The sequence below is a fragment of the Salmo trutta genome, chromosome 21, assembly GCF_901001165.1.
Source record: "Salmo trutta chromosome 21, fSalTru1.1, whole genome shotgun sequence".
Lineage (NCBI taxonomy): Eukaryota > Metazoa > Chordata > Actinopteri > Salmoniformes > Salmonidae > Salmo > Salmo trutta.
In genome coordinates, this window is record NC_042977.1 from 9,719,183 (window position 1) to 9,863,361 (window position 144,179).

General features: G+C 41.8%; 6 protein-coding genes and 1 long non-coding RNA gene across 13 annotated transcripts; 3 read left to right on the plus strand and 4 right to left on the minus strand.

Moving 5' to 3' along the window:
• Window positions 1-24,045: 24,045 nt before the first annotated feature.
• LOC115156628 (SH3-containing GRB2-like protein 3-interacting protein 1) lies at window positions 24,046-60,025 on the plus strand. Its single transcript, XM_029704135.1, has 23 exons — window positions 24,046-24,519; window positions 39,928-39,991; window positions 40,296-40,332; window positions 40,551-40,607; window positions 41,166-41,223; window positions 46,678-46,853; window positions 49,051-49,075; window positions 49,352-49,415; window positions 49,618-49,718; window positions 50,708-50,771; window positions 50,984-51,084; window positions 51,338-51,418; window positions 51,678-51,746; window positions 51,962-52,690; window positions 52,944-53,065; window positions 53,281-53,431; window positions 54,990-55,101; window positions 55,596-55,751; window positions 55,878-56,010; window positions 56,129-56,331; window positions 56,484-56,548; window positions 56,769-56,933; window positions 57,189-60,025. Exons 1-23 carry the CDS (start codon window positions 24,510-24,512, stop codon window positions 57,209-57,211), a joined length of 2,766 nt encoding a protein of 921 aa, XP_029559995.1. The 5' UTR covers window positions 24,046-24,509; the 3' UTR covers window positions 57,212-60,025.
• A 6,636-nt stretch (window positions 60,026-66,661) lies between these two features.
• Window positions 66,662-80,501, plus strand: mier1b (mesoderm induction early response 1b, transcriptional regulator). Of its 3 annotated transcripts, none has more exons than XM_029704137.1 (13): window positions 66,662-66,714; window positions 67,603-67,627; window positions 69,163-69,302; window positions 69,670-69,858; window positions 71,238-71,370; window positions 71,670-71,731; window positions 71,863-71,935; window positions 72,079-72,230; window positions 74,078-74,159; window positions 74,429-74,523; window positions 74,887-75,014; window positions 78,490-78,620; window positions 78,747-80,501. In XM_029704137.1, the coding sequence occupies exons 1-13, from the start codon at window positions 66,706-66,708 to the stop codon at window positions 79,100-79,102; spliced, it is 1,575 nt and encodes a 524-aa protein (XP_029559997.1). In that variant the 5' UTR covers window positions 66,662-66,705; the 3' UTR covers window positions 79,103-80,501. The 3 variants fall into 3 exon arrangements, with proteins under 3 accessions (XP_029559997.1, XP_029559999.1, XP_029559998.1); XM_029704139.1 differs by having other exon boundaries at window positions 74,968-75,014; XM_029704138.1 differs by having other exon boundaries at window positions 74,432-74,523.
• Window positions 80,502-80,620: 119 nt separating this feature from the next.
• Window positions 80,621-89,170, minus strand: LOC115156630 (UDP-N-acetylglucosamine/UDP-glucose/GDP-mannose transporter). Its single transcript, XM_029704140.1, has 13 exons — window positions 88,946-89,170; window positions 86,955-86,988; window positions 86,790-86,876; window positions 86,357-86,424; window positions 84,802-84,873; window positions 84,634-84,702; window positions 84,270-84,372; window positions 83,841-83,933; window positions 83,646-83,713; window positions 81,961-82,039; window positions 81,767-81,849; window positions 81,532-81,584; window positions 80,621-81,204 (listed from the first exon to the last, which is right to left on the minus strand). Exons 1-13 carry the CDS (start codon window positions 89,140-89,142, stop codon window positions 81,194-81,196), a joined length of 1,017 nt encoding a protein of 338 aa, XP_029560000.1. The 5' UTR covers window positions 89,143-89,170; the 3' UTR covers window positions 80,621-81,193.
• A 2,182-nt stretch (window positions 89,171-91,352) lies between these two features.
• LOC115156631 (plasminogen activator inhibitor 1 RNA-binding protein) lies at window positions 91,353-98,391 on the minus strand. Of its 2 annotated transcripts, none has more exons than XM_029704142.1 (9): window positions 98,007-98,391; window positions 96,450-96,636; window positions 95,982-96,122; window positions 95,798-95,866; window positions 95,574-95,651; window positions 94,990-95,191; window positions 94,418-94,471; window positions 94,010-94,210; window positions 91,353-93,061 (listed from the first exon to the last, which is right to left on the minus strand). In XM_029704142.1, exons 1-9 carry the CDS (start codon window positions 98,260-98,262, stop codon window positions 93,002-93,004), a joined length of 1,248 nt encoding a protein of 415 aa, XP_029560002.1. In that variant the 5' UTR covers window positions 98,263-98,391; the 3' UTR covers window positions 91,353-93,001. The 2 variants fall into 2 exon arrangements, with proteins under 2 accessions (XP_029560002.1, XP_029560001.1); XM_029704141.1 differs by having other exon boundaries at window positions 96,450-96,639.
• A 5,784-nt stretch (window positions 98,392-104,175) lies between these two features.
• Window positions 104,176-120,787, minus strand: hsd17b7 (hydroxysteroid (17-beta) dehydrogenase 7). Its single transcript, XM_029704143.1, has 9 exons — window positions 120,622-120,787; window positions 119,845-120,048; window positions 117,694-117,786; window positions 112,755-112,869; window positions 106,487-106,681; window positions 105,709-105,813; window positions 105,522-105,578; window positions 104,922-105,020; window positions 104,176-104,470 (listed from the first exon to the last, which is right to left on the minus strand). The coding sequence occupies exons 1-9, from the start codon at window positions 120,654-120,656 to the stop codon at window positions 104,336-104,338; spliced, it is 1,038 nt and encodes a 345-aa protein (XP_029560003.1). The 5' UTR covers window positions 120,657-120,787; the 3' UTR covers window positions 104,176-104,335.
• Window positions 120,788-125,225: 4,438 nt separating this feature from the next.
• LOC115156635 (uncharacterized) lies at window positions 125,226-126,459 on the plus strand. Its single transcript, XR_003868299.1, has 2 exons — window positions 125,226-125,524; window positions 125,816-126,459. It is a non-coding gene; the product is annotated as an uncharacterized LOC115156635 (long non-coding RNA).
• Window positions 126,215-140,441, minus strand: LOC115156633 (discoidin domain-containing receptor 2). 4 transcript variants are annotated; one of them, XM_029704147.1, is made up of 18 exons: window positions 140,043-140,441; window positions 138,030-138,094; window positions 137,863-137,957; window positions 135,771-135,873; window positions 135,275-135,518; window positions 134,756-134,903; window positions 134,231-134,333; window positions 133,561-133,744; window positions 132,928-133,171; window positions 132,661-132,729; window positions 132,070-132,206; window positions 131,431-131,638; window positions 130,856-131,085; window positions 130,509-130,663; window positions 129,326-129,526; window positions 128,782-129,016; window positions 128,527-128,676; window positions 126,215-127,226 (listed from the first exon to the last, which is right to left on the minus strand). In XM_029704147.1, exons 3-18 carry the CDS (start codon window positions 137,933-137,935, stop codon window positions 127,092-127,094), a joined length of 2,619 nt encoding a protein of 872 aa, XP_029560007.1. In that variant the 5' UTR covers window positions 137,936-137,957; window positions 138,030-138,094; window positions 140,043-140,441; the 3' UTR covers window positions 126,215-127,091. The 4 variants fall into 4 exon arrangements, with proteins under 4 accessions (XP_029560007.1, XP_029560004.1, XP_029560005.1 ...); XM_029704144.1 differs by having other exon boundaries at window positions 134,222-134,333; XM_029704145.1 differs by lacking the exon at window positions 138,030-138,094 and having other exon boundaries at window positions 134,222-134,333.
• Between the last annotated feature and the right edge of the window lie 3,738 nt (window positions 140,442-144,179).

Consider the following 144,179-nt stretch of genomic DNA (forward strand, 5'->3'; position numbering starts at 1 on the left):
GGTGTGTTATCGGTTGCAACTCCCTTCCTATTTCCGTATTAACCCCTCGTTTCATGTGTCTCTCCTCAGACCGGTGGTAGCTGGTCCCCTGCAAGAAGGTGAGGTGCCGGAGGTCCCTCCGCCCCCTCTGGACATCGGGGGGTCCCCGGCGTACAGCATACGGGCCATTCTGGACTCGAGACGCCGGGCGAAGGGCCTGCAGTACCTCGTGGACTGGGAGGGGTACGGCCCGGAAGAGAGGTGCTGGGTGCCGGCGGAGGACGTCTTGGACCCATCTATATTGAGGGATTTTCATCGCCTCCGTCCGGATCGCCCTGCGCCTTGCCCTCCGGGTCGACCTCGAGGCCGGTGTCAGCGCGCTACGGGAGCCGCGCGTCAGGAGGGGGGTACTGTCACGATTCCCACCGACGGTGACGCCCCCTCCTGCTCGGGTGGCGCTCGGCGGTCGTCGTCACCGGCCTATTAGCTGCTACCGATCCCTTTTTTGGTTTTCCCTTTTTTGGGTTTTTGGGCACCTGTGGCCAATTAGCTATTAGAGGGGGTATTTAGTTTAGCTGGCCCATCCGTTGTTTGTGCGGGATTAATTTTGTTAATTGACGACGTGTTGTTCGTCGGCTTTGCATTGTCGCATATTTGTATTTATTCCCTATGTTTGGGAACTTTTGTTTATCTCCAGTGTTATTAAAAACACTGCTACCCTGTGTTCGCTGCTTCCTGCGCCTCATTCCTCCTACACGACTACCGAAGCCATTACACACATTTGATAAACCTTGCAGTGCTACTTTTTTCACTGGGAGTGTAATTGTTTGTGTCTCTGAAATCCAGTGATAGGTTTCAAACAAATACGTCTGTCATTGAACAACCCCATGCCATGGTTAGATGGACACACACATACACACACACACACACACACACACACACACACACACACACACATCTCTTTCGTAAGTTCCTTTAAGAAAAATAGCTAATTTACCAACAGTTCTGAAAATGTACTGTAAAGTGTTTTGGAATTAAACTTAATATCTAATATATGGTGAAATACTGCCCAAAACCTTGTTTGCTTTGCAGCTATCCAGACTGGTAAATTTGAATGACACTATGGAGTTTGGGGTCTTAACTAGCAGATGAATGGTTGTCCTTGTTTCGTATGCGTCACTGAGCCATATGCCGACAGAGAGAGAGCTGCACTGTGAATTGACAGTGGAGTGTGTGGAAGGACATGTCACATCCTGTGTGTGTGTGTGTGTGTGTGTGTGTGTGTGTGTGTGTGTGTGTGTGTGTGTGTGTGTGTGTGTGTGTGTGTGCGTGCGTGCGTGCGTGCGTGCGTGCGTGCGTGTGTGTGTGTGTGTATGCCCGTGTGTATACAAGGGCTTGAAAACATGTACATTTTAGCATGGCTAGCCTGTGTTTGTGTAGAGGCGCCTTCACTAGGTTAACAGTAAACTTTCCCACGGTCCAACCAGAGTTGCAACTTTATACTAAACTTCTGATGCTATCTACATGATTTGGATCTACAAAATACCTCAGGTAAGCAAATGAACTAAACCTGCAACTTACCTGTCTTCATGAGATTCAAAAAAAACTGTATGATCCGATATTGTCTTATACATGTACACTGGTTTGTTTTCACACTAAATTATGGAGTTACTACATTGTTTTTCGATCATACACATTCACATAAGAACATGGTTATAAATTGCTGTAAGCACTGTAGCTAACACTTACTTCAAACATGCATGTATAATGCTTTGTAACTTGTTATAAGCATGTATGCGCCTTTATGTCTTATAATAAGACATATCATGTTATGCCTCTCTATGGTTCCGAATGTCAACTGACTCTAGTCAGGATCATTATGAGATGTATCAGATTAGTTGGAGTTTGATCATTATTGTGTCGTGGATTCCAGTCAGTAAAGATGTCAAGATGTGAGGCCACACTTGTGTTAGGTTCTAAATTAACCTTATAAAATGTAACCAAATTATTCCCCCATTGGGTCATACATCTGCATAAGACAAAAGACATTCACACAAGCACTGATATTTAACCCCTCCTAGGCTAAGTCTCCTCCTGCACATCTGAACAGCCAATGCATCTCTGTTGCTAGACAGAACCTTTAGTGATATCGGTTCTTCCTCACTTCATCAGACCTGACCTCTCACCCCAAAGTGCTCACTCCTCCCCAACTCAAGGCTGTCATGTTGACTCGTACCAGACTCTGTCTTTTTTTCCTCCCATAGGATCCCTGATGGCTAACAATAACATATCCGGACAGAATGTAAATGTTATACAGTCCTCTCTCTCGCTCAGTGACATGAATAAGTATATTTCATATTTTCAGAACCCAACAACTGTAATCTGGTTTCCTCTGAGTCCACTGAGCTGTCCTGTCTTACTGGAATGATAAGGCCCCGTACTTCTGGTGTGTGTGTATTTGCGAGTGCGTCCGTACATTCGTGTGTGTGTGTGTGTGTGTGTGTGTGTGTGTGTGTGTGTGTGTGTGTGTGTGTGTGTGTGTGTGTGTGTGTGTGTGTGTGTGTGTGTGTGTGTGTGTGTGTGTGTGTGTGTGTGTGTGTGTGTATACGTCAGGAATGATAAGGCCCTGCCGCCCTGGTACTTCCTCCTCCACCAGGTCCGCCCAGACCTGAGCGCTACTGTGGACCCTAATAGGGGCCCCTATGTAGGCAGCACAGGCTCTAATTGGGCCCTGGCTGCACATTTCTCCCTGGACCCGATGAGGGATGCAGATTAGATGGGTTGTTGTGACTGGTCCACTCGTAACACAAACAGATAACTGTGTGAGTAATAGTGTGTGTGTGTGCGTTTGTGTGTGTGTATTACATATATTGTATCTATAAATCATTTTTTGTGTGTCTGTGTGTGCGCATACGTGTGTGTGTTCATGCACATATTAATTTGTCTCAGTTGCTGGGTGTGAGCAGGCAGACTAGCAAGAATGGCAGGCCTACGTGCCGCTCTGAACGCCACTGGGGATGCCATGCCCTGTCTGTCCATTCTGCCACACCAGTCTCATTAGGTGGCTGGCAGCTGGCTCTTCCGTTCTCTCTTGCTCGCTCTCACTATCTCTCTCTCGCTTCTGCTATTTCTCTCAGTCAGTATTTTTGGAGGGTTTTCCGCTGTCCTTTTGTCGTCTATGATGCAGGGTGACCAAGTCCATGTCTGTCAGCTTCTTTGGAAGTCTGGATCACTTGCCCCTGTTCCCTACTGTGAAAGATTAGGGCTAATTCATCGAAATGTATTGAAATAGATTAGCTAAAAATATGTTAATTACAATTTTTGGGAAGTTCTAAATGTTATTTAAATATGGCCTTGTTAAAAAAATTGCTATTGCAACCTCTTTGCAATAAGGAATTGAGATCAAAAGCTCAAGAGAAGTTTCAAGTGTTTAATACCAAGGATACAGTCAGCTGAGTGCATACATTTAGAAAGTTCACAAAACATTGTATACTCTTCCCTCCTTTTGGTCACCTGCACAGCTATACATTTTATGACCCCAATGAGTTTCCCTCCTTTCCCCTGTGGAATGTCCATGGTCCTCTCTTCGTTTAGCTAGATGTCAGAATCACACCCCGTCCATCTTCTGTTCTGGGCCTGACCCTGCTCTCTGATCCTAGGCAATTTCCTCTCATCTGATTAGGTCAACAACCATTCTAAATTAGCATACACACAGTTTCATGGCCTAAACTCCATTCATACTCACAGTAATCATTCACTAAACAGGATACAAACAAACTACAGCTTAACTTGAAACGTTACATTTTAATAGAATCCATCAGTCTCAAGTCACCCAACACACATTTGCACTGAATGAGAATCCAATAAAGTAGACATGCATGGGGAAATATTGAGTTTATTTTGACCAAAGTGGAACATATTTTATAATGTGTAATGTATAATGTTACTGCCCACTAAGTTGTTTGATAATTCAACTTTGATACAACGTCTCAATGCATATGATGCACATTACCTCGATATTGAGGAAATACTCAGATATTTGGCGCCATCTTGTGGTTAATGGAGGAAAACGTACTTATTAGCGCCCATAAACTTAGACATTCCACATTACGAAGCAAGGCGAATGCGTCTTGAATCAGGTAAGGTCAAATAAACTGTGTTGAAAAGTTAAAGAATAGACGAGAATGGAATCCTCTTAAAAGTGATAGGACAAAATTAACTGGCCATGTTTGCCAAAGTGGACACGTGGCCGCTTCTCTACACAGCGTTGTGTAGTCACGTGGATCGCGCGTCAGCCAGGCAACACATGGCCGGCTACCCGAAACAACCTAGGAAGAACCCAGTTAACAAATTATGTTGCCTGCCAAGATCTCCCATTGAACTCATAAGTGATTCTCTCCAGCACAACATGTCAAGGCTGCTATTGCCAATGCCCACCACACACAGACACAGAATACATTAATAGTGTAGATAACAACAAAAACTCCCCAATACCTTTCATTTTGATGCTAATATGATGGTAAAACCAACCTGGTCTCATAGACTAGACATAACATAGTAAGCGTCCCCTTTAGCATTCGCATCAGATGCATATCAACCCAAAAGGTACAAAAGCAGTAGCACCAAGGTTTGATAAATAGTGCCTAAACAATTGTAAAGCATGAATTGAATGAAGAAATATTCATGGGATCCATGTAAAAAAATAACAACAATAGTTATTTGTTTAGGTAAAGTCAAGGATATGTTCTGCATAATTATACGAAGTCCTAGTGAAAAACGTAGGCCTAAAGCCAATTTATGATACTTTCAGCCAACGATGCATCAGCATTATTTATTTATTTCTTCTATTTTTAAAATGTTTCTCCCCAATTGGTAGTTACAGTCTTGTCTCATCACTGCAACTCCCGTACGGACTCAGGAGAGGCGAAGGTTGAGAGCTGTGTGTCCTCCGAAACAAACCCAACCAAGCCACACTGCTTCTTGACACAATGCCCGCTTAACCCAGAAGCCAGCCACACCTATGTGTCGGAGGAAACACCGTACACCTGGCGACCGTGTCAGTGTGCATGCGCCCTGCCCACCACAGGAGTTGCTAGAGTGCGATGGGACAAGGACATCCCTGCCGGCCAAAAACTCCCCTAACGACACTGGGCCAATTGTGCGCCTCCCCATGGGTCTCCCGGTCATGGCCGGCTGCGACAGACCCTGGACTCTAACCAGGATCTCTAGTGGCACAGCTAGCACTGCGATGCAGTGCCTTAGACCACTGCGCCACTCGGGAGGCCCTGATGCATCAACACTTTAATAAATATATTTCATATGTACTATCGGAAGAATAATTACATTTACATTTACATTTAAGTCATTTAGCAGACGCTCTTATCCAGAGCGACTTACAAATTGGTGCATTCACCTTATGATATCCAGTGGAACAACCACTTTACAATAGTGCATCTAAATCTTTTAAGGGGGGGGGGGGTTAGAAGGATTACTTTATCCTATCCCAGGTATTCCTTAAAGAGGTGGGGTTTCAGGTGTCTCCGGAAGGTGGTGATTGACTCCGCTGTCCTGGCGTCGTGAGGGAGCTTGTTCCACCATTGGGGTGCTAGAACAGCGAACAGTTTGGACTGGGCTGAGCGGGAACCGTGCTTCCTCAGAGGTAGGGGGGCCAGCAGGCCAGAGGTGGATGAACGCAGTGCCCTTGTTTGGGTGTAGGGCCTGATCAGAGCCTGAAGGTATGGAGGTGCCGTTCCCCTCACAGCTCCGTAGGCAAGCACCATGGTCTTGTAGCGGATGCGAGCTTCAACTGGAAGCCAGTGGAGAGAGCGGAGGAGCGGGGTGACGTGAGAGAACTTGGGAAGGTTGAACACCAGACGGGCTGCGGCGTTCTGGATGAGTTGTAGGGGTTTAATGGCACAGGCAGGGAGCCCAGCCAACAGCGAGTTGCAGTAATCCAGACGGGAGATGACAAGTGCCTGGATTTGGACCTGCGTCGCTTCCTGTGTGAGGCAGGGTCGTACTCTGCGAATGTTGTAGAGCATGAACCTACAGGATCGGGTCACCGCCTTGATGTTAGTGGAGAACGACAGGGTGTTGTCCAGGATCACGCCAAGGTTCTTAGCACTCTGGGAGGAGGACACAAGGGAGTTGTCAACCGTGATGGCGAGATCATGGAACGGGCAGTCCTTCCCCGGGAGGAAGAGCAGCTCCGTCTTGCCGAGGTTCAGCTTGAGGTGGTGATCCGTCATCCACACTGATATGTCTGCCAGACATGCAGAGATGCGATTCGCCGCCTGGTTATCAGAAGGGGGAAAGGAGAAGATTAATTGTGTGTCGTCTGCATAGCAATGATAGGAGAGACCATGTGAGGATATGACAGAGCCAAGTGACTTGGTGTATAGCGAGAATAGGAGAGGGCCTAGAACAGAGCCCTGGGGGACACCAGTGGTGAGAGCGCGTGGTGCGGAGACAGATTCTCGCCACGCCACCTGGTAGGAGCGACCTGTCAGGTATAATAATAATAATAATAATCATCTAGTTGTGTTTATAAAGGTCTTAGGTAACATTAGAAAACTAAAAAACTATCATTTCAAAGAACATAATAGCATTTTCATTAGTTTATGTTACTCTAGGCTACAAGTAAAAACAAAAAAACACTAGTTCAAGTCCATCACGAAGAAGTCTAAAGAAATGTTGTGGAAATAAGAAAATGTATTTTAAAAGAAAACAGAATAGCATATTTTACGTTTATTATGTTACTAGTCTTTGCTTAGTAGCCAGAAGAATGCTGCTGCGTGAGTGGTCATGTGCTGAAACCATGGAAAGTGCAGATATTCTTGTAAAAAGTTACATTTGGAAATAGAGCTGCACCTATTGAATTTTTTGAGTTATTTGATGAAGGTAAGTGTCATAGAAAATGCAGAATATGCTCTTTCTGATACTATAGGCTATAGAAACGTTTTACCTACATGTGACTCTGAAGGAGGATTTGATAAAGTGATGCTCCTTTCCCTGCATCTGTCAATTACAAGATGCGCCCATTTCTTCATGTACAATTTCACAACTCATAATATTGTCACTCATCAGACTATTGTCAATTTAATATTGTCTGTACGCTCTTATTATGTGTGAAATTAATTTCAGCATAGTTTATGTGTAGTTTCCAAGGGCCAGCTGCACAGGAGACTGGCATCGTTTGTTTCCCCTTGCTCATCAACCTGGATTGAGTCAAAGATATGTTTTGCATTATTCAAAAGGCCTACTGCAACACATAGCATGTTTTCGTTTCCCTAACAATAAATGTGATTAGTAATAGAGTTATAGTAAATAAAACAGTTCCATAACAGCTTCTTTTACAATGTAAAAATAGAATGGTATCAACCCGCAAGGCATGCGGTCAAATTATTAACATGAGCACCAATGCTGATAAATAGGCATTACACAAACTCATCATTACACTATTGTTGTTCTAAATTAAATCAACCTCTTCACCCTCCTTATCATTCAGTTAGGCCTCATTTAAATTATATTGTGAGGTAACATGCACAATTATCGCCCATTCATCCATTTGTTCAGTGAGGAGAGAGAGATGCATTAGCGCCTGGCTGGGTACCAACGTCTGGCTGGGTACCATTGTCTTGGTGGGTAAATTGGGAATAGGTGTGGAAAAAAAACAGGTAAAAATGTTTTAAGTACTTTTCTGATTTCAAAATTCTGACAAATTATCAATATAAAATACAAACATTTAGGAAAAGTCAGGGATGGAGCAGGAAGTTTCTTTTTTGGGGGGGCCTACAAAATCCACTCTCAGTGGCCGTTGGCCTATGGCATTTCTAGTATTAAAGAGGTATTTCACCCTGTGGGAATCTGGGCTGTCCAAACATTTTCTGTGCGCACCAAACAGTACCTGTCCTATAACTCCCAGTAATGGATACTAAAAATATTTGGTTAAATCACATTGTCTCTTGTAACAATCTGTAGCTGCTGTTCTCTGCACTTAACTACACACTCAGAAACACAGAACTGTACTACACTGTTCATACTGTATTTTTGTATGTTACTTTTACTATAACATTCTTGTTGAGTGCCCAGTTCTCTTTTTGAGTTAGCAAAAAATATTGTACCCTCCCCTGTATTTTAGATTTTGACAAATAAACATTATTTAGATATATCGGAATGTCTAACATCTGTTTGATGCTTCAAATCCCTGTAAATCTTATATAAATATATTCTGTGCATCCATAAAGGCAGACAAATTTCGAGGCTTGATCGAAAATAGCGATATTTATTTTATGGTCCTTTATACGGCTTCAGTAAACTGGCAATTGTGTTTGGCATGGTGGGCTGTGGAAGCAGAGTGTTTGTGGCGAATGGTCTTGTTTCGTCTGCAGTGTACGGCCAGCTGGATAAGACTGCCGGAAGTGGTGTAGGGCTTGTAGACCTTAACCACCAACTGTTTGGACATCTTGCATAAGTTTTGCTGGTACTGCTCGTCTCCTGGAAACACATGCTTGTGGCGTAGCCTCTCCTGTAGCCTGTCAACTATGTGTCTGTCTATCCCTGTTCTCTCCTCTCTGCACAGGCCACACAAACGCTTCACACCGCATGGCCGCTGCCACTCTAACCTGGTGGTCCCAGCGCGCACGACCCACGTGGAGTTCCAGGTCTCCGGCAGCCTCTGGAACTGCTGGTCTGCGGCCAAAAAGGCAGAGTTCATCTCAGCCTATGCTACCCTCCAGTCCCTCGACCTCTTGGTGCTGACGGAAACATGGATTACCACAGAAAACACTGCTACTCCTACTGCTCTCTCCTCGTCTGACCACGTGTTCTCGCATACCCCGAGAGCATCTGGTCAGAGGGGTAGTGGCACTAGAATCCTCATCTCTCCCAAGTGGACATTCTCTCTTTTTCCCCTGACCCATCTGTCTATCTCCTCCTTTGAATTCCATGCTGTCACAGTCACTAGCCCATTCAAGCTTAACATCAGTATCATTTATCGCCCTCCAGGTTCCCTTGGAGAGTTCATCAATGAGCTTGACACCTTGATAAGTTCCTTTCCTGAGGATGGCTCACCCCTCACAAATCTGTGTGACTTTAACCTCCCTACGTCTACCTTTGACTCATTTCTCTCTGCCTCCTTCTTTCCACTCCTCTCCTCTTTTGACCTCACCCTCTCACCGTCCCCCCCACTCACAAGGCAGGCCTCATCTTTACTAGATGCTGTTCTTCTACTAATCTCACTGCAACTCCCCTCCAAGTCTCCGACCACTACCTTGTATCCTTTTCCCTCTCGCTCTCCTCCAACACTACTTACTCTGCCCCTATTCAGATGGTATTGCGCCGTCGCAACCTTCGCTCTCTCTCTCCTGCTACTCTCTCCTCTTCCATCCTATCATCACTTCCCTCTGCTCAATCCTTCTCCAACCAATCTCCTGACTCTGCCTCCTCAACCCTCCTCTCCTCCCTTTCTGCATCCTTTGACTCTCTATGTCCCCTATCCTCCCGTCCGGCTCGGTCCTCCCCTCCTGTTCCGTGGCTTGACGACTCATTGCAAGCTCACAGAACAGGGCTCCGGGCAGCTGAGCGGAAATGGAGGAAAACTACCCTCCCTGCGGACCTGGCATCTTTTCATTCCCTCCTCTCCACATTTTTTTCCTCTGTTTCTGTTGCTAAAGCGACTTTCTACCACTCTAAATTCCAAGCATCTGCCTCTAACCCTAGGAAGCTCTTTGCCACCTTCTCCTCCATCCTGAATCCTCCTCCCCCTCCCCCCCTCCTCCCTCTCTGCGGATTACTTTGTCAAACATTTTGAAAAGAAGGTCGACGACATCCGATCCTCGTTTGTTAAGTCAAACGACACCGATGGTCCTGCTCACATTGCCCTACCCCAGTGCTTCTCAATTATTTTCTGTTACGCCCCCCCCTAGGAAGAAGTAAACATTTCGCGCCCCCCCAACTCTCCGCCGCGACTGTAAATAGTATCATTTGTCTATAAAATTGTTATAAGTACATCTCTGCATAACATTGTATCCTTATTAACATTAAAGAAAAATAAAAAAGAAAGAAATATAGATCAACTTACAACAAAGAATAACTATATTAACATTGTTTTTTTTTAGTTTGTAACAGAAAAGACTTCAAGTGCATCAATTTGCCTGAAATTAAAAAAAAAAAAAAAATCAACCCTTATTTAAACTGTAAACATTTTTGGACCATTTGATACTGAAAAATAAAATAAAATATAATCAATAAATAATAATACATTCAAATTGATCAGCAACATTAACTCAGGAGCACAATATATGAAACATTTTGACCTATAAAACAAAAATGAATAAAACAATTTGTGCTGATTTTTTTTTAATCAAAATGAGGAAGTCAGGATTAATGGCTACAATGAGCACGTTTTGCAGAGCACAGCTTTTCGAAGCGGGGTTTGAAGCATGAAACTGCAACTCTCAGCTCCTGCTCAATGTTTTGCTGGGACCTGTACTTGGTCTTCAGTGCAGCAACAGCAGAGAAGCCAGTCTCACAAAGATAAGATGTTGCAAAAGGAAGAAGAATGCCCATGGCCCTCTGCCCTAAGAGTGGATACTGCCTCTCTACACTCAGCCAGAATTCACTCAGTGTCTGTGATGTGAACCTCAGTCTCAATGTGGAGTCAGACGTCATATCAATGAACTGGTCCTCCTCTGCAGAGCTGAAACCAGTTGGAGCTGGTGCATTGAAAGGATCTCTCACCCAGTCATATTGGGAACTGTTTTCAGGGAAGTACTTTTTAAAGAATCCCATCAGTGATGAAATATGCTCCTTAATATATGGAATCACTGAGGTGGCATCATAGTCAGTAGTGTCAACAAATTCATGCAGGTTCTCGAATGAATCAGTATTTCCTTCATCAAGTCGCCTGCCCCACATTGCAAGCTTTCGAGTGAAAGAGCTGATCTTGTCTGTGACCTGAGGGAGGTGTTTATCTTTCCCTTGAAGCTGTAGATTTAGTTCATTTAGCTTTCCAAATATGTCACTCAGGTAGGCCAGTTTTGCCAGGAAGTTCTCATCACTAAATTTTTCTGTGATGTCATACTTGTGCTCCTGCTCCAAAAACATTCTTATCTGCTCTCTGAGCTCAACAACTCGGGACAAGACTTTTCCTGGTGACAGCCACCTTGCTTCACTGTGAAACAGCACAGCTTGATGTTCAGCTCCCATCTCCTCACAGATAGCAGAGAAGACTCTTGTTTTTAGTGGTCTGGTCTTTATACAATTGACTACACCTACAATGTCAGTCATAACCTCACTTAATTCAGAGGAAAGGTGCCTTGATGCCAGTGCTTCTCTGTGTATAACACAGTGTGTCCACTCAGCATTAGGTGAGGCCTTCTTGATGAGTGCCCAAAGTCCTTTTCTCATCCCTGCCATGGTCTGTGCACCATCACTGCAAACACCAATGCAGTTCTCCCACTTTAGCCAATTCTCAGTCAGGAAGCAGTCCAGCATTTTGAATAGCTCTTCAGCTGTGGCTCTGTCTCTGACATATTTACAAAAAAGTAGATCCTCACACAGGGAGTTTGTCATGTCAAAACGTACATAAGCGATAAACAAACAGTCTTTGTTGCTGTCAGTCGCTTCATCGAACTGTAAGGCAAAACGTTTGTCTTTGAGTTTATCTACCAGCTGTTCTTTAATATCGTTAGCAATGTCATTTATACGTCTGGCGACAGTGTCATTGGACAGAGGGATAGTTTTTATTTTTGCAGCACTTGCGTCATCCAGCATGACAGAGACCATGTCTAATACTGCAGGCAGTATCAGCTCCTCTGCTATGGAGTGGGGTTTTTTGCACTGAGCAGTTTGGTCGTACGCCACTTTATATGATGCTAACAGTGCTCGCTGGTTTACTGAAGTAGCATTCACAAAGCGGAACGATTGTTGACAATATTCGGCACGTTTTCGATGAAAAAACTCAAGCGGCTTATCAGCGTGATTGGGGTGTAATGTCTTTAAGTGACGCCTTAATTTATTTGGCTTCACGCTGTCCGCTGCCAACATTTTTAGACACAGTAAACATACCGGTCTTTCCTCGTCTCCCACCGTAGTCACAGTGAAGCCAAGCGCTACATTCGCTTCGTCATATTTCCTCGTCTTAGCTTTCGGGAGACTTACGTTTGTCTCATTATCTCCGTCTCTCTCCGCCTTTCTTTTCATCCCTGTTAAATATTTTTCCATGGTGTCTCTTAAGGGTTTGTTATCTGCACTTCATATCTCCTGCTGTGTGCTCTTGTTCGGTTAAAAAAAAACTACTACGCGGCAAAAAAAAGCGTGTTCCCCGGGGTCACGCGCCCCCCCTGGCATCGCTCCGAGCCCCCCCAGGGGGGCGCGCCCCACTATTTGAGAAGGACTGCCCTACCCTATGCTTTGACCTCTTTCTCCCCTCTCTCTCCAGATGAAATCTTGCGACTTGTGATGGCCGGCCGCCCAACAACCTGCCCGCTTGACCCTATCCCCTCCTCTCTTCTCCAGACCATTTCCGGAGACCTTCTCCCTTACCTCACCTCGCTCATCAACTCATCCTTGACCGCTGGCTACGTCCCTTCCGTCTTCAAGAGAGCGAGAGTTGCACCCCTTCTCAAAAACAAACACTCGATCCCTCCGATGTCAACAACTACAGACCAGTATCCCTTCTTTCTTTTCTCTCCAAAACTCTTGATCGTGCCGTCCTTGGCCAGCTCTCTTGCTATCTCTCTCAGAATGACCTTCTTGATCCAAATCAGTCAGGTTTCAAGACTGGTCATTCAACTGAGACTGCTCTTCTCTGTGTCACGGAGGCTCTCCACACTGCTAAAGCTAACTCTCTCTCCTCTGCTCTCATCCTTCTAGACCTATCTGCTGCCTTTGATACTGTGAACCATCAGATCCTCCTCTCCACCCTCTCCGAGTTGGGCATCTCCGGCGCGGCTCACTCTTGGATTGCGTCCTACCTGACAGGTCGCTCCTACCAGGTGGCGTGGCGAGAATCCGTCTCCACACCACGTGCTCTCACCACTGGTGTCCCCCAGGGCTCAGTTCTAGGCCCTCTCCTATTCTCGCTATACACCAAGTCACTTGGCTCTGTCATATCCTCACATGGTCTCTCCTATCATTGCTACGCAGATGACACACAATTAATCTTCTCCTTTCCCCCTTCTGATAACCAGGTGGCTAATCGCATCTCTGCATGTCTGGCAGACATATCAGTGTGGATGACGGATCACCACCTCAAGCTGAACCTCGGCAAGACGGAGCTGCTCTTCCTCCCGGGAAAGGACTGCCCGTTCCATGATCTCGCCATCACGGTTGGCAACTCCATTGTGTCCTCCTCCCAGAGTGCTAAGAGCCTTGGCGTGACCCTGGACAACACCCTGTCGTTCTCCGCTAACATCAAGGCGGTGACCCGATCCTGTAGGTTCATGCTATACAACATTCGCAGAGTAAGACCCTGCCTCACACAGGAAGCGGCACAGGTCCTAATCCAGGCACTTGTCATCTCCCGTCTGGATTACTGCAACTCGCTGTTGGCTGGGCTCCCTGCCTGGGCCATTAAACCCCTACAACTCATCCAGAACGCCGCAGCCCGTCTGGTGTTCAACCTTCCCAAGTTCTCTCACGTCACCCCGCTCCTCCGCACACTCCACTGGCTTCCAGTTGAAGCTCGCATCTGCTACAAGACCATGGTGCTTGCCTACGGCGCTGTGAGGGGAACGGCACCTCCGTACCTTCAGGCTCTGATCAGTCCCTACACCCAAAGAAGGGCACTGCGTTCATCCACCTCTGGCCTGCTCGCCTCCCTACCTCTGCGGAAGCACAGTTCCCGCTCAGCCCAGTCAAAACTGTTCGCTGCTCTGGCACCCCAATGGTGGAACAAGCTCCCTCACGACGCCAGGACAGCGGAGTCAATCACCACCTTCCGGAGACACCTGAAACCCCACCTCTTTAAGGAATACCTGGGATAGGATTAAGTAATCCTTCTAACCCTCCCCCCCTACCCTCCCCCCCAAAAAAGATATGGATGTACTATTGTAAAGTGGTTGTTCCACTGGATATCATAAGGTGATTGCACCAATTTGTAAGTCGCTCTGGATAAGAGTGTCTGCTAAATGACGTAAATGTAAAAAAATGTAAATGTGTTACCATTTTTCACTTTTTGTGGAAGGGACGTAGGGCAGCACACATTTTTACATTTACATTTTAGTCATTTAGCAGACGCTCTTATCCAGAGCGACTTACAGTAGTGTTGGTAAAGGTGTCAGCCGATTAGGACCTATGTGTTTAGAGACAGACTCGTGTATTGCTTAGGGACAATGAGAGACATTGGGAGCTGCTTTTGAGAGGAAAGATCAGGCTGTAGAAGGTGTGAACAGTCTTAGGAGGGCATTTCTTACACAACATGTATTGTTATGTATGGGAGATTGAGGAGAAATGGCACCTTTCAATTGTTCTCATACACAACAATACAGTAAATGTATCTAAGCACAACTAAAAAAAACTGTAATCTGTAAACCTCCCCCAGCCCATTGACTTTGACAGATCATTTTTGTCAATAGAAGCAGGTGATTGTGATTGTGTTTTGAGAATCTGCTGAGAGATTAATTAGATGGTTGTGTCATTACTGCTGTAGTCTTTCAGTGTCCCTTGCTTGTTTTTGTCCCATAATCTTGTTGTGCTCCGTAATCGCAAGATGTGTCCCCTCCCTCATGCTTGTGTACCCAAAATGCTTCCGCTTTGGGATATTTTTCAGCAGGGCCTGTGGAAGGAATCCAGACAACCAGAGTTTTACATAGAGAAAGGGGGTAGACTACATTGATTACATGGTCTAAAAGGTACTCTGTGGTCCTCGGGCTAAATCTAACCATCTGTACCCAATTCATGTTTATGCCATGCTTACTGGAAATCTTAGCCGTCAGCTTGTAAATATTTTTGCCAACTTACCTTCACCTTGTGCAGAGCTTGGGGTTGGAAACACATGCTGGTGGAATCAGATTATGTAACACTTACAGCAAAACACACAATTGAACCACCCCACTAATTGTATTTATCTCTATTAGACTGGCTATCTTAGTACAACTAACATGGATATTTAAATATTGTTAACTTGCTGTTAGCTAGTTAGAGTCACTAAAGTGGCAGCAAGATTGCTAGCCAGCTGAAAACCAACTAACCAACCATAGGCAATTTATACACATTCATCATTGCTACCAACACCCCGAGAGCGAGTTAGCTATAATGACAATTCTATTTTTAGTAACAGAGTTTTCCAGAAAAGGGTGGAATAGATGGCTACCAAATTGAGTTACTCTTATTTGCTTACATTAGCTAGCTTACATTAGCTAACGTTAGTCAAAGATACAGTAGAACGAACAGACAAACATGTTTACTCTGCTGAAAGTAGCTACAAGTCTAGCAGTGACTACCATGGCATAGGCTAAATTGATTGATAAGCCTTTCTTGTAGGCCTATTTTGTTTCAGTCAAAGCATACAGTATATCCTGCCTAGTGGCGTGCGCTGTTGAGTTTTGGCTGCATGAGGGAAAAAATGTGACTGTCCAGATTCAGATAAGAAATGACTGAAGACAGGTGTTTTTGGTGTAACATATTATAGGCCTACTATGCTACAGTGTATGCTGTTATATTCAGCTCTGTTTTGTATAATACTAATGAATTATTATGTGATCTTGCGAAACATTGATTCAGCTTTGATCTACCTTTACTAAATGAGCTCCATTGTGAGAAGTGATGGTCTATTTCTAAATTAGGTGTGCCAAACTTGGTGTTTGAGAGTATTAAAACTATAATTTTTTTATTGAGACAACATGTGTGGGAATAGGCAGACGTTGCAATTGGAGAATGCTTATTATGCATAGACCTACGTGCCATTGGAACACAGGAGTGATGGTTGCTGATAATGGGCCTCTGTACGTCTACGTAGATATTCCAAAAAAATCTGCCGTTTCCAGCTACAATAGTCATTTACAACATTAACAATGTCTACACTGTATTTCTGATCAATTTAATATTTTAAAGGACAAAAAATGACCCCAAACTTTTGAACAGTAGTGTACATCTGGTGTATTAGAAGCAATTTTTGGTACCATGATTGTCTTTTTTATATTTTATTTACACGAAGATTGACTATGAAGATTTTTCATTCACTAATGTGAGATCCTGTTTTTTGCTAACAATGCCTGTAGTACTGCGGTTGGCCTTGAACTTCCGTGGCTTCAATGAATGGGGGCAGTCGTTCTCCCCTGATCTGTCCCCTCAATACAGCATAATCAATTGTTAACAATAAGGGTCACTCTGCACCTGTCATATAGTAGTTGTTTGCTGGAGGACCCAGTCAGTTGAAGATAAGTAAGGCGGGTGTCTTGGTTAGTAGGGCGGGCCTTAGCTCTTGGATGGGAGACCCACTAGGAATCAGGAGCCGTAGGTACCAAGCATATTCGTCTCTATGATCAGTTGATCATTTTACTCACATTGAATCACATGGGAAATGATTACATGGATAGGGGGACCTGATCCTAGATTCTGTCTGTGACATTTTTGTATTGTATTTCAGTGTATCCACTGAAAATCCATTTTAGTGTACATTCTGTATGTAGCATCTTAATTTGCAGGAGAAATTAAAAACTTGTAGTGTATTTGAGGTTTTAAAAGGCTTATGAAGTTTGTAATTTCAATTATGACTAGATTTCCCTCACACGTTTTTTTAGCAACCCCATCAAAAATATCCAAAAGTTATAATCCACATAATTCACATTTTATGTTGTACAGGATTATGTAAGGGATCATCAATGAAGGGCTATGCCTTCTATGGAAAATAATGAACGACGTGGAAGCTCAGTCTTCCATGGATTGCTTAATTTGCATAATTTTCCAGAGAACGCGTAGAGCCACGAGTTGATTATCCCTTTCATAACATGGCTACAATTGAAAACACTTGTCACTAGAAATATGTTCATTTGCCGGTAGAAATGTGTTCAACATCCACTGAAGTAGCTAACAAGTTTACTAGATAGCTACAGTAGTTGCCGTGGTAACCAAACAAACAGACTTGTTAGGTTATCTAACCAAACCATCAGTTCTAGCTTGATATTATGAAAATCGAATTCAACAATAGCAATACTGTTTTCAATTCCACTTTTGCTTTCAAAAGCAGCTCTAACAAAACATGTAAAAATGAACTATAGTCATTTAATTCTACTGTGTGTTATAGGGAAATAATACAGCCTATAATGCCCTTGAAGCCAATCAGAAAGGAGTATTCAACAAAGCCATGGTATAATTAAGCAATAAGACCCAAGGGGGTGTGGTACAGTATATGGTCAATATACCACGGCTAAGGTCTGTTCTCAAGCACAACCCCCTTAGCTGTGGTATATTAGCCATATACCACAAACCCCCAAGGTGCCTTTATTGCTATTATAAACTGGTTACCAACGTAATTATAGCAGTAAAAATAAATGTTTTGTCATACCAGTGTCATACCTGTGGTATACCACAGCTTTCAGCCAATCAACGTTCAGGGCTTGAACCACCCAGTTAATAATTCTATTTATTCCACAGCATTGTTTCTGATTGGCTAGAAAGACATTCTAGAATGGACATTAAAACCAGATAACGGGACAGTTGTAAAAGATATCGGGACGCAACATGCGCCTACACATGCAGACCGTACTTTCTACAAAGTCACAGAAAGCTAAACCAACAACTACACAAACTGAAATTGGATACATTGTAAATGCAGGTCCATCGAGGAAAAAACTTAGCTAGCTACCCAATATATTCAATTTAATGCTGCATTCGTAACTGTGAGGGAGGTGGGGATTTACCAGTAGTGAAGTGGTAAATATCAGTTGGATACATTCATGTGCTTTGAACTTGTTGAGAAACGCTGATTGGCTAATGGCCAAGAAGCTGCGTAAACCATAAACTATAAGTACAGCTATCATGCTCGTAAACAAATTAGTGTAAAAAAAATCTATAGATTGCTTTTTATTAATAATGTTTTGTTGTTGCATTTAACTGCCGAAAATGCTGTTATAAAGGTAATTTCCTTAGTAGGTGGCATCGGAGGTCAGCATGTGGGAGAAGTGGGAGCTCAGGATGATAGACGAGTTTTCCACTAGTAATTACCAGTTGGAGGGCCGTTCAAGTGGATTTTTCCCAGTCGTGTGTGGTAAATTCCCCCTTCCCACTTAGTTATGAATGCAGCATTATGTTGCGTGCACGTGCTAGTCAGAACTAGGAAACTCAGAAATGTCCGACTTGCTAACTGGTTGTAGTTAATCACGTGCCATGTTCAACGAATTAGCAAATCGGAAATTTCTGAGATATACTGCTCTTAAAATGTTGTCTGGGGCTCATTAGCATATTCGGGGACATGGTCAAATATACTGAACAAAAATATAAATGTAACATACAACAATTTCAACGATTTTACTGAGTTTTTTTATTTATTTTTTATTTCACCTTTATTTAACCAGGTAGGCAAGTTGAGAACAAGTTCTCATTTACAATTGCGACCTGGCCAAGATTGTCACGTCCTGACCCTTGTAAGAGGTCATTTTCCATAGTAGAATGGTCAGGGCGTGACAGGTGGTTGTTTTGGGTGGTTTTGGGTTTTCTGTTTATATGTGGGGTTTTTCTAGATTTCTATTTCTATGTTTTGTTTTCTATGTTTTGGCCGGGTATGGTTTCCAATCAGAGGCAGGTGTCTATCGATGTCTCTGATTGGAAGCCATACTTAGGCAGCCTGTTTTTCCTTTGGGTTTTGTGGGTAGTTGTTTTCCGTTTTGTCAGAGTGTACCTTACAGAACTGTTGTCAGTCGTTTTATTGTTTTGGTTCGAGTGTCTTCATTAAAAGTTTAAATATGAGCACTATACACGCTGCGCCTTGGTCTACTCATTTCGACGCGTGTGACAAAGATAAAGCAAAGCAGTTCGACACATACAACACAGGGTTACACAAGGAGTAAAACAAACATACAGTCAATAATACAGTAGAAAAATAAGTCTATATACAATGTGAGCAAATGAGGTGAGATAAGGGAGGTAAAGGCAAAAAAAGGCCATGGTGGCGAAGTACATACAATATAGCAAGTAAAACACTGGAATGGTAGATTTGCAGTGGAAGAAAGTGCAAAGTAGAAATAGAAATAATGGGGTGCAAAGGAGCTAAATAAATAAAAACAGTAGGGGAAGAGGGAGTTGTTTGGGCTAAATTATAGATGGGCTATGTACAGGTGCAGTAATCTGTGAGCTGCTCTGACAGCTGGTGCTTAAAGCTAGTGAGGGAGATAAGTGTTTCCAGTTTCAGAGATTTTTGTAGTTCGTTCCAGTCATTGGCAGCAGAGAACTGGAAGGAGAGGCGGCCGAAGGAGGAATTGGCTTTGGGAGTGACCAGAGAGATATACCTGCTGGAGCGCATGCTACAGGTGGGTGCTGCTATGGTGACCAGCGAGCTGAGATAAGTGGGGACTTTACCTAACAGGGTCTTGTAGATGACCTGGAGTTATAGTTCATATAAGGAAATCAGTCAATTGAAATGAATTAATCACGCCCTAATCTATGTATTTCACATGACTGGGCTGGGGCTCAGCCATGGTTGGACCTGGGAGGGCATAGGCCCACCCACTGGGGAGCCAGGCCCAGCCAATCAGAATGAGCTTTTCCCCACAAAAGGGCTTTATTACAGACAGAAATACTCCTCAGCTTCATCAGCTGTCTGGGTGGCTGGTCTCAGATGATCCCGCAGGTGAAGAAGCCGGAAGTGGAGGTCCTGGGTTGGTGTGGTTACACCTGGTCTACGGTTTTGAGGCCGGTTGGATGTACTGCCAAATTCTTTAAAATGATGTTGGAGGCAGCTTATGGTAGAGAAATTATCATTCAATTCTCTGGCAACAGCTCTGGTAGACATTCCTGCAGTCAGCATGCCAATTGCACGCTCCCTCAAAACTTGAGACGTCTGTGTCATGTGACAAAACTGCACATTTTAGAGTGGCCTTTTATTGTCCCCCAGCACAAGGTGCACCTGTGTAATGATGATGCTGTTTAATCAACGTCTTAATATGCCACACCTGTCAGGTGGAGGGATTAACTTGGCAAAGGAGAAATGCTCACTAACAGGGACATAAACAAATTGTGCTTTTTGTGCATATGGCAAATTTCTGGGATCTTTTATTTCAGCTCATGAAACATTGGACCAACACCTTACATGTTGCATTTATATTTTTGTTCCATATAATAACTTCCAAGTAAGAAATGTTAAATACACAGCAACAAGTTGCCATTGACTTTCTGGAAAATGCACAATAATCTCTTTATAGTGCAACTCATTACTGACACATTTTTTTTACAATGTTTGCAGAACAGACAGTGTCAAAGGCGGTGCTTGACTCGCATCGGCATAAACATTAAACACTTTCACAGACGGCTGGCACAAATGCAAATATATCTCACCCAAATATGCTAATGATCCCCACCAGTACATTGCCCCCACCTACATTTGAAAGCGCAATGATGATCGTACCTTATATTCAAATAATCAGATATGAAGGTAAGACCCAAATGCAGACCACGTCGAATAACCAATAGTTTAATAATCTCACAGGGGCAGGCCAAAAGACAGGTCAAGGCAGGCATGGGTCAATAGTCCAGAGAAGTGGGGGAAGGTACAGGACGGCAGGCATGCTCAGGGTCAGGGGCAGGCAGAGTGGTCAGGCAGGCGGGCTCAGAGACAGGACAGGCAAGGGTCAAAACCAGGAGTGTGTGGAAAAAGAGAGACTGGGGAAAAGCAGGAGCTGAGACAAAACGCTGGTAGGCTTGAAGTAACAAGACGAACTGGCACAGACAGAAAACACAGGTATAAATACACAGGGGATAATGGGGAAGATGGGTGACACTTGGAGGGGGAATGGAGACAATCACAATGACAGGTGAAACAGATCAGGGTGTGACACAAATATCGGGTAGAAAAATGGCCCATTATACCGACAAGGTACAAAATTGTACCATGTGAGTTCATACTGTATGTGAAGTGTACCTTTTGACCTTTTTGTACCCCAGGGAACAACACTGTAGTGTACCCTAACCATACAATTACTTTTGAGAGTGTGTTAATATATGTTCTAAGCAATGAGTATGAACCTGGTGGCACTGCAGAAACATTGATGCACTCCAAACCAAGAGGTTGCAAGTTCAAAATCCTCAAAGAATGTATGCTCATAGAAGTCAAGTGTCCTTGAGCATTGCTTGTTTTATGTTAATGGTGGTAATTGGACAATCATTTACTTGATTCTGGGCAGCTTTTAGCAAAGTGTAGAAATGCATTCCTGCCAATAAGTCTGTAGCCTATATTCCTTTCACACTCACAAATCTGGTGGTGTAGCTGCACTGTAGCAATACACTTCAGGTTGCTAGTGACTGAGAGGTCATGAGTTCAAATACCATTTAAGGTGAAGTGGTAACAGTTGAACATTTTACAGTAATTTACATCGGAATACAGAAGCATACTGTTATTTTATAGAAATAACACCTTTGGTATAGTTTTGGTATATATTTACTCTATTTTTACTGCAACTTTAGGAAAGTGCAGAAGTGTATACTTGGCAATAAAACAGTAGCTTGTCACGCCCTGATCTGTTTCACCTGTTCTCGTTATTGTCTCCACCCCCTCCAGGTGTCGCTTGTTTGCCCCAGTGTATTTATCCCTGTGTTTCCTGTTTCTCTCTGCCAGTTCGTCTTGTATGTCCAAGCTTACCAGCGTGGTTTCCTGCATTGCCTTTTTGCCTTTTTCTAGTCCTCCTGGTTTTGACCCTTGCCTGTTCTGGACTCTGTACACACCTGCCTGACTATTCTGCCTGCTCTGACCTAGAGCCTGCCTGCCACTCTACCTCCTGGACTCTGATCTGGTTATGACCTTTTGCCTGTCCACGACCATTCTCTTGCCTATTCCCTTTGGATTTATTAAACATCTTAAACTCCAACCATCTGCCTCCTGTGTCTGCATTTGGGTCTCGCCTAGTGTCATGACATAGCTAGCCAATCTTCAATAGGTCAACAGACCTGGTAGTGCAGCAGGAACTTCAGGTAGCTAGTAACCAAGAGCTTTTGAGTTCAAATCCTAAGTGCATCCCCATGTTGTCACATTTATTTCACAAGAGATCGTGTTGTCACATAGTTTCATGTTATCACGTTTCTTCACATGTCATATTAACGTCACGTGTTCACATGTGAAATGTACAGTTGAAGTCGTAAGTTAACATACACCTTAGCCAAATACATTTAAACTCAGTTTTTCACAATTCCTGACATTTAATCTGAGTAAAAATTCCCTGTTTGGTCAGTTAGGATCACCACTTTATTTTAAGAATGTGAAATGTCAGAATAATAGTCGAGAGAATAATTTATTTCAGGTTTTATTTCTTTCATCACATTCCCAGTGGGTCAGAAGTTTACATACTAATTGAGTGTATTTGGTAGTATTGCCTTTAAATTGTTTAACTTGGGTCAAACATTTTTCCTCAACATAACGATGGTCATTATGGCCAAACAGTTCTATTTTTGTTTCATCAAACCAGAGGACATTTCTCAAATGTACAATTTTTGGCCCCATTTGCAGTTGCAAACCGTAGTCTGGCTTTTTTTATGGCAGTTTTGGAGCAGTGGCTTCTTCCTTGTTGAGCGGCCTTTCAGGTTATGTTGATATAGGACTCGTTTTACTGTGTATAATATAGAGTTTTGTACCCGTTTCCTCCAGCATCTTCACAAGGTCCTTTGCTGTTGTTTTTGGATTGATTTGCACCAAAGTACGTTCATCTCTAGGAGACAGAACGCAGCTATCATTCCTGAGCGGAATGATAGCTGCGTGGTCCCATGGTGTTTATACTTGTGTACTATTGTTTGTACAGATGAACGTGGTACCTTCAGGCGTTTGGAAATTGCTCCCAATGATGAACCAGACTTGTGGAGGTCTACAATTTTTTTTCTGATTTCTTTTGATTGTCCCATGATGTCAAGCAAAGAGGAACTGAGTTTGAAGCTAGGCCTTGAAATACATCCACAGGTACACCTCCAATTGACTCAAATTATGTCAATTAGCCTATCAGAAGCTTCTAAAGCCATGACATTTTCTGGAATTTTCCAAGCTGTTTAAAAGCAGTCAATTTAGTGTATGTAAACTTCTGACCAACTGGAATTGTGATATAGTGAATTAAGTGAAATAATCTGTCTGTAAACAATTGTTGTAAAAATGACTTGTGTCATGCACAAAGTAGATGTCCTAACCGACTTGCCAAAACTATAGTTTGTTAACAAGAAGTTTGTGGAGTGGTTGAAAAACGAGTTTTAATGACTCCAACCTAAGTGTATGTGTTATTTTCGATAAGGGAATGGTTATTTTATTTATAGAATGCCTCTGAGCTAAACTGTCCCATGACAATTACCCCAATTCCAAATAAATACCCTTATCCCTTCCCACATACACATTTGAATCCTCCTTCTAATGTACCTAATAGACAAATCTCCCTCTCTCTGTCAAGCTGAGGTATGTGTGATGTCCTCACTACCCTTCTCCGTTTGTGTGCTGATGATTGTTGACAATGCGACGTTGGCATAAAGGATTGCCATCCTGTGATGCGAAAACAGAGCAACAAACATACTGATGTGAATAAGCATACCGTTTAAGCATACATGCATACCAAACATTTATACAGACACACACTCATGAAGAAATCAAGACATGTGTCCTTGGTAGGATTTCACATCTGCACAAAAAACTGAATATACTAGGTGCATGTAGAATTGTCCACATACTGTTGATATGTATTTTAAGCATCCCTGTGTTATGTTGCTGTATTAGCAGATACAATAAAAAAAGAAAAATGCAATGAGTGTGGAATTGTATGTATAGGCTACAATATATCTGCTAACAGTCCAAGCTAAAGAGTTAAGGCATCAGGGGACAGAAGCCATGTGACAAAGCAGATGACTGCCGGAGTGCCGGGATTGGCTCAGCGCAGGTGTGACATCAGCAAGCAGCATACTCACGCCCTCCATTGCTCTCTGTCTCTCTCTCAGTCTGCCTCTCTCGCTTTGTGTTTTTCTCCTTTGCCTTTCCACCTCAGCATCCACCTCTCGTTGATGGCGTCTGTCAGTGCTGTTGGGGCGACTGAGGCCTAACGCGCTGGGCCCTTCCCCCAATTGTCTACACCTTCCCTGGGCCTCTGTCTCTGCCTCTTCCGTCGGCCCGACAGCCTGCCTGGCTACCTCCCCCACCCCCCGGTGTGCTGGTGTCTGGGCTCAAGGGGTGGAGGAGGAGGGAGCAACGACGTTCCGCTTCACTTGGGAGCCGTTCGGCAATTAGCAATGCCCTAGACCCGGCATCATTTAGCCACTTGGAATATCTCGGGTTTCTCCATCCGCCTGTCTGTCTCTCTATCCATCTGTTCGTCTCCCTCCATCCGTGGAGGGGGACAGAGGAATGAAAATCTGCAATCATGATGGAAGGTAATTATTTGTGCCCCCCCGCTCCTCCTTTTTATCCTCCATCTCCTCCCTCTCTTCTCCTACCTATTTATGCCCTTCTGCAAGGCAGTATTTTGGGTGCTATTGCTTGGTAATAAGCTCTAGTGGGTATCTAACTATCTTGAGCATCTCTGTGTTTTGGTGCTTAGGCTACCGTATGTTTTTTTCTATCTGTAGTGTGACGTGGCTCTGTCAGATGCCTATGTGTGTGTGTGGATTGATTTGTAAGGGAGGGATAGATGTTCACACCACAGCTGTGTAGCACAATGAGGCAGACGTCCGGCTCGGCAGGGTTGTGTGTGTGTGTGTGTGTGTGTGTGTGTGTGTGTGTGTGTGTGTGTGTGTGTGTGTGTGTGTGTGTGTGTGTGTGTGTGTGTGTGTGTGTGTGTGTGTGTGTGTGTGTGTGTTTCTCTCTCTCTCGTGATGGGTGTGTAATTAGTTATTAGTCTTGTCTCAAGGTTATACCTACTGAGGTTGTGGCTGATACTAACTGTGCTAGAATTCGGTGAGCTCTAGTGTATTCTATTCAAGTCTTTTGTGTTGGCTGAAATAATGCCAGCTCATTTCAGAATGGGTTTGAATCAGTGGCCCATTCACTGATCACCTATCATATTAAGAGGACATTATCAAAACATTCTGTATGGCGCAAATTAAATAGTGTTTTTATTGTGACATGAGTTGGTCTATTCTCTGGTTGTTATATTTCTTTAAACATTATGTCAACATGGTAGGTGTTGTTAACAAAACACATACACATACATGGTCTAAAATTAGTTGATTGCATATGTTTTGTGTTGTCAAACAAATACTGTATTATATTGTATGTTGCTTAGGTTTGCTGATTGAATGGCTCACATTAGAAGTGTATAATGGTTTATAGATACAGATTATTTGTGAAGCTATGGACTGAATCATTTGTAGACGTGCATGCCAAGCTGGCAGCTCTTAGGCTCTAATACAATTGAGATGTTAGGCTTTCTCTCCATTCATCATTGAGAGCCATGGTAGTGTGAGCCTCAGTGCCCATTTGAATAGCAAGGTGCTCTATGGGATTGAAAGATCTTAGGTAACAGATAGGCACACTGGCCAGAAATAGAGATGCTGTGGGATGCATTCTGAAGTAGAGAGAGAGAGAGGGTCTTGCCTAGGGTTTCTCTGAGGCCAGTTGACTGCTATTCAGTGCAGTGTTACTGTACAATGTTTTATTAAGTTGTCCATTAAAGAATCTTGAGTGGAGCGGGTAAGGGAAAACTGGGTGCGTCTCAACAGTCTAAAGCAGCTTCATCCCCTTGTGCCCTCTCCTTTTTTCACTGGCCTTAAAAAAAACATTGGACATTGGTGAACGCAATGGGGTAGATGCCCAATTTGTCCCACGTGTCCCGCTCTTTCATGTCAGTGCAAATTAAGGAAACAAAGAGAGTAAGCCATGGTAAACTATTGAGATGCATCCCAGAAGTGTCTAAGGCCTGTCCGAGGCTGTTTTTGTCTACTTATTGTGCTTGGCATAAACTAGGCCTACATCAAAACAGCTGAATAAAATTGACCTCATGATTCAGTAATACTATAGTTAAATGATTAATTCCGTTTCCATGCTTCTACAGCACTGTCTGCCTACAGGCCCTGTTAAGTCAAACTTGGTTACTGTGTTTTCAAACACAAACGCTTCTTCATAGGCTGCATTTGGATTCAATGCACTTAACAAAACTATATTTAGAAGGTAAAAAATAAATATATTAACATGTTACTGGGTGGGAAATGTTTTTAACTTCTCCATGAGACCCAGTTACAGGTCGTGATTCAAAATAATCCCTTAAAGTAACTGTCCAGTGTTTCCAGATTTCTATAAAATAAATGTATTAGGCATGTTAAAAAGCAGCTTTTCTGTGTTGGAATAGTTTGTGTGTACCCCAACAACAGAATGGTGTGGGTGTATACCGGTCATAAAAAGTATTCATGCAAGTAGACTGCTGATTAGCCAGCTCAGCCAATTAGCCAACAAGACGACGTGTTCTATGAGAAAATAGCAATAATTTTTGAAAAGGTCTGTTTGAGATACAAGTTTGAGTTGGGGTTTTTTAAGTGTTTTTTTCCTCTAATTTGTGCTTTGGCCACAAATACGAGTATAGTCAACAACATTACTTGGGTATGAGTTGAAGATGTGTTTGGGTTTTATATAATATCAGCCAGTCATTTTGAAAGTAGCCAAAATGGGTTCCTGAAAATGGTGCACGATTGTGTACAACAGTGGTTCTCAATCCTGGTCCTGGGGACCCAAAGGGGTGCACAATTTTGTTTTTGCCCTAGGACTACACAGCTGATTCAAATCATCAAAGCCTTTTGATGAGTTGATCATTTGAATCAGCTGTGTAGCGCTAGGGCAAAAACAAAAATGTGCACCCCTTTGGGTCCCCAGGACCAGGATTGAGAACCAGTGGTGTAGAACATAATCCATTTCCTATGATATGTTATGTCCTGCAAATATATATAAAAAATCCCCCTGCAATTCCAATTCGTACAATCTCTTTAACACAACTTTTACAGTATGGGCCCCAAATTAGAAATTCAGTATTTTCCTGGGACACAAGCGCATGAAAACATGCCTCCTTTGTTGGGGCGGGCCTCCATTTCGCAGGCCAAACGTTTTTGTGGCCCCCTTCTTGATATCAGAGAGAAACATTTTAGTTTTATAGTTAATTTCATGAAATCCTACACATTTGTCACCGACCGGCTCGATTCGGTCTTATGTAGCAAAATTTGAAATTGTGTTTTTTACATTGGATAAAAGTAGATAGTCAGAGATTGAAAACTGTATATCATACACTACAGTTGAGGAACAATGGAAAAATAATTGGAAGTTGATCTTCGTTCACAGCCTCTTAAGCCTTAGCCCCACCCATTTCTTTAAGGATTCACATGTGAGGCCATGTACTAAACAGTGAGTATGGTAGTGTACAACCAAAGATTTGCCCTATCAGGCATGCCGCTAGTTCAGCATGACGGGAGACACCGTTTCTGGGTTACGAACTTGAAACCAATTATTGAGCAGTTTTTCATGAACATGGAGGATTTTTTTTTTTTTAGACCCTATCGTAACCCACAAATGTTTGTTTCTGGTAAACACACACTATATCAAATAAAATCTAAGTTTATTTGTCACATGCACAGGATACAGAAGGTGTAAAACGGTACAGTGAAATGGTTACTTGCATAGTGGAGTCTTTTGTTAGACATGTAGCTTGCTAGCCAGCTTTAACTTGCAATGAAAATGACTTTCTGACAAAATTAGAAACGTATAATATCTGAAAATGTAGCTAGCAAGACTCTCTTACCCACATACATGAATGAACGCTTCTCCCTCTCTGTCACGGATGCCATGGTTGCCCGGTCTTCCTGTTTACGTTAAAATGCATCTCCTGTGAAGTAGTGACATGCGACATATGCCTAGTTTCCTGAAACGAGTCACATTTTGCCATGAGACGTAAAGAAAATGTTGATGTTTAAAGCATATTTCCTGCAAATCTACACATTATGCCATGAGGCAGAGAAATAGTTTTTGCGGTTTTACAGCTAATTTCCTGCCATTCTACCCAGAAATAGAACTAAAAGGTTCTATACTAACTCTACTAAGAGAATCAACACAGAGACCTACTATTCCAGGCCTACATTTATCATTTACATTTTCATATATTACATTTACAGTCAGTAGCATCAATCAGTACTGTACATACACACAATATGATGTCTGAGTGAGAAATCAATGGGGGCCCCCTGGAGGTCAGGGCCCCTGGGCACGTGCCCTTCATGCCCGGTCGGCATTCGGCCATGATAGCTGGCTAGACTAATTTACCTACCTAAAAATTGTTAGCTGACATGTCTAATTAAGTGACTGTCAGTGACTGACATACTGTAACAAGAGAGAAACTGCTGATGCGCAACCACATTTCGAAACTGCAGCTTGTATATGCTACAATTCCCAACAGTAAGTCCACTCTATACACTACCATTCAAACGTTTGGGGTCACTAAGAAATGTCCTTGTTTTCCATGAAAACATACATGAAATTAGTTGCAAAATGAAGAGGAAATATAGTCAAGACGTTGACAAGGTTATAAATAATGATTTTTTAATTGAAGTAATAACTGTGTCCTTCAAACTTTGCTTTCGTCAAAGAATCCTCCATTTGCAGCAATTACAGCCTTGCAGACCTTTGGCATTCTAGTTGCCAATTTGTTTGAGGTAATCTGAAAAGATTTCATCCCATGCTTCCTGAAGCACCTTCCACAAGTTTGATTGGCTTGATGGGCACTTCTTACGTACCATACAGTCAAGCTGCTCCCACAACAGCTCAATAGGGTTGAGATCCGGAGACTGTGCTGGCCAGAATATCAGCTGACTGCTTCTTCCCGAAATAGTTCTTGCATAGTTTGGAGCTGTGCTTTGGGTCATTGTCCTGTCGTAGGAGGAAATTGGCTCCGGTTAAGCGCCGTCCACAGGGTACGGCATGGCGTTGCAAAATGGAGTGATAGCCTTCCTTCTTCAAGATCCCTTTTACCCTGTACAAATCTCCCACTTTATCACCACCAACGCACCCCCAGACCATCCCATTGCCTCCACCATGCTTGACAGATGGCGTCAAGCACTCATCCAGCATCTGTTCATTTTTTCTGCGTCACGCGAATGTTCTTCTTTGTGATCCGAACACCTTAAACGTAGATTCGTCTGCCCATAACACTCGTTTTCGATCTTCCTCTGTCCAGTGTCTGTGTTCTTTTGCCCATCTTCATCTCTTCTTTTTATTGGCCAGTCTGAGATATGGCTTTTTCTTTGCAACTCTGCCTAGAAGGCCAGCATTCCGGAGTCCATTTTATTGCTTCTTTAATCAGGACAACAGTTTTCAGGTGTGCTAACATAATTGCAAAAGGGTTTTTAATGATCAATTAGCCTTTTAAAATGATGAACTTGGATTAGCTAACACAATGTGCCATTGGAACACAGGAATTATGGTTGCTGATAATGTGATATTCCATAAAAAATGCAGCTACAATAGTCATTTACAACATTAACAATGTCTACACTGTATTTCTGATCAATTTGATGTTATTTTAATGGACAAAAAATGTGCTTTCTTTCAAAAACAAGGGCATTTCTAAGTGACCCCAAACTTTTGAACGGTAGTGTATACAAAAGTATGTGGACACGCCTTAAAATGTGTGTATTCAGCTATTTCAGCCCTTTGTTGACAGGTGTATAAAATTGAGCACTCAGCCATGCAATCTCCATAGACAAACATTGGCAGTAGAATGGCCTTAATGAAGAGCTCAGTGACTTTCAACATGGCACCGTCATTGGATGCCACCTTTCCAACAAGTCACTTCGTCAAATGTCTGCCTTGCTAGACTGCCCCGGTCAACAGTAAGTGCTGTTATTGTGAAGTGGAAATGTCAAAGAGCAACAACGGCCACACAAGCTCACAGAATGGGACCGCCGAGTGCTGAAGCGTGTAGCTTCTGTCCTCGGTTGCAACAGTCACTACCGAGTTCCAAACTGCCTCTAGAAGCAACGTCAGCACAAGAACTGTTCGTCGGGAGCTTCATGAAATGAGTTTCCTTGGCCGAGCAGCCGCACATAAGCCTAAGATCACCATGCACAATGCCAAGCCTCGGCTGGAGTGGTGTAAAGCTCGTCGCCATTGAACTCTGGAGCGGTCTGACGAATCTGACGAATCTGGGTTTGGCAGATGCCAAGAGAACGCTACCTGTGCGAATGCATAGTGCCAACTGTAGAGTTTGGTGGATGAGTAATAATCTTAATGCTACAGCACACAATGACATTCTACACGATTCTGTGCTTCGTGGAAACAGTTTGGGGTAGGCCCTTTCCTGTTTCAGCATGACAATGCACCAGTGCATAAACCGAAGTTCATACGGAAATGGTTTGTCGAGATCGGTGTGGATTAACTTGACTGGCCTGCAGAGAGCCCTGACCTCAACCCCATCGAACACCTTTGGGATGAATCGGAACACCGACTCCAAACCAGGCCTAATTGCCCAACATCAGTGTCTGACCTCACTAATGCTCTTCTGGCTGAATTGAAGCAAGTCCCTGCAGAAATGTTCCAACATCTAGTGGAAAGCCTTCCTAGATGAGTGGAGGCTGTTATATCAGCAAAGGGGGGACCAACTCCATATTAATGTCCATGATATTGGAATGAGATGTTCGACGAGCACTTTTGGTCATGTACTGTATATGTTTTTACTCCCACCATTAACATGTCCGCGACTCATACTGTAAGAAAGGCTGCTTTAACAGAATATTAACTTTTAAAAATGCGATTTTCACTGGACAGTTAGTTTAAAGTGTCTGTACAGAACTTTTGCTTCTGGGGGTGCCCTTGAGTCACAAGCGGTACCCTAAATGGACAGAACTATTGTAAAAAAAAATAAAAATCCTGCACCCACACCCTATGTGTCCCCAGTACTACGTTTTTCCACCTGTGCTCCAAAGTCACCTTAAACTGTACCAACATGGGATCCCTCCAGGGGACATAGGCCCTGAGCTCTTCGCTGTGTCCACACATTAAACTGTGTCAGGGTGTTGGTTTTCCAGTTGCCCTGATTACAACACTGTATGATGCCAACTACCAACCCTGGAGGGGGCTTGGCCTCAGTTTTGGCACAGAATGGCTGCCGTAGCTAGATTTCTCACAGGCTCAATGGGGTGTATAAATTGATCACTACTGCCATTTCTTCCATTTCCGTATTGTCTTTGGTTGTACAAATGTGGTGATTGTGTTCCTGTCTTACAGTTCCTAGTGAAAGTCTGCACACCCTCTTCACATTTTGCTGCCTTCAAATTAAATAGGAATAAAGCATACTGTACATCTGGATTTTTCTCCTACCGATCTACACATCCCACTCCACATTTTCAAAGTGTTAGAAAAATTATAGAAAGTGTGACAAAAATAACTAAAAGTGAAGATGTCTTGATGGCGTATGTTTTCACACCCCAGAGTTAATACTTGGTGGGAGCACATTTGTCAGCCATTGCAGTTGCTGATCACTTTGAATAATATTCTACCAACTTTGCACAACTAGGAAACATTTATCCATTGTTTTGTCATAATCAAATGAAACTTCATTTGTCACATGCACTGTGAATGGCTTACTTACAAACCCTTAGCCAACAATGCAGTTCTAGAAAGAGTTAAGAAAATATTTACCAAATAAACTATAGCAAAATGTATAAAAAGTAACTCAATAAAATAACAATAACGAGGCTATATACAGGGGGTACCGGTACCAAGTCAATGTGCAGGGGTATAGGTTAGTCAAGGTAATTTGAACATGTAGGTAGGGGTAAAGTGACTTTGCATAGATAATAAACAGCGAGTAGCAGCAGTGTAAAAACAAATGGGGGGGTGTTAATGTAAATAGTCCGGTGGCCATTTGAGTAATTGTTCAGCAGTCTTATGGCTTGGGGGTAGACGCTGTCAAGGAGCCTTTTGGTCCTAGACTTGGCATTATGGTACCGCTTTTTGAGGATCTGGGGACCCATGCCAAATCTTTTCAGTCTCCTGAGGGGGCATAGGTGTTGTCAGTGCCCTCTTCACAACTGTCTTGGTGTGTTTGGACCATGATCGTTTGTTGGTGATGTGGACACCAAGGAACTTGAAACTCTCGATCCACTCCACTACAGCCCCATCAATGTCAATGTGGGCCTGTGCAGCCCACCTTTTCCTGTTGTCCACGATCAGCTCCTTTGTCTTGCTCACACATTTGGGAGATGTTGTCCTGGCACCACAGGTCTCTGACCAACTCCCTATAGACCATCTCATCATTTTCGGTAATCAAGCCTACCACTGTTGTGTCATGTTGGGCCACGCAGTCGTTAGGGTGAACAGGGAATACAGGAGGGGACTAAGCACGCATCCCTGAGGGGCCCCAGTGTTGAGGATCAGCATGGCAGACGTGTTGTTGCCTACCCTTACCACCCGGGGTGGTCCGTCACGAAGTCCAGGATCCAGTTGCAGAGGGAGGTGTTTAGTCCCAGGGTCCTTAGCTTAGTGATTTTTTTTTTTTCCTTAGGGGTGGATCTGCTTAATATTGTGGAAAGATTGTTGCTTCCATCAATGTAATTGTCTGCATCATTTCCAATTCCCCATATCTTTTTTGGTAAATATATATATCCATATACATACATGTACATACCCATACATATGCATAGGCATACATAAACATTCATACATATACACATATATACATACACATACCTATATAGATATACATACTTTTTTTGGAATATACCTTTATTATTCCCCGCAAACCCTACCAACCTTCCCCCAATTGGATTAAACTAATAAACAACAACTCTTAGGCTTCTTCCTTCAGTTTATACATATTATACACATTTACAGACACAATCTATTTTACAATAGTTATATTTTGTTTGTTTTTAGTCCTTCCTCTATTTCTGATGTCCATCCAGTTTGATTTCTATTTGTAACTGTGCTATTTCACAAAATGTCTTAACCTATATACATTTTACAGACCCCGTATGTTTTACATTGGCTATCTTATTATTAGTCCCATCCTTCAGCTCCATTCACCCCCTCCCATCTATCTCTTAACACCATCCATTTTGGATTTCTATTTGCCATATATTTTTCAACTGTGCTGTGATGCTTCACAAAAGTACTGAACCATTGACTCTGCCTCCTCACAGCAAAATCTGCAGAGCTGGGAAGATTATATCCCCCATATATATAACATTCTATTCGTTGCAAGAATTTTGTATAGTAATTTAAATTGAAATTGAAAAATGTGAAGTTTTGAATCCGCCGTTTGCGTGTCAATTCATAAACCATGTGCCATGGAATGGGTACATCGAAAATCTCTTCCCAACTATTTTGCAATTTAAATGGCACATCTGTCAATTTTTTGGTCTTTAAATTAAATTGGTATATGTTTTTATTTATCACACTTTTCTTTAACCATTTATGTTCTTTAATGCAGGGCCGACAGACAAGTTCCTTACTTTTTTCTCCTTCTACTTGCCTCTTCCATTTTTGTGGTAATGCTGCAATTAGTTGGTTGTAATTTTGGGTAGAGCAGACATTTCCATATGTCTGTGTTAGCTGCATGTGTGACATAACTCCACCAGTCCTATTTATGATATCATTCACTAAAATTATACCTTTTTTTAAAATGTCATCGAAAAATACGTAATTTTTTTAATCAATTAGTGTATTTGAATTTAACCACAATGTTTGTTGTATTATTTGTTCTGTCTTTTCAGGTGGATTAAACTGAAATTGCAACCAACTTTCTAATGCTTGTTTAAAAAACAACGATATTTTGGAGATTATTTCCTTTTCAAACCGAAAGTGAGCAGTTGTAATCTGAATAAAGGGAAAAAGGCCATTCTTGAACATGGGGGAGACATTCCTACCAATTTACTAGAGAATCAGTTTGGATTTAAGTATAACTTTTATATGAGTGATGCCTTTAGTGAGAGATCTAATGCTTTAATATTTAATCATTTCTGCCCTCCGAATTCATATTCGTTATATAAATAGGCCCTTTTAATTTTGTCTGACTTGCCATTCCAAATAAAATTTTATATTTTTTGTTCATATAATTTAAAAACCAACCATAAGCAAATAGGTCAACTGTGATATGACTAAAGCGTTAATCAGGGTGATTTCTTTCCACAAATAAACAGGTATTTTCCTTTCCATGGTAGCAAGATCTTATCTATTTTTGCTAACTTTCTATAAAAATGTATTGGAGTGAGAGGATTTGTATACCGAGTATGTCCACATCCCCTTCAGACCATTTTATTGGTAAACTACACGGTAATTTAAAATTTGAATTTTTTTGTGATCCAATATGTAATATGGATCACTTATCATAATTTGGTTTTAATCCAGAGAGGATAGCAAAAGTATCTAGATCCTCTATGAGGCCGTGGAGGGATTCTAATTGTGGTTTTCTAAGAAAATATGAATCATCAGTATACAATGACACCTTAGTTTTTAAGCCAGAGATTTCTAATCCTTTAATATTATTGTTGGATCTAATTTTAACAGCTAACATTTTGATGGCAACAACCTTGTTTTACTCCTCTAGACAGTTTAAAACTTTCTGAGATGTAGCCATTATTTACTATTTTACACCTAGGGTTACTATACATAACTTTAACCCATTTTCTAAGAGATTCCCCAAAATGTTTATTCTAGGCATTTATATATAAACTCCAGTCATACTTCAGCCAAAGCCTTTTCAAAATCAGCTATGAAAACCAGGCCGTTGTCCCCGATATTTCATAGTATTCTATTGTTTCCAGTACTTGTCATATATTATCTCCAATGTATCGTCCATGTAAAAAACCTGTCTAATTAGGATGAATAATATCTGACAATACTTTTTTAATTCTATGCGCCAAGCATTTAGCTAGGATTCTTGCATCACAACACTGAAGTGTCAGAGGCCTCCAATTTTTTAAATGGCCTGGATCTGTCATGCCCTGACCTGAGAGAGGGTTTGTTTCTCTATGTGGTTAGGTCAGGGTGTGGGGTGGGGTGGGCATTCTATGATGTCTATTTCTTTGTTTTGAGCCGCGTATGGTTCCTAATCAGAGGCAGCTGTCTATCGTTGTCTCTGATTAGGAATCATACTTAGGCAGCCTTTCCCCACCTGTAGTTGTGGGATCTTATTTTTGTACTGCTTGTTAAGCATGCAAGATGTTACGGTCATTGTTTATGCTTTTGTTTGTAGTGTTCTGATTTATAATTAAATACAAAGATTAACACTCACCACGCTGCACCTTGGTCTACTCCCTTTGACGATCGTGACAGGATCTTTATATATACACCACTCGGGTCCTGTTTCAGTAATGATGATATCAGACCTTCTTGTAGCGTGTCCGATAATATACCATTTATATAGGAGTGGCTAAAACAACCTATTAATGGTCCTCTGAGTATATCAAAAAAAGTTTGGTATACTTCCACTGGTATGCCATCCATTCGGGCTATTCGATGCTAATGCAATACGCCACAGGATATTTTTGTGCTGGTCGAGGGCAGTCAGGTCTGGAGTGAACCAATGGCTATATCTGTTCTTAGTTCTACATTTTTTGAATGGGACATGCTTATTTAAGATGGTGAGGAAAGCACATTTAAAGAATAACCAGGCATCCTCTACTGACGGAATGAGGTCAATATCCTTCCAGGATACCCGGGCCAGGTCGATTAGAAAGGCCTACTCGCTGAAGTGTTTTATGGAGCGTTTGACAGTGATGAGGGATGGTCGTTTGACTGCAGACCCATTACGGACGCAGGCAATGAGGCAGTGATCGCTGAGATCCTGGTTGAAGACAGAGGTGTATTTAGAGGGCAGGTTGGTCAGGATGATATCTATGAGGGTGCCCGTGTTTACGGATGTAGGTTTGTACCTGGTAGGTTCCATGATAATCAATGTGGATGTTTCCTCTAATCCATGGCTTCTGGTTGGGAAATGTACTGTGGGGTCACTGTGGGGATGACATCGTCGATGCACTTTTTGATGATGCCGATGACTGAGGTGGTATACTCCTCAATGCCATTGGATGAATCCCGGAACATATTTCAGTCTGTGCTAGCAAAACTGTCCTGTAGCGAAGCATTCGCATCATCTGACCACTTCCGTATTGAGTGAGTCACTGGTACTTCCTGCTTTAGTTTTTGCTTGTAAACAGGAATTAGGAGGATAGAATTATGTTCAGATTTTCCAAATGGAGGGCGAGGGAGAGCTTTGCATGAGTCTCTGTGTGTGGAGTAAAGGTGGTGTAGAGTTTTTTCCCCTCTAGTTGCACATATTTACATTTACATTTAAGTCATTTAGCAGACGCTCTTATCCAGAGCGACTTACAAATTGGTGCATTCACCTTAAGATATCCAGTGGAACAACCACTTTACAATAGTGCATCTAAATCTTTCGGGGGGGGGGGGTAGAAGGATTACTTTATCCTATCCCAGGTATTCCTTAAAGAGGTGGGGTTTCAGGTGTCTCCGGAAGGTGGTGATTGACTCCGCTGTCCTGGCGTCGTGAGGGAGCTTGTTCCACCATTGGGGTGCCAGAGCAGCGAACAGTTTTGACTGGGCTGAGCGGGAGCTGTGCTTCCTCAGAGGTAGGGAGGCGAGCAGGCCAGAGGTGGATGAACGCAGTGCCCTTGTTTGGGTGTAGGGCCTGATCAGAGCCTGAAGGTACGGAGGTGCCGTTCCCCTCACAGCTCCGTAGGCAAGCACCATGGACTTGTAGCGGATGCGAGCTTCAACTGGAAGCCAGTGGAGAGAGCGGAGGAGCGGGGTGACGTGAGAGAACTTGGGAAGGTTGAACACCAGACGGGCTGCGGCGTTCTGGATGAGTTGTAGGGGTTTAATGGCACAGGCAGGGAGCCCAGCCAACAGCGAGTTGCAGTAATCCAGACGGGAGATGACAAGTGCCTGGACTAGGACCTGCGCCGCTTCCTGTGTGAGGCAGGGTCGTACTGTGCGAATGTTGTAGAGCATGAACCTACAGGATCGGGTCACCACCTTGATGTTAGTGGAGAACGACAGGGTGTTGTCCAGGGTCACGCCAAGGTTCTTAGCACTCTGGGAGGAGGACACAAGGGAGTTGTCAACCGTGATGGCGAGATCATGGAACGGCCAGTCCTTCCCTGGGAGGAGGAGACATGCTAGTTGAAATTAGTTGAAATTAGGTAAAACTGATTTAAGTTTGCCTGCATTAAAGTCCCCAGCCACTAGGAGCATTGCTTCTGGATAAGCATTTTGTTGTTTGCTTATGGCCTTATACAGTTGGTTGAGTGATGTCTTAATGCCAGCATCGGTTTGTGGTGGTAAATAGACGGCTACAAATAATACAGATGAGAACTCTCTTGGTAGATAGCGTGGTCTACAGCTTATCAATAGGTGCTCTATCTCAGGCGAACAATACGTCAAAACTTCTTTAATATTAGACGTCGCGCACCAGCTGTTATTGACAAATAGACCGACACCCCCGCCCCTCGTCTTACCAGACATAGCTTCTCTGTCCTGCTGATGTATGGAAAATCCCGCCAGCTCCATATTATCCGTGTCGTCGTTCAGCCACGACTCAGTGAAACATAAGATATTGCAGTTTCTAATGTCCTGTTGGTAGGATAGTCTTGATTGTATATCATCCATTTTGTTTTCCAATGATTGCACATTGACCAATAGAACGAATTCTTCTAAGAATTCGCCTACGAATTCTTAGAAGGCAGCCAGACCTCCTCCCCCATTTTCTCCATCTTTTCTTCACGCAAATGACAAGGATTTGGGTCCGTTCCCGAGAAAGCACTATATCCTTTGCATCGGACTCATTAAAGAAAAAATCTTTGTCCAGTTCGAGGTGAGTAATCGTTGTTCTGATGTCCGGAAATTATTTTTGGTCATAAGAGACAGCAGCAGCAACACTATGTACAAAATAAGTAAAAAAATAAGTTGCAAAAAAAAATACAAAATAGCATAGTTGGTTAGGAGCCCGTAAAATGGTACCCATCCTTTCCGGCGCCATTCTAAATTGCCCAAGCTCAGTAAATTTGGTCAGAATAAAATAAAAATATGAAAGGAGCAAAGCCCTGGTAAAAAGTTAGAGGAAATCCCACCTCAGTCTTCTGAAAACCTATCCCTGGGATAAATTACACAAATGTTAATGCCAAAGACACACCAGAAAGGCTTTCCAATAGATGTTGAGTGTTTCTGAATGGTCCAGTCTCAGTCCTGACTTAAATATGCTTGAAAATCAGAGACAAGGTTTGAATATTGCTGTCCATCAATGTTTCAAAACCAAGTTTACTGAGCTTGAGCATTTTTTACCAAAAAATAAAATATATAAACGCACCAGGCAACAATTTCAAAGATTTTACTGAGTTACAGTTCATATAAGGACATCAATGAATTGAAATAAATTAAATAAGCCTTAATCTATGGATTTCACATGACTGGGAATTCAGATATGCATCTGTTGGACAGATACCTTAAAAAAAGGTAGGGACGCAGATCAGAAAACTAGTCAGTATCTGGTGTGACTGCCATTTGCAGCGCGGCACATCTCCTTCGCTTAGAGTTGATCAGGCTGTTGATTGTGGTCTGTGAAGTGTTGTCCCACTCCTCTTCAATGGCTGTGCGAAGTTTCTGGATATTGGCGCGAACTGGAATACGCTGTCGTACACGTCGATCCAGAGCTTCCCAAACAGGCTCAATGGGTGACATGTCTGGTGACTATGTCGCCATGTAAGAAATGGGACATTTTCAGCTTACAGGAATAGTGTACAGATCCTTGCAACATGGGGCCATGCATTATCATGCTGAAACATGAGGTGATGGCGGCGGATGAATGGCACAACAATGGGCCTCAGGATCTCGTCACGGTATCTCTGTACATTCAAATTGCCATCAATAAAATGCAATTGTTTTCGTTGTCCGTAGCTTATGCTTGCCCATACCATAACCCCACCGCCACCATGGGGCTCTGTGTTCACAACGTTGACATCAGCAAACCGTTCGCCCACACAACGCCATCTACTACTTTTCAATGTCCATTGAAGTCCGGTGTCGGTCGGTGCTAAGTGGGTGAGGATGCTTATTACAGTAAATGGAAAGAGAGGGGGCTCATGGGTAGGTGTTCCTAAGAGCACCTACCCATGATATTAACTGAAGAGAGAGAGGCAGAGGGAGAGAGAGAGGGAGGGGTTGTCCAGACTATTATGATTTCCCATTGTAGCCAATTCAATTGCAGTAATTCCGTTACTGATTCTTTAGTAATTACGCTATTTCGTAACGGAATTACGAGTTTTAATCACTTAATAATTCATGCAAAAATAGATCACTACAACTAATTGGTAGGTCTATCATTACTTGTTACTTCTGTGAACTTTCATTATCCACCCTCCTCATTAGGGAGACAAATTAGAAAAAGATATGTGGGATTTTAGTAACGGAATTACAAAGCATTAGGCAATATTTCTGAAACTTACAGAAGATAAACACTTTCTCCAAAAGTACATTTAATTGTTGATATTAGCTTGCAGGGATCTTTATGTCAACATTATTGTGACTTTCTGATACCTTTTAAGACCTTTTTCTGGAACATGTTTTCCAGAAATCAAAGCCGTTACTTATGCCTACTTTTTAAGATGGTTGTATCGATGCCTTCATTTCCCAAAAATATACTCTTAGCTTTCATTTGACACCCTATTTGATATGCTTCTATGAACTTTACATGTTGGTGCTCATGGGTCCTTTTACATGGAAATGCCCATCAGTATTTCATTACTCTCTCTAATTCACTTTCTCTCCTTCTTCTTCTTCTCTTTCTTCGCTGCTAGGACTGAAAAAACGTACCAGGAAGGCCTTCGGGTTACGAAAGAAAGAGAAGGATGCAGATTTCACGTCAGTGTGCACGAGTAGACAGTTTAACATGCAGAATTAAACACCTGGCACCAAGACATTAAAAACATGACATAATTCAGCAGCTAGATTTACTTTGGTAACACTTACTTGATTGCAAGTCCATAGACATGCAGTTTGCATATTACTGCATGTTGAACGTCTATGATCTATCCCAGTGTTGTTTTTTTATTTTGGTCTGATAGCTATTTGAGAGGTCATTTAGAACTTCTGAGCTTTTCACTACTATTGTCAAAGTAGTCTTACCTGATGATTCTGTCCTTTCCTCTCATGTCTCTCTATACAGGGGCTCACCTGACAAAGATGGAGTAAGCACGAGAAAGGTAGACTATGGGGTAAACAATCTATGTGATGTCCTTGATACCCTTATTTTTCACTCTTATTTTTATTTATTTTTTTACTTCTCTTTACTTTAGTTGAATGTTTCGCCATTGTGAATTGTGTTGTTGTTGTTTTTTTCAAGCTATGTGTATTTAAAATATGGGTATATAAAATGCTTGGTGTTACGAGAGTTTCTCACTCACACGTTCCATTATCACAGAAAAAGACCATCGGGGCTCCAAATGGCTATTATGGGGAGATTGATTGGGATCGATATGTAAGTACATTCATACAGCACAGTGCAGTAAGTAATCCCTCTATAGTGTCAGTAATTAGTAGTAATACAATGGGTTAGTGAATAAGCAATAGCAGGTATAGGGAGCACAAAGGGAAATGGTTGTCAGAACTCGAACTCATGACGTGACGATAAAAATGAAGACATATTAAAAGTTCTAAAGCGTTCATGCAATACTTTGCTTATAATCGTTTCAACCACAAAGGACAAACCACATTTGAAACTTTACTTCCCACAACCAGATGTCATTTCTGCTTCTGCTCCCTATAGCTTTCCTGATTATGGCAATCAATCATCCTCATATAACATTGAATTTGGAATCAAAACGTGATCTCTGTTTTCAGAATCGTACATAAAGTTTGTGTGAGTCTGAACAAACAAGCATCTTCAAACATCTTTAGTTATGAAAAACATAGGATTGCGGTTTTTGTGTGCATATATTTAACCACAAGCATGAGAGAAGTGACTGTGTTTGTTGTCACACAATGTCATAAACTATGAATTGACCACTTAGTTATACATATTTACTTCCTGTTACAGGCAACTCCAGATGTGGATGCTGAGGGCTTCAGTCTCAGACCCGGAGAGGAGGGGGAAAATACCCTTTTATCAGATGAAGCTGATGTAGAATGGCTAGCTCGTTATCGGTGCACTAGTAGTGGGAATCTTGCAAGTGCAGTCACCAGCTCTGAGACCTAGTGCTGTTGCCGGGCACCAATAAATATTTGACATTTCTGTCATTTATCGAGAGCGACTTACATTTGTGCATTCATCTTAAGATAGCTAGGTGACACAACAACATAGCACAATCGTCGCAAGTACAGTTTCCCTCAACAAAGTAGTTATCAAATCCAGTCAAACTGTATTTGTCACATGCGCCAAATACAACAAATGTAGACCTTACCGTGAAATGCTTACTTACAATCCCTTAGCCAACAGTGCAGTTCAAGAAGTGTTAAGAAAATATTTACCAAATAAACTAAAGTAAAAATTTGATAAAAAATAACACAATAACATAACAGTAACGAGGCTATATACAGGGGGTACCGGTACCAAGTCAGTGTACAGGGGTACAGGTTACTTGAGGTAATTTGTACATGTAGGTGGGGTGAAGTGACTATGCATAGATAATAAACAGCAGCACTGTACAAAACAAATGGGGGGGTGTCAATGTAAATAGTCCGGTGACCATTTGAATAATTGTTCAGCAGTCTTATGGCTTGGGGGTAGAAGCTGTTAAGGAGCCTTTTGGTCGTAGACTTGGCGCTCTGGTACCGCTTGCCGTGTGGTAGCAGAGAAAACAGTCTATGACTTGGGTGACTGGAGTCTCTGACAATTTTATGGGCTTTCCTCTGACTCTGTCTATTATCTAGGTCCTGGATGGCAGGAAACTAGGCCCCAGTGATGTACTGGGCCGTACGCACTACCCTCTGTAACGCCTTACGTTCAGATGCCGAGCAGTTGCCATACCAGGTGGTGATGCAACCGGTCAGGATGCTCTCGATGTTGCAGCCATATAACTTTTTGAGGATCTGGGGACCCATGCCAAATCTTTTCAGTCTCCTAAGGGGGAAAAGGTTTTGTCGTGCCCTCTTCCCGACTGTCTTTGTGTGCTTGGACTATGATAGTTTGTTGGTGATGTGGACACCAAGGAACTTGAAACTCCCGACCCGCTCCACTTCAGCCCCGTCGATGTTAATGGGGGGCCAGTTCGGCCCTCCTTTTCCTGTAGTCAACGATCAGCTCCTTTGTCTTGCTCACATTGAGGGAGAGGTTGTTGTCCTGGCACCTCAATGCCAGTTCTCTGACCTCCTCCCTATAGGCTGTCTCATTGTTGTCGGTGATCAGGCCTACCGCTGTTGTGTCGTCAGCAAACTTAATGATGATTTTGGAGTTGTGTTTGGCAACGCAGTCGTGGGTGAACAGGGAGTGTTGAGGATCAGCGTGGCAGACGTGTTGTTGCCTACCCTTACCACCTGGGGGTGGCCCGTCAGGAAGTCTAGGATCCAGTTGCAGAGGGAGGTATTTAGTCCCACGGTCCTTAGCTTAGTGATGAGCTTCGTCGGCGCTATGGTGTTGAACGCTGAGCTGTAGTCAATGAACAGCATTCTCACATAGGTGTTCCTTTTGTCTAGGTGGGAAAGGGCAATGTGGCGCGCGATTGAGATTGTGTCATCTGTGGATCTGTTGGGGCGGTATGCGAATTGGAGTTTGTCTAGGGTATGCGGGAGGATGCTGTTGATGTGAGCCATGACCAGCCTTTCAAAGCACTTCATGGCTACCGACGTGAGTGCTACGGGGTGGTAATCATTTAGGCAGGTTACCTTCGCTTCCTTGGGCACAGGGACTATGGTGGTCTGCTTGAAACATGTAGGTATTACAGACTCAGTCAGGGAGAGGTCAATGTCAATGAAGACACTTACAAGTTGGTCCGCGCATGCTTTGAGTACACGTCCTGGTAATCCGTCTGGCTCTGCGGCTTTGTGAATGTTGACCTGTTTAAAGGTCTTGCTCACATTGGCTACCGAGAGCGTTATCACACAGTCATCCAGAACAGCTGGTGCTCTCGTGCATGCTTCAGTGTTGCATGCCTCGAAACGAGCATAAAAGGCATTTAGCTTGTCTGGTAGGCTCGCGTCACCTCTGCAGCTTGCGTCTGGGTTTCCCTTTGTAGGGTTTCCGTAATAGTTTTCAAGCCGTGCAACCTCCGACGAGCGTCAGAGCCGTTGTAGTACGATTCGATCTTAGTCCTGTATTGACGCTTTGCTTGTTTGAGGGTTCGTCTGAGGGCATAGCGGGATTTCTTATAAGCGTCCAGATTAGTGTCCCGCTCCTTTAAAGCGGCAGCTCTTGCCTTTAGCTCGATGCGGATGTTGCCTCTAATCCATGGCTTCTGGTTGGTATATGTATGTACGGTCACTGTGGGGACGACATCGTCAATGCACTTATTGATGAAGCTGATGACTAAGGTGGTATACTCCTCAATGCCATTGTTTGAATCCCGGAACAGCAAAGTCAGTGCTAGGAGCAAAAGACAAGTGCATTTTTTAATATATTTTTAAAAATTGGTGTGGCTCTTCTAGGTCAGGTATTGAAGGTGCTTCTTTGGGTGGCGAGTGTTGATTGGTGCAGAGGATCCCTGATTCCTGCCCAACTCGGGGCAGACAGGGATGGAAGCTATGCTGTGTCTTGGGACACTGACTGTTAAGTTATTGACCTGTTTAGCTAGCTGAGTCATTGGGCCAGTGGAGCTCAGTGTTAAATAGTCCAAATCAATCAGACCACCTCTCTATCGCTCTCTATCTTTATGCTCTACATGTCAGTGACCCTTGCCTGCAGGACCAAAAGAGGGCCAGTAGGTGAAAGGCAGTGTTGGGGAAGCTAGTTTACCAAGCTTCCAATTACTTCACACTGAAAGAAGTTAAGCGACACTAAAGTTACCGTTAAGAAACATATAGTTTACTTAAAAAGTAGTTCACCTCATCTAAACTGTCCGTTCTAAATCTGAAATGTCATAGACTACAAATTGCAAGAATAGATCACTCTGGAGTCAGATGTTATTTAACAGAATGTGGATTTAGGCTATTAATAAACTCACAAACTATTATTCAAGCAAAAATTAGGCAGGTCCGACGCCGGAAATGTAAGAAAAGTATTGCCTACATCACCCGTATTTTCTTTCATTTTTGCAAAAAAGAGTTGTGTGTAGTTCCAGTAGTTAGCTACACCGCTACATGTAAATAGTAGTAATTAACTACTGAAAACACTACCAAGATTTGAATTTAGTTCAACTACCAACAAGCTACTGCAAATTGTAGTTATATTACCAGTTGAACTAAATGTAGTTCACTACTCCCCAACACTGGTGAAAGGGTAACACAACCTGAACTCAGGGGTAGACGTAATATAGTAAAATTACATTTGTCTCCCTCCATTTTACACCGCTGCTACTCTCTGTTGTTATCATCTGTGCATAGTCACTTTAATAACTCTACCTACATGTACATATTCACTCAACTTGGCGGTGCCCCCGCACATTGACTCTGTAATAGTACCCTCCTGTATATAGTCTCACTATTGTTATTTTACTGCTGCTCTTTAATTACTTGTTACTTTTATTTCTTATTCTTATCCGTATTTCTTTTTAAACTGCATTGTTGGTTAGGGGCTCGTAAGTATGCATTTCACTGTAAGGTGTTACACACACCCGTCCTCCCTGACCAACCTCCCTCTTTTTGTTCCTGTCTTAAATAACCTGTTGTATTCGACGCATGTGACTAATACAATTTGATTTGATTTAATATCATATGTTACGATTTATATGATATGTATGAATTTGTGGATGTCCATCATCCATTTCATATCATATGTTACTTCGCACAATTTGTTACACATTTTCAATACGTATGATAGGTTCCGAATTCCGACGGCTAACGAGAGCTAGCTAGGTGGCTATGGTTAGGAGTTAGGGTTAGCTAACATTGTAAGTAGTTGTGAAGTAGTTAAAATGTAGCTAATTAGCTACAATGCTAAAGTTGTGGTATTCAATGCTAAGGTGCAGTGGTATTCAAACTTTTGCAGCGGGGACCCCATTTTTTTCACAACAATTTCTCACGACCCCACCCCACACCAAATCTAATGATACAACCTTCAAATCTGTACATTTAGATTTTTACATTAACAAATAACCTTCAATTCATTACATTTTCATCTCTTGAAAGGAATCCAATAAATACATTTACTCAATACATACATATATTTGTAATTATCTTTCTCAAAAACATTTGTATATTACCCATAAAAGAATCTGCACTCATAATTTTTTGTTCCCAATCATTTTTTATTTTAATTTATTGACCCCACAGCAGTTTCCACGTCGCGTCCCCGACTTTGAACACCACTGTCGTGGTGTAATTCGAACTCGCAACCTTTGGGTTGCTAGATATTGGCGTTATACACACACCCATCCTCCCTGACCAACCTCCCTCTTTTTGTTCCTGTCTTAAATAACCTTCTGTCTTATGTAACCATACCAAACGTAACAAAACATACTAATTGGACCGATACAAATGTAGTACTATTTTACGTCTAGTCAGAACAGCCAGGCTGGGTAACAGGGCAGAGTCAAATAAGAGGATCTGGGGACCCATGCCATCGTTCCCATTGTCTATCTCTGTTGCATCCCACCTAAAAGGTTTTCAATAACATAGAAAATGTATGTTTGTAATCACTGGCCCAGGATCAGATTAGCAATTGAGCCTTTGGACAGGGCAATATTCAGTGAGATCTTCTACCATCAGCAGTGAGATATAACAATTAGGATTTGGGGTAGGATAATCAGATCCTAGATCAGGGACAACAGCAGGTGCAGTATAGTAAACTGGGCCACACCAGACAGAGTCAGACAGGCGTACTGTATATTGCTGCACCATTTGTGCTCCAGCGACTATTGGCTTTCTGTCTGACAAAGTATCTATTTGGCCCAATTCTGAAATTTTGCCATGAATGAATCTTTTGACCAATCAGATCAGATCTTTTTCCAATAATTGGGTAAAAGATCAGAATTGGGCTGCCTTAGTAAATGCACCTTTTGTGTCTTTGGAACGGATGTATGCTAACGCTAATTATACATTTTGTGGCAAGGGAAATTGATAGGCACTTGGCTCGATATGGTCCAGAGTATGTGTGAGGATTGGTCTTTGATGCCCTTAATTTCATTTAGGGATCAAATTACACATTGAGGTACCCGAAAGATAGGGATTGGACAATCTTTAGTCATTTAGTTTGCTTTTGGTGCTCCTTTGTCTACCCTCTCTCATGGACAAATCAAATCAAATTATATTGTCACATGGGCCGAACCGAACAGGTGTAGACCTTACAGTGAAATGCTTACTTACAACCCTGTACAGACGTACGTAACATAAATGTATCCAACCATAATGGAGAAGGTCACACAGTAACGCAAGATTTTTGTTCTGGGTTTCCAAGATTAGGTTATGGGTGCCAAGATTACCCCTGTAAAAAAATATATTGTTCCTTAACGAGTGTTCACCAGCTCCCAAAGGCAAGCAGCACTTCTTCTCCTCCAGCGACTCGGAGGACGAGGACGACAAGAGGAAGTTCAAGATCAAGATCAAGCCGTTGCCTTCCGACACTGCCAAGTGTGCCGTCCCATCTATGGACGAACTGAAAGCTTCAGTTGGGGGCTTGGCTCTATCTCCCTCTCTGGTGAGCCCTTGATGTTATATCTGTATGTAATTGGAGTAGGATGAAGTTATCCCAAGATGCTGCTCTTGGGTTAGTTTAGCATATTTCCCACTAATGGTTAAGGATAGGATTTGGGGAGGGGATGTTGACCCTAGATTTGTACCTAGTAAAGTAGGTTAAAGTGCATTGTACCTGACCAGGGCTTGAACTCGGGTTGCTATGACCAAGGGCCACGGCCGTAACTCATTCTCTCTTGGATTTAGCTTGGTTTTTTGTTGTGATATTTGCTGTCAAAAATGCTTGATTTTGCTGCTGCAATTCGGAAATTTTATACGGCAATATGCAACGATTTTGTCCAATTTGTTGCGAAAATGCGCTGACGAGGGATAAAGTTTGTTGACGTCTGGCTTGACTTTATGCAGCAAATGTGTGGTGATTGGTTGAAATTGCAAGCTCTCTTTTTGTACTGTGGCGATTGGTCAGTTTTATGTGATAATATTGCTATGATTGAACTGTTTTATGTGGAAACAGTGCTGTGATCATTTAAATATGCAGGCCCTCACATAAATTTGCTGAAAATTGCTAGCTCTCTTTGGCGCTATATGAACTATTACTGTATATGAATCTGTTTGTTGAAACTTGAGACGGCTACAGCTAATTCTAGCCAGTGAAATTATCGGGAATGTACAGAACATCTGAATATCTTTCCCTCCTCTCACTTCCTCTTCCCTTTCTCTTCCGTCTCTCTGTCTCTTCCATCTGTTGCTCTTGTAGCGGAGAAGTCCGGTAAGCCCGTCTTTTTTTTTCTTCTTCTTTCGCTTCTTTATCTTTCACTGTAAAGTAAGAGCATGGCATGGATTCACTTGACTGTGGATTCTCTTCTCACGTGGGTTCTCTTTCCTATACAGAGGCAAACATTTTTTTATCCCAAGCAGGCAAAATGTTGCATGTGATGTGATATCACTTTCTTTTGTTAGAAACTGATTTTCGGATTCAGAATACTTCATATCACCAGATTATAACCAAGCAAGATGAAATCAAGAAAGACGTCATATATTGGTTCTCATCTGGTCAGGTGTAACCCGATTACAACTAGATGAAGATCTATTTTTCTGGTTGTTAAAAATACATTTACAAAACGTTATTTTACAACTTTAATGACGTCATTGACGTCATTACAACCAGTTTTGCCCGCTGGGATTGGCTCTGGTATTTCAGTTGTTTAGTTATTCTAATTCCTCTCTCTGCATATCAGATATGTTTTATAATATTAACTATTTCACAATGCATGCCTTTAGCACATTTTAAAGAGCATCCTCGGTTAGAATTTTGTTGAAGTTTTATTTTAGTTGAAACCTTTACTTGAACTTCCCTTGCAAGGCTTACATGGTACATAAAGCACAATTCTTCACATAACACCTGTTGATAGCCCATTGATTCTGTTTGACCAAAGCTAATTGGTAGGCTAACAAACGGGATCACGTGTGCAGCTTTGTCAATGAAATGACAGCAGGGTCTTGTTCATAGGCACCAAATGGAAGAAAACAGACTGAAGCAGGGAGGGTCTAAATGGAAATGTCCAATAAGAAACCCTTTTTAATTTACCGTTGCGAAATGTAAAAATATATATTTTCCGTTCTCTGCCCTAAAGTGCCCGACCCAGGCCTATGATAATAACGGAACCTACCAGGTGCTATGTTGTATTGCTGCATTACCGTATGTACAGTTGGCTTTATGGCACAGTGCTGAAGTAAAGGGGTGCTACATTCTTTTCCGTTCCATTTGACTGATTTGTCACTCACTCTCTGACCAGGTCTGTTCTCTCTTCCTTTTTGCTGGTCTCAGAGACGCAGCCCGGTAAGTCGCCACCTGGTGGCTTATTTTAAAAGTGTCTGCACCCAAAACACTTGCAGGAAAATAAATGAATGATTGAAGATTATCTTTCGGTGCTGTCCATTTAATTTTCTACATACCCAAACACGGCCTTTCGACACCTATTCTCCAGTCCAGCAATATGAAATTTACTGATGGCCTCAAAACATTTGGTCTTTTGTCAGTGTCCATACTTACAGTTAGTTCTTCTCTATTCGTTCACATTAGCAGGGAGACTCATCCGGGGAAATGGACTATCAGTTGAACTATTTACCTTCGTGTTTCTAATGTGAGGTTAGGATTCCTTTTTACTGTTACACTGAAAATGACTTTATTTTCGTTGCAGGGCTCCATAAAGAGACACCTGTCTTGTAAGTGCATTGTTTGTGGAAGTAGTGTAATGCTATTTGTAATTGGTTTGACATCATGTCAGTGTCAACTACATACACATACAGTACAGTGTAACGTCATAGTTCTACACCATCAGTTAAACAATTTGTTTAGGGTTGGAATACATACTGTAGTTACACTAGTTTGAGTGCAGATGCACATTCAGTGGCTGTCACAATTTGAAGACATCCAGTATACATATAATAATATATGATAGAATGTTATGATATATAATATTATAATATTGTTTTTGCCAGGTGAGGAGATTGCCAGACCCAGACGCTCCACCCCTACGCCAAGCCCCGCCCCCGAGACGCAAAGGTCAAAATTCAAACCCGCGCTAATGCAAACAGGCTAGCATATTAACATACTGTATTGTTACAATTCTGCTAAATGTTATCGTTGGGGAAAATAAAGCTGTTCATTTCAATTTCAATGACACACTACAAGAAAATGGATGAAATCTTGAATATCAGAGTCGTAAAATCATATTTATGGAAGTTGACTTTATCATCTCTTGCAGTGAGAGAGTATCCCAGAGTCGCAGAGCATCCCCAGCTTTCTTCGGGCTTCCTCCAGAGACGACCTATGAGACACACATATATGATAGTAACAGAAATGATGGTAACTCTCACAAGAATAGTCTTTCTGACTGCATATGTTGCATGGGTTTTAGCTTTGTGTTAGTACAGTATGTTGGTTGATTGCCCATAATCATAATAATGCTATCTGTGGCTGTATTATCACCAGTGCTTGACTTGGACTGAAATAGGTGCCTGTGCTCATTTTGAGTGCCGGTACTGTTCATATTCAGGTGCAGGAACCACAATACTTTTGAGCTTATTCTATAAGAGATGCAGGAACTCAAGCAGTGAATACATACATATACATATAATAATATATGATATATAATATTAGTGGTATTGGGTTGTTCCTTTATTATTATTCATGTATTTATTGTTGTAATGGTTTAACCCCCCGATATAGAAAATCATTACTGAACTGGCTACTGTTTTAGCTGGACTGGGAGTCAATGAGTGAGTTTTGGTAGCCCCTTTGCCTGCCATTGTACTGTAAGCCTACCTAAACCTCTACCAGAGCATCTGCATGATAAGAAATACATGGAGTTAGTCATGTGTGTGATCAGGGCTCTAAAATGCGACCAGTTCGGTCGCATATGCAAGGAAATGTTTTGCTGTACAACCATGAGTTTTATTTTGGGAGCACTGTGCGACTAGGGTTGTTGTAATGCTAAGGCTTTGCGCTGTACCAGTGTTTTTTAGTTTTTAGTTTTTTTCTTCTCTATACTTTTTTCTGCCTACCTTACCATCCCTTCCTAATTGGAGTAAACTAACGGACAACAATACATCTACTGCTACTTACAGCTATTTTGCACACATCTACGGTACCTGTAGTTAAGTAATTATACATATATTCCTAATTGCCTCTTTTTCAAGTGCTGGATTTTCACCCACAGTGGCCAATCCACCATTCTTTCTGATCTTAACTCCAAACCCTCCGATGTCCACAGATGAACCTATATTTCCCAGTATAATCCCATTTCGCTCTTTCCTTTTGCAATACATCCTTCCATATTGGGTTGTTCTTTCCAGGTGAGGAGATTGCCAGACCCAGACGCTCCACCCTTACGCCAAGCCCCGCCCTCGAGGCACAAAGGTCAGAGTTCAAACCCGTGCTAATGCTAACAATGCAAACAGGCTAGCATATTTGCATACTGTATTAGAATTTGTGATGGGTCTGCTAAATATTATCATTGGGAAAAAATAAAGCTGTTAAGTTCAATTTAATAACACGCCACAAGAAAATGAAGGAAATCTTGAATATCAGAGTCATAAAATCGTATTTATGTATGTTATCATCTCTTGCAGTGAGAGAGTATCCCAGAGTCGCAGAGCATCCCCAGCTTTCTACGGGCTTCCTCCGGAGACGACCTATGAGACACCCAGATATGATAGTAACAGAAATGATGGTAACTCTCACAAAAATAGTCTTTCTGACTGCATATGTGTATTTGTGTTGCATGGGTTTTAGCTATGTGTTATTACAGTGGTATGTTGGTTGATAGCTCCTAATCATAATAATACTACTATCTGTAGCTGTATTATCACCCAACAGTGCCTGGTCTGGCTGTGTGGGATATATTTGTGCATGATACCTTATGTTCCCACTGAAGTTCGATAAACTTTTGATCAAGTTTGATATCATGTCTTGCTTTATCATAGTGGTCTGCATAGAGGCCGATGCATGGTGTGACTCCAGACCATACCCTGACTCCCCTCTGACCAGATCCTTTCCCACAGGAGGTAAGCCCAAACTATCATTCATCAGTCATGTTTGTGATTTTAGATTACTATATTTCTAAGACATCTACGGGCCATTAAATCGGCTTGTGGTCCACATCTGGCCCGCCAGTTTGAGACAAACGTTTAAGTCAATTGTGTTACTAAGTGTTATAGTAAGTCTATAGACTGACCTAGTGTCACCCTCTCTAGTACCGTAGTACTGTAGACTAACTATTGTACAAAATGCAAGTCCTTTGACCAAGTGTCACTCTCATTGTAGCTCCTCCTCCACTGCCTCCCAAGAACATCCCAGCAGCTAGTCAAGGCTATTCTTTGACTGATTCTTCCGGTAATATTATTCTGCCAATGACCATAATTCCCATATCGAAGCAGATTCATTCCAAAACTTAAATGGTTTTATTTGTATTTGTTTTGGAATGAATCAGCTTCCATATTACCATGCCTCGTGCACAGTTGTCATAGTGAATCTCGTTGTTCTTTGGACAGCATTGATAGAAGGGCCACTTTAAATCAGCAAGATCTCTGAACAATTTTTTTCCACAGCTGATTTACCCAATGGGAGAATAGTCCCAAGCCCCAACCCTATCTACCTGAATGTCCAATCCCCAGCCTCGTACAGAGGTTCCCCTGTGCCTGACCTGGAAAACGTGTTCGGCACCATGGAATCTTCCCAGACCAGTGAGGACAGGGACTCGCCCCGATGGATCAGCTTCAACAGCGAGAGACCGCCCCCACCAGACGAACCGGCCCCGCCTCCGCCCTCTGCCTCTCCTCCTTCCGACTCGCCCCACTCCCTCTCCTCCACCCCAGACTCCCCCTGCCTCTCCCCGGGCCCCCCTCCGGATGAGCCTCCCCCCTCCCCGCCGCCCTTCTCCTCTCCCCCCGACTCTCCCATCTCCATTATCTCTATTCCTCCTCCAGATGAACCCGTTCCTCCCCTGCCTCCCGACTTCTCTCCCCCGGACTCTCTGCCATGCATCGGCATCGATCCTAGTCTGTTTTTGGATGATGAGATACTGGGGTACTCCCCTGCTCCCTCTGGCTCACTGGAGTACTCCCCTGCCCCTACCAGTCCCATCCCTCCCCCCCTGCTTGTGGAGCGCTACCCTCGGGCGGGTGTCCCTTCCCCTCTGGCGTTCCTGAGGGAAGAGCAGCCTGACTATATGGCCTCGCCCCTTGGGCTGACCCCAGGCTTCAGGGGCACGCCGCCCCCACTCCCCCCGCTCACCTACAGGTCCATGGTGTCCTCCCCCGGACCCTACCCAGGCAGTGGTGAGTACCACTGTAGGAAAAACATAGATAGAGTGGGTAGATTACAACTGTAGGAAAACATAGAAATACAATCATTAGAATGGGTAGTCCGATCGTAGTGAAACTGTAATTTGTAGACATCTATTACTTGTGGTCACTTGCTATCGGATCTAGATGGTCATGTACTCTATATAGTGTAAGTATTAGCTGATCATAACACTTCTAAATTGGGGACATTTTTCCTCATGTCACATGCCTTTCTTTCCCTGTGCAGGCCCCTCCTCTCCAGCTCGTCCTTCCACGCCCCTGTCAGGAGGCAGTCCAATCCCTCCCCCTCTTCCTACAAGGCCCTCCTCTCGACCCAAACTGCCCCCTGGGAAACCAATAGGAGACCTGGTATGGTACCTACAGTATACTCTTACATGTGTTAGACTTCTGATCGATACCATTAGAATTTATTAGACTCTCATTATTCGTTTTTTTCTTCAACCGATTTCCACAAAGTTAGAGGTACTACTTAACCTAACTGCGGTTACTATGCTAACATTACAATGTGTTTTAAAAAGTTTGGTACAGGAGCGGGCTACTGATATTCTCACCCCGTCCCCCAGACTCGACCCTTCAGCCCCCCAGTCTCCGGCAGCCCTCCTCCCTTCGCCCCCCTGGCCCGGGCCGAGAGTTCCTCCTCAATCTCCTCCATCACCTCACTGAGCGCAGCCTCCACACCCACCCTGGGGAGAGAACTCAACATATCCACCACAGGTACTACCATCCTCCATAACACCTCCTTCACCTGTGTACGCTGAGAATACCAAACATTGGGAACACATTCCTAATATTGAATTGCACCCCCCCTTTTGCCCTCAGAACAGCCTCAATTCTTCGGGGCATAGACTCTACAAGGTGTCGAAAGCATTCCACAGGGATGCTGGCCCATGTTGACTCCAATGCTTCCCACAGTTGTGTCAAGTTGGCTGGATGTCCTTTGGGTGTTGGACCATTCTTGATACACATGGGAAACTGTTGAGAGTGAATAATCCACCAGCGTTGCAGTTCTTGACACAAAGCGGTGCGCCTGGCAACTACTACCATACCCCGTTCAAAGGCACTTACATTTTCTGTCTTGTCCATTCACCATCTCAATGGCACACATACACAATCCATGTCTCAATTGTAGCAGGGCTTAAAAATCATTCTTTGCACTGATTTAAGTGGATTTAATATGTGACATCAATAAGGGATCATAGCTTTGACCTGTTCTTAATGTTTTATATACTCAGTGTATGTCTCTGGTGTTAATACATTCCGTGTTCATCATAATGAACTGTTCATTGTTTTGTCATTTTGTGAGTGGTGGTATGCTCAAATTTGAAGCATAAAATTTGGCTTTTGGTGGAACAGGTATTTTGACCATAATAGGACAGGCCTTTTTCACCATAACGGTACAACCTGGTTAAATACTGTGGAGAATGGAAGCATGTACCCTGTACATAATGATGCATACATGCACACCCCTCGTCATCTTCACCCTCCTAAACACACAATGGTATACCATGCACAATCTGATGTTCTCTCACTTTCTATCTATCCATCACGCAAAAGCTCCCTCTGGCCTTGCCCTCAGTGTCTTGTGATGGGTCTACACCTCCAGTAACTCATCCACCTCTTCTTCTCTTCCTCTCCTCCTGCCTGCCTCTCCCCCATGTCCTTTAACCCTCCCCGCACACACAGAGGAAAAACAGCCAGCCATGGTATGGTTTGACCATGGCCGGTTTTATTTGTCTTTCGAAGGTGAGTCGTACCAGGGTCGTATTCATTCGGGTACACTGCAAACAACAACAAAAATGTGCAACGGAAAAGGAAAAATAGCATGTCTTATTGGACAAGTCTCTTTCAGTCCGTTTGGTTCCTAATAAATATGACCCAGTACCAGTGTATGGAGGCTACTGTGTTGTACTGCACTACTCTGGTTGTCCATGCTATTGTAGTCTCTTTAAGCATCCTCTTCATTCGTCCTTTTATCCCTTTCTATGATCTGTCCAAATCGTCTTTCTTGCCATTTCTATGCTCTTCCCATCTCCCCTTCCTTACGCATGTCTGCTCATTTGACCATGTCAGTAGGCCGTTACAGACACAGGAAGTGCTAAAAGTACTGAGCTAGTGTCTTTCTATAGTAATCAACTGTGTGTGTGTCTGTCTGTGTCTGTGTCTGTGTCTGTCTGTGTGTGTGTGTGTGTGTGTGTGTGTGTGTGTGTGTGTGTGTGTGTGTGTGTGTGTGTGTGTGTGTGTGTGTGTGTGTGTGTGTGTGTGTGTGTGTCAGGATGCTCCAGAGGACCCAGCCCACTCACCATGGGAGCCCAGGACACTCTGCCTGTGGCGGCTGCCTTCACCGAGACCATCAACGCCTACTTCAAAGGAGCCGACCCCAGCAAGTAAGACTAGCATTCCTCTCAATGCTAGGCTAATGGTAACACAAGTAGCAATAGAAATAGGCTTACATTCTCATTTCAATGCTAGGCTAATGCCTACACAAGTAGCAACATTGATACTATTATCGATAACAACATTGATGTGAATCAAAGTCAATACTGATGTGAATGCAAATTCATGACAACATGATGTTTCAGCCGGCAAAGCGACCCTCATCAGAATAAATGCAACAAGTAAGATGGCTATGATATTGTTGTTGATATATATTATCACATTGCAGCTATGCCTATTTATTGTCCCCTTTTGCTGTGCCCACAGGGAAATTCATTTTTTTGCCTAGATTGTTCTGAGAATGTGGATATTTTGTAGTGAAATGTAGTTTGCTTGTTTGTGGCATCCCTAAGGATTCTGGGTACTGCAGTTTTTGTCTTTTTCTTTTCTTTTTTGTCTTGACCCATTTCTGAGCACTGAGGTGGCTCTATTCTCCGTTTTTCAGGTGTGTGGTAAAGATCACTGGGGAGATGGTGCTGTCTTTCCCTGCGGGCATCACCAGGCACTTTGCTAGCCACCCGTCAGCCCCTGTGCTCACCTTCAGCATCAGCAACTACAGCCGGCTTGAGCAGGTCCTCCCCAATCCACAGCTACTGTGCTGGTAAGGCTTACTGTACAGTACACTGACTCACTCATTTGTTTTTGGGCAAGGATTATAAAAATGTAAAACATGTAGCATGGATTGTGGCCAAATCTAAAATGCCCAATGTCATGTATTTCTTTCCAGTGACACCACCATGTCCAATGTGGACACCAAGGAATTCTGGGTAAATATGCCAAACCTGATGAGCCACCTGAGGAGAGTGGCTGACCAGAAGCCTCAAGCAACCTACTATAATGTGGACATGATCAAATATCAGGTGAGACCATCTGCATAGTGCATATTATTACATATTATTACATATACTGTATATAGTCACAATTACATAGAATTGTTAAACAAATGCAAAATACTGTGTGTGTGAGTTTCTGTCTCAGGTGGCAGCCGATGGGATCCAGTCGACTCCCCTGAACCTGGCAGTGAGTTGGCGTGGCGATGCCACCAGCACGGATCTCAGGATAGACTACAAATACAACATGGATGCCATGGCGGCCCCCTCGCCCCTCCACAACATCCACTTCCTGGTCCCTGTGGACGGGGGCGTGCACAAGCTCCAAGCCATGATCCCCACTGCTACCTGGTAAGGATGCTGAATTGCTGACCTGAGATTCTTTTAAAATGTATTTAATCTTAGAATTGTTATTTTAATAAAATTTAAAAAAAATTCAGGTTAATGTACTTGAAATAATAATGGCAAGTAGGCAACTATAACTATTTTGTTTTCTCTCTAAGGAAACCAGAGCAGCAGAAAATTCTATGGAAGATACCAAGCCTTTCCCAGAGGTCTGAAAATGGAGGTAGGTGATCTTCCTTTATCTCTTCCTCATCCTCTTCCTCCTCTTTCACTTTTCCTGTCTTCCTCCTCCTCCTCTTCTTCCTCCTTCTCCTATCCTGTCCTCCTCCTCTTCCTTATTGTCTTTGTTTTCATCTGCCCCAACTTTATCTTCATAATCTGAATGATACTCTTCATCGTCACCATCACCATCATCATCATCATCATCATTCTCTTTCCTATAGGAGTGGGTGCTCTACTGGGTAGGTTCCAGTTGACAGAGGGTCCCAGTAAGCCATCCCAGTTGGCGGTGCATTTCACCAGTGAGGGCAGCACTCTGTCAGGCTGTGACATCCAGCTGGTGGGGGCAGGCTACAGGCTCTCGCTGGTCAAAAAGAGATTTGCAGCAGGTCAGTGTCTGTGTGTGAGGGAAGCATGAAAATACTGGCCTGATCACAGATCTGTTTGTGCTGTCTTGTCATCTCCCATGGTCATTGTCACACATTTTGGGATGCCAATCTTGGGCCCTTATTTGAAACTGAATTGAAATTATACCGTTCCTAATCCTGAATGTGACATTGTTGCCTTACCATGCAAACAAGGCAAGACAACACTTTGGCAATAGTTGAAATTCCCTTGATTGAATACTCTGTGTTTCTTTACAGGGAAATATCTGGCGGACAACTAGTCACTACTGTTGTAAAATGACACCCTTTCACCCATACAATGGCTTTTGATTGTGAGGATGATGAGCGTCTACTACAGATTCTTCATTCAAGCTACAAGCTACCAACTGAAAAAACAACTGAAAACTTACACTTGAGCAGGGAAGGGTGGATGATGGGATAGAAGCAACAACAGGATGTGATGTAATTCACAAAGTTCACCAGGGTATCACTTTGTTTTAACACGCTCAATACAGTAGTCTCACTGTTGGGGTTTATGCAAGTAGTACAGCCTTTTTCCGTTCTGTGCACCTTGAGGGTTGTCGAGGCAAAGATAATGAATTCAACACTTACGTTTATCAAAGTCATTTATCATTGGCACCACATCCAGTTTTATTTGTGAGAAGAAATGTGTGAATGAGTGATGATGGAAGATTCACTGGACAGATTTATGTGAAAAGATATAGATACTGTTAACCTTCATTGATAATTCGCTATGAGGACATTTAGATTGTATTATTTGATGCTTTTTTTTTCTTCATTTCTCGGGTTGGTAAAACTAATATGGTACCAGCTGGTACTGTACCAGCAGGTTGAGGCCCACAACTTGGAGTCAACGTGGAGACATTATGTATGTGGTGGTTGTGTGTTTGCTGGGAGGTCAAGTGGTTAATGTAATGGTTCACATTGTTTACCTGATTGTGGATGACAAAAACAAAGCAGGCTGCCTTGCAGGCTGGATAGTAGAGTTGCCTTGAACCAGATAAATGACTGATCTGTTTGTCCCTTAGAGTTGTGTTCATCTCCAGGAGGCCTAACCAAGCAAAACTGGTTGAAATGACATCATTACAATGAGAAACTGTTTGAAATTACGCCGAAACTGGTTGAAATTCCTTCTTTATGGCGTCAATTCAACCAGTTTGAACCAGTTTGGGCCACTGGGAAGTATAACCAAACTACAGCAAAGAAGATGAAAAAGTGCTACAATAATGATTTATCTAAAATAGAATACTAATGTACGTATATGTAATGGAAGCCCCTAATGTTATGTTTCTTTTGTTGTTTTTCCACCGTGTGGAGTAAATAGGTGTTTTATCATTTTCTAATAGCAATATATTGAAAATCAATTTGTAAAAAAGTGTAAATATGAAAGAAGTTTCCCTTTGGACATATGGATGTTTCTGTGTATTGTCAAATAAGAGTTATGCTATATGGTGATGTTAGCCTTCACGATACATAACCATTTTTAAAAATGACCATTTCAAGTTTAATTTCTAACATGGACTTCTTGTAATATACTGTGACTGTCCATGCTTAAAAAAAAAAAAAAAAACTCAAAGGTACAGCATGAAATCTGCGTTACTCAAAAAGTTGTTTTTGGTTACATTTTACTCTTAACACAATACTATTTATTTCAAGACATTTAGGACGCACAGCAGCACACAATATGGAAAAGAAGATAAAATGTCCATCAAGAGTCACCTCCTTATCCAACGCTATTCCAACCTAGCCTGGTTAAACCAAACAGTAGTGAACGTAGCATTCAGTCTAGTTTAACCAGGCTAATTCAGATCTATGCCTTTTATATAGTAAGTGTACTATGTGATTGCCTTCACTTCCTCGTGTTTGACCGTTCACCTAAAGCTTTGACCTTTGGCATGAATCCCAACAAGATTATCACACTTCCATGATATATTGCCGTTAACATCCTCTTATGTTTTCTCCTGATTTCAGTACATGGGGTTTTCCAGGTGAACAACAGGGAGAACAGTCATTGATCATATCAATCCAAATCATTTTAGTTTATTACAAGAATTAAGGGAGAACATCTCCAGAGCAGAAGCCAAGAGACATTTCTAATTCCCCTTCTCTAAGCAGACCCTTAAATTCTAATCTGGTAGCACCGATGTTCTCTAAACAACAGCCAGAGGCTTCTACAAAGTCACGACAAAAGACAGTGACTTTGCCAGCTGCTACAAAATCACACAATGTTCATAATTTCATCAGTATAATATCTGTGTGTCCTCGGCTCAGTGTAGCTCCAGTCTGACGTCAATCATTATCAACAATACGAGTTTCATACATAAAATACAGCATCCAGTCTAGTGACCATCAACCTGTGATACAAATGAGTGTCACAAATAGAATACTTGAAATCATGTGTATTACATAAAAAGGCAACATATAAATATGCTAAGAATTGTGTTAATTACTCTTAACTAAATATTAACTTTATTACACCAACAACAAATTATTTTGCATAACTATAATTGTTATTCTCCTGCCCATCTCAAGGAGAAAATGTTTAGTGTTATTTTATGCATTTTCACGTCATTATAATGTTAATAGCCTTACATTACCTCAGATGTTATTACTCATTTCCAAATCAATATATTCAAAAGGAGTCACAAACAATGACAAACATCGCTTTTTGTCCTTGATATTATCACTAACTATGGTACTATTACTTTTTAGTCCTGGTTGCAAACTTTTATTTCTTTGTTTGAGCCTTACTGGTCCTTAAAAAAGAATGCACAAATATCAAACTTCTCTCTGGATATGTTGAAGCAGCAATTTATAAAGGTTTCAATAATGCTTACATGTTTTATTATTTGCCTTATTTTGGATTAGCATATTTCCAGCCAGTAAGACTTTCTGTATGTTTTTGTTCTATGAATTTTTTTTTTTTCCTGACTGTATTTTATTCACTGCATAGGACACATTTCATGTAAATTTCCCATCCAAAGATTTTAAGAGTGAAAATATAAAAAAAATGAATATAATGTGATAACTTTACCTGGTTTACTTGGTAATAAAGAATGGGAGAATATTGGAAATTAAAATTGTCTTTATTTTTTATATTTACCAATATTACAGGTGAAGATGAATATACACTACTCTTTTGGATAGGCTATTACTTGTCTGTCGCGCGCTCTACACTGTGTGTTGGTCTTTGGAATTGACAAGTTGCAACCATAGGCATTGCATCATTGTATCTGTCAATTTCCTGTCAGACCCTGATCTGTTTCACCTGTCTTTGTGCTTGCCTCCACCCCCCTCCAGGTGTCTCCAATCTTCCCCATTATCCCCACTGTATTTCTAGCTGTGTTCTCTGTCTGTTGCCAGTTTGTTTTGTGAAACCTACCAGCGGTTTTGCCTTTGCTCCTGGCTGTTCTAGTTTCTATTTTCTAGTTTTTCCTGGTTTTGACCATTCTGCCTACCCTGACCCTGACCCTGAGCCTGCCTGCCGTTCTGTACCTTGCCACACCACACTGGATTATTGACCCCTGCCTGCTCTGACCCTGAGACTGCCTGCCGTTCCGGAACCTTTTGCACCCTATCTGGATTACTGACCTCTGCCTGCCCTTGACCTGTCGTTTTGCCTGCCCCTGTCCTAGTAATACACTTTTGTTACTTCGACATTGACTGCATCCTGGGTCTTACCTGAAATGTGATAGTACGAACTGGCCATGACTGACCCAGCAGACTCGGTCCAGCTCCGCAACGCCATCTCCTCTCAAGGAGCCACCATAGGAACGCACAAGGAGTTGCTTTGTGGTCTAATGGAAGGGTTCCAGACCTTGGCCGAACACCATGACCAAGCGCTGAACAGATTGCTGGAGAAATTCCGCGGGTTGTCTGTTAGGCAGCGTAACACGACGGTAACCTCCCAGTCCCTCAGTAACCTGTCTGTTAGCAGCGCCACCTCCCCGGTCACCCCGGTTTCCCGGGAACCCCGCTTACCTCCCCCGGAATGCTCTGATGGAGTGTCGGGCACCTGTTGGGCGTTTCTCGCTCAGTGCTCCCTCATCATCAAGCTGCAGCCCTCCTCCTTTCCCTCGGACCTCTCTCAGATAGCGTACCTCATCACGCTGATGTCCGGGAGGGCTGCAGCTTGGGCTCAGGCAGTATGGACAACGATGCTCCGTTGTCCGGGAGATAGGCTGCCCGGAAGTTACTCCAGCTTCGGCAAGACTCCCATAGTGTGGCAGACTATGCGGGGGATTTCTGCACGTTGGCAGCTGAGAGTGTCTGGAACCCAGAAGCGCTGTTTGACATGTTCCTGCACAGAGTATTGGAGGAAGTAAAGGACGAGCTTGCAGCCCGGGAACTACTGACGGAGCTTGACTCGCTCATCGCCTCGGCCATTCGGATCGATGAGCGACTACGGGAATGTAGGAAGGAGAGGAGATTAGTTTCACTCACCCATCCAAGGATTCCACCTCGCCTCCGAGGCATTTTGCTGTTGGGGAACCAGTTGAAATCTTCCTGGGTACTCATCAACTCTGGTGCCGATGAGAGCTTTATGGACGCTAGCCTGGCTTCCGAGCTGGACATAACCACTCAGCCCTTCTCCATTCCCATGGACGTTAGAGCACTGGACGGGTGCTGTATAGGCCGGGTCACCCACAATACCATCCCCATCAACCTACGTGTGTCAGGGAACCACAGCGAGACAATCCAATTCCTGCTCATTAAGTCTCCTCAGGTCCCCGTGGTATTGGGATTCTCCTGGATTCAGCAACACAATCCCCTTATGGACTGGTCTGTTGCTGACATCATGGGCTGGAGCCCGTTCTGCCACACCCATTGCCTGAAGTCAGCGCAGCCTGCCCCGGGACGTCTTCCTGGGGGCTCGGAAGTTGCCCCGGACCTCTCCGGCATTCCCGTGGAGTACCAGAACCTCCTAGGGAAGTGTTCAGTAAGTCCCGGACCACTTCGCATCCGCCGCACCGACCATATGACTGCAGGATTGACCTTCTCCCAGGCATTACTCCACCCCGGGGACTCTGTCGGGTCCGGAGACCAAGGCTATGGAGACCTACAGTGCCTTGCAAAAGTATTCATCCCCCCTTGGCATTTTTCCTATTTTGTTGCATTACAACCTGTAATTTAAATCGATTTTTATTTGGATTTCATGTAATGGACATACACGAAATATTCCAAAATGGTGAAATTAAAAAAATAACTTATTTAAAAAAAAATCAAAAAAATTAAAAACAGAAAAGTGATGCGGGCATATGTATTCACTCCCTTTGCTATGAAGCCCCTAAATAAGATCTGGTGCAACCAATTACCTTCAGAAGTCGCATAATTAGTTAAATAAAGTCCACCTGTGTGCAATCTAAGTGTCACATGATCTAAGTATATATACACCTGTTCTGAAAGACCCCAGAGTCTGCAACACCACTAAGCAAGGGGCACTACCAAGCAAGCGGCACCATGAAGACCAAGGAGCTCTCCAAACAGGTCATGGACAAAGTTGTGAAAAAGTACAGATCAGGGTTGGGTTAAAAAAAATATCCGAAACGTTGAACCATTAAATCTATTATTAAAAAGTGGAAATAATATGGCACCATAACAAACCTGCCAAGAGAGGGCTGCCCACTGAAACTCACGGACCAGGAAAGGAGGGCATTAATCAGAGAGGCAACCAAAGATAACCCTGAAGGAGCTGCAAAGCTCCACAGCGGAGATTGGAGTATCTGTTCATAGGACCACTTTAAGTTGTACAGTCCGCAGCGCTGGGCTTTACGGAAGAGTGGCCAGACAAAAAGCCATTGTTTAAAGAAAAAAATAAGCAAACACGTTTGGTGTTCGCCAAAAGGTATGTGGGAGACTCCCCAAACATATGGAAGAAGGTACTCTGGTCAGATGAGCCTAAAATTGAGCTTTTTGGCCATCAAGGAAAACGCTATGTCTGGCGGAAACCCAACACTTCTCATCACCCTGAGAACACATCCGAGAACACATGAAGCATGGTGGTGGCAGCATCATGCTTTGGGGATGTTTTTCCATTGGCAGGGACTGGGAAACTGATCAGAATTGAAGGAATGATGGATGGAGCTAAATACAGGGAAATTCTTGAGGGAAACCCGTTTCAGTCTTCCAGAGATTTGAGACTGGGATGGAGGTTCACCTTCCAGCAGGACAATGACCCTAAGCATACTGCTAAAGCAACACTTGAGTGGTTTAAGGGGAAACATTTAAATGTCTTGGAATGGCCTACTCAAAGCTCAGACCTCAATCCAATTGAGAATCAATGGTATAACTTAAAGATTGCTGTACACCAGCGGAACCCATCCAACTTGAGGGAGCTGGAAAATCCCAGTGGCTAGATGTGTCAAGCTTATAGAGACATACCCCAAGAGACCTGCAACTGTAATTGCTGCAAAAGGTGGTTCTACAAAGTATTGACTTTGGGGGTGTGAATAGTTATGCACGCTCAAGTTTTCTGTTTTTTGTCTTATTTCTTTTTTGTTTCACAACAATCTTCAAAGGCATGTTGTGTAAATCAAATTATACAACCCCCCCAAGAATAAAATTTAATTCCAGGTTGTAAGGCAACAAAATAGGAAAAATGCCAACGTGGGTGAATACTTTCGCAAGCCACTGTACCTTGCCAGTTAGATCAGTCAACTAAAGAATAGCCAGTTTCTGCTTTGCTTGCTTTTACAACTTGGAGAAAAAGCACAACACACACAGACAGCAGCTGCCTCTGTTAATCTTGCAAGTGCTGTTCCTATACCCTTGCCTTTCAGAAGCTTTGCCTTCACACAGCCACCCTGTCCGCACGCTCTGTGGTGTCCATGCAGTCCTAAATCCAGCCGTCTAAAACCGGAAAACAGCCTACCAAACCGCTCTGAGCCGTCTGCATGGTCCTAAAGCACACCGGTGCCGCGTTTCCTATCACAGTGCAATAATAAAACTGGGGGGGACAAAAATGCAGTTTTAGAATGTGTGTGGGGGGGCATGTCCCCCCATTCCCTGTGAAAGTTGCACCCCTGTCACCATCTATTGTTATTGCAAAAAATGTTGCCATCTTACGCCATAGAAATTGTTAGAAATAATTAAATGAAGCTCCGGTAATATGGATAACTATTGAAAGATCGCTGATATGCGTTTTCTACACAGTGCAACCTGCGGTACAGCAAAGTCAAGCCAGCCACTGCTTACAGGGGAAGTGAAATGATAAGCAACAATGACTTTCCTCATGATCCTGCACGCTGCAAATTACATGTAAGGATACGTTCCTTGAATTTTCTTTTGTGGGTGCCTTTTCATTCATGGATAGACACTTTGTGGTTTCTAGATAACATTACACCAATCAAAGCAGTGAGCGTGTAGTGAAGCAAGACATAATGATCAAAACCATTCAGCTTTGGGCAACCGGGGAGTGGGTTTGCAAAATGCTGTCATATCAGACAATTATACCATTTTTAATCTGGTCATACACTACTGTTGAAAATTTGGGGTCACTTAGAAAGTTCCTTGTTTTTGAAAGAAATTCAATTTTTTTTGTCCATTAAAATAACATAACATTTATCAGAAATACAGTGTTAACATTGTTAATGTTGTAAATGACTATTGTAGCTGGAAACGGCTGATTTTGAATGGAATAGCTACGTAGGCGTACAGAGGCCCATTATCAGCAACAATCACTCCTGTGTTCCAATGGCACGTTGTGTTAGCTATTCCAAGTTTATCATTTTAAAAGACTAATTGATTATTAGAAAACCCTTTTTCAATTATGTTAGCACAGCTGAAAACTGTTCTGATTAAAGACTGGGTTTCTTTAGACTAGTTGAGTATCTGGAGCATCAGCATCTGTGGGTTTGATTACAGGCTCACAATGGCCAGAAACAAAGACCTTTCTTCTAAAACTCGTCAGTCTATTCTTGTTCTGAGAAATGAAGGCTATTCCATATGAGAAATTGCCAAGAAATTGAAGATCTCGTACAAAGCTGTGTACTACTCGCTTCACAGAACAGAGCAAACTGGCTCTAACCAGAATAGAAAGAGGAGTGGGAGGCCCCAGTGCACAACTGAGCAAGAGGACAAGTAAATTAGAGTGTCTATGATTTATTTACCATGATTTATTGACTTAAATCGTTGTGCAACATGATGTTGGGTAAACTCTGGCTGTCGTCTTTTAGCTCGAAAAAGTGGATTTCTACTGGTGTGGGCGTTAAAGGAAATCGGGTGTTAAATGACGTCAAAAGAAGACTGTAGTGCCACTTTAACCACACTGCTAACCTTATGTTGCCTGGCTACCCAAACTCCTTGCTCTGGCCAAAGGCTACGCCCCGCCCATGGACGAGAGTTTCTTCTCCTCAATGAGTCTGGATCTGAATACCTTCCCAATGATTTTAAAAATGGAAATCCATTCTAGACCGTCTGATTGGGCCCAGAAACTGATGGGTTGGGCCAGAGCCAGAACACACTTGGGTAAAGAAGCGTTTTGATCATTGACTTTTTGATGCTCTGATGGATAGAGCTGACCCAATCGCTGATGACTGTTTTGTACACCACCCCTCATTTTCACATCACCACAAATGACTTCAATGATGTCAGTCAGACTGAAGTATGTAGCGAACGATAGAGCAGTGGAAGAATTCAGTTTGAGTCGTCAGGCAAAACCTTATGCCTAACCCCAACCTTAAATTAAGACAAAAAGCACATTTTTCTTTTCTATAATTTTTATGATTTTGCAATTTTAACTTTGTGGCTGTGTTATCTAGGGGAAACCAGACAATAATGATTGAATATAGCCAAAGATAATGGATACGCTGACAAGGTACGGTATCTACACCCTAACAATGGGAGTAGTTGAGCTCCCAACAATCCTTTCTTTGGACTGGTGGATACATCTCATTATACCATGGCATTGTTGAATACTTGTTTCTGATTGGCATTCTAGAGTGTGCTTTATTTCCCTATAACGCACAGTATATTTGCATGGTAGAATTCAATGACTAAAGTTCATTCTTACATCTCTATGTTTGAGCTGCTTTTGAAAGCAAAAGTCTAATTGAAAACATTATTGGCATTATTTTATTCGATTTTCATAATGGCAAACTAGGACTGTTAGCTAAACTGGCAAGTCTGTTTGTTTGGTTACCACAGCAACTACTGTAGTTATCTAGTAAACTTGCTAGCTACTTCAGTGGATGTTGAACACATTTACCAGCAAATAAAAAAATTATAGCGGCAGATGGGTTAAATTATAGCCATGGTATAAAAGGGATAATTTCCATATTTAACTAGGCAAGTCAGTTAAGAACAAATTCATATTTTCAATGTCGGCCTAGGAACAGTGGGTTAACTGCCTTGTTCAGGGGCAGAACGACAGATTTTTACCTTGTCAGTCCAGAAGCAATTTAAGAAAATTGCTAATCATTTTTGGCTGACTGCAGCAGCAGTGGTACGGGTTCGACGAGCCAAACCCAATGAATATAGTTGGTCACGAATGGGTTTTGATTAGATGGGTTACACTTTTCGTCAGATTTTCGTAGCAGGTTAGGAGAACATACGCAGCAGGTTAGAATAATTAGGGTAGGGTAGGAAGAGGATTAGGCTGAGCTAAAATGCCCCCCAAAATAACTTTTGATAGCAATTTGACAAACGCTGTACCCTTTCTAGCCATGACCGAGATTTAGGGGAAATATGTGTATGGGCGGGGCAAGTCAATCCGGGAAATTGCTGACCCCCAATGTAACCCTACAGGATTTCAAACATGGCGGAGGTAGGAAGGAAACTCCAATAAATATTCGGGATAATAAAAATGTTTTTATTTATAGAGTTGATTCTGGTGGGTGCACAGGTCCCAAATCAGAAGCAAAAATATGTCCTAAAAACACGAAGAAGAGATATACATTTTTAAATGTTAAACTTGTCGCGTTTCCATAAGTTGTATTTTTCAAACTTCAGTTTAGCGATGTTGGCTAGCTTCGTAGCTATGCTATCTAGCTATAGTTGGCATAGCGTTAACGTTACCCACTCGAAAATATAGAATTTAATATTTAGAGTGCTATTGTATTTATTTATTTTTGACCTGGTGGTATTCTGCATATTGAAAACGAAGCTAGGTGGCTAACTATTTGAATAACTAACTTAGCTAGCTAAAGTTAGCTGAGGCAGAGGCTAGCAAATAGCTAACGTTAGCTAGCTAATCATTCATACCTAAGTGTCTACATTGTGAGAACAACCCACTTGTTTATCAAAAACGACTTTAGCGCTCTCCTGAAATTGATGATTTGACTTGTTTCAATGATGGCCTGATCAGAGTTCTCTCCGTGCTAGAACCAGCTAACGTTAGCTAGAGTAATGTCTATTCTACCTTGGCGTTGGCCAACAAGGAGCCAGGCATAAGTTTCAGGCGCGCTTTTAGTTTGACTTCCACTTCCATCCACTACCCAGACTGATGATCGGTTTGCTGTATTGTAGGTAGTTCATGTTTTTGTTCAGGCCTAGGTTGCCTGGAGACGATATTGACCTCATCCGGAAAACAGCATAATTCACTGACAGTATCTCTGAACCGTAAAGTTATAGCAAAGTTACAGCTACATGTATTGGCATCAACCGTACTTATGTATCTGTATCTGGTTCTGACTAATTTTGTTTTGTGTTTTAGCCCTCCGTTGGGAGTACGAGCCCAGGTAAATATTGTTGTATTACAACTGAGAGAAAGGTATATGCTCACTGATATGTTCATTAATAATCCCTCATTAAATCATCAACATCCGTGCTTCTACACCTGCATTGCTTGCTGTTTGGGGTTTTAGGCTGGGTTTCTGTACAGCACTTTGAGATATCAGCTGATGTAAGAAGGGCTTTATAAATACATTTGATTTGAAGGAAAATTGTGCTGAACACACCACGCTAACCACATTTCGATCCACAGTTTTTATACGAGTAAAGTCATATAAATAATAATCATGACAGCAGTGATGGATCAGTGGTTCCCAAACTGTAGGGCGCACGAGGGGCTGCAAACAATAGGGGTGTGAACAGCTTCCATTTTTTTTATTGGCCACATACACATATTTAGCAGATGTTATCGCAGGTGTAGCGAAATGCTTGTGTTCTTAGCTCCAACAGTGCCGTAGTACCTAACAATTCACAACAATACACACATCTAAAAGCAAAATAATGGAATTAAGAAATATATAAATATTAGGGTGAGCAATGTCAGTGTGTCATTGACTAGAATACAGCATATACATATGAAATGAGTAAAGCGGTATGTAAACATTATTAAATTGACTAGTGTTCCGTTATTAAAGTGGCCAGTGATTCCATGTCTATGTACATAGAGCAGCAGCCTTTAAGGTGCAGGGTTGCGTAACCAGGTGGACGGCCATCAGACTGCTATTTAACAGTTTGATGGCCTTGCGATAGAAGCTGTTTTTCAGTCTCAGTCCCAGCTTTGATGCACCTGTCATGGCCTTCTGGAGGATAGTGGAGTGAAATAGATGTGGTGTACGGGGTGGTGAGAGATGTTCCCCAATGCTGGAAGAGGGGCCTGATTGAAGCAGTTTAGGAACCCCTGATAGAAACAGGAAGTTTCTGTACAATTTTTATAAATGCCGACAGATAATTTGTTCGTTCGACATGGTGGGATCTTTTTGTGTCAGTAAAATGTATTTTGCGAGAATAGGTGGTGGAACCTTGGAGTCAAACGATATCGTGTGTGGTCCTCCCACTACGAATCGGGAAAGAAATCTTATTCTGTTGACATGATTGATGCTTGACTGCTGCTTGATAATGAAAAATATTCTCGCTCTTAGCCATAACAATCTCATGTAGACTAGTCTACCCTACTGTATCGGCGAGCTGTTGCCTAGAGCGCACATACTAAGACCAGAGTAAGCACATTTGCTATTTACCGCAACAGTTAGTGGCTAAACTATCGGTGGAGTTGAAAATGTGATGGAAACACATTGAACTTTAGATTTGTATTCAGTATGTGAAAATATACATTTAGCAGATTTTTATCTGCAGAAAGTCTGTTTGGTGGAAACACCACTGGTGGGAAAATGTGCATATTTTCTTTATGCGACTTTTAGAATATTTGCCTGAAAATCTGTCACCAGTTAGATGGAAACCTAGCTTATGTCACAATATTGTTTGTTATAAATCATGTAGCACTTTATCAAGTATCTCCTCAGTTTCCCGGTGTTTTTTTCCTTAGGAGGTTCAGCAGACGACTATGAGTTTGATCCTTCAGCAGATATGCTCGTTCACGACTTTGATGACGAACGCACACTGGAAGAGGAGGAGATGCTCGAGGGAGAGACCAACTTCAGCAATGAGATTGACGACCTTGCACGTGTGCGTCTCAACATAATTTCTTCTTGTGGTTTGAAAGTTATCCAGGGTCCTATTCATTAGGCACTGATCGGAAGAAGATTGACTGAAACAGGGAGGGACTACCCAAACTGTCCAATAAGAAACACTTGTTTTTGTTTTACGTTGCAGAGCGTTTTGCTACAGTGAATGCTTTAATGAATACAACCCTGGGAACAGTAACCTTTTAGTTATAGATATTGACTATTTGACCCCTATTATTGTAACATACCAGTGATTTATGTTAGAAGGCAACACTCAAATATTGACCATGTGAAGCTAGCTAGTCTTAAGTGTAATCCACTAAATCCAGTGTGCAACAAAAGTTGTTTTTGTTCCATTTGTGCCATAGGAGGGAGAGATGCCCATTCATGAGTTGTTGAGTATGTACGGATACGGCGGTGGTTCACCTGCAGATGGAGAGGAAGAAGATGAGGAAGACCTAGAGGATGATGAGTTAGAGGATGATGAAGAGGAGGAGGAAGAGGAGCTGGACAATGATGAAAGCAGCAGAAGCACTGGCGAGCTGAAGAGGAGTAAGGTAGGCGCCATAAATCTCCTGAAATAACAGGGATAGCAATCAACACACTCATAAAGGAATGCTTCTTTGCACCTTATTGCACTAATTTGATGTTATAAATCAATACTACATATTCTGTAGCCAACAAAGTTGACATATTTAATAAAATGTATACCACACTGAACAAAAATATAAACGCAACATGTAAAGTGTTAGTCCCATGTTAGTCCCATTGGCTGAAATAAAAGATCCCAGACATTTTCCATATGCACAAAAAGTGTATTTCCCAAAAATGTTGTGCACAATTTGTTTACTTCTTTGTTAGTGAGTATTTTTCCTTTGCCAAGATAATCCATCGTCCTGACGGGGGGCACATCAAGAAGCTGATTAAACAGCATGGTCATTACACAGGTTCACCTTGTCACCTTGTGCTCAGGACAAAAGGCCACATTAAAATATGCAGTTTTGTCACAACACAATGTCGTTTTAGAGAATTTGACAGTATGTCCTACCGGCCTCAACGTTGTGAACAGAGAGCCTCGTGGTGGGGTTATGGTATGGGCAGACATAAGCTACGGACAACAAACACAATTGCATTTAATCGATGGAAATTTGAATGCGCAGAGTTACTGGGACGAGATTCTGAGGCCCCTTGTCGTGCCATTCATCCGTCGCCACCACTTCATGTTTCAGCATGATAATGCATGGACCCATGTCGTAAGAATCTCTACACAATTCCAAGTAGCTGAAAATGTCCCAATTCTTCCATGGCCTGTGTACACGCCAGACATGTCACCCGTTAAGCATGTTTGGGATGCTCTGGATTGACGTACGACAGAGTGTTCCAGTTCCCGCCAATATCCAGCAACTTCGTACAGCTATTGAAGAGTGAGACAGCACTCTACAGGCCACAATCAACAGCCTGATCAACTCTATGCGAAGGACATATGTCATGGTACATGAGGGAAATGGTGGTCACCAAATACTGACTGGTTTTCTGATTCACACTTATTTTTTTAAGGTATCTGTGACCAACAGATGCATATCTGTATTCCCAGTCATAAAATCCATAGATTGGGGCCTTACGAATTTATTTCAAATGACTGATTTCGTTATATGAACTGTAAGTCAGTAAAATCTTTGAAATGCGTTTATATTTTTGTTCAGTATAGTTACAAGTCTGCTGATAGTATTTAAAATGCTGATCATACTTGAAACATATGCACGCATGACTGCTAAATGGCATATATTATTATATAATAGATACATCTAGGCAGCTTTGATGCTGATTCCACTGTTTTCATGAATGAATGGCAATTTTGTTGGTTCACAGGGGCGTTTTTGACTGTAATGCACCATTGGTGACTAATCTGTGTGTAACTCCGTGTGTGTGTGTTCAGACCGAGAGGCTGAAGATCTCTTCAGGACTGGGGAATGAGAACCAGTCGTCCAACGAGGGTCACACTCGCTCCGTCAAATCCCACGGCACGGCAGAGCTGATACGTGGATCACAGAAGCTCAAGTACTTTGAAAGTATGCACCTTTGCTTCCCTCATGAGCAGTTTTTTGTTGTTGTTGTATTGGATAGTTTGTGAGATCTTGTTCTATGTGTTTTAACCCAGTAGTTCAAAATGAGAACTAATGTGTCAGTAACCAGGTTTCCATCCAACCTTTTTATGTGAGTAAAGTACATGTAGGATAAACATTCTATCTGCAACAAATACATTTGGTGGGAAAAGGCGCATAGTGTTTATGCGGATTTTAGAATATTCACATGAAATTCTGTTGCCAATTCGGATGGAAACCAGTCAAAATGCCAAATCTTGTTTCAGATAATGATGCAGAGGAAGAATCAGAAGACGAAGATTATGTCCCTTCTGATGATTGGAAAAAAGTAAATATATTGGTTTTTATTATTGTTTAATCATTTGTTAGATATGGTAGTTCTAACCTTAAAGACATGTTATTCATTTGAAGCACACTTTGGATTTGTGAAACTAAACAATGTTTGTTTGACCTGGACAGGAAATCATGGTTGGTTCCATGTATCAGGCTGAAACGCCCTCTGGCCTTTGTAAATATAAAGACAATGAGAGAGGTAAGGCGTTATGTTTGCAATTACAATGCACTAATTAAGTTCAAGTGAAATATCTTCCAATCGCAGAGGTAAATGGGAAATAAAATTAGTTTTTTTCCTTCTCTTTCTCCCCCTCTCTCTCTTTTTTTGTTCACTCGTTCCAGTATATGAAAATGATGACCAGCTTTTATGGGACCCTGAGTTTCTTCCCGAGGGCAAGGTTGTGGAGTTTTTGACGGAGGCGTCAAAACGAACAGGAGAGGAGAAGGGAGTGGATGCCATCCCTGAGGGATCCCATATCAAAGACAATGAGCAGGTATGAAGACGACCACAGTCAAGCAGACTGGCATCCAAGCTTGTGTTCAGTAGGGCACACCGTAGAAAAAAGTTTCGCAACGGAAAACTTTGTTTATTGGAAAAGTTTAAGCCTTCACATTTCACTGTTCCAAAACTTTATGCCACCTACAGTTGAAGTTGGAAGTTTACATACACTTAGGTTGGAGTCATTAAAACACATTTTCAACCACTCCACAAATTTCTTGTTAACAAACTATAGTTTTGGCAAGTCGTTTAGGACATCTAATTTGTGCATGACACAAGTAATCTTTCCAACAATTGTTTACAGACAGATTATTTCACTTATAATTCACTGTATCACAATTCCAGTGGGTCAGAAGTTTACATACACTAAGTTGACTGAGCCTTAAAACAGCTTGGAAAATTCCAGAAAACAATGCCATGGCTTTAGAAGCTTCTGATAGGCTAATTGACATAATTTGAGTCAATTGGAGGTGTACCTGTGGATGTATTTCAAGGCCTACCTTTAAACTCAGTGCCTCTTTGCGTGACATCATGGGATATCAAAAGAAATCAGCCAAGACCTCAGAAAAGAAAATTGTAGACCTCAAGAAGTCTGGTTCATCCTTAGGAGCAATTTCCAAACATCTGAAGGTACCACGTTCATCTGTACAAACAATAGTACACAAGTATAAACACCATGGGACCACGCAGCCGTCATTCCGCTCAGGAAGGAGACGTGTTCTAGAGATGAACGTTCTTTGGTGCGAAAAGTGCCAATCAATCCCAGAACAACAGCAAAGGACCTTGTGAAGATGCTGGAGGAAATGGGTACAAAAGTATCTATATCCACAGTAAAACGAGTCCTGTATCGACATAACCTGAAAGGCCTCTCAGCAAGGAAGAAGCCACTGCTCCAAAACCGCCATAAAAAGCCAGACTATGGTTTGCAACTGCACATGGGGACAAAGATCGTACTTTTTGGAGATATGTCCTCTGGTCTGATGAAACAAAAATAGAACTGTTTGGCCATAATGACCATTATGTTTGGAGGAAAAAGGGTGATGCTTGCAAGCCGAAGAACACCATCCCAACCATCAAGCATGGGGGTGGAAGCATCATGTTGTGGGGGTGCTTTGTTGCAGGAGGGACTGGTGCACTTCACAAAATAGATGGCATCATGAGGAAAGGAAAATGGTGGATTTATTGAAACAACATCTCAAGACATCAGTCAGGAAGTTAAAGCTTGGTCGCAAATGGGTCTTCCAAATGGACAATACTTCCAAAGTTGTGGCAAAATGGCTTAAGGACAACAAAGTCAAGGTATTGGAGTGGCCATCACAAAGCCCTGACCTCAAACCTATAGGAAATTTGTAGGCACAATGGAAAAAGCTTGTGTGAGCAAGGAGGCCTACAAACCTGACTCAGTTACACCAGCTCTGTCAGGGGGAATGGGCCAAAATTCACCCAACTTATTGTACGAAGCTTGTGGAAGGCTACCCGAAACGTTTGACCCAAGTTAAACAATTTAAAGGCAATGCTACCAAATACTAATTGAGTGTATGTAAACTTCTGACCCACTGGGAATGTGATGTAAGAAATAAAAGCTGAAATAAATCATTCTCTCTACTATTATTCTGACATTTCACATTCTTAAAATAAAGTGGTGATCCTAACTGACCTAAGACAGGGAATTTTTACTAGGATTAAATGTAAGGAATTGTGAAAAACTGAGTTTAAATGTATTTGGCTAAGGTGTATGTAAACTTCTGACCTCAACTGTACTAAACATGCACCATTACCATAAAGACTTCGGTATGCACTATTGTCTGTAACCGTCTTCTTTACAATGTTGTCTTTCCACAGGCGCTTTATGAGTTGGTCAGGTGTGAATTTGACACAGAGGAAGCTTTAAGAAGACTGAAGTTTAATGTGAAGGCAGCTAGAGGTAAGACCAGCAGTGAAATTATTTGAACTTTCTCTTGATTTCAGTCAAATATCTGGCATATTTTCTCGTAATTATCTCACCAGGCATGTGTGGCTTATTGAAGTATTTTGATGATAAAGGCTTTCCTTGGGTTACTTTGGTCCTGGCTTTTGTTTGTGTCTTGTTCATAGCGTCCTACGCCTGGGACCTGTAACATTTTCATAGTTTTTATGATATTTTATTTGAATGCAGCAGTTGTCATGATACTCAACTCTTTCCCTCTGTCACAGAAGAGCTGTCTGTGTGGACAGAAGAAGAATGTCGATATTTTGAGCAAGGACTAAAAGCTTATGGGAAAGACTTTAATTCAATACAAGCCAACAAGGTAAGCTATGTTTATCTTAGATATATCCTATTATATTTGCTACAGTATTTGATTGAAAAGTATATTGACATTAAGAATAATGCTAATCGTTATGTTGATTTGAGAGTTGCATATGTTTTTTAAAGCAATCAGGGTTGGGGTCAATTCCATTTGAACCTCATTCAACTTTCGTGAGGAATCGAAAATCAGTTTATGAATTGTAAAGCTACTCCTACTTTTTTATACGTTTTTTTCAATTCACAAATTGCATTTCGACTCATCCATCATAGACTTGACTGGGGAGTTGAAATTGAATTGAGTCCAACTCTGGAAGGCGATGGTAATAATGGCTATCTCGTTGTCTCCTGATATTACATTTTTCAGGTGAGAACTAGGTCAGTAGGAGAATGTGTGGCCTTTTATTACATGTGGAAGAAGTCTGAGCGTTATGATTTCTTTGCACAGCAAACCAGGCTGGGGAAAAGGAAATACAACCTTCACCCCGGTGTCACGTAAGTATTTTCACCAGACCAAGTACTTTTCAAATGCTTTCACAAATCTTTGAAATATTTGATTACGTCAACAAATGTATGTTATACAATTCAATATATTATAGATTTGAACTTACCTGATTTGAGATGTATTTTAAACATATAACGAAGAGAGTATATGGGTCTTTCTATAAATAATGGGGCCAATATGTGACATTAGGATCAACATTTTAAAACGGTTTGAAACAAAATGAAAAAAATATTTGTATGCCGTTCCACATGTACTTAGAGGAATATATGCGAGTTAGCCCATAACTCCATCTATACAACATAGGCCTAGGACTTTAAGCAGGGTTTATACAGACATTGGCAAGTGAAATTCAAGGGCTTTCAGGGACTTCAATCACTTAATTGTAATTTAAGGACCTCAATGTTATACAATTGTACATATAGGGCCTAATAGAGAACCCCCCCCCCAAAAAAAAAAGTATTAAAATGTGTCAAAAAGGCCATTACCACTTTAAGAATCTTTTTTTTTTTAGGCATTGCCAATGCATTGATATTCAAATGATTATTACATTCTAAAATATGTGAGAATAATATGGACTTGCCTGACTAAATAGATTGGATGCCTGCGTGGCAATCTTCCTGTAGCATATGCGGCCGACGCAGGCACACATAATAAACCATGAATAGCGGCAGCATTAATCTCACTTTCGCTGTTTTTATAATGCGAAAGCGACCAAAAACCAGGTACCTTTTGTAATAGAATGATCTGTATGGAAAGCGAAGTTGAAGCCAGCATTAGATGTTGTCGTCCTAATTATAACCGTACAAGCTTTTAACGCAACGGAGTAGTGCAACACCCTTCAATTAAAGCGGCGGGAAACAAAGACTGATCAAAAATGAAATCACAGATCATTATAAGAGCACATGAGAACTTTGCATTTATGACTTTTCAAGCACGAAATTGAGGAAATGTCTGATTTTAAAGGTAGGCCTATTCCAGAATTTCTGGATTCAAGTAGGCTACTTCAAGCGACTTGTATTGTTTATAATTGCAGGTGTAACATGGAATCCAACATTTATTTGTCATGTTATTTAATTACCAGATCATATTGTGAAGTAGGCCACTACTAGGCTATGTCATTTGTCATTATATCCAGAATAATTCATAGGAATGGTGTTGCGCAATAGTCTATCCTACACAATTGCGCCCAGTAGACACCGGCACTGTCTTCACCGACGTAACAAATGAGATAAATATTCTTGACATTCCTTGCGAACACCTTTTTTTCCAGCACTTGGGCTGTGTTGTTGCGCTATCACAACAGCTGTTCGTCACTTGACTGTCATTCAGAAATGTTCACCCCGTAACACGAGACACGAAACGTTACGTAGTTACACTGGATTTCTGAGATCGACAACTAGATCCAGGATTCTTACAGGGTTCAAGTTCAATGTCTAACCGATTGATGCTTAATATATTATATAACGACAACTTACACTGCCATAAATGCAAGGACAGAAAACTGTTTTGTCACACGATTTTGGTTTTAAATGTATTTGTGAATTGTGTTTTAATATAGATGTTTACCCTTTACAGTGCCTGTTGTTACAGCCTGAACTCAAAATGGATTTTCTCACATCTACACAAAGTACCCCATAATGACAAAGTGAAAACATGTTTTTAGGAATTTTTGCAAATGTATTGAACATGAAATACAGATCTCATTTTCACACCCCTGAGTCAATGCTTAGTAGAAGCACCTTTGGCAGCGAGTACAGCTGTTAGTCTTTCTGGGTAAGTATCTTATTAAGAGCTTTGCACACCTAGATTGTACAATATTTGCCCACTTATTATTTTCACAATTTTACAAGCTCTGTCAAATTGGTTTTTGATCATTGCTAGACTACAATTTTCAGGTCTTGCCATAGATTTAAGTAGACTGAAGTCAAAGCTGTAACTCGGTCACTCAAGAACATTCACTGTCTTCTTGGTAAGCAACTCCAATGTAGATTTGGCCTTGTGTTTTAGGTTATTGTCCTGCTGAAAGATGAATTCATCTCCCAGTGTCTGGTGGAAAGCAGACTGAACTAGGTTTTCCTCTAGGATTTTGCCTGTGTTTAGCTCTGTTCCATTTCTTTTTTTATCCTGAAAAACTCCCCAGTCTTTAATGATTACAAGCATAACCATAACATGATGCCGCCACCACTATGCTTGAAAATATGGAGAGTGGTACTCAGTAATGTGTGTAATTGGATTTTCCCCAAATATAACACTTTGTATTCAGGACATTAAATGAAATGCTTTGCCACATTCTTTTGCAGTATTTAGTGCCTTGTTGGAAACAGGATGCATGGTTTGGAATATTTGTATTCAACACTTTTTCAACAATGAAAAAATGCAGTGGAACTGGCTTCAAGGTCCAGAGTTGATTTAAGGCTATACAGGCTTCCTTCTTTTCATTTTAGGTTAGTATATCACAGCCATTAAACTCTAACTGTTTTAAAGTCACCATTGGCCTTGTGGTGAAATCCCTGAGCAGTTTCCTTCCTCTTTGGAAACTGAATTAGGAAGAACGCCTGTATCTTTGTAGTGACTGGGAGTATTGATACACTATCCAAAGTGTAATGAATAACTTCACCATACTCAAAGGGATATTCATTGTCTGCTTTTTTCCCCCATCTTTCCCCATCTACCAATAGTTGCCCTTCTTAGCGAGGCATTGGAAAGCCTCCCTGGTTTTTGTGGTTGAATCCATTTGAAATTCACTGCTCCACAGAGGGACCTTACAATTATCTGTATGTGTGGGATACAGAGATTTACATTTACATTTTAGTCATTTGGCAGACGCTCTTATCCAGAGCGACTTACAGTAGTGAATGCATACATTTCATTTCATGCATTTTTTTGTACTGGCCCCCCGTGGGAATTGAACCCACAACCCTGGCGTTGCACACACCATGCTCTACCAACTGAGCCACAGGGAAGGCCAGAGAGATGAGGTAGTCATTCAAAAATCATGTAGATGCAATTTATTATGTGACCTTAAGCAAATTTTAACTCTTGAACTTATTTAGACTTGCCAAAACAAAGGGGTTGAGTACTTATTGACTCAAGACATTTCAGCTTGTTTTATTTGTAAAAATTTCAAAAAACATAATTCCACTTTGACATGGGGTATTGTGTGTAGGCCAGTGATGACAAAATCCCAACAAAATGTGGAAAAAGTTAAGGGGTGTGAAATCCTCACTGGTACCCTAGTTTAGAGAAAGACCCATATTCAATGAAATGTAACTTGTCATGAATGGATGTTCCATGTCACTAAATGTGTGATAACCTTTGTTTTGTGAACCATACCTAGTGTTGACACTGTTCTAGGGGTGTGAATCAAATATCCTTTTAACACTATAATGCCGAGCTGATATGTGCTATGCTGGTAGGCTGTAGTTGGTGCTGACTGTGGTTGGTTGTTTACCCCGTGTGTCTCAGGGACTACATGGACCGGCTGCTAGACGAGACAGAGAGCGTCACTTCCAGCCGGGCGGCCTCGCCCCCTCCCACCACCTCAAACAGTAGCACCAGCCACTCAGAGAGGGAGGACGGCAGCAGCAGCCACAACGGTAAGGGAGAAATATACTCAGGGAACATGAAATACTGTTAAAACGACTGAGAACATATGTGAATTCTTGTGAAGACCCTACATAATTCATGACGTCAGCAGCTTACTCTTATCTTTCCTCCAATAGGTGTAGTGAGTCAAAACTCTGGCTCTGGAGAAGGTTCCCAATCGTCCACGGTGGCGAATGAAGTCAAAGCAGAACCCGCCCAGTCCAACAGGCCCACTGACAACCACCCCTGTCTGGACGCTTTCCCTGCTCCCACCGCCTCGGACAATGACTCCAACGGCTGCGAGGCGGCGGCCGTCGTGCCCAGCCACAACAGGAACGGCTCCCTGAAGCCCCAACGTGCCGACGGTCACTACGATGAAGACGCGCTCCTCTATGACAGGCCGGCCAAGAGGTGCCGGACGGAGGCGGATTCACTGGAACACGGGGAGCCGGAACCCTCCAGAACGTCGACGACACTCCAGGAGGAGGACTGATGATAGATGACGACCCCTTCAGAGGTCAAAGGGCACAGAACCAAACCTTTAAAAACCATGGTCGTATTAATTAGTGCACACGGAAGCAAAACATTTAGCAACGGAAAACAAAAACTAGCTTTTCTTATTGGACAAGTTCAGGTAGTCCATCCCTGTTTCCTTCCATCTGTTTTCGTCTGTTTGGTGGCTAATGAATACGACCCGTACTAACCAACCAAACCCAGCTGGGCCACACCAGCAAACGGAGGGAGGGCAGCGGCCTGATTGTAAAGGGGCACAACATGCAGCCCTGCCTCGTCCCCCATCCAGCAAAACCTCCAACGCTCCACACATCCAAAGTACCACAGTTCCTGAACCCCTACCTACTATAACTTCCACCACATAATACTTCATACTGATTCTTCTCCTTATTCCCTTTTTTGGAGAGACCGATCTCAAATTTGTACGCTCAATGCTTTTTTCCTATTTGTATTAGAATAAAAATCAGCTGTGATATTTTTTTACGTGAAATATTTATATTTTGTAAAAAGAAATGTATTATGATTGATGGGTATTTGCTGTCCTAGCCATTTGAAACCAGGAAATCGAAGGGGTGGTGTTGTATGTAGAGGGTTCTCGGTCTTCGACAGGGCAATAGATAAGCAGGCAGATTGGCGCTGTTGCAGGCACACTAAGTTGCACTTTCATCCTTTGTTTTCTTTCTTTGTTGATATTGAGTGCTTAACGCAACACTGCTGAATGACATCATCGCTTATTTGAAACATGATCCCCCATATGCCGTAACCATGGACATTTAATTGCAAGAAATGAACCAATGGGAGTGTCTGTCCCGAGGTTTGTTTGTGTAAAGCGTCTGACATCAGTGATGTCCTGTGGAACGCATCGGTTTGAACGCTATATTTTCTTAGGCTTTCATATTGTTTCTCGATTTTAGACAGTATGTGTAAAGTTTGTATAGATTGTTGTACAATTATACTTTTTGATAACCGTGTCTTTAATCTGTCTGTTTTATGGTCTCTCGTAAGCCTCCTCTCCTTGTTGCTCTGAGCAGAGCTGTTCTAAAGTAGTCATTCTTATATCCCAGGCCCATTTTTTCACAGCAAAAAGATGTTTGACAATGACTCCATGTAAACGAGAGATGTGATGCTTTTTGAAATTGGAGACTGGTAACAGTAATGTTTCTTCTCTCACCTGCCAAGTTTCATGATGGCCTCTGTAAGCAAGCTCTTATTACGAATTGTAATTAAAGAACTTGACTAAGCTTCAAATGTGAAGGACCTCCATTTAGTTCCAGTGGAGGCTTCTTAATAAGACTGTTTTGAGAACTTGATTTTGTTACAGTAACCTTTGGTCTACATTCAAATGGTAAAACAAAATTGTTGATTAAAGTGAATACCAAGACTGGCTGTGACAACGGTGGCTATATTTAATAAATGTATTCAGACTAGTGACCTGTTATTTAATGTGTTTACTGTGGCCTAACTGCAAAATAGGCACTTTATCAATGATAAAATTTAATGATTTTACAGGGTGGGAAAATTTATTTGAATTATGTGGGGGAGTTTGCATACATTTCATCAGTGTGACAGGATATTCATGTTGTAATATGCATGTAACCAACATTTGAGGTTTAAAATGTTGAACATAGTAAAAAATGTAAAGCGCTTTGAACCTAATTTCTAAGCAACATTTTTTGGGGAATAAACAAAGTATCAAATGGCTCATGGCCACAACATTTTTACATTATGCAATGTGAACAAACAGGTAGTGAATCAGAGGCACATTGTCAACAAGTACATTGCAGAACCGACAAAAGGCAATTTCCCAGAAGTTTGTGGAGATAGCATTCATGCTAAACACTGCAGATGTTGGCTCAAGAAGAAAAACCGTTTACAGTACTACGTGTCTTATTGAATTCTGACCATAGTTACTGCATTTACTTGATTAGGCACAAATCTTCTTTAACACTGATTCAGTCTTGTGATAGTATGATTAAGAAAATGTTGAAATAGTGGCCAAAGGAAAATAAATGTTCGACATACACGTACGTCTTACAAAGTCCAGCTCCAACCTTCCAGTGACACCCCCATTTTAAGGTTTTTCTGTTGAAATGACAAGTAAACATTTTAGAAATGTATTAAGTCCATAAAGTGAAAATTATGAATATTACTATGGCCATATAAATAGAACATAAATTAGCATTAACTATGGACCAAATCTAGGATTTCAAGCACACAGGCCTTTTTGCTATGCCAAGTATCAGCCAATGGGAAAGTTGAACAGCTGTTTTTATTGAACATACTTTACATAACAGTACCATTTGGAGAGGAAAATAAAACAACTGTCAGAAATGAACAATACCAAGTCCATTTGTTTTCACACACAATTTGTAATCTAATTTTCCTGGCTAATCTTTTCACTTTGCTTACTTGATTGTTCATCTGTGAACGTGATGTAGGAGTACACCAGACTGCCAGCAATGCTAGGGAGACAAAGAGAAGGATGCTCAAATTAAACTCACGGCATCTCTTCAGTCAATGACATAAGGAAACCCCCAGCACACTTCAGTATATGGGGCATAGACCTGTCAGTAGCAATAATCGGAAGTAGAAAAGAGAAGGTCCGTACTTTCAGAATTAAGCTGAATGAAGAACATTAATTTACCTGATGTTTAATCCAATGAAGTTGACCCAGGTGAAAATATAGTCTCCACCAAAGACCATTCCAAGATAAGTGACTAAAATATTCTGTGGAAAGAATTAAAACAGCAGTCAATACTTTAGTCACGACAGTGTAGAACTACGTAAATGCTGTAAGTGCAGAGTTGTAGTGATAAAAACAATTTAGTGATGGCTTACTTTAATACAGCCCACTATGGTGGTGGTCAATGCAGAGTTGTGCTGAGTGCAAAGCACAATGGAGTACATTAAAACAAAGCTGCCAAAACAGAGAACAAAAGACGTTATGAATTAATAATCCATATATAATAATAATCTTGTTAAACATGATTTATTTAATTCGGAAGCAATGTTGACACTAATTGCGGTTGACAATGTGAGGCTTCTAGAAACTATGACAACCAAATTGTCCAACTATAGGCTTATAACAAGACTACAATGCACAATATTAAAACTATTGTACAATGAATCACTCTTCCCAGACCATTATCGCAATGAATCTTATACCAGGTATACAGTGCACTAGGAAAGTATTCAGACCCGTTGACTTTTTCCACATGCTGTTACATTACAGCCTTATTCTCAATCTACACACAATACCCCATAATGACAAAGCAAAAACAGGTTTTTGGAAATGGATTAAAAAAACAGAAATACCTTATTTACATAAATATTCAGACTCTTTGCTATGAGACTCGAAATTGAGCTCAGGTGCATCCTGTTTCCATTGATCATCCTTGAGATGTTTCTACAACTTGATTGGAGTCCACCTGTGGTAAATTCAATTGATTGGACATGATTTGGAAAGGCACACACACACCTGTCTATATAAAGGTCCCCCAGTTGACAGTGCATGTCTGAGCAAAAACCAAGTCATGAGGTCAAAGGAATTGTCTGTAGAGCTCCGAGACAGGATTGTGTCAAGGCACAGATCTGGGGGAAAGGTACCAAAACATTTCTGCAGCATTGAAGGTCCCCAAGAATACAACCACCATGAATCTTTCTAGAGCTGGCCACCCGGCCAAACTGAGCAATCAGGGGAGAAGGGCCTTTGTCGGGGAGGTGACCAAGAACCCCATGGTCACTCAGATCTCTAGAGTTCCTCTGTGGAGATGGGAGAACCTTCCAGAAGGACAATCATCTCTGTAGCACTCCACCAATCAGGCCTTTATGGTAGAGTGGCCAGATGGAAACTACTCCTCAATAAAAGGGTACGACAGCCCGCTTGGAGTTTGCCAAAAGGACTCTCTGGTCTGATGAAACCAAGATCAACCTCTTTGGCCTGAAAGCCAAGGAGACTAGTCAGGATCCTTGATGAAAACCTACTCCAGAGCACTCAGGACCTTTAACTGCAGCGAAGGTTCACCTTCCAACAGGACAACAACCCTAAACACACAGCCAAGACAACACAGGAGTGGCTTCGGGACAAGTCTCGGAATGTCCTTAAGTGGCCCAGCCAGAGCCCAGACTTGAACCCGATCGAACATCACTGGAGAGATCTGAAAACAGTTGTGCAGCGACGCTCCCCATCCAACCTGACAGAGCTTGAGAGGATCTACAGAGGAGAATGGGAGAAATCCCCCAAATACAGGTGCCAAGCTTTTAGCGTCATACCCAAGAAGACTCAAGGCTGTAATTCCTGCCAAAGGGGCCTCAATAAAGAAAAGGGTCTGAATACTTATGTAAATGTGATATTTTTGTAACTATTTTTTTTACATTTGCAAAAATGTAAAAACCTGGGTTATTGTGTGTACATTGAAGGAAAAAAACGAATCATTTTTTAAATAAGGCTGTAATGTAACAACGTGGAAAAAGTCAAGGGGTCTGAATACTTCCAAATTATATGTAAATATCAATACTCTCACCCCATAACACAGGTAAGCACAAACTGGAACAAAAACAGCATGTCCGACCACCCTTCAAACTCCAATGCCTTGGATAGAAACACCACAAACGTGTGGTCAGTTAAAGGGTAACAACAATAGCCAGTAGATGTTTTTCACAGCACATAAGTTACACACAAACATGGTATGCAACGCACACAAACAACAACCTCTTACCATTTGTAGATCCCCAGCGAAATGTGCATATGCCACTGTAGGGATGATCATAAATAAAGCGTTGTAATACAGCAGCCCATATTTGCCAAGCTCCTATGAACACATACATACAAGTTGGAAAAAACATTAACACAACAGCAATACTTCAATGGTGAGGGTATCAAATTGACACGGAATGTGTTGTCCAAGTCTTTTTATATCAATATGTGTGGACCCACTGGACCACATTGTTTATAGATATACTGTACAGAAGTAATGAATTGTCTCAATCGGGTGCACACATAACACAAAACATAATGTAACATGAGTACCTGTACTGTAGATATATAGTGGGGTGGCCTCTCCCCATGTTTTATTATGCTCTAATACAAATACAGAGGAACAAGTCAAGTATTCACAAAAAAAAACAGTTGGCACATATCCACTTACCTTGGAATCAAGTTTCTGCTTCACATAGGCCCCATTGGCTGCAGTCAGAACATTGTTGAGCATTATGAAAACATAGCCTTGGAAATCAAAGGCCAAATCCGTGCTGTAACAGATTTTTACCAAATGAGAGATGTTTTTTTTTTCCTCTCGTGCATTTCCACACTAAATGGGGACAATTCCCTTTTCAACAGTTTAACTACATACTAGACTTTGCAATGGTAAACTGAACCTGCCGGGTGAGACACATGCTTAAAGTAATCTGGTCTAGACACCCTAAGAGCCAGCAAGCAAGTCAAATTCTTACCAAGAGCAAGCAAGCTAGTCAAATTCTTACCAAGAGCAAGCAAGCTAGTCAAATTCTTACCTCGCAGCTACAAAGGCTCCAAAGATCATGGCAAACACTGTTGCCTTGATAGGCCCCGAGAATGTCTTTCTGTGGGGAATGAAACATGTTATTCACCCAATGAAAAATCGAATGCAATCTTATTTTGAAATGTCTAATATTGGTTTCTAATATTTGAAGAGAACTTACTTCAGTAGGATTCCCTCAGCCAACATGGTTAACAAAATAGAGAATCTTCTTAAAACTGTAAACATGGGTAGACTGGAAGAGGATAAAGGACACATACAATCACCACTGTGTTTTTTATGAGTGATTCCTCATGAAACCAGGACAAAAAAATTACCACGATTAAGATTTTCACTAAATTAAATCCATAGAATGGTCCATTGGAGGAAGTATTGTTGACATATGATATATTTGACAATTGTATCTAACGGCATAATTCAGAAATAATTGATCAAAGTTGGTATATTTATGACATTTTGGTCTTACCCAGGCCTCCTTTAAGTGTGTAGGTGCTACAAAGCAAACATTGGCACCTGCTCTGTAATATGGCATATCAAAGTTCCAGAGCTACTTTTAGAGTTATGATCCAATTTGTTAGCATTACCCACGGAGTGAATGTGAAAATGGATTCAAAATGTTCACTCTCTGCTGGTGATTAGCAGGATGTGCAATGACACAAGTAAAAGGAGGGCTGTGATTGGCTACATTGCCTACTATGCCAATTTCTCTGTATAAAATGGGCCATAACTTTAAAACTCGCTGAGATCCCACTGGAACTTTGATATTCCCATAGAGTACATTCTGTTCAGCAATATATTGAAAAATATGCCAAATTCTTTTCAATATTCATGTATTTTTGTATATTCTTAAATGAATGTAAAAAAAATGCAATTGAAATCAAAGAACTACTCATACCACAGAGCAATTGGTAAAGCTTCATATGAACCAATTTTTGCTTTGTAGCATCTACAAATTAAACATTATGGAGTCTTAAAGGAGGCCTGGGTAAGGCCAAAATGTTATTAATGAAATTAGGCATACAGTATTTATTACTTCTCAATTATGCTTTTAGATACAAATGTCAACAATCTTTCCTACAAAGGACAATTAAAAAAAAAAAATTACCCCGTTTTCTCCCCAATTTTGTGGTATCCAATTGGTAGTTACAGTCTTGTCTCATCACTGCAACTCCCATACGGACTCGGGAGAGGTGAAGGTCGAGAGCCGTACGTCCTCCAAAAAAACAAAAACAACCAAGCCGCACTGCTTCTTGACACAATGCCCACTTAACCCGGAAGCCAGCCACACCAATGTGTCGGAGGAAACACCGTACACCTGGCGACCGTGTTAGCGTGCACTGCGCTCGGCCCACCACAGGAGTCGCTAGTGCCCGATGAGACAAGGACATCCCTGCCGGCCAAACCCTCCCCTAACCCGTACAACGCTGGGCCAATTGTGCGCCACCCCACGGGTCTCCCGGTCGTGGTCGGCTGCGACAGAGCCTGGACTCAAACCCAGAATCTCTAGTGGCACAGCTAGCACTGCGATGCATTGCCTTAGACCACTGTGCCACTCGGGAGGCATACAAAGGACTATTCTATGGATTACATTTAGCAAAAATCCCCAAAATCATGGCCTTCTTTGTCCTGATTTAGTGAGGAATCACTCTCTATTTCTATGATATGAAGCATAAGTGGTGAATATTCAATATCAGGGTCAATGAAGAAAGACGTCATACTTGAGTCGCTTGGTTCCTAGAAGTCCTGATACCTGATTCCCAACATACAGAAGCGGTAGGGGAAACATCTGCAAAGACAGAATAAAAGTCTACTATAGACACAGTAGTTCATCATGTTGAAACAGGCACAGGGTTTCCATTGTCTGATGCAAGACTCGGTGTACACTCCACTCCGAGAGAAACCATGGTTTATCTATTTCTGAGAGGGTCTATGGTGAGGAAAACAAAATACAGCTTGGGGCTATGTACCGCCCACTTTACATTTTCACCAATTACTGTTTTGGACATTAGGTTGTATGTAAGTCAAAGCAACAGAAAGGGCCATTTAAACTGTGAAATTGAGCTCCCTTCAGCTTGAATGGTGGGTCATATGGTGCATTTGGAAATTTAAGCTACAAAATGTATATGATATAGAAAGGAATAATCGTATCACCTTGTTTGGGATGCTCCTGTCCAAACCTGGAAATGTGATGACACCTATTGCCTTTGCAGCTCCTAGTACAAGTACTGTAGCCAGCATCTGGAGAAAAAAATCGAATGTAATAAATCTTTTATAAGCAACTCTTCAATTGATGTAAATCATGAAGCACATACTTACTTGACCGATCCCAACACATGTTGATGAGGGGAATCTGCAAACAAAAGTTATTAAAATGTGACTTCAGCAAATGCATTACAGTATGACAAAGTAGGCTCCTATCATAACTATTATGGCCAGTATCAGAGGAAATTCCCATAAAATAATAGTACCATGTAGGAATAAAAGCAGTTCTTTGGCAATAAAACATTACAGCTATTTTATTCAGGGTAAAATAATCATCACAATGACAAGTTTGACATTCAAAGCAGTCAGAGTGTTTCTCTACATAAATCTGTGGTCGGCAAAAATCTTTAGATAATGTTTAATACTGTGAAAGTAAAGTACCAGTCAAAGGTTTGGACACACCTACTCATTCAAGGGTTTTTCTTTATTTGTACTGTTTTTTACATTGTAGAATAATAGTGAAGACAACAAAACTATGAAATAACACATATTGAATCATGTAGTAACCAAAAAGTGTTAAAATATATTTATATTTCAGATTCTTCAAAGTAGCCACCCTTTGCCTTGATGACAGCTTTGCACGCGCTTGGCATTCTCTCAACCAGCTTCACCTGGAATGTTTTTACAACAGTCTTGAAGGAGTTCCCAAATATGATGCTGCTTTTCCTTCACTCTGCAGTCCAACTCATCCCAAACCATCTCAATTGGGTTGAGGTCAGGTGATTGTGGAGGCCAGGCCATCTGCTGCAGCACTCCATCACTCTTCTTCTTGGACAAATAACCCTTACACAGCCTGGAGGTGTGTTGGGTCATTGTCCTGTTGAAAAACAAATGATAGTCCCACTAAGTGAAAACCAGATGGGATGGCGTATTGTTGCAGAATGCTGTGGTAGCCATGCTGGTTAAGTGTGCCTTTAATTCTAAATAAATCACAGACAGTGTCACCAGAAAAGCACCATCACAACTCCTCCTCCATGTTTCACGGTGGGAAACACACATGCGGAGATCCGTTCACCTACTCTGCGTCTCACAAAGACATGGCGGTTGGAACCAAAAATCTCAAATTTGGACTCATCAGCCCAAAGGACAGATTTCCACCGGTCTAATGTACATTGCTTGTGTTTCTTGGCCCAAGCAAGTCTTCATATTTTTGTCCTTTAGTAGTGGTTTCTTGGCAGCAATTCTACCATGAAGGCCTGAGTCACACAGTCTCCTCTGAACAGTTGATGTTGAGATGTGTCTGTTACTTGAACTATGTGAAGCATTTATTTGGGCTGCAATTTCTGAGGCTGGTAATTCTAAATGAACTTATCCTCTGCTGGAAAGGTAACTCTGGGTCTTCCTTTCCTGTGGTGGTTCTCATGAGAGCCAGTTTCATCATAGCGCTTCATGTTTTTTTGCGACTGCACTTGAAGAAACTTTCAAAGTTCCAGATTGACTGACCTTCATGTCTTAAGGTAATGATGGACTGTCATTTCTCTTTGCTTATTTGAGCTGTTCTTGGCATAATATGGACTTGGTCTTTCACCAAATAGGGCTATCTTCTGTATACCACCCCTACCTTGTCACAACACAACTGATTGGCTCAAACGCATTAAGAAGGAAAGAAATTCCACAAATTAAACTTTTAACAAGGCACCCCTGTCAATTGAAATGCATTCCAGGTGACCACCTCATGAAGCTGGTTGAGAGAATGCCAAGAGTGTGCAAAGCTGTCATGAAGAATATAACATATAAAATAAATTTTGATTTGTTTAACACTTTTTTGGTTACTACATGATTCCATGTGTTATTTCATAGTTTTGTTATCTTCACTATTTTTCTACAATGTAGAAAATACAAAAAAATAAAAGCCATGGAATGAGGTGTCCAAACTTTTGACTGGTACTGCATGTGTAAAACAGCTTTATGCCACACAACATTCAGCTACATTGATGTTGGTACCCCCGAGACCGAGTAAGCAAACAACCCCACTCTGTTTTTAACACTGTCATTAGTGTCCAAAGTCCAACCAACTGCCCATGCATTGACTACTGTAGGCATACCTGTAACTGGTGAGGACGCTTTTGTTCACAACAACGATTAAAAACGAGCTCAGCCCGTAAAATCCGGCAGCGAAAAGCTTCAGAAACACGGCTGACCTCCCGCTCGTCATCCCTTTATTGCCATTCTTGGATACTGAGCTTTTATCCGAGGTTTTCCCTTCAATTTGCACATGTTGACGTTTCCGAACTTCCGCCATAGTTCACTAAATACTACGTCATGACGATGTCAGAGGGGGTGTCTTCCAATGCGTGATAAACATTGGGCACGTTTGAGTGGTAAGGCGAGAGCAACGGACAGCAGACGAAAGTCGAGTGAAGTCGACTGAGGTGCATCTGCGACAGCTAAAAGTCGGACACTGCAGTTGCTTTCCAACAGCAAGGCTAAGATCAGCATGACAGTGTTAACATAGCTGCTATTATTTACAAAAGTTTGTCTGAATAAATGTCAAAATACACTCAAACTGGAAACAATGTGTTGTACAATTATTTGGTTAGAGTTCTCAAATATCACTTTTCATTTGTATTCCCTGTAGCTTTATATTTCAGCAGAATTGCTTCCTGTTTCAGTCACGTATTTAGACATTCACATTGATCAAATAAAAACACCCTAATAATTGGTTGACAAATAGGGCCTCCACCAATGCAGGTGATGGCTGCATGAGCTTCGATCACATTTTTGTAAAGTTCATGCAGTTGACATGTAGTCGCAAGTCAGACAATTTGTATAACCATAATGCAACACTTTGAAAGGCGGTGACCAACAATGGTCAATGACTTGACAAAAGTAATCCACTGAAGCGTGTCCATTGCTACAATGTAGCCACCTTGTAGGATGCAAAAGTGTCATGCCAGAATGTACCCAAATTGTTCTCAACTCCAAAATGTACATCACATCAACGGAGACAACTGTGGGAGGACTGAACGTTGAGTAGCTGTTAGTTGATACTTGTAAATGTAAATTCTAAACCGTTACGTGTACCCGTTTGTCCTCTGTAGCTGCATGTCTTTCTGTTTGCTGAAATCCACCATTTTTAGAAAACTTTCCTTAAATACAACAACTGACTGTTTTCTCGAATCTACTGACAGTTTCTCAATTTAGTCACAGAGGTACACTCCACCCGCCCACAGTCTTCGCAACCCAACTCTACCTAGATGTACAAATTGTGGAGTTTAGAAACCTAGATAACCAGAATGTAGACTAATACAGTTGGCGCGTTTGAGTGGTAAGGCGAAAGCAACCGACTGGAGACAAAAGTCGAGGAGTGAAGTCGGTGGACGTGCATCTACAACAGCCGAAAGTCCCGACACTGTAGTGGTTTTCCAACAGCACGTCTCAGATCAACATGGCAGTGTCAACATAGCCGCTATTGTTTATAAATGTTTTTCTGTATACATAATACACTTTTCTATACCCCCCATATCATACTCAAAAACTGGAAACATAATGTGTGTACAATTCATTGGTTAGAGCAGAGTTTCCCAAACTCAAGCTTTGAATATTTGAGTCAGCGGGCGCAGTTGGTGAGAAGCAACTGTGGCGACTTCATCAAAAACAGCATGACCTTTGATCACATGACTTTTGTAAAGTTGATGCAGTTGACATGTAGTTGCAAGTCAGACAATTTTTATAACCATAATGCAACACACTTTGAAAAGTGGTGACCAATGGTCGACGACCTGACAGAAGTGATCCGCTCGAACGCGCCCACACTCCCATATTTTCATCATAGACATTAAAACCAGGTTTTCATATTAATATTCCATGTCATAAGGAAAGCCTGCCTGGCCTAAGAAATTGAACATTTATGTAATCTATGGTTGGCATCATCTTGCGTGTGTTGTGATTTCCAATAGTATAACACTTGAATCCTTCATCAAATTTTAAAGGTCCAATGCAGATGTTTTTCTCTCAATATAAAATCATTACTGGGTAACAATTAAGTACCTTACTGTGATTCTTTGCAATTAAAATGGTTAAAAATAAATAAATAAATAGCTTCTTAGTTATTCCTCAAACAAGAATTTAGCTAGGACTGTCTGGGAGTGGTCTGAGGAGGGAGGGGAAACTGAAAACTAGCTGTTATTGGCAGAAAGGTTTGGAACTTTTTCTTATTGGTCTATTCACTCATTTACCGCCTGGTGTTGTCACCAGGCAGGCCAAAACTCCATCCCACCAAAACAGGCAGAATTTTCATGCAGTCTTTTCAAAACAGCTCTTTACACCAAAAGGGGCATTATCATAATGTTCACAATTTCACAGTATTATTCCAACCTCAGAGTAGAAATATATAAAAACACAGGGGGAAAAAAAAAAAAAAAAAAATCACATTTTGACTGCAGTGGGCCTTTAAAATGTGTTATGACATAACATTGAAATAATCCCCCTCCAAGAAAAATCACACACAGCTTGAGTATAGAAAAGCACTTCTTTTTTTTTTAAAGTGTTCTTTTTAAAAGTCGCAGTAATGATCTCACACAACTCACTGCCAGAATACATTTACCACCTCTAAGCAATTTATTAGAACAGGGATGTTTGCAGAAAAGTCTACCGTCAAATGGCTCAAACAGTCCTACAAAAGGATTTGCTCCAGTCACCTGTGTCCCTGTATTACCAGCAAGTCTTTCCAGAGCATTGGAATATAAAGCTTTCAGTCATTTAAAATAGTCAAATGTACCCCTTCCTCAAACCCAATGTGTGAAGTATACATACTTCGGTACAATAAAACCTAGCCTGGAAATGCAAGACACAGATGACTACAAGCACGATTAGCAGTCATACATTCTGTAGCACTCGATTGCTCCACATTGAACGGCCCATTTCTTTCAGACAAATTATGCAGTAGTGCTGCTGTAGTAATGATAACAAAATGCAAAAATAACAGCAAAGATGATCACAAGAGAGAAAAAAAGGGTCTTTACTTCAGAGTTCTGGTGCTGATAGGAACAAGTGCTTTGCAAACTCTAAAAGATAGGACTACAAATACTACATTTATCAAATACTCTAATTGCAAGATATGTCCACAATCTTACCTAGATAGTCGTTTCTATGTTCTCAGAAATAAAAACTACTTCAGGCCAAACCGAGCTGCTTTTGAACTTCTGGTCACGTTCCTGGAGAATGTCAAGTTCGTGGCAGGGGAGTACTTCAAGTGTTTAAGTAATTATTGTTCACATTCAACGCAATTACACTTTCTCTCACACACACACACACACAAACAAAATACAATATATTCACATAGTGGTCTTAAGGTTACTAATAGTATAGCCTGTACAACCTACAAGGACCAGCCTAGATACACATTTGGGCCATGGCTGCCCTAAAGACACAGGTAGTAACATCTGGACCAGGGATAAAACACACCAACCACTGGTTCACCAGAAAAATAAGAGCCAAGCTATCAATAGGAAAATAAAAGGAAACCAGAGGCCTCAACTTTCACTGCATAACAAGCAGAAACATTACACTTAAGGAGTCACTACTTTTAAAAACACAGTTCATAGATTTAGTACAAAGGTACTAAAATGTATTTTAAGTTTAACATCTGAGTAATGCATGACTTAAAAGTCACCCCTTCAAAATAAAAGCTTGTCTAAGATGACCACAAAATATTCAGGTAAAGTCATGAGGAAAGCCAGCCAAAGCCTAAGGAGGTCCACCCACACACACACACAAAATCTTGGAAATGCATATATTCAAGCAGCAATACAAAAAAAATATCCATGAAGTATATACGCATAATCTCTGAAAAAAACAAATAATATATGAAAACATCCCTGCTATCTTGTCTCTAAATACAAAACTTCTACCAATAACTTGCTTCAGTGTAACAAGAGAAGTAATTTTTCCTCTTTTTTTTGTCTTTTTATCAGTCCTTTCAAAACAGGTTAAAATTTCAGTCCTCAGCTGTGAATGGTATGGATGACTGTCTTCTTTTCGTCGTTAAAATCATTTCCTTTCTTTTTTCTCTCCTCATATACTTGAAGTTGTAAGCATGCAAGCCTCATAGGAGGGGGTTGGAGGCGCTGACGGGGCGGGCTGGTGGCGATGCTGAAGTCTTAGGCCAGGGCTGGGAAGGCCTCTGGGTCGTCAACGTTGGGAACAGACACTCCACCTGGCTGGGGACCAAGAGAGAAAAATAATGCATTTAGAAAAGCTCAGAGAATACTGGGTCATGTTCAGTAGGGAGAAAATGTTTTGCAGTTGGGAGATTATAGATGAACAACAGTTCAAAACAATAATTAGTCAACTTCAGCACAGAATTTCACTTCGTGGTCAGTGAAAACAGCTTTCTGTGGTCAGTAACCTAGGGTCCTTTACAAGCTGCGTTGCGGAGAATGCAGACGGAGTCACGGAATCCAGACATTAAACCGGAAATCAACAATATTCAAAAATGTATTGAATTTTGTAGAAAAACCAACTATTCAGAAATGCATTACATTAGCCCAAGTTAATCATCAGACATGAACAAAATACGTTAGGGATTCTTACAGGAATGCTCCTGTCGGTGTGTCTACACTTCATGTAGCCGTTAGCGATGATGCTAATAATAACCTTCTGTTAGAGATGGATAGGCTTTCCCAAAAACCATCTCAATTAAATGTTGACTACAAAAGTACCCTATGCCTACTTGGCAGAATGATATTGTGATTATTTGCATCAGCGGTAATTTGTTTTGCAAACTCTAAAATCACAGGAGCACTACAGAAAGACTGCTAATCAAACAATGGACTCTTGCTGGTGCTCACTTGCATTAAGTTTAACACCCCAAAATCTAAATTTATTATATTTTTCCCAGACCTCAAACGTGGTCTCTTGATGTGGTTTAAGCATTGTTGTGAACTTAGAACAGAACATCCATTTATTAAATCAACAAGTGCGAGTTTGAGAGAGAACCTAAAAAAAACTGGGAAAACCGTAAACCTGAAAAATGGGACTTGAGAAAATATTTCACGGAATCAGGCCAAAAATAAAACTGATTTTATAGGGCCCTAGTAACCATAGCCTTTTGTGATCATTATTTACAACCATTTGTGGTCAGTTACAACAGCCTCAATTAGCGTTACCTTTTCGGGTCGAACTCCCCCTGTGCGAACCGGACGGTCGGATCGGCCGCCTCCTCCACCGCGGCCTCCCCTTCCTCCACGGGCTCCCCCGCGCCCGCGCCCAGGGCGGCCCAGGTCTCCAAAGTTGATCTCCAGCTGGGCTGTGATGTCGTTGGCGGGCTTGCGGAAGTGGTGGTCCGGGCCGATTTCGTCAGGGTTGCCCTGATGGAGATTTGACTTTGTTTACATTTAGTCAGAGCTAGAGTTTAACATTTAGACGGAGTCCACTCATGCAACCATGTAAACTCAAAAAGCCAACATGCTAACTACTGTTTGACATAATTTAACTGCTATGCCAATGTGTATGCATGTGTAGATGAAGGCTTGTTTAATCAGAATTGTATAGGGTTGAATATATGAAACAGGTACCTTGAACAAGGGGGTCATGTCTTCAATCTCCGGAGTATCAATCACAGCTGGTTTCTGCAACATCCAAGAGAAAGGGCCAACAATAAGACCAAGCACTTTTGTAATGACATAGCCTCATGGGGAGGGTTTTTAGCTGGTTTGCATTACGATCTGGTTTATATCAGCACTTTTGGTGGCTAATACATAAACAATACAAGAAGGAATCAATACCTTAAAGATGTGCATACTTCTTTAGCATTGATCAGTCAATAAGAATCAAACTTTTCTAATTGCAACTCCTTTCCAAACTTGAAACGCAACAGTACAGCTAATCCTACACTTCTTGAACATTCACCAATATTACTTGAGTAGAGTATATCTGTAGGATGTTTTGACTTCAAATAGATTTGAAATGAAAACAAATGATTTGATCGATTCAGTCACATCCTTAAATCTAAATAACACGTACTTTGCTCAAATATAGGGTTGAAAAAAATATGAAATGTTAAAAATACAACTAAATACAATGGCAAAACAAAATATACATGACAGCGATAGATAAGCAAACATTTGGCACAGTTTGTGTCACTTACATCTTTAGGCTTTTCGTCGCTGACATCTTCGCTCTTGGACTTGTGCAGCACATAGCCCTTGTTCCACTTGCTGTCGGCGCCCTCGTTGGGCTTGCGGATGTTAAACTCCACCTTGGCGCGCTCCTTGTCCTGCATGGCCTTCCATTCGTCCAGGGTCATCTCCTTGGGGCCCTCCTCCTTAGGTTCCTCGACTTCGTTCTCCCTGGAAGAAACGGAGATGCATCTGTCACCGCAAGCTATTACCAGCCATTGTCTGTTAGCTTTCAAATTGGGTTTGTCGTTTTAGATTTCTTCTAGATTGACTGTAGTGCTACTTGCGTCGTGGACCATGTGATGAATTGAACGTTGAGATCAGACTGAATGAAGCAGTATGAATGGAGCACCCTAGTGAACCGGTACAGTGATGTTAACTCCAAGAATAGGTTTTCCTTGCAAAAATTTAATTTGACCTGTAAAAATAAAGGTTAAATGAAAAAGGAGAGAAATGAGTTGGTTGTCCCGTTTCAGTCAGAGCAGCAGTCCTGGGGTGTTTTGCACTGTGGTGTGTGGGGTTAACTGGACAACTGCCCCAGGAGGGTACTCACTTATTCTCAGAGTCAGCAGGGGGGTGTTCCACTCCCTCAGGGGTTTCCTCAGGGGCAGTAGTCTGTTCGGCATCAACACTGGGAACAGAAATTCAACTTATTTATCCCCTCCGGGGCAAAAGCAGACACCAGTCAATATCAACAAAGCCAGGACCTTGCCTACACATAATGGGTCTGATCGGTCTCCATTTAAGGAAATAGGTTCTGATTTTTTGAACACCCACCTCGTTTCATCCTTGGGGTTTCCCCGGTTGTGAACACCACTCCCGCCACGCTTCTCCTCGGATTTCTGACTGTTGAGACAAACATGAAACCAAATGCGCCACCATCACTAGTCACAGGGCATCTGAAGCTCAAACCCCTCCCCCCAAAAAAATCCTTTGAGGACTCGGAGCAGAAATGACTCACGGTTTGTCGCCACTGCTGTGTCTGTCGAAATCCCGTTTGCCGCGGGAGTCGAAGCTGTCGCCCCGGCCCATGCCCCGCCCCCGTCCACCACGCCCAGCACGGCTGCCACCACGCCCTCTGGGGGGCCGGTCTCCTAGAGGCCTGATGAGGGACACACACAGACTTTGCATTAAGAAGGGCAGATAGTACTGAGCTGCTCCTATGAATAATACTTTATTGAAAGTTTAAAAAAAAAAACATGCAAGGATAGGTATGATTTGAATTGTGGCTTAAAAAAAGAAAAATCCTTTACACCAGTCAAAGTCTGGTGCCACCTGACACTTAAAAAGTAACAAACTTAAGCATGCAGCGCGTCCCAGACATCCGTCTATCCCACAATCCCTAGACAACCAGATTTACATTACCAACAATTATTATTAAAAAAAAAAAAATTGCTGACCATTGTCCTTTACTACAGCAATTACTCACTTGTCTGCAGAGAACTCTCCTCTTTCTCCACCGTCGGGCTTGTCCTCAAGGGGTTTGTCGAAGCGGCGCTCGCGTGGGGGTCTCCTGTTGTCCGGCCTCCTGTCACCGGTGGGCCGCCCCTCCCCCTGCCCGCCCTGGGTGCCGGGCTGGCCCTGCTGGTCCGGCCTCCGGCCCACCCGCCTGATAACTGCTACCACAACAACACATGGAGGCTTTAGATGTGGCCAATCACTCAGCACTGGCCAGAGATGACTACAGAGACAAATGAAAAGGGTTGTGCAGTGATAAATCCCATGAACATTCACCACTATTTCAAATCAATAATACCTTTTGATTAAAACATGTTTTGGCCTGATAAAGGGTGTTGGAGCCAAATAATGTATAACCAAAAAGTATAATACAACCAAGAATGGTATACTGCACCTGTGTCTAGACTAGAGACGAATTGCATGAGGAAATTCAAGGAAGCATTTAACATGAAATATGGGTCAGTTGTCAGCAAATGTGTTAGCTAACCAGCTTCGTCTGGTATGACCTATCTCATGAGGGTGAGGAGTGTTAGCTACGCCCTGTCATGGTTTATTACTTTGACAGCATGCACTCTTGACACAAGGCAGACACGCCTTCTTTCAATGCATGTTAGACATGGTATTTATACTTGTGTAGTTGAGGACATCTGGCCAAATCAATTGTTTACAAGAATACAGCGCACATGCACGTAGACGAAATCCTAGTAACTTGGCTACTACTTCAGCAAGCTAGCTAACACGATCTGTATGGAAACGCTCCTGCAAAGGTAAACGCCAGCACGCTCAGTCAACGCCTGTCGCCACACGTTACTGCATAAACCGTTTGAACAGACAACATAAACAGTGCCAACCATGCATTAACTAGAGAAATAAAACGGTGCAAGGTTTGCTACCTGTGTTGGCCAGTTTCTATCAAAATCCTGGAACAACAACAACCAACATGGGAGTTTGGTTGGCTAGCTACCTACCTAATGGTGCACATGCAGGATAACGCACGGGCCTTGACGTTAAACTCGTGATTTTTGTTTTTACAGTTTAGTCGCAGCAGTGTTGTTTTGAAGAATAGCTAACGTTAGCTAACTGCGCAGCAAGCATGCCCCGCAAATCCTAGACGAGCCAGCTACCTTTGTTGCTCAGCTAAGAAATAAGTTACCCAATTCATATAAATATATGCCCACCAAACTCGAGCTGTTTCATGACAAACACATTTTACTGCGCAACTACCACTGGAGTATCATTCACAAACAATCCACATCCTGCAGGTGGAATTCATTTCTGCGACAGGTTAGCCTGAGTGTACTGTTGGGTGATATACAGTACATATCCAATGCACGATTAACCTGTCCAATAATCATGCATTGGATATGTGCATGTTTGCAGTGGGTTCTGTTGCCGTCTAAATTCATTACAACAGGACAGGTACCATGTTGACCCTCATCATGCTGTTGTTGTTACCAAGCTGGCTAGGTTTTTGCAGGTTTTGAAATATAAAAAAAAAACGCAATACCAATTTGTGAGTGAACCTTACCTTCTTTCTTCGGAGGTACCGGAGCCTGAGTTTCATCTTTTTTGTCAAGGAGCGGATTCTTCCTGTCCTTCTGTGACTCTTTCTTGGGCTGCTTGGCAGCTTGGGCTGCAGACTTGGTGACACTAGCTGCGGCCGCCTCTTTCTTCTTGTTCTCCGCCGCCTTTAACACCTCGAACGGATCTGATTCATCATCCAATAGCTGGTCAAACCGATTCGTTACGACGCAGCCGAAGCCTTCTTGCAGTTGTCCGGGCATGATGGCGCCCCTTCAGCGGGATTTACCTCCGATTCTACGAGGCTGGGTGCGAACAATTCGCTAGATACTGCCACAAGATGGCTGGGAAATGTACCCCTTCTCTTCCGGCGTGAGGAATATCCGGGACATTCAGTAGTGCGCCATATGATATGGGGTTATGTACTTGTCTTGCCAAGCAGGATGTCCAAATATCCTGTTTGTAAACACATGCACATTTTCTCACGTGTCAGAAGGTGATAACTGTTGAATTATTCCTATATCGCATTAGCCATGAAATATAATTGCTACGTTAATTGACAAAAACAAAATGCCTATGCACTGTAGGTCGGCAACAAGAAATATACTGATGACCAATACAAATCTTTATTGCCTTATTGTTTAGAAGAGAATAATAATTACCCAATATGCAGTTAATGCTTTTCAGGAAATGTAGAGAGAGAGAGGGAAGAGGGGACCTTTTTCCAAGTGAAGCATTTCCATATCCCAATATACAGCAGCTCTCTCTGTGTGTGTTCTAAAGATTAAGGAGGATTTATAGGTTTATAAAAAGCAGAAAATAAACTTGTGTGTAGAGGGCAGGCAGGGAAATGTTGTGAACAGCTGGTAGTGTCATGCAGCTGTCTATTTACAAGCATTTCGCTACACCCGCAATAACATCTGCTAAATATGTGTGTGGCCAATACAATTTGAGTTGATTTGATCTGACTAGGCACTTCCCTGTAACCTATCAGAATGGGAAGTTTGGGAACTCAACCATCCAGCCAAACACAGCTGTTGGCGACAAGGTCACATATTGGATGCCAAGTTAATTTAGCTTTTATAATTTTCTATTCTATGAATACGATATCTTTGTAATAGTTTAGCCCCTGTAGAAGGTATCATATTATTTGTTTGTACATAAGTCTACTACAGAGTTTTAACGCATGAGCAAGACACTCACATGACTCAACTGTGACAAAGCAATTTGGCAAGCAAATGCCTCTCCTCATAACGCCCTAAAGTGGTGTCAATGAAATGTGTGCCATGTACGATATCGGTGACTTTACAAGCATCTTGCACCAATAAACTTATTGGAAGTATCCGTGTCATGTTGGAACTGGCATTATATCCTATGTGCTACTGTATTTCTCTTTAGACCTACAGTACAATATGACTCACATTTTACCTGAGACCCATTTTAGTAGTGGGATATTACTCTTATATTAGCCTCATTGTTCAAAACACTGTTACATTTGGTGTGAGTGACACTATCCATCACCACATCATCTTTTATGAATGAAGTGACATAAAAGGAACACATATAACTGGCTTGAGATAATTGGTGTGGGCCTAAGGCAAACCACGCCACCCAAATAACCCAAATCATGGTTTGTAAGGCTACAGCACACCACAGCAACCTGTGTGTGTGTGTAACATAATACAGGTATCAGGTAAAAACAGGGCTGGTGTCTTTGTTACACCAGTAAACTAGGCCTACACAGCTCACATGCTCTGCAATACAGACAAGACCAACTGCTGCTGCCCTGTTGTTGAACAATTCAACCTATGAAATATCCATTTGAACACTAATTTGGCAATATTGATTTTAGACTGAAATACAATTGGCAATGGTTAGACTTTGACTACATACTGTGCCTTCAGAAAGTATTCAAACTCTTGACTTATTGTTACAGCCTGAATAAAAATGGATAAAATATTTTTGGCTTTCTCTCACACATCTATACACAATACCCTATAATGACAAAGTGAAACCATGTTTTTAGAATTTTTGCAAATTTCTTGAAAATGAAATACAGAAATATCTCATTTACATAAGTATTCACACCCGGGTCAATACTTTGTAGAAACACCTTTGGCAGCGATTACTGCTGTGATTCTTTCTGGGTAAGTTTCTAAGAGCTTTCCACACCTGGATTGTGCAACATTTGCCCATTAATAGTTTCAAAATTCTTCAAGCTCTGTCAAATTGGTTGTTAATCATTGCTAGACAACCATTTTGAGGTCTTGCCATAGAGTTTCAAGTAGATTTATGTCAAAACTGTAACTCAGCCACTCCGGAAGATTCACTGTCTTCTTGGTAAGCAACTACAGTGTAGATTTGGCCTTAAGTGTTAGGTTATTGTCCTGCTGAAAGGCGAATTCATCTCCCAGTGTCTGGTGGAAAGCACAGAACCAGGTTTTCCTCCAGAATTTTGCCTGTGCTCCATTCCGTGGATGTTTTATCCTGAAAAACTCCCCAGTCCTTAACAATTACAAGCATACCCATGACATAATCAGCCACCATTATGCTTGAAAATGTTGAGAGTGGTACTCAGTAATATGTTGTATTGGATTTGCCCCAAACACAACACTTTGTGTTCAGGACACATTTTTTGCAGTACTACTTTAGTGCCCTGTTGCAAACAGGATGCATGTTTTGGAATATTTTTCATTCTGTCAATTAGGTTAGCATTGTTGAGTAATTACAATGTTGTTGATCCATCGTCAGTTTTATCCTATCACACCCATTCAACTCTAACTGATTTCAAGTCACCATTGGTCTCATGGTGAAATCTCATGGAAGGACGCCTGTATCTTTGTAGTGACTGGGGCCTCCCGAGTGGTGAAGTGGTCTAAGACACTGCATCGCAAATTCCAGGCTGTGTCGCAGCCGGCCCAGCATCATCTGGGTTAGGGGAGGGTTTGGCCGGCCGGGATGTCCTTGTCCCATCGCGTTCTAGCGACTCCTGTGGTGGGCAGGGTGCAGTGCACGCTGACAAGGTCGCCAGGTGTACGGTGTTTCCTCCGACACATTGGTGTGGCTGGCTTCTGGGATAAACAGGCATTGTGTCAAGAAGCGGGGTCGTGTTTCGGAGGACACATGGCTCTCAACCTTCACCTCTCCCTAGTCCGTATGGGAGAGTTGCAGCGATGGGACAAGACTAACTACAAATTGGGGAGGAAAAAAAGAGAAACAAAATAAAAAATAAACATTATTTGAAGTGACTGGGTGTATTGATACACCATCCAAAGTGTAATTAACAACTTCACCATGCTCAAAGGGATATTCAATGTCTGTTTTTTTTACCCATCTACCAATAGGTGCCCTTCTTTGCGAGGCATTCAAAAACCTCCCTGGTCTTTGTGGTTCAATCTGTTTGAAATTCACTGCTCGACTGAACGTGTGGGGTACAGAGATGAGGTATTCATTAAAAAAATCATGTTCAACACTATTATTGCACACATGCAACTTATTAAGTGACTTGTTAAGCAAAATCTTACTCCAAACGTATTTAGGCTTGCCATAACAAAAGGGGTTGAATACTTATTGACTCAAGACATTTCAGCTTTTCATTTTTTAATAATTTGTAAACATTTCTATAAACGTAATTCCACTTTGACATTATAGGGTATTGTATGACAAAATATCTAAATTTAGTCATTTTTAAATTCAGGCTGTAACACAACAAAATGTGGAAAAAAGTTCCTAAAGGCACTGCAGATAAGAACATGTCAGAAATTGAGCCAAAGTCAGCATTAGCTTGAAGAGTGGTGGCATCGATCAACTTTTCATTCAAACAAGCTACACATAAATAATGCAAATAAATCTTTCATTTTAAACTTTAATTTCAATAAAAGTTCAACAGCTCACAACTCTTCATCTTACCAACCAAACACAAAGGAATGCTTTGCCTAGTTCTGGTCAGGTATTGCTATTTGTGCTTGATAATTCACAAACGGTCTTGACAGTCTACCACATTTAGCTCCTTGAGTTATCAGCAGGAATGTACAGGCTGCATGGTCCCTTTCTAAGACATTAACAAATGTTCATTAACCATGGGGCGGCAGGGTAGCCTAGTGGTTAGAGCGTTGGGCTAATAACCGAAAAGTTGCAAGTTCGAATTCCCGAGCTGACAAGGTACAAATCTGTCGTTCTGCCCCTGAACAAGGCAGTTAACCCACTGTTCCTAGGCCGTCATTGAAAATAAGAATTTGTTCTTAACTGACTTGCCTAGTAAAATAAAAATAAATAAAGTTTCAGTTTTAGCATTTTAGTGTTCCAGTATTTTCAGTGGATTTCAGTATTCAAGTTGCAGTCTCTGTTTAATATAATCTTTAAACCATATTTTATCTACTTGAGTGCCTACTGTACATGTTCCTGTTATAGTCACAAAAGGAACAGCACTCATGTGGCCTAGCTAGCGTACACTAACCAAGATCAAATTATAAAGTGCTTGAAAATGGGAAACCTCTACTCAACTAGGGAGGCTATTGAAAATGGTGGCTGATAAAAAGTCAATGCATACAGCTGATTCTATAGAGTATTCACACAAATAGAGCGACGTTATTCAAACCACTACTAGTCCCTCATGGCTATGGTCAACTTATACAGAGCATACCATTTCTCTTCATTCACACGGAGTAAAACACACTGAATAAAACAGTTTCGTTTATATACAGTGCTTTCAGAAAGTATTCAGACCCCTTGACTTTTTCCACATTTGGTTCGGTTACAGCCTTATTCTAAAATTGATTAAATAATTTTTCCCCCTCAATCTACACACAATTCCCCATAATCACAAAGCAAAAACAGGTTTTTAGATTTTTTTGCTAATTAAAATATCACATTTACATAAGTATTCAGAACCTTAACTCAGTACTTTGTTGATGCACCTTTGGCAGCAATTACAGCCTTGAATCGTCTTGGGTATGACGCTACAATCTTTGCACATCTGTATTTGGGGAGTTTCTCCCATTCTTCTCTTCAGATCCTCTCAAGCTCTGTCAGGTTCGATGGGGAGCGTTGCTGCACGGCTATTTTTAGGTCTCTTCAGAGATGTTCGATTGGGTTCAAGTCCGGGCTCTGGCTGGGCCCCTCAAGGACATTCAGAGACTTGTCCCGAAGCCACTCCTGCGTTGATTTGGCTGTGTTCTTAGGGTCGTTGTCCTGTTGGAAGGTGAACCGTCGCCCTAGTCTGAGGTCCTGAGCGCTCTGGAGCAGGTTTTCATCAAGGATCTCTCTGTACTTTGCTCCGTTCATCTTTTCCTCGATCCTGACTAGTCTCCCATTCCCTGCCGCTGAAAAACATCCCCACAGCATGATGCTGCTACCACGCTTCACCGTAGGGATGGTGCCAGGTTTCCTCCAGACGTAACGTTTGGTATTCAGGCCAAAGAGTTCAATCTTAGTTTCATCAGACCAGAGAATCATGTTTCTCATGTTCTGAGAGTCTTTAGGTGCCATTTGGCAAACTCAAAGCGGGCTGTCATGTGCCTTTTACTGAGGAGTGGCTTCCGTCTGGGCACTCTACCATCAAGGCCTGATTGGTGGAGTGCTGCAGAGATGGTTGTCCTTCTGGAAGGTTCTCCCATCTCCACAGAGGAACTCTAGAGCTGTATCAGAGTGACCATCAGGTTCTTGGTCACCTCCCTGACCAAGGCCATTCTCCCCCTATTGCTCAGTTTGGCCGGGCAGCCAGCTCTAGGAAGAGTCTTGGTGGTTTCAAACTTTTTCTATTTAAGAATGATGGAGGCCACTGTGTTCTTGGGGACCTTCAATGCTACAGAAATGTTTTGGTACCCTTCCCCAGATCTGTGCCTTGACACAATCCTGTCTCGGAGCTCTACAGACAATTCCTTTAACCTCATGGCTTGGTTTTTGCTCTGACATGCACTGTCAACTGTGGGACCTTGTATAGACAGACAGGTCTGTGCCTTTCCAAATCATGTCCAATCAATTGAATTTACCACAGGCGGACTCCAATCAAGTTGTAGAAATCTCAAGGATTATCAATGGAAACAGGATGCACTGGAGTTCAATTTTGAGTCACATAGCAAAGGGTCTGAAGGGTATTTGTTTTTATTTTGTAATACATTTGCAAACAATTCAAAAAAATCTGTTTTCACTTTGTCGTTATGGTGTGTAGATTGCTGAGGATTTTTTTATTTATTTAATCCACTTTAGAATAAGGCCGTAACAAAATGTGTAAAAAGTCAAACGGTCTGAGTACTTTCCGAAGGCACTGTAGATTAAATGCTATATAATAAAAGTTGAGTGATTAGGCCTAAACTAGGAGAATAGCCGTGTATACGGCTACTCTGTCTGGTTGAGGTACTTTTTGTAGGCTTGTTTATTGTCATCCTCTTCTTTCAATCTCTTACGAGCAGCTTTTTCCATTTCCAGCAGTTTCACATACAGGGCTTCTGACATGTCGTCATCGATGTCCATCTAAAAAACAGAAAACACCAAAGTCATGAGAAAAAGGCATGAGAAAAATACTTTTTTCTATCAAATAACATTGACTTAAAACCCCTTGTAAACCTATTTATTTAACTAGGCAAGTCAGTTAAGAATAAATTCTTATTTACAAGGACAGCCTAGGAACAGTGGGTTAACTGCCTTTGTTCAGGGCCAGAACGACAGATTTTTACCTTGTCAGCTCGGGGATTCGATCTAGCAACCTTTCGGTTACTAGCCCAACGCTTTAACCGCTAGGCAACCCACCGCCCCTAAAGCTAGAACAACCCTATCAGACCGAAACAGTAATATAGAATCTGTTCACAACTTTATTACAGATGTTTATCTTGGAGCCTAGCTTTCTATAGTGTTTGCTTACTGTCTATTGAATAACATTTGGTGGGGAATATGATTAAATGAGGACCGTGAAAGACACACTCACTTGTCGAGGCTGCGTGTAGTTGCTCCCCATGCCTGACGTCAAACTGTGATACTTTGCCCTCGGATCCAGGGACTCTGGTTTTTTCAGAAACAGCGAGTGCTATTAAAGGCAGGATGACATATCAGATTTTGAAATATGACTCAAAGGATGTATTATCAAAACATTTCAAGCTGTTGAGAGTGACATTTTCAAACGTAAAAGCATCTTCCGGATAAACACACAAAAACCATCAGATAAGCATGGCTAGAGTGATAATGCAGTAATACTATGAATATGCCGCGATGTTTGTTGTAAGGACGCAGTTGTAATTAACTGTAAAACACTAAGAAAATACTGATTTCATATTTAAATATTCTTATGCTGTAAAATATCCAATAATTGCCAAAACAGATCAAAGATGCAGAATGTAAAAACAAGTTAATTGACGGTAACATTACATTAAAAAAAAAGACAATACACGTTAGGTTACCCGGACACAGGTTATGCTTTTTAGTCCAGGAATAAGCTTTTCATCCGCGTCTGGGAAACCAGCCCATAAATATGTATAATATGTAAATAATACACATCTGAACTGTTTAGATTGGTTTCTGAGAGACGTACCAATGCTCCAGCTCCATTGTACGGTGTCAGTGTGAACGTGTTGGTGAAGATTCTTATCTGTTCATAAAGACAAACACGTTAAGTAACAGTACAAGTTGTACAAATTTGAATTTCCGGATTAAATCACAAGACCACAAAAAATTATGTCAAAACAGTAAAAGAAGACTAATGAGTAAAACCAACTTACAAGATACATGATGGGCATGATGAGGGTCCAGAAGAAGGAGGGGAGGATGCCATAGGTAAGATTGGTCATCACCAGCCCTGGACAAATCACTGATGAATACAGCCCCTGTCAATCGTGTAAAAAAAAAAAAAAAAGGTATCATTATTGATTAGCCAATACATGTACTGACTTTTGAGGTAGAGTTTTACTAAATATAAAATGTCATGCAACTTGACATTATGAACAAAGAGAGAGGGCAGCATTCACAAGTCCATTAGGATCTAGCATAGACAATCCAGTCTCTAACCAGGCTAGGACCCAGAATGGACCCACCAGTTGCTCCTGAATTATGATTAAGGGTAAACCGTAGTCCACAGACACTGAGACGTGATATTCCCGCGTCCCATTGTGACATAGCTACGCTTCTCTTGAGACCACCATGCGTGGGGGACGCACAGCCCGAACGCGTACCTCCCACAATTCCCAACCAATGCGACTCCGGTACGCATCCTCTATTCATTTGAACGTGTTGACAGTTGGAGAAATTGCTTGAGTTGCTCTGAGAATGTGAAAAGTATGAAAGGCAACGATCCAATATTCTAGAACACTGCTGTGTGTACGCGTGCAACATTTGGAATATGATAAAGCCTTTAGGCAAACACAGCCATGTGCAACTGAATGAGTGTGTACCTAACCTAGTACACGTATCTTGCAAGGATCCAAAATGGATCTGCCACAACCCACCAGTGGCTCATAGCCCAATACTGCACTGTGTAACTGAGTGAACATTTTGGCTCACCTGGCTGTTGTTGTGTCTGTTGAGGGCAAGGCTGATGAGGTCGGAGGCATACTTGGAGGACGCGTAGGGCTCGGTCCCCAGTCTGTGCTGGACATCTTCTAGACTGAAGGCCGAGCGTCTGGCATTGCTGGACGAAGTCCACACTACCCGGGAGGTCTGGCCAGCCTGGCAAAGGATAGAGTCTAGCTCCCTGACCTGGAACATAGAGATGGAAAGTATGACAATGTTTGAAGGGACAGATAACCTGGACCAATGAGACAGCAGGGCTCCGGACTGCGACCATTTCATCGTATTATGCGACCCTTTGACACCGCATTGGTGCGAGCTACGCATTGTACATGCTCACCTCACTCAAAACGTCCTATTTTTTAGGAGGCTAAAACCATGACTTGGTCAAACAGTAAATTCTCATTATTCCTGTAATGAAAGTCTCCGTCCGGCCCCTGTACCTGTTTTGCTGGGGCCTGCTGCTGTGTCGAGCGAGCCACTACTTTCCCAGAGTAAAAAATGCTCCGGAAGAAGACGAAAAAAAGTGTTCTGATTGTATAACATTTAAAAATCCAATTGCGGGGAAAACAGGGGGACCATTAGGTGATGCGAGCATGAGCAAAGGAGTGTGAACAGTGCGGGAAAGCTTAACTTTATGCAAATACTCTGATATCGCGGCACTATTGAACAATCGAAGTTCCCTATAGCTTCCAGCCCCTACAGGATTGGCTGTTGATACCTAGCACTATCTAGCTTGCTTGCTAGCACCCACAGGAGGGCGTAGCAAGACGAAATACAAGCGCTAGTTAAATTCATTATGGCTACTAGCAGTAGGTTTTATATTTAGTTAGTGATCTAGCTAATGTGTTTTGGGTTTCCACTTACTCAGGTGGTGAATTACCCCAAAATAAACTTGTATATGATATTAGTGCACATAAAGATTAATCTCTATTGAACAAAGGGAAAAAATCATAAAATTCTGGAGCCAAATTTTAACAGTAAAATTTAACAATAGCCTAATTGTCGACAATCACTGGATTAGGTTGAAAACATGAGATGTTATGGTGACTCTATTACCGCCACACTGGCGGTCATGTGTCATGACCTGACCGTTTAATCACGGTAACTAGGCTTCTCTAAAACTACGCTCGGATGGCGCTGATGGTCATTAGTAGCCTACCAAACTTGCTAACTGCCAGTCGCTAATGATGAGTTTTGACTGACCACTATTTAAAAGAGGATTCCAGCTTTCACATGCTGTTATATTTACGGCTCAATTCTTAAAATTAAGCACATTAATCCACTTTACAACCGGTGTAGCCTACCTGGCATACATATACAGTGCATTCAGACCCCTTGACTTTTTCCACATTTTATTACGTTATAACCTTATTCTAAAATTGATTAAATAAATAGATATGTTTTTACTGCTTGATTGGAGTCCACCTGTGGTAAAGTCAATTGATTGGACATGATTTGGAAAGGCACACCTGTCTATGTAAGTTCCCACTGTTGACAATGCATGTCAGAGCAAAAACCAAGCCATGAGGTTGAAGGAATTGTCTGTAGAGCGCCGAGATAGGATTGTGTTGAGGCACAGGTCTGGGGAAGGGTACCAAAAAATGTCTGCTGCATTGAAGGTCCCCAAGAACACAGTGGCCTCCATCATTCTTAAACGGAAGAAGTTTGTAACCACCAAGACTCTTCCTAGAGCTGTCCGCTCAGCCAAATTGAGCAATCTGGGGAGAAGGGCCTTGGTCAGGGAAGTGACCAAGAACCTGATGGTCACTCTGACAGTGCTCTAGAGTTCCTCTGTGGAGATGGGAGAACCTTCCAGAAGGACAACCATCTCTGCAACACTCCACCAATCAACCATCTCTGCAGCACTCCACCAATGGTAGGGTGGCCAGATGGAAGCCACTGCTCAGTAAAAAAGGCACATGACAGCCCGCTTGGAGTTTGCCAAAAGGCACCTAAAGACTCTCAGACCATGGGAAACCAAGATTGAACTCTTTGGCCTGAATGCCAAGTGTCACATCTGGATGAAACCTGGCATACGGTGAAGCATGGTGGTGGCAGCATCATGCTGTAGGGGTGTTTTTCAGTGGCAGGGACTGGAAGACTAGTCAGGATCGAGGCAAAGATGAACAGAGCAAAGAACAAAGGAAGCCTTGATGAAAACCTGCTCCAGAGACCTGAAAATAGCTGTGCAGCTACACTCCCCATCCAACCTGAGAAAGTCCCCAAATACAGGTGTGCCAAGCTTGTAGCGTCATACCCAAGAACCGAAGGCACTGCAGGCGGCGTGTGAGTTTCAAGTTTTGGGAAGCAAATTTTTACAATAAAAATGCACCTTTATAATAAAGCATTCCATGCATCATGGCATTCGCAGACTTATGTAAGATAGCCTACTATTCATAATGTGATGAGTAGATTGGATAGTCATAATTTAGGCTAATAATAGAACTCAATCACTGTTTGAAAGAAAACGTTCAATGCATGGCTGAGCGCGTATAGCGTAGACCTAGGCGATATCAGATATATTTCTTCTTTCTTTGCATGGGAAAAATGTGTCCTTTTAAACACATTTCATGCAATTCTACTACATTTTCTATGACTTGAGACATTAGCAGAATATTTTTTAATACAACAAATGACATGGTAGCCTACTCGAGTTTATACACCTGTCAGCAAAGGGTGTGCCTGAAATAGCCGAATCCACTAATTATGTGGACACCCCATCAAATTAGTGGATTCGGCTATTTCAGCCACACCTGTTACTGACAGGTGTATAAACTCGGTTGCAGCACTCACGAACTGCCTCTAGAAGCAACGTCAGCACAATAACTGTTTGTCAGGAGCTTCGTGAAATGGGTATAGTGTACAGTATACATATAGTGTATAGTGTACAGTGCATTCAGAAATTATTCAGACTGCTTGACTTATTCTAAAATTGATTTAAAAAATGTTTATCATCAATCTACACACAATACCCCTTCATGACAAAGCTTTAAAGAAATGTTTGCAAATGTATTAAAAGTAAAAAACTAAAATACTTTATTCACGGAAGTATTCAGACCCTTTGCTATGAGACAAATTGAGCTCCGGTGCATCCTGTTTCCATTGATCATCCTTGAAATGTTTATACAACTTGATTGGAGTCCACCTGTGGTAAATTCAATTGATTGGGTATGATTTGGAAAGGCACACAACTGTCTATATAAGGTCCCACAGTTGAGGATTTTTGATTTAAATTTTAGAATAAGGCTGTAACATAACAAAATGTGGAAAAAGTCAAGGGGTCTGAATACTTTCCGATTGCACTGTATGTGCAATTGTAGGCCTATTCTTCATACTATAAAATAACATAAAATAATGCCACAGAATTCTAAACAAATTTTGTCTCCTAAATGAACTTTTGTAGCCCATAGCCATATGGCATAGCCAGCTCAGCGCCTAACATAAGGACAACTCAGAATATGCTATTCTGTTCTTCATATGCTATTCTTCTACATTTTCCTTATAAAAATCAGCAAAAAAATAAAAGTCCCTTTTTCAGTACACTGTCTTTCAAAGATATTTCGTAAAAATCAAAATAACCACAGATCTTCATTGTAAAGGGTTAAAAACACCGTTTTCCCATGCTTGTTCAATGAACCATAAACAATTAATGAACATGCACCTGTGGAACGGTCGTTAAGACACTAACAGCTTACAGACGGTAGGCAATTAAGGTCACAGTTATGAAAACTTAGGACACTAAAGAGGCCTTTCTACTGACTCTGAAAAACATCAAAAGAAAGATACAGGATGGCAACAACAACTGCCTGAGTTACAACAGGAATGCACAATCCCTACATCAGTGCTCAGACTGTCCGCAATAGGCTGAGAGAGGTCTGTTGTAAGGCAGGGCCTCGCCAGACATCTCCGCCAACAACGTCACCTATGGGCACAAACCCACCGTTGCTGGACCAGACAGGACTGGCAAAAAGTGCTCTTCACTGACGAGTCGCGGTTTTGTCTCACCAGGGGTAATGGCCGGATTCGCGTTTATCGTTGAAGGAATGAGCGTTACACCGAGACCTGTACTCTGGAGCGGGATCGATTTGGAGGTGGAGGGTCCGTCATGGTCTGGGGCGGTGTGTCACAGCATCATCGGACTGAGCTTGTTGTCATTGCAGGCAACCTCAATGCTGTGCGTTACAGGGAAGACATCCTCCTCCCTCATGTGGTACCCTTCCTGCAGGCTCATCCTGTCATGACCCTCTAGCATGACAATGCCACCAGCCGTACTGCTTGTTCTGTGTGTGATTTCCTGCAAGACAGGAATGTCAGTGTTCTGCCATGGCCAGCGAAGAGCCCGGATCTCAATCCCATTGAGCACGTCTGGGACCTGTTGGATCGGAGGGTGAGGGCTAGGGCCATTCCCCCAGAAATGTTCGGGAACTTGCAGGTGCCTTGGTGGAAGAGTGGGGTAACATCTCACAGCAAGAACTGGCAAACCTGGTGCAGTCCATGAGGAGGAGATGCACTGCAGTACTTAATGCAGCTGGTGGCCACACCAGATACTGACTATTACTTTTGATTTTGACCCCCCTTTGTTCAGGGACATATTTTTCCATTCTGTTAGTCACATGTCTGTGGAACTTGTTCAGTTTATGTCTCAGTTGTTGAATCTTGTTATGTTCATACAAATATTTACACATGTTAAGTTTGCTGAAAATAAACGCAGTTGACAGTGAGGACGTTTATTTTTTTGCTGAGTTTATCATGTTTCTTTAGACCTGCCTAAAATAAATAATATATTTATTGTGATGGTGTGGGCTATATTAAATGGATTTATTAGACTTTATTTTTTTAAATGTAGACGTTCCTAAGGTCCGCATCAATGGCTTGTAGGCTATGCGTGAAAGCCAGGAGATGCTAAATGTGTTTATGTTAATTAACAGTTAATTACCGTGAGATTGGCAGCTATTTGCATGGCAATCACCGGCTGACAAAATGTAATGACTGCCACAGCCCTATTACCATCTCAGTAATGATGCCAATTTGTTTCTATTGAGTGACGCTGCAAAATAATTGTGTGCGACCAAATCATGGGCTGGTGTCAAAAACTGAAAAACTTGGAAAATGTTCGTCTGGAGACCTGGACAGGTAAGATTACTCTCTCATATACGTTAGGTTTAATTTTGACTTGACTTTTTCTTATCTTTTTTTGTCCATTTGTCTTTGTGTCTTGTGGAAAATGAATAAAATACATTTTCAATGGGGAAATCAAGAAATATGATGAGTGAAATTACCCCAAGAACTATGAAAAAGTACATGAAAGTAAACATTGCTAATGAATGCCTGGTTTGATTGAATTCCAGTCCTTGCCTGTCATCAAAGTAGGGTGCATGGACGGTACAGCATGGAAACAAAATGGACAAGATAGAAACAAACGTTTAATAGTTAATGGCATGAGTCTCTAGAGGTTACTACCTGTTACAGTGAGCTGGGTATCATTTTCCCTGTGGTTTTGAAAAGTAGATGAGTTTTTAAAGTTTCCAATACCTTTGTGGTTTTCCTTTAAAAAGGGGCCAACTCAAAATACAACTATCTGCTTGAAAATGGCCTATGTGGCATCAATAGTAGTCCTAAAATTGACCCAAAAAAGTATAAGTGGGAGAACTTGAGTCATAATGTCAGTTTTTTCCCCAAAATAGTTTTGTGAGATTTAAGGAATCCCAGACGTCAGTTTTCCTTGGGTTGGCTTTCAATCGTGCCCACATGCCTACTACGAGACTGCTACTTGGCAGCACCCCCAAATAAATATAATTGATTAGGAGCACATCGGCACGTGACCCGGCATTTGCAAAGCCATTAGTCACCCAATCCCTTGTTGAAAGTAAAGTGGCTGTATGGGATATTTCAACTATGGTGAGTAAAGAGGAACACAACCAACATAACACACCTACATCATACCACAGCCTCAAGACAACTCTCGTTATGGCTTCTATCATTTCTTAATAAGGACATGGAAAAGCGAGGCGAAATCAGTGAGTTCAGCCCACCACTACGTTTTTCCTCACCATGTGACCATGAAACCTGACCAAGGAAAACTCCAGGCCCTATCCCTTAGTTGTAACAGGGGCCTGGGTCAGGTTACGTAGGTAAAAAAAAACACCTGGCCCTAACCAGCTTATGTTTTAATTTCCAGGGTCTGTTTCCATTTGAGACAAACCTCTCTGTGTTGAGAAACATTATGATATGAAAGGATAAAATAAGATAAGTGACTCACCAGCACAAAGTGTCCAAAGAGGTTTGTGGCGAAAACTTCCTGTAGTCCGTCTTTGTTGACACGGTCCTGCTGGGTAAGGAGGCCCTCTGCTGTGGCAAACATTTTCACGACGTTGCTGCAGCACAAAGATGACATCACATCAGAGCACTGGACAACGCTAAACACTTACTAGACATATATATCTGAAGGGTTAAGTTCAAACTTTTTCAGGGGGTCAAATGGAAACTGATTTGTGCTTGGAGTCTAGTTGTGAGAGAAGTAAAGGTGCCTGGAAGAACCTTGCCACACTGGTGGAACCTTTCCAGTTCAAAAAGGTTCCTTGAGGAACCCCTCTGAAAAGGATCTTTGAGAAACCCCTGTGTAAAGTTTAAAACCAGAAACTTTCGTGATGGGATGGGTTAAATTTGGAACTTTTTTAATAAATGATTGTAGACATGGCAGCCTATCAGATTGGAGATGTGGCTTTTTGGCCACCCGTTAGGGTAAATGTCATTCCTTTTCATTATGTTAAGTTTTTACACTGCAAATGTAAACTTTCCTTGAATATTTAAGCAGATTACATATTAAAATATAATATTAACATTTCTGATTACACATAGCCTGAAAAAGTATTTATTTTATTTAACTAGGCAAGTCAGTTAAGAACAAATTCTTATTTACAATGAAGGCCTACCCCAGCCAAACCCTAATGACGCTGGGCCAATTGTGCGCCACCATATGGGACTCCTAATCATGGACGGTTTTGAGCCTGGAATCGAACCAGGGTCTGCAGTGACGCCTCTAGCACTAAGATGTAGTGCCTTAGACCACTGCGCCACTCAGGAGCCCAAAGAACCTTATAAAGTGGTAACTACTCCAACTTCGGGATTTGCATAGGCTCATGAGGAACTCATACACCTCTGTTAGCCTCATTGAAACTACAAAACCGCGGTGCCTGTTAATTTATCATCGAATCACAGCCTACTTCGCCAAACGGGTGATGATTTAACAAGCGCGTTCGCGAAAAAAAGCACTGTCGTTGCACCAATGTACCTAACCATAAACATCAACGCCTTTCTTAAAATCAATACACAAGTATATACTTTTTAAACCTGCATATTTAGTTAAAAGAAATTCATGTTCGCAGGCAATATTAACTAGGGAAATTGTGTTACTTCTCTTGCGTTCTGTGCAAGCAGAGTCAGGGTATATGCAGCAGTTTGGGCTGCCTGGCTCGTTGCGAACTGTATGAAGACCATTTCTTCCTAACAAAGACCATAATTTGCCAGAATTTTACATAATTATGACATAACATTGAAGGTGGTGCAATGTAAAAGCAATATTTAGACTTATGGATGCCACCCGTTTGATAAAATACAGAACGGTTACGTATTTCACTGAAAGAATAAACGTTTTGTTTTCGAAATTATAGTTTCCAGATTTGACCATATTAATGACCTAAGGCTCGTGTTTGTGTGTTTATTATATTATAATTAAGTCTATGATTTGATATTTGATAGAGCAGTCTGACTGAGCGGTGGTAGGCAGCAGCAGGCTCATAAGCATTCATTCAAACAGCACTTTCCTGCGTTTGCCAGCAGAACTTCGCAATGCTTGAAGCACAGCGCTGTTTATGACTTCAAGCATATCAACTCCTGAGATTAGGTTGGCAATACTATAGTGCCTATAAGAACATCCAATAGTCAAAGGTATATGAAATACAAATGGTATAGAGAGAAATAGTTGTATAATTCCTATAATAACTACAACCTAAAACTTCTTACCTGGGAATATTGAAGACTCATGTTAAAAGGAACCACCAGCTTTCATATGTTCTCATGTACTGAGCAAGGAACTTAAATGTTAGCTTTTTTACATGGCACATATTGCACTTTTACTTTCTTCTCCAACACTGTGTTTCTGCATTATTTAAACCAAATTGAACATGTTTCATTATTTATGAGACTAAATAGATTTTTATTCATGTGTTATATTAAGTTAAACTAAAAGTGTTCATCCAGTATTGTTGTAATTGTCATTATTACAAATATATATTATTATATATTTTTTTTTAATTCAGCCGATTTAATCGGTATCGGGCTTTTTTGGTCCTCCAATAAATCGGTATCGGCGTTCAAAAGTCATCATCGGTCAACCTCTAGTACAGGTGCATCAATGCTGGGACCGAGAGACTGAAAAACAGTTTCTATCTCAAGGCCATCAGACTGCTAAACAGCAATCACTAACTCAGAGGCTGCAGCCTACATGGAAACCCAATCACTGGCCACTTTAATAAATGAATAACTAGTCACTTTAAAACAATGCCACTTTAAATAATGCCACTTTAATGATGATACATACAGTTGAAATCAGAAGTTTATATACACCTTAGCCAAATACATTTAAACTCAGTTTTTCACAATTCCTGACTTTTAATCCAAGTAAAAATTCCCTGTCTTAGGTCAGTTAGGATCACCACTTTATTTTAAGAATGTGAAATGTCAAAATAATAGTTGAGAGATTTATTTCAGCTTTTATTTCTTTCATCACATTCCCAGTGGGTCAGAAGTTTACATACACTCAATTAGTATTTGGTAGCATTGCCTATAAATTGTTTAACTTGGGTCAAACGTTTTGGGTAGCCTTCCACAAGCTTCCCACAATAAGTTGGGTGAATTTTGGCCCATTCCCCCTGACAGAGCTGGTGTAACTGAGTCAGGTTTGTAGGCCTCCTTGCTCACACACACTTTTTCAGTTCTGCCCACAAATGTTCTATAGGAATGAGGTCAGGGCTTTGTGATGGCCACTCCAATACCTTGACTTTGTTGTCCTTAAGCCATTTTGCCACAACTTTGGAAGTATGCTTGGGGTCATTGTCCATTTGGAAGACACATTTGCGACCAAGCTTTAACTTCCTGACTGATGTCTTGAGATGTTGATTCAATATATCCACATAATTTTCCTTCCTCATGACACCATCTATTTTGTGAAGTGCACCAGTCCCTCCTGCAGCAAAGCACCCCCACAACATGATGCTGCCACCCCCGTGCTTCGCGGTTGGGATGGTGTTCTTCGGCTTGCAAGCCTCCCCCTTTTTCCTCCAAACATAACTATGGTCATTATGGCCAAACAGTCCTCTCTTTGTTTCATCAGACCAGAGGACATTTCTCCAAAAAGTACAATCTTTGTCCACATGTGCAGTTGCAAACCGTAGTCTGGCTTTTTTATGGCGGTTTTGGAGCAGTGGCTTCTTCCTTGCTGAGTGGCCTTTCAGGTTATTTCAATATAGGACTCGTTTTAGTGTGGATATAGATACTTTTGTACCCGTTTCCTCCAGCATCTTCACAAGGTCCTTTGCTGTTGTTCTGGGATTGATTTGCACTTTTCGCACCAAAGTACGTTCGTCTCTAGGAGACAGAACATGTCTCCTTTCTGAGCGGTATGACAGCTGCGTGGTCCCATGGTGTTTATACTTGCGTACTATTGTTGTACAGATGAACGTGGTACCTTCAGGCGTTTGGAAATTGCTCCCAAGGATAAACCAGACTTGTGGAGGTCTACAATTATTAAGGTCTTGGCTGATTTCTTTTGATTTTCCCATGATGTCAAGAAAAGAGGCACTGAGTTTGAAGGTAGGCATTGAAATACATCCACAGGTACACCTCCAATTGACTCAAATTATGTCAATTAACCTATTAGAAGCTTCTAAAGCCATGACATCCTTTTCTGGAATTTCCCAAGCTGTTTAAAGGCACAGTCAACTTAGTGTATGTAAACTTCTGACCCACTGGAATTGTGATGCAGTGAATTTTAAGTGAAATAATCTGTCTGTAAACAATTGTTGGAAAAATGACTTGTGTCATGCACAAAGTAGATGTCCTAACCGACTTGCCAAAACTATAGTTTGTTAACAAGAAATTTGTGGAGTGGTTGAAAACGAGTTATAAAACATTACTCATATCATATGTATATACTGTATTTTATACCATCTATTGCACCTTGCCTGTGCCACTCGGCCATCGCTCATCCCTATATTTATATGTACATATTCTCATTCACCCCTTTAGATTTGTGTGTATTAGGTAGTTGTTGGGGAATTGTTAGATTACTTGTTAGATATTACTGCACTGTTGGAACTAGAAGCACAAGCATTTCTCTACACTCTGTTGGGTTCTGAGAATATGAAATATACTTATTCATGTCACGGATGGAGTGCTGAGGTTTAGAGGGTCTACACCAGAAGTTAATGGTTATAGGAGGAAGGTATATCATGTGTGCAACTAAGCTTGGAATGTGTTGAGTGCAGGGAAGTGATTACATGTGGCAGGCATTAATAAGGAGAGAGAGCCATTGATTAGTGATGGAGGGGGGTTGAGGTCAGGTCAAATAAAGGGAGAAATAAAAAAGTTTATGCCCGTATCACTAGTGTCCTGCATAGCATTAAAGAATGATGTTTGTACAGATGGGTAGGAGGAGACTCAGCCTATGAGGAACGGTTAAATATCAGTGCTTGTGTGAAAATGTTTTTGTCGGAATGCAGCTGTTTTGACCTGGGGCAGAATAAACTTGGTTAAGCTTTCATAAATGTCCTCTGAGTTTTTACTCTGAGAATTAGAACCGAACAACTCGCATTAACATCTGCTAACCATGTGTATGTGACCAATACAATTTGATGACAACACAACAAATGAACAGTAATGACATTTACTCTAACAGGTTTCCAAAAAAGATCTCTTAAAACCACGCCCCTACTAAGCCACACCTCCACCCCAAGGTTCCTCCAGGAACCTGTTGCTACATTGAACCATTAAAGGTTACTCCAAGAACCCCTCAAATAACCGAAGGTGCAAATATGAACCATTGACTAGAAATGGTTCCTTGAGGAACTGCAGTGGTTCCTTGAGAAATGAAATGGTGCGTGTTGTTTGAGTAGAGTACGGCTTGAAGGCGATTACCTTACCTAGAAAATAGGCCCTTGAAAAAGGCTTTGATGTCAATCTGTGGATTTGGCATGATCCCAGCATTAAGGTATAGGTAGTCCAGTCTGTTGTACCTGTGGAATGAGTATTAGCAAAAGTATTTATTGATGTCACATTGAAAAGGATGTAAAGTACGTATGCATTTGTGTGTGTGTGTGTCTATATGTATGTGTGTGAGGGGTTAACTGGGTAATGACTATTACTTCTACTGTGTGGCAGCACGGACCACATGGCGGACAGAGCCCATATCCAGATGTGTTTGTGTGTCGGTGCTGTTTAGTATTATATATATTTTTTATGAGCATGGTCTTATTTCTATTACAGCATATTGGATGACTGTCATTCATATTACACTCACCCAGCTCAATGTAACATTGATAGGTGTAGGCTACTACATGATACTTGAATTTTCCCTTCACCCATCATGAGGTTTCTACAACCTAGCCTACGAATGAAAGTTTGATGCAGGTGCACATGTCGAGAGACAAAATTTTAGTAATCAAGGTGACAGACAGTGACACATTCAATACCACCTTGCACACTTTTGCCTGCATCTAGCTGATCTAGAATATTCTGGTAGGTTTATCCCATTTTCATTCAGTTTGCTTCCATTTAAGAAAGGTATTTCAACGTGCTCTCCTCCTCTCACCTTTTCCCTTCGCTTGTGGACTTCAGTGCACAACATAACAGCTGCCTGTGACTAGGCGAAAAAACCTTTCCAAGCCAAACCTTCATACCTGATGTAGGAATTGTATATCTTAATGATAATAATCAACAATCAATAAGCCTTGACTAATTCCCAAGGTTTGTAAAACAATGGGTTAAATAATTAGGCAAGGACTCAGCTTTCTGCAAAAGGTTCATTCGGCTTTATTCATGAGAACGTTCTGAGGTCAAGATAACAAAACATTCATTATATAGTTTCTTCCTTACTTACGCAAATGCATTTACACAAACTGTTGGTGAACTGCATCTCCCCTTTGACTTCCCACAATGTTTATCACTATCCAGCTCTGCCTGTTTCTTTCCCTCAAGATTAGGACAACCTTGAAGTTTACTCCCTGAACCACATGTCCTCTTCTCTCTTGGGCACACTATCCCTCTCCAGCCTCTACTAGACTTTCTGGGACTAATCGGACTAATCGTTCATTACATTGATTATTCATTAACCATGCTACATGACTAATAATTCATGGTTTATTGATTAATTTACCTTTATTAAATAATTATCTTATCAATACCATAACCACTACACACAGCCTACATCATTGTCACTATATTAGCTAAAGTCAACATAGCTACTAGAACTAACACGTTAGTAAACCAGCTACAATCATGCAGTACAGTGTACAGCAAGCAGTTTAGCAGTTACACCTGTGGGCCCAGTGGCAATAAATTAATACAACCGAAAGCTTACCTTGACTTGGAAGAGTACCAGTGTTAGATAGCCTTAGCCAGCTAGCTAACATAAATAGCATTCCTCTCTGTTTGAGAGGAATACCACAAAATATCTCTTGCTCTCTCTCTTCTTAATTTTTGAAGACATTAATTTGTTCAACACTGTTCAACTATTGTTTTTCTCTGTCTTTGAGTCAACTACTCACAACATTTTATGCACTGCTAGCTAACTGTAGCTTATGCTTTCAGTACTAGTTTAATTATCTGATCCTTTGATTGGGTGGGCAACATGTCAGTTCATGCTGCAAAAGCTCTGGATAGGTTGGAGGACATCCTCTGGAAGTTGTCATAATTACTGTGTAAGTCTATGGAAGAGGGTAAGAATCATGAGCCTAAAATGTTTTGTATCGAAGTCAATGTGCTCAGAGGAGGATGGAAAATAGCTGTCCTTCGGATACACCACGGTGCTACCCCAGAGAGCGCTACCCCAGAGAGTGCTGTTGAGGCTACTGTAAAACTTCATTGCGAAACAGTGTGTTTTTGTCAGTTATTGGGTGATGTGAAAATACTTTGTATAGTTATCTAAAAAGCATAACTTTTTACATTTTTCTGAAATTCACTGAGTAGGATGGTCCTCCCCTTCCTCCTATGAGGAGCCTCCACTAGTGTGTGTACGGTATGTGTGTGTAAGTGTGTGTGAGGAGTTAACAGGGTAATGGTCTGACGGTCTATACCTAGCCTTGACCTTGTGAGCGGCGTGGAGAACCGAGCGGACAGAGCCTACATCCAGGTGCAGCAGGTCTATGTGGGCGTCGGGGTGAGAGGTCAGCAGAGCGGAGCGGGCCGCCTCAGCCCTCTGCATGTTCCTGCAGGCCAGACACAGCTGCAGCCGACTGTCCTCACAGAGCAGCCGCTCACACAGGGCTAGGCCGATGCCACTGTGGAGATGGAGAGGTCATAGATAGGAGATGACATATACCGTAGGAGATGACATATACCGTAGGAGTAGGACACAAACGTCCTCATGTACACATGCGTTGCATTGCACGCACACACACACGCTTATTTTAATTCTATAGGTCAACTGTTATTACACTGTCAGTGGACAATCAGTGAATCATAGTCAGTTTATGGATTAGTCAGACTAGATGACAACAAGCTGGCTTGAGATAGAGCAGAGAGTAACTTGGCTATTAGCGCAATAGCTTCATTACAAGTGAGACATGTGAATGTAACATGGCAGTATTTCCACTAACAGCAACTTTATCAACATGTAGCCTACATTTGCCACAATATGACGTTACAACGCCATATTGCGTCAAGTGGTTCTTCATTTGAAACGTTGTTTCAAATGCTTAGCTTAACTTTTTTTCAAACACATTAATTCCCCGACAGGCAGTGATTGGCGACATTGTATCGCATTAATAACGTTATCCTATCCCATCAAGTAGCCTGGACAAGATTAACTGCAGTGACAGTCAGCCTATTTATGAATAATGTACGTTGCCTACCTGTTCGCGCCGGTCACTAAAATCACTTTCTCCATGATGGCTCTTCTTCAATTGTAGGAAACTGGTGAAAGTTAAAAGATAACAGAAAAGAATACTATCGATGTACAACACTCTGGTCCGATGTTATGAACACAACGATAGCCTATGCAGACACGGCTACATGGTGTGATTGGATGACGACACATCACGGTCGGCCAATCAGATGTAACTACAGAGAGCCAAGCGGCTCATCCTTCCCAGCAGCGCAAAATAAAAAAGAATCTCGAATGCGGAGTTTTGTAGGTTTACAGAAGAGAGGGAAATACACTTTTATTTTCTTTCATCATTTTGCAAGTGCTGTTTCATTTCAAGATCTAAAGCAATGTAAAGACCTCAAATAGAAATGTAGAACAAGGAATGCAAAATGTGTTTTATTCTATGATCAAAATGCTTTCTTTGTCGCAACATTTTGGTTTGACCTAAAGGATTTTTTACTTCAAAAAGTACATTTCTTGCATGTAATTCTTGTGAAGTGCGCATTAGATTTTTGTATTTCAATTTTGCTTGGTATGGAGGCCTATTTAGGCTTTCATGCGCTGGTGGGAAGTGGGAAATTGGAAAGTTCAAATTTGTAAGTCCAACATGGTTGTGTTCAAGTGCTTTTGAAGTCGGAACAATTCTTGAACCAATAAGATTTTAACGTTGCCAATAATAAAGTTAGTTAACTTAACATAAATGTGTAATTATCAAAGCGGATTTGTTGTAATCTTTTGGGTTGAAAAGGTGAAAGGTGAGTGGTGAAACGTCACAACTCAGCAACAGAGACGGAAAAGGAAGCGAGACATCCCACTCTGTCGTTTTTTCTAATTCAATGGAAGTCATTGAACTAAGTAGTAGACAGACCCAGCTGCTATCACTATGGGAGAGCCATCCCCTTATTAAGTAGACTGGAACTGGCATTATTTTTTCTTCAATGGTAAACGGCCTAAGGGAACTATCTTCAATTTTTCCACCATCTTTGACAACATTTCAAGCCAGAGTCCAACTTGTAATTATGGGCGCGTTTGAGTGGGAAGGCGAATGCAACCGACTGTAGACGAAAGTTGAGGAGTGAGGTCGGAGGAGGTGTATCTGCGACAGCCGAAAGTCTGACACTAATGTGGTCTTCCAACAGCAAGGCTCAGATCAACATGTCTCCAACCCCCATATCACACACACTCACAAACTGAAATCATGTGTGTGTACATTCTACAATAATTCAGAGAGTGAGAGATTCAAATGTCACATGAATTTGTATATATCCACTGAATTGCACTTTGGTTACATTTGCGTGGCTCAAACAAAAATACCCTAATGAATGGTTGGCAATTGAGCCTCCCACAATGCAGGTGATGAAGTTGGTGAAGAGCAGCTGCAGTCAACTGCAGTCAAAACTTCATGACCTTTGATCACATTATTTTTGTAAAGTTCATGCAATCAGCATGTAGGCTCAACATACTTATAAAGACTTGACAAAAATTATCTGCTTGAACGCGCCCTACAACTTGGGTTGTTCAAGTAAAACTTCCCAGTCGGAACTCCGAACTTCAGATTACTCTGACAGCATGAACGCCTCTAATAGTTGTGCAATCGAGCTGTATGGGTATAATTAATGCTGCGCTCACATGCTATTCGGAACTAGGACACGCAGAAATGTCAGACTTGCTAACTGGTTACATTTACATTTAAGTCATTTAGCAGACGCTCTTATCCAGAGCGACTTACAAATTGGTGCATTCACCTTATGATATCCAGTGGAACAACCACTTTACAATAGTGCATCTAAATCTTTTAAGGGGGGGGGGGGGTTAGAAGGATTACTTTATCCTATCCCAGGTATTCCTTAAAGAGGTGGGGTTTCAGGTGTCTCCGGAAGGTGGTGATTGACTCCGCTGTCCTGGCGTCGTGAGGGAGTTTGTTCCACCATTGGGGTGTCAGAGCAGCGAACAGTTTGGACTGGGCTGAGCGGGAACCGTGCTTCCTCAGAGGTAGGGGGGCCAGCAGGCCAGAGGTGGATGAACGCAGTGCCCTTGTTTGGGTGTAGGGCCTGATCAGAGCCTGAAGGTATGGTTGAACGCGGCAGGTGTATAACTACAACCAGTAAGCAAGTTGAACATTTATAAGTTTCCTAGTCATGACTAGGACATGAACGTGGCATTAGCCTGTCGCATGCTCACCAGTCGAAAATGTTCACGCATATCTTATGTTGACATTTTGGTATTCGAGCACGTCATTTTTTCTTGAGACAAGTCGAAGTTCTTTAACGAATGCACGCTCAAAACAACTGGGAGCTCGGATTCCTCAATAAAGTGTTTATTGTTATTCAACGAGACCCGACTAGTTTCTATGCATTTTTTTTTTCAATTGATAAATACAGCACCACACATCTTGGTGAGATATGAAATTGCGCGACTAAGACCTCGGCAAAACGTCAAAATGCATTACAGACTTGTAGATTTTCCTTAGATGAATTCTGACTATCTTGAGGAAGTGTATACTGGCTATGATGTTGTTATGGTCTCTCAAGAGGGACAAACAGTAATATTGCAGCTTTTTTAGATTTTTCAACAAAGGTCTTTTAAGGGAGTATGCGAGGCACAGACGTTCGCCTCGGCGCCTAGCCGAGTTCTGCTAGGAGCAAACCGAACCTAGTATGCGGGCACCTTTAGAATTCTGCATGACAGAGGGCCATCAGAGCCATAGCCATGTATTTAGAATCTATATCTAAACACACTGAGTGTATGAAACAATAGGAACACCTACCTGATATTGAGTTGCACCCCCTTTTTCGCTCAGAACAGCCTCAATTCGTTGGGGCACAGACTCTACAAGATGTTGAGTTGTATGTCCTTTGGGTGGTGGACACCCGGGAAACTATTGAGCATGAAAACCCCAGCAGCATTGCAGTTCTTGACACACTCAAACCAGTGCGCCTGGCACCTACTACCATACCACGTTCAAAGGCACAATCTTTTGTCTTGCCCATTCACCCTCTGTATGGCACACATACACAATCCATGTCTCAAGGCTTAAAACTCTTTTAACCTTTCACCCCCCTTCATCTATACTGATTGAAGTGGATTTAACAGGTGACATCATTAAGGGATCATAGCTTTCACCTGGATTCACACGGTAAGTCTATGTCATGTAAAGAGCAGGTGTTACTGATGTTTTGTACACTCAGTGTGTACTGTATGGCTCTGGTCAGAATTATATGACAATGACTGTCACAATCAGGAATGGAATCATTTAAGTAAAGAGCAGTCTACATAACTCTTCACTAACACAACGAAGACAGCGCCTTTTACACCAAAAATGTTAACTTTCAAATATGGAGAATGATTTCATAACAGGGGAGAACATTTGAATTTGAAATATATCAAAAAAATAAGATATTATAATTAATTAGAAAATAGCATTTTGAGTAGGCCTAGAAAGAGGATATGTAAAATATCAAAGTGTGGAACAATTTGGTCCAGGAAACTTTGGGCTGTGTTTGCTGTTTAACTATACCACTGCATTTTACATTTGCTGTTATAGCCTTGATATACACTACCTTTCAAAAGTTTGGGGTCACTTAGAAATGTCCTTTTTTAAAAAAGAAAATCACATTTTTTAACCATTAAAATAACATCAAATTGATCAGAAATACAGTGTAGACATTGTTAATGTTGTAAATGACTATTGTAGCTGGAAACGGCAGATTTTTAATAGAATATCTACATAGGCGTACAGAGACCCATTTTCAGCAACCATCACTCCTGTGTTCCAATGGCATGTTGTGCTAGTAGCTACGTTAGCTACAGAGTTGCAAAGAAAAAGCCATATTAGACTGGCCAATAAAAATAGAATATTAAGATGGGCAAAGAACACAGACATTGGACAGAGGAACTCTGCCTAGAAGGCCAGCATCCCGGAGTCGCCTCTTTACTGTTGACGTTGAGACTGGTGTTTTGCGGGTACTATTTAATGAAGCTGCCAGTTGAGGACTTGTGAGGCGTCTGTTTCTCAAACTAAACACTAATGTACTTGTCCTCTTGCTCAGTTGTGCACCGGGGCCTCCCACTCCTCTTTCTATTCTGGTTAGAGACAGTTTTTGCTGTTCTGTGAAGGGAGTAGTACACAGCGTTGTACGAGATCTTCAGTTTCTTGGCCATATTCTCAGAACAAGAATAGACTGATGACTTTCAGAAGAAAGGTCTCAGTTTATGTCCATTTTGAGCCTGTAATCAAACCCACAAATGCTGATGCTCCAGATACCCAACTAGTCTAAAGAAGGCCAGTTTTATTGTTTCTTTAATCAGAACAACAGTTTTCAGCTGTACCAACATAATTGCAAAAGGGTTTTCTAATGATCAATAAGGCTTTTAAAATTATCAACTTGGATTAGCTAACACAATGTGCCATTGGAACACAGGAGTGATGGTTGCTTCTAATGGGCCTCTGTACGCCTATGTAGATATTACATTAAAAATCTGCCGTTTCCAGCTACAATAGACATATACAACACTTAACAATGTCTACACTGTAGATCAGTTTGATGTTATTTTAATGGACAAAAAATTAGCTTTTCTTTCAAAAACAAGGACATTTCTAAGTGACCTGAAACTTTTGAACGGTAGAGTATTTCAACACTTTTCAGTTGATAATATCTGATAGTAAAACAGATCATGCCATGAATGAGAATAACCCCATTTATAATGCCAAAATCCTTTCTCGTATCCAGATTTTTGTTTGTGTTGCCATGACGTTTCTTTCAGACCGGATCTCACCTGAGATCCGCTCCTACCAACCGGAAGGTTTCTTACCTTGATGAGTTTCACGTTGGAACCAACTTCTCAAAATGCAACTGAAACTGTCCGCCATGGACCTCCCTAAGACAGAGGTACATGTAGAATTTGGGGCCCAACATGGCACCATCTTCTCTCTCACCAATAAGGTCATTGGGTGATGAGTATGCTGCATATGACATCGATAGCTCCCTGCCATCATCACTCAGTGGAAGCTTCACTTCAATAAGCAGCCTCAAAACTATTATATTGTGCTTCACATGACTCCATAATCTGTCTGGCTAACTAGATCATTGGCCAGGTCCTTGACAAAGCATCCATGCATATTATTCTAAAGGAGTTAAACCTCCCTAACGGATCATCTGGGGTTCCCTCCATCTCCCCAGGAGAGCTGCCAGTGAGCTCTGTGGCCCCTTAGGATTGCACACTGCTGGCTGAAGCCCCTGGTAAACTACAGATTCCTATCAGTGATGACCCCCTCTAGCCTTTCCACTGCTACATGTGGGAGGAAGAAGATTACAGGACTTCCAGGGACTCCGGAGAGCACTGAGAGAGGGCAGAGGAAAGTAGAAGCCTTTTAGCATTACTAAGCACTCTCTTGTACTTTTACTCTGTATTTCATTTCTCAAATATTGTAGCAATACATCCCGTCAATACAGAATATTGAAAAGAAAAAGTTGTGAATTACATGTTTTTTTTCTACTTCTGTTTTTGTCTTTCTTTTTCAGGCTCACTGAGTTGCTAAGGCAGAGGAAAAGAGGAATAATCTGCATCATCTTTTTTTATTTGAACATTTTATTGTCGTTTTTAAAATTGTTTTGAACATTGAAGAATGTTCAGTAAATTCACTGAAACCATAATTAGGCCTGTCTAATTAGAGTATAAAACTTGCATGAACAATAGAAATGCAGGTTTTAAGTATGAAGTTGCACTATTTCAAAGCACAAAATTAACTAAAAGGATTATTTATCTTTGACAAAATACAACACATTTCACAACATCAACTGAATAAAGAAAAACCTATCAAACAGATACATTCTTGAATATCTGAGTCCAAAAGGAGACTTTCTACACATTATTATTATCTTCATCATAGAAGATTATAAACAACATTACATTTCCTGGTGTGCACAATCTGACACAGCATTCCTACATTTTATCATCACAGACATAATGAATAATTTTTTACAGAACTGTCCCCCACCCTATAAACTAGATTGTGATTGAGAGAGAGAGAGAACGAGAGAGAGATGGAGCAAGACAGAGGGAGAGAGAGAGAGAGGTGGTGTTTTCATAGTGTGCAATAGATATTGTTAATATAAATATACATGGCTCTGGCGAATAGAGATAGGGACTCAAATTGAGAGAGAAAAAGGCTGAGAGAGAGAGAGAGAGATGAATAGAACATTGCATGCAGTTTTCAGTCAGTTCTCACGTGCTAGTTCTAATTTACGGGGTCTTCAAAAGAGGAAGGACCATACTTTGCCGTCCCTTGAATGTAGAAGGACCATAGATGTTGGTCCATGTTACAAAAAAGGGTGAAGTGTAGGATAAAGTTGCCCCTAAACGCTGATCTTCAGTCTGTTTAACAGGGGAAGCTGATCCTAAATCTATACCTAGGGGAACTTTTACCCCAGAGCACTCTGGTCTATATATGAGCTGCTATTCCTGGCTCTCCCCAAGCTGGCTGTATATCTCCTGAAAAGTGGGTCTCTGTTTGGCATTCCTCCTCCAGCAACCCAGCATCAGGCTGCTATAGACCGCATCAGGGCAACAGGCAGGCCTCGGCAGGTACACCTAAGAAGAAACAACATTTTAGGAAATTACAGGAAAAACACATTTTTACAAAATGACCAGATTTGGGATATTTTGTCACACATATTTCACTCATAGAACAACACACAGTGCATGTCTGTCAACCCCAACAATGAGTAAACCGTAACATGCTGACCAGACTGGACATGTCGCGTGCGTGAGCGTTGCAAAATAAATGTAGAAATCCATGTTATTCAATTATTGCACCCACACTGCTCGCGCGCGCCAACGAGTGTCTGCGTTGCCAAGGGCTAAAATAGAAATCATTCCTATTTCTGACGCAGATCGCGCTGAAAGTCCTGCCTCTCCCATCTCCTCATTGGTTTATAGAAGCAGGTACCCACATGCCATCTCCTCATTGGTAATACCCACGTGGGTGATTGAAAGACAAACTGTTTTGCGGGTTGTCGTGGTAATACTATGAAAGTGTAGATGCCAATCACCATATAAGTTCAAAGATGAAAAAGCCTGGAAGGAGGAGAGATGACTAGAAACGATTCGGTTGACCATTTAATGTGTGGATTAATTGTCGGAGTAGAGGACCTTGTGCATTTCAGGTAAAATAACAACTCAATGTTGACAAATTACAAATTAGAGACTAATTAGCTAGCAACAGCAAGCTAGCTAAATAGGACAAATTAGCTAGCAAGTGCAAGCTAACTAGCTAAATTGCTATACATGTTTAATGCTTTTCGACCTGTCCCCAAATTAATGTCATTGGTTCAGAGTTTGTTTTGATATTTTAACCTGCATGTCGTGATCGCGTTTGGTGTAGGGGGACAAAATACATTTATGCACGATAACGCACGATGGCGCACGTGCGCAGCCGGTTTGGGTTCCATGTGAGACTAAGCTAGCTCCAAGACATTTAGCTGAGCAGCAACCTAACAGAATATTTAGTCATGTAGACTGACAAACCTGGTTCTAAACCCATTTTGTTGCATGTACACATATTGCTGCCATAGAACAGTGCTGATTGCATGCCGACATAGTAAACATGTGGTAGCCGACATAGTAATGTGGTAGCCATACACCATACACCGGTACAAAAGGTACTATTTACAACCTAAAAGGGTTCTTAGCTGTCCCCATAGGAAACCAATTTTGGTTCCAGGTAGAACCCTTTTGGGTTCCATGTAAAACCCTTTCCACAGAGGGTTCTACATGGAACCCAAAAGGGTTCTACCTGGAACCAAAAAGGGCTCTCCTATTGGAACAGCCGAATAACCCTTTTGGAACCCTTTTTTCTAAGAGTGAAGTAAATACACTAGTGTGTAGTCACCTGCTTGCCCTGGTCCCTGAAGAACTCGCCGGTGTTCTCGATGACCTGCTCGTCGGAAAACTGCGAGTAGGGCTGCTCTTCACACAGGGTCAGAATCTCCCACAGAGTCACGCCAAAAGCCCACACGTCGCTGGCCATGGTGAACTTACCCTGGGAAAGACACAGTCATTTGACACATATCTAAACACAGGGAAACATGTTTGGTTGAAAACTACATGCGACAGAACATTATCAGCTCTCTCCAAAACTCCTCACCAATAGGATGCTCTCCCATGACATCCAGCGAATAGGAAGAACGGCCCGCCCCTGGATACGGTAGTAGTCACCGCGATACAGGTTCCGGCTCATGCCGAAGTCAGCAATCTTGATGGTGTAGTTCTTGCCCACCAGACAGTTGCGCGTGGCCAGGTCACGGTGGACAAAGTTGAGAGAGGACAGGTACTTCATTCCAGAGGCTACCTGTGTAGCCATGCTCATCAGGTTGCTATAGCTAAGAGGATATGAGAGTATTGAAAAGTAATTGAACTCTGAACTTTTTTTTAAATATAATGACAAAGAGAGGGCAAGAGTATGTGGTCAGACAATAACATTTTAGCTAATTTTAAAGTGTTGGCATGACAAAGTTTTTAATACTGCTATTGCATCGGTTTCCGCATACTGTTATGAACTATATTAAAAGATTTACTTGATAAATAAAAAATAAGAAAATTAATTATTGTTATGATTACAGTATCCCCTTTCATAAATAACCCTAATCGGGGATGTCATTATCTAGTAAAATTATGCAGATGTAACGTACCTGACCGTGGCTTTGACACTAGATTGTATCTCCTCCACTTCGTCCAATTGATGGCTGGACAAGAACTGGTTAAGGTCTCCATTTTCCATGTACTCCGTGATCATGCAGAGGGGGTCGCTCTCCACACACACTGCCAGCAGGCTGACGATGTTAGGGTCCCTCAGCCGAGACATGATCCTGATCTCCTTCAGGAAGTCATTCCTGTAAGACGAGGTGGTAACGGCTATGACATCTTCCAGTCACACTTTCCATTAAGTTGCACAAGTATACCGTGTAGTTTCTCCTCCAATACGTCATTCCTGTAACTAACACTGGACAATAACAGACACCTGCTAGTAAACCAATCAATGAAATGTATTTATAATGCCCTTTTTACATCATCAGATGTCACAAAGTGCTGTACAGAAACCCAGACTAAAACCCCAAACAGCAAGCAATGCAGATGTAGAAGCACGGTGGCTAGGAAAAACTCCCTAGAAAGGCAGGAACCAAGGAAGAAACCTAGAGGGGAACCAGGCTCTGAGGGGTGGCCAGTCCTCTTCTGGCTGTGCCGGGTGGAGATTATACATAGCCATTAAGGTCAGATTCTTCTTCAAGATGTTCAAACGTTCATAGATGACTAGCAGGGTCAAATAACAATCACGGTGGTTGTAGAGGGTGCAACAGGTCAGTACCTCAGGAGTAAATGTCAGTTGGCTTTTCATACCCGAGCATTCAGAGGTCGAGACAGCAGGTGTAGTAGAGAGAGAGAGTGCTAGTCACACTTTACATTGAGTTGCACAGATAGTTTCTCCTTCAGGAAGTCATTGGTGTGACATAAGATAATAACGTCTGTGACACCTGCCTGTCACACTTTACCTTGTAGTTTTATTTTCAAAAAGTCACTCCTGTTACAACGGATGGTAACCGAGGTGACAACTGGCTAAATAGGGAAATATAGTGCTCTTTCCATTTGTTGATTGGTCAATTTACTTATTCTTACTTGGTAGATTATTGTGAACACATTCTCTGTTACAACTGGCCAATGGCAAGACACCAAGAACACAAAGTGAAAGATGAGGCAAGAACAAGCGTTGTTCTCATGCAGATCACAAAAGTAATTTTCCATACTGTAAATCATGTGGCTCTTGTACTTAAGGCAGTACAGTTGTCATGGAAACAGTTCCAGATCCAGTGCTCTCACCTTGCGTTCTTGTTGGCGTCCTCCCTCAATGTCTTCACAGCCACCAGAATAGGTGTGTCATCGCTGCCCTCTACCTCATTAGAAAGGTCATTGACCGCTTCAGACGGATCCTTCTCCACAATGTCCTGCATGCCCTCTGCCTCACACAGGTGCACCTGTGGGAAGAAACAAAGGCATTTTACTATTGATGTTTCATCTGTCTAGCAAGAAAGCAAGAGTCATCTGACTTTTGTTATTTTTAATTGCTTTCCTGCATTTTTGCACACACACACGCACACACGCACGCACGCACACACACACACACACTCACACACAACATTCCCTTTATCCCCAGTTTTAATCCATACCTCTCCAAACTGTCCCTCTCCCAGTTTCTCCTTAAAGGTGAGCTTGTCCCTGGGGAACTCCCTCATGGCCGTGTCCTTCCCAGAGAGCAGACTCATGTTGACGGCCGTGATGGAGTAGGTGTTGCTGCCCGTAGTCCCCTCCTGCAGGCTCACAATGTCTGCCTCGGCATAGTGGGGAGCCCCGTCTGATCCACAGGCCTGGGGTGGTCTGGAGGAGGAGCTTGTCCCTGCTGTGGAGTACACAGAGCATAGGTTCACACTTCAGTAAGATGTGACCTGATCAAGACCATTGAAATGTTCTTGTGAACCTCCAAGTTAACAACCCTGATATTTCTAGCCACAGGCCTGTCTTAATAAGCCACAACCCAAAAGTAATTAGGGTTCAATATACCCACTATTTGAGAAACACTAGCTTGAAGGGACATAACACTCCAAAATCAAAGTTTGTCATATTTTTTTCACACCTCAAAAGAAGTCTAACGTCAAGATTAGTCCAAGTCCCTCACCATCGCTGAAGTCTGAAAACATCTGTTAAACTTTGATTTTGGATTGTACTTTCCCTTTAATCCACTCACCCAGCTCCTCAGTGGACTGGGAGAACTCGGGCAGCTTGCGGATGAGGCGGGAGGGCTCCTGGTAGTCAGAGGAGCAGAGGGGGAAGATCCTCTCGTAGGTGGAGTTGGAGCCATCCCCGCTGGACTGGGATGAGCGGTGGAAGGAGAAGGCCTGGGTTTGGACAGCCAGACGGGCCGACAGCTCGTCGTCTAGCATACGCCGCGAAGCCTGGAGGGAAGGGTAGTTACTGTTAGAAGATGTGTGTGTTGTAATGTTTGGTGGCGGCACAGAGAAACGCTAGAGGGCGCTCTTGGGACAACAGAAGCAATCAATGGCAAAGATAAGAGGTGCATCTAGCTTTTCTAACGCTGTGGTTGGCACCAAGTCAAACATTGACAGATGTTGTAATCTTGTGTTGAAGTTTAGCTAAGAGGCCATGCAAATCAATGTCAGGGGATACATTACAGCTAATTAAGAAACACTTGAGGTAAAAATTTGTTTTTTTTAAATGATCAGTGTCATTTGCAGTCTTAGTTTCTGACTTCCTTTTTAGCCTGACAGCAGTATTTATTTTATAACAAGACAGAGACATTTCCTCGTAGCTATTAGATCAACCCTAATGACCCTGACACCTCAGAGAATAAAAATCTGTTACATACCTTCTCTAGCATCTTCTGCCAGACCTGGCGCCACAGAATAATGACTATGATGGCCAAAAGGATGACGATGATGGCCACCAGGCAGCCAATCAGGATCCGGGTGTTGCTTTCATCCACTTTGTGGATGGGGTCATCTCCTAATGTACCAGAAGGTATAAAATATTTAACAGAGAGCTTCGTTGCTTCCTCCGTCCTTGTTTGCTCAATTCCTTACCTCCCTGTCAAAGCGCATTGGAGCGAAGAATCCAAGATCCCTCACTGAAGGAGTGGAGGATACAAAGATTTGACAGCTTGAAACATTTTATGGCATTATAATATTTATTACAAGAAAGGGTTGTCATCAAGACGTTTAGTGCTCACATCACATGTAAGGTTTTCATAAAAACTCCTTATAATGTCATCCCCAGTAAGTTTTGTATTTATCATTCATTAATGCTGTTGTAATTTCCCTCGTATTTCACTGTAACTAACCTCTATTCGTCATAATTAATGCAACAGCATTTTAAGAACAGGCAGCAGAGGGCACTATTGAATGCAAAAGGAGACAGGGTTGGCGAAGACAAAATAGGTAAGAACGTAGCTGGAGCTAACCTGGAAGAACATTTGTCGGGTGGCCACGTTTGCGGGGAGTCGGAGATGTGTTATAAACTGCTGTCCCTGCTGAAAGAGGGGGTGGGTGGAGAGAGAGAGAGAGAGAGAGAGGGAGAAAGAGGAGAAATGTCATCATCTATTTTGAAACAGAGTGAGACGGGGAGACACCACCTGAACTAAAACACAATAAGATGTTCGTTCCCTGTTATAAAAATGTTTTGTTACAGTGAGCCCTACTGAACATGACTCAGGCTTCTCAAGTCTCACCTGACTGGAAGGCCACCTCGCTGATCATCATCCAGGCCTCGTTGAAGGCAAAGCGGCACTTGATGGCGCTGGCCATGCGGTCCCCCAGGGGCACTGTGATGAACCGGGCGCTCTGGCTGACCCGGTCCACCGGGAGACGTAAGGTCACTGGCTGGGACTCCCAGTCCAACTCAGATGTACGGAAGTAACACGAGGCCTGCCGAAACATTCTCACGCCGCGGCTGAACATGTTATTGCAGTGCACCTACGGAGAGAGGAGGAGAACTATCAACTATAACACTTGAGAGTAGAGTCTACTGTGGTATACTGTCTGACACTGTCACTGCATGGTTAGAAGTACAAATTGGAAGTCCAGGTGCTATTCAGCCAATGACGAAACAATTGGAGGCTAAAGTTGTTGGACATATGCCTAAATATTCAGCCACTCTTGAAGGACAAAACAGACCTCCACATATGGCTGAATACAGTATCTCTTGCACACTTACTGAGTGAACCAATGACACAAGGTTATGGTCGGTCTGAAATGACATCAACACAACCAGAATTTCAACCAGTTTTTCCCAGTTTTTCCCATTGGGAACATGGTAAAACCACATCCTCCTCCACCTCCTTTTGTACTAGTTGACCTCTCACCTTCATCGAGGTGAAGTTGCGGACGCGGTCAAATTCGAAGGTCATCTCCACGTAGCCCTTAGGGAAGCTCTCATTGGTCCAACCCACATAATCGTATCCGTGCCACACGCCGTACACGTGACTGTGGAGGAAGTCATCAAGACCCCACGTCCCGTCAGTCAGCTGGCCCAGGCCTTCCTCCATACTGGGGGGAGAGAGGAGACAGGACCATTACTCCCATCCACTACGGTTGTGCCCTTGAGCATGGCACTTAATACCTAACTCATACTGAGGGGAGAAAGGAAAAAAGAAGGTCTTTGTTGCTATCATGCCTGTGTTGACTCCACTTGTGTCTTACACGTCATCATTTCACACTATCATACTGACCCGAACCGTATTGTGCTGGCTTGGATATTTTCTTTTCACATTGTTCTTTTCTGCACGGTTCCAAAAACCATGGTGGATACAAAACCAGGCCAGGGCAGGACAGCTTGGCTCCACTTAGCTCAGTAGTGTGACAAGAGTTGTCCACAGAATCTTCACAGGGGCCAAGAATGGCTCACAACTTTGTTAAATAGTACCTTCGGGTCAGAGTCACTCAGGATGTGGACCATTTAACGCTTCTTAACAGTTTTGTACTTAGAAAATGCCACTGTTGAAGTACAAATATACTAAAACAAACCCAACTGACTGTAGACCCATGGATCCATCGTAGACCGAGTCATTGAGGTGGACGTCTAGGCCTCTGTAGGTCATCTCCTGGCCGGCCGGAGCACTGTAGGACACCAGGCCATCTGCAATAACACACAGCCAGGGACAGGTCAAAGGAAAGGTCACAATCAATGACAGTGGCCATTTTACATCAGCCTGGTCTAAATTTTGCTTTACATTCCAACTCTGGGAGCATCTAGACTATTCTCTTTTCTTTCAGTTTCATATACGGAAAGGATGTAGGATGGGATTAGATATAGGATGTAGGATAGGATGGGATTAAATATAGGATGTAGGATGGGATTAGATATAGGATGTAGGATAGAATGGGATTAGATATTGGATAGGATGGGATTAGATATAGGATATGGGATGTAGGATAGGATGGGATTAAATATAGGCTGTAGGATAGGATGGGATTAGATATAGGATAGGATAGGATGGGATTCGATATAGGATAGGATAGGATGAGATTAGATATAGGATGTACTGTAGTGTGTCTGACCTAGCCATTCACAGCCATAGAGCTCTACCCTCATGCACACGATCATGGAGTGGTCTGTGATTGGCATGAAGCGTACGAAGCGGGCAATGATGGGTGGCTCTAGGTCCTTCAGCACCACGTCATAGGCATTCATGTTCCCCTCGATCACCTGCAGACAGGAACAGGAAAGGGCATCATCATCATCATCATCATCATCATCATCCAAAAACTACAGTCACTAAACATCGAACGACAACAAATACAGCCAGACAAGAATGGAAGTTATAGAAAAGTCACACCAATCACAAAGCAAGATTGTACAACCAATGGAGTCGTCCCAAAAGTGAAAACCCAGCCCAACAGTTGAGCCCCAACTGGCACTCCAGGCTGGCTCAATCAAACACTAGTATTTGAAAGAAAACTCATACTATTTGAACCCAGCCCAGAGAACAAAAGGACATTGAATCAACATTGGAAAAACATTGAAAGCAGAGTCAGAATGGATTCTGGTAGTATGGACACTAGCTTGCATCTGCTCACCTGCCTGCCTTTCCTGTCGTGCCAGGCCACCCAGCGGCTGCCGTCGCGGCTGTACTTGATGCGGTAGCGCTGGGCAAACTCATTGCCCATGCCGTCGGCGTGGCGACCCTGGGTGCCCACGAGCGTGATGAAGTGCAGCGAACGCAGATCCACCTGGAGGAAATCCTTCGGTCCGCCTGCGTCCGTCTCTGCCATGATGTCAGGGCACCATGCCCCGTCACCGTCTCCATCGTCAAAGTCCAATCTGAGGAGGAGAGGGGGAAGGAAGGGAGGAAGTAGTAGGAGTAGAAGGGAATATTTAGTGAATTGAATAATAAAAATGCCTTCCTCCCTTATTTTAAGGAATCACTGATCTGACAAGGTTGGATTGGTGAAGGGCAATAGGCAGGCAATCTTGCCTTCACTCAGACAGTACAGTCAGTATTCTGATTACCTGATGGAAAAGAGTTTAGAGTGTGTATGCGTCTACAATATGGTGACAATGCGGATAGCATACCTGCCATATCTTGCTGCTGTAGACTCTGACCACTGACTAGAAGCAGAGATATCCTCATCAAGAATCTGTCCTCCAGTCATACCCAGAGGATACCGACACACACCTAAAAGCAGATGCAGTGTTACAGATGCATGTTTATAGGGCCATGTGTTTTTCCTGACCAGGGAAAAACTCCAGGACCTAGTTAAAAGCTATGACAATGGCAAATGAAACAGATTCAACTCATGTCATCAACAAGTCTCTGAGATGTTTGGTGTGTGCGTTTGTGTGTGTGTGTGTGTGTGTGTGTGTGTGTATCTATGCACGGGAACGTATTCCCGAAGTCCATGAGTGTGCCACACTGCACATGCATTTGGTAGGATCTGGATTGAGTCAGAACTGAAGTGGACAGGGCACAACCCTCCCCCAGCTTCTTCCTTTAGGCCTGGGAGGCCCCTCCACTGAAACAGAGGCATCACTATGTAGGTGCCAGTCCAAGCAAAAAGAGTAGGGAGGGGCCCCTTTAGTTTTCCTCCTCTTTATTTTGCATCTGTTTTTCTATCATTTGTACCAGAGCCAAAGCCACAGATAGTTTTAGACTTAGAGCTGTAACCATTGGAATTGTATTTATTTTTTAAATGTAAAACTCTAATTGCTGAAGATATTATTACGGCGGTTTAAAACAACATTTATTAATTTAACTAGGCAAGTCAGTTAAGAACAAATTCTTATTTTCAATGACGGCCTAGTGGGTTAACTGCCTTGTTCAGGGGCAGAAAGACAGATTTGTACCTTGTCAGCTCGGGGATTTGAACTTGCAACCTTTCGGTTACTAATCCAACGCTCTAACCACTAGGCTACCCTGCAAGAAATAGAAAAACCATGAGCTGTTAAAACAGCGATTGAAGTGTGTGTGTATGTGTTTGTGTGAGACCAAATGGCTTCTTTGCCTACTGTGTCAGTGATCAAATCAAATCACATTTTATTTGTCACATGCGCATGAATACAACAGGTGTAGACCTTACAGTGAAATACTTATTTACACACCCTTAACCAACAATGCCATTCTAAGGAAATTAAGTGTTAAGTAAAACATTTCTAAGTAAAAAAATTAAATGCCAAAAAATAAAAGTAACAAATAATTAAAGAGTAGCAGTAAAAATAACAATAGTGAGGCTATATACAGGGGGTGCCGGTACAGAGTCAATGTGTGGGGGCACCGGTTAGTCGAGGTAATTGAGGTAATATGTACATGTAGGTAGATGTAGTTAACTTATCATGCATAACTGTTGACTCTGTCCTACTCTTACTGTACCTGCCTATTACCCTTCATTCTGGATCTGCTTACAACTCAAAGTAACACTGAAACATAGAAATAGACTTTGAGAGCTTGTGGACAAAATACGCTTTATACAGTGAAACTATTTCAAGTGGAAAAGTCCAGGAGAGGTAGGTTATGAATGAGTGCCTCTCCTGTCACCCAGCTCCTTAGCACTGACACAGACGTACGCACACAGACACACACACACACACACACACACACACACACACACACACACACACACACACACGCACACGCACACACCAGCAGCTCACTCCATACCTCCAGAAGCCTTTTTCTCCTGCCCCTACAGCTTTTTCAGACATTTCCTGAATGCCCCCAGCCTGTGAATGGTTTTCCTGTTCTCACATATTTGCTTTCTGACCAATCGACCAATGGCTAAACCCCACACACGCGCGCTCACACACACACACACATTGACGGCGATGACCTAACCAGCCCACCTAGCTATTACGGCGTGCTGGTATCTCGATCATGTCAACATCTTGACTTGACTACAATGCGGTAATACCCCCTTCAGTATGTACCATATAAATAAAGGCTTTAGAAAATGCCGAGACGTGACATGAACATGTAACATCTTAAAATGAGTTAACAAAACACTTAACATCCTTTTCAGATGACTGAGTCAACCAAGTCAAGCTGTACTGTCTTGGCCTGGTTACACACCCACTGTAGTTGCTGGGACCATTGCTGGAGAGGGCATCTAAGCCAGCACAGTGCAGCTCTGATAGTGTGAAAAGGCTATGAGTCGACCTTCGTGTACAGTACCTGGGTTAACTTGGGTCCTTACAGCAGTGAGGAGGAGTAGCAGGAGACAATGTCTTATCTGTAGAGCCTTCATCTCAGAGGCAGGAGCTGAACACCTGACAGAATGGTTCACAAGTTCAGTATGACAACAACAGCAGCAACCACAATATGTATGGAATGTCACTTACGTAGGGGTTGTACTTGTACCATCCGTTGGTCAATGCTAGCCTTCTCTCTAATCTTGACTTTTTCTCTATATAAATAGAAATGTTGGTAAATTAGCTTTTATTGTTGAAAGAAATTATGAAAGAGATTGGTGGTTTTTTTTCACAGTCTAATAAAGGCATGGAGATGTTCAATGACAGAGATGTGTTTGTTTAAAATATGTCACTTGATGGTTTCATTTCAGAGACAAATAATCCGGGTTTTTGCTAAATGCTATATATCCGCCTCATTCTAAGAGCAATAAGTAATACTGCTACGTTTTACACAGTCAAATGTAACAAATAACGAAAAAGAAATTCAATATTATTATTATATATTTTTATAATTTAATACAGTAATATGAGATCTGTATGTACAACATTTACATTTGACATTATAGTCATTTAGCAGATGCTCTTATCCAGAGCAAATTACAGTAAGTGCATTCATCTTAATGTGAGACAACCACATATAACATTCAAATTTACAGGATACGAACATTCCATTCCAGCTAAACAATGGATATAGGCTATAGAGTTTAGCAAAAACATCTACACATCTAAAATCTATGAATTAAAAATCTGAGACCAGTAATTTTTTAAACACACATGAAGGTGTGTTTAAGCCACAAGCAATCATTTCTGATGAAAAAACACAAATGTGAAAAATTGGTGTTTATAGCATTTTGGAAATAAACTCTTCATTTATGATTAATATATTTTACCACTTTAATGTCTCCTGCCAAGAACTAAAATGTCCCTTCGGTATAATGATGAAGATTGATTGATTTATCGATCAGTCGCTAGATTGATTGATCCAATGCATCAGGGTAGGGTCAATTCCATTTCAACCCAGTCAATTCAGGATATGAATTGAAATTCAATTCAAGGAATGAAAACAGGCATCCATTCGCCATTAGTATTTTCAATTCGCTCTTTATGGAGTTGAAATGGAATGGACCTCAACCATACAACGCATACAGTATACAAAGAAGACCCCCTAAAAACGTTCTAAGATTATGCACCTATCTAAGCCATTGGTTCCAACCAGCAGCAGACATACACAGAGACCCCCTTGTACGGTCTACTCAGGTAATTGACTACCCTTCCATCCACAGTGCATGCAGTATAAGTCCCCAACGCTTATTTATCTTTTAAAAGGCCTGTAAATGTCTCGGTGAAATATGCCTACTGCACAAATATGCGCTACATGGCTACCCTCCTGTACTTTCAGTAATTTATGTGGTGAGTTTACCCCAAAAATGTGAGTGGGGGGGGAAAAGTACTGACTGTGTGGTTCTGTATAGCCCTGGTGAGTTGGTGAATTCACATGGACGCTATCTGATGCCCACGGATCCTTGCTGTAAAGTGCTGCCTTTGTGCTTTTGTGTGGTCCTGTCCTGCGTTAGGCCTATTTCATCATGCTCAACTCGGACTGCTCTCTACTTCAGTTGGGTGTGTGTATGTGTAGGGTCAGGAGTTTTCCTCTGGTCAGGTCAGAAAACTCTGGGCCCTAGTTATAATAATGTGTAATTAGAAAAAAAACTTGGCGTTTAGGTCATATCCACCATGGCTAATATACTGATAATGTTAATGTCCGTGTGTCACTTACATGTTAATACTGACACTGGCACTGGCAGGTCAGGTTACTAGTGTATTCAAATAAAGTATCAAAATAAACATAAATACATTAAAATAAAGTCAATCATTAGAAGAGAATGGAATTCCACTTTTTCCTCAAACAAATAAAATAACCCAAAAATTGTGAACTAGTATCTAATGGAAAATAACTTATTTTTGTTAAACAACTTATTTATATTTACATGTCAATCAAGTTGGGAGGTACCAGCTCAACTTTTCTCAGCTTTCAATTTCATTGATGACAAATATACCCATAGCTGTCACCGAAACGTGGCTACTAGCAGTGTCAAAATACAATTCCAAATGACGTTCTATAAATGTAAGAGTAATCGAGGAGAGAATAATGACCACACTTACTTTTCACTGCCTTCCCAAAATCCTTAGTAGTCCAGGGGAATATTATTCCATAATCGACTGGATAAAATTCCAAAGTCTATTACACTGTAATATACTTTCTTCCCGGGATAGACTTTCTGGGAAAGAAGGAGGAAAAGGGCTGATGTAAAAGTAAGCTCTCTCGCTAGTGGAAAGAGAAATGGAAAAAAAATGAAATAAAAATAACACACTCTGGGATTCTTTGGTGTGACGCCAAAAAGCCCCAGAATTCCACCTGATGCACATAAGGTTTCAATTATGGCCTGGAGAGCTGTAAGGGAGTTAGTTTAGAGCAGGCTTCTGTTGAGCAGCCAAGTGCTACTGAAGAAGGACCCGAGTTTACATTCATCCTGTGGAAACCTGTTCATTACTGTGGGAGTGATGGTGTTTTATAGGGCTTTTAAAAATATCATGCAGAATGTAGACCAAAAAAAGAAACATTGCTGGACAGAGAAGTCAAATCATGTCTGACTGAACTTGAATTCTCCTTGTTCTGCTTTTTAATGAAGTGTTATTGATCTTTTTTTCAACTGTATAAAAATAGTAATGTCCACTCTTTGTTTACTGACAGCAGTGAGTGGATCGCACCAGTTTTTCAACAGTGGTTCTTTTGTGTTCAGCTCGTGCCAATTTAGCATGAATTGAGACACTGACCTGGAACTGCCACAGTTCAGTAATGGAGTTTACCATGAGAGGGCAGCAGGGACGGCTCCAGGCATAATTGACATAAGCGGTCGCTTAGGGCCCCTGACCGCTAGGAGGCCCCCCAACAACAAAAAATAAAAAAATATATATATTAAATACACTGAGTGTACAAAACATTAGGAACACCTTCCTAATATTGAGTTGCGCCTAGCGCTGTTACAGTGACTGTATTACCGCCACACCAGCGGTCAAGTGGCATGAAGGCAGTCAAATTTTTCTTGACCGTTTAGTCATGATAATTGGGCTTCTCCAAGCTCTGATGTTGCTGATGGTAATTAGAAGGCTGGTACTCACCACTCAATTGTCACTCTGAAATCAATGCAAATGTGATCGGAAATCTAATCAAACACTTCATGAGAACCCATGAGCTCATGTTGCACAACACTTCTATAGGCTAAGCAATATCATGAGAAAACAGAGTGATGGCTTCTATTAAAACTTCTTAGGGATAGCCCCCTTTTTTCAATTTTCACCTAAATTGACATACCCAAATCTAACTGCCTGTAGCTCAGGGCCTGAAGCAAGGATATGCATATTCTTGGTAGCATTTGAAAGGAAACACTTTGACGTTTGTGGAAATGTAAATTGTAGGAGAATATAACACAATAGATTTGGTAGAAGAAAATACAAAGAAAAAACCAACCGGTCTTTTTCAACCACCATCTTTGAAATGCAAGAGAAAGGTCATAGTTGTAGCCATCACTCTGGTTGTAATTCCGATAGTGTCCACAAAATAGCAGCAGTGTATGTGAAAAGTTTCAGATGGATAACTTGAAAAATGAGTGGACAACAAGACTTTTAGTGTGAAGTCCCCAGGTACATTTGGACAAATCGTGAAGCAGACGTTCGCATTCATATTCCATTTTTCTGCAAGAATATCGTCAAATCTGTATACTTTGATTTAGCTTTCCAAGTATTAGTAGCCATATTAGAAGTTCAAAATGTGCAAAACAACCAGTTTTCATAACTTCATAACTCTCAATATCCTTATAATTTCTGTCCAAAATGAAAAGGCATGCTGTCGTTAGAAGCTACATTTTACGACATATATATGGTTTCCAGATACTCCCGTGAAGCTCAGCTAATTGGCTATCTAGCTAGCTTTGTTTGACCCTGATTAGTGCTTATTTGACAAAGATACAGTCATTCAAGAGATGGACGCCCGCGTCATCGGCGTGCCATGAAGGCGTTGCTCTCTGACCAAATAGGGTGTCCTATAGGATATACTACACCCCTAATGAAATAGTGAAGTCTTGTTACCTTCTAGGATCTCTGAGGAGTAGATACGAACGTCATTTGTCTCCTTCAAACAACGTTTAGGGTGAGATTTTCACCGATTCCTTTCTTTGCAAATTGAACGAGTGGAAATACAAAATCAATCGTGCGTGATATATGGACCTTTTTAGGATATGAAAAAGGATTTTATCTAACAAAACAACACTTCATGTTATCTCTGGCGCCTTTTGGATGATAAATCAGAGCAAAATGTAAGAATGTAAGTACACATTTCATCTTCAGAGGTGAAGAGGAGCTCTCCTCAAATAGTAGCATGGCATTATTTCGTAGTAATAGCTACTGTAAATTGGAAAGTGCAGTTATATTAACAAGAATTTAAGCTTTCAGCCAATATAAGACACTTCTATGTACCGACATTTGTTGTTACTCTAAAATCTGCGATCTTGATATAACGCGCTGCATGATTTACAACTGTCCCGTTGACGGAACGCCGATCCTTTTAAAAAGAGGAGGGTCCCATCAGCTTTCTGTAGGCTAGGCCTACTATATTTATATCTCAACTTTCCTAATATTAAGCACATTGCTTGTCTTTACAACAGCCTACCTGGCTGGCATGAAAATGAACCACGGGGAAAGTGTCCTCCATTTGCTGTTTAAGTGCATATATGACATGTATTTTTTCCCTCTGCCCCTGTATCGAGACAAGTGCATGATAATGGTCCACTCTAAATCCTTAACACATTTCACACATATTATTTAATATATGTAACGGCACGATTAAATCAAGAATAGTCCGATGGGTGACAATATTAGCCTATCACTTGTGAATTATATGTTATTACTTGTGAATGATGCCTTGTGTAAGGCAAGAAACAATGCATACCTTTATTTTGCGAATTTTTCCAATCATAGTCCCACACCTCACTTAGCCCTAGCCCATAGGCCTATATGTTTTGATAAGGTTTGTAACAGAACTAAAGTGGACAAATAACCTATTCAAATGAAGCACATTAATCCGCTTTACAATGGGTGTAGAGTCTTACTGTCATACATACACAGTGCTTGAGTTTTAAGTTTGGGGAAGATCATTTTCACCATAAAAATGCAACTATAATAAAATCATTACATGCATTAATCACATTTGCGGTCACTTTTGATAATGGTGTTCTCCCGCTAATGGAACATTCACGCTTATAGCCTACTGCTGTGTGCACATTGTTCCGCTTATAATGTGAAGAAAAAGCCTAATAGTTTAGCAACATTTTAAGCTAAACGTTCTGATCTGTTGTGTCAGCCTCATTGCGTAAAAAAAGGTTTTTGATGCTAGTGGTTGTATTAATTTGGGATCTATCGCATCCCACAACTGTCCCAGATTGTGTTTGGAATATTTATTTCTCACACAGAAAATAATAGGTTGACTTTTGTACCATGGGGGAGGATAGATTGACGTAGGCCAGTGATTTTGCTGTTCGTTAAGCCTACTCATCTTGTTGGCAGACGAAAAGTAAATGTGGACAGTTCTTCCAATATCTTCAATATGTGTCCCCGATGTGTTTGTCTTCACTTGTAGCCTGTGAGAAAGACCCAATCACGTGACGGAGAGCCACGTGAGTGAGAGGTGCTTTGCAACACGCAGTTAGAGGGGAATTTAAATTATTATATTCAGCCCAAGGGAACAACTGCCACTGGCTGCAAAAGGACTGGATTTTTTTGTGGGCATTACGACAACACAAAGGGGATGCCACCGGGTTAATTCGAGGCATTATCAACTGTTTGTCAAATTGTGAATGAGAGACTGATGAACTGTCTGCACAAAAGCCTGCACAAAACAGCAGATCTCATGCCTTCCATTCAACTTTTTTCAAATCATCATTAGAGTTGCATCATGCAGCCTTAGAATTTATACAAAATAAAAATATATCCCATTGTTTGTATCACAACTAAAGTTACACAAATAACTCTAAATTAAGCATATAGGAGTACCTGTTTCTTTGTTAATCGCTCAACACAGAATAGCCGCATGTGTGCATTCCCTCAAATCGTTTGGAGAAAATATCCTTTCCATTTTATTCAGCTTTGTTCAATTGTATTCTTCATACTCTAAAATACTATAAAATAATGCAACAGAATTCTAAGCAAATCTTGCCTGCTAAATGAGTGTAGCCCACAGCCATATGG

Bases quoted from the DNA above. Each gene is read 5' to 3' on its own strand.
- LOC115156628 (XM_029704135.1), top strand. The intron at 51,085-51,337 runs GTAACTCTCACA...GCTTTATCATAG, and splicing joins TGATAGTAACAGAAATGATG to TGGTCTGCATAGAGGCCGAT. The intron at 56,549-56,768 runs GTAGGTGATCTT...TCTTTCCTATAG, and splicing joins CCAGAGGTCTGAAAATGGAG to GAGTGGGTGCTCTACTGGGT.
- mier1b (XM_029704137.1), top strand. The intron at 69,303-69,669 runs GTGCGTCTCAAC...TTTGTGCCATAG, and splicing joins AGATTGACGACCTTGCACGT to GAGGGAGAGATGCCCATTCA. The intron at 74,160-74,428 runs GTAAGACCAGCA...CCTCTGTCACAG, and splicing joins TAATGTGAAGGCAGCTAGAG to AAGAGCTGTCTGTGTGGACA.
- LOC115156630 (XM_029704140.1), bottom strand. From the start codon at position 89,142: ATGGCGGAAGTTCGGAAACGTCAACATGTGCAAATTGAAGGGAAAACC. The intron at 86,989-88,945 runs GTATGCCTACAG...TTTTGTTTGCAG, and splicing joins AGCGTCCTCACCAGTTACAG to ATTCCCCTCATCAACATGTG. The intron at 81,850-81,960 runs GTAAGCCATCAC...TTCTTTCCACAG, and splicing joins CCATAGTGGGCTGTATTAAA to AATATTTTAGTCACTTATCT.
- LOC115156631 (XM_029704141.1), bottom strand. From the start codon at position 98,262: ATGCCCGGACAACTGCAAGAAGGCTTCGGCTGCGTCGTAACGAATCGG. The intron at 96,123-96,449 runs GTGAGTAATTGC...GTCCCTCATCAG, and splicing joins GGAGAGTTCTCTGCAGACAA to GCCTCTAGGAGACCGGCCCC. The intron at 94,472-94,989 runs GTAAGTGACACA...TGGATGTTGCAG, and splicing joins GCGACGAAAAGCCTAAAGAT to AAACCAGCTGTGATTGATAC.
- hsd17b7 (XM_029704143.1), bottom strand. From the start codon at position 120,656: ATGGAGAAAGTGATTTTAGTGACCGGCGCGAACAG. The intron at 120,049-120,621 runs GTAGGCAACGTA...CCATCTCCACAG, and splicing joins TTAGTGACCGGCGCGAACAG to TGGCATCGGCCTAGCCCTGT. The intron at 104,471-104,921 runs GTGAGTGTGTCT...TCTGTTTTTTAG, and splicing joins ACTACACGCAGCCTCGACAA to ATGGACATCGATGACGACAT.
- LOC115156633 (XM_029704145.1), bottom strand. From the start codon at position 137,935: ATGAAGGCTCTACAGATAAGACATTGTCTCCTGCTACTCCTCCTCACT. The intron at 134,334-134,755 runs GTCAGACACACT...GTGTTATTGCAG, and splicing joins CTATGGCTGTGAATGGCTAG to ATGGCCTGGTGTCCTACAGT. The intron at 132,730-132,927 runs GTGAGACTTGAG...CCCCTCTTTCAG, and splicing joins CGAGGTGGCCTTCCAGTCAG to CAGGGACAGCAGTTTATAAC.